Source organism: Emys orbicularis, chromosome 15 (assembly GCF_028017835.1).
Source record: "Emys orbicularis isolate rEmyOrb1 chromosome 15, rEmyOrb1.hap1, whole genome shotgun sequence".
NCBI classification, from domain to species: Eukaryota; Metazoa; Chordata; order Testudines; family Emydidae; genus Emys; species Emys orbicularis.
In genome coordinates this window covers 28,249,072-28,387,758 of record NC_088697.1, presented here as the reverse complement: position 1 = coordinate 28,387,758, position 138,687 = coordinate 28,249,072, and the positions used below count along the sequence as shown (strand labels likewise).

Genomic DNA, 138,687 nt, shown 5'->3' with positions numbered 1-138,687 from the left:
GGGCCCCGGGAGCTAGAGTCACCTCTCCAGGCAGAGCGTGTGCTACAGGCAGCCTGCCCAGGGAGCACAGGGCCCCCCACCAGGAAGCTCCAGCTTTGATGCTTTGGACAATGCTTTGGCTTCCGCTGAGGATCTCATTCATCATCCATCAGGATTTGTTGGAAGTTCCAATCTCCGGCCCTTTGTCCAGGCTCATTCTTCCCATTCCGCTGACATCCCCCAGCTCATTCCTAGCATCTGCTGGGCTCTGCCCAGGGCGTGCACCCATAGCCCAGACAGCTGGCTGCAGGCATGGGTCGGGGCTCAGAATTTCATCAGGCCAAGATCCAGAAGAGCTGGTTCTTACCCCAGCTTTGCAATCCTCCAACAGTCCCCTCAATACGAGCGCTAGCTAGAGTGAAGTGTAGAGCAAGCTGGCTCTAGGCAAGTTTCCCCCCCAACAGCTCTTCCAGTGCCCCCCTATCCTGACACACTATTCCAGCTCTGCCTGTACCCGGTAACCATGCCCTCCGCACCTCAGTGCCGCTTGGGGGATGTTCTTCTGCAGATGAGGTGTAGAAGTGGGGTCCTGAAGACTTGGCTCTTTGAAGGTAATGCTTATACTGAGCCCTTCTATTGCACGCTGCATCCAGGGATCTCAGGGCTGGATCAACATCCCCATTTTACAGCGGGAGAAACGGAGGCAGGGAGGGGTGACTTCCCCGAGGTCACACAAGGAGTCAGTGGCAGAACTGGGAACTGAGCAGAGGTCTCCTGAGTCCACAGTCTGCGTATCCGAGCTCCTCGCGAAGCTTCAGCCGTAGACAAGCGGCTTCGTTTCTTGTCTGAAACAATTACACAGGGAGCTGCTGAGCAGCTGCCACATTCCACCCCCAGAGGTGGCTGCATTCCAGAGGCAGGGTCAGTCTCTCCACCCCTCCTTACCTAGCAACAGCTCTGTGGGCTGGGACTAAGGTTTACTAAGTGCTCGGAAGATGAAACGTTCTATGTACAGGGGGTGCTGGAACAATGTGTATAGTGGGGGTGCTGAGAGCCATTGAACCAAATTGTAAACCCTGGATATAATGGAAAACACTTGAAGCCAGGGGGTGCAGCAGCACCCCCAGCACCTGTAGTTCCAGCACCTATGTCTATGTATGTGTTAAAACCAGGCAATCACCAGTCTGCCCAGGGAGGCCCAGTTTCCCTCCTCTCCTGGGGCTCAGCAGTAGCTGCTGTGAGCTGGAACTCCAGCTACCCGTCATGCCTGCTGAGCTCTGGGTCTGTTTCACTGGCCTGCCCACATCCGAATGAGCGTAAATGACTTCTAATGAGGTTAGGGGAGGCTAATTATTTTGTTCGGCCTGGAAGGCTGATGAGAACACGGAGCGGTGAGTTCATTCAGTTCTGGTGGGCGGCAGTAATCGCGTTACTGCTGTGCGGGGCACATGGGGTCGATGGGCTATATCCAGAGACGAGGGCGAGGGGCTAGTGCCTGCTACTGCTGTCGTTAGCACAGCTGTCGATTCCTTTTCCAAGGCAAATCAGCGTGACCTCCAGCAACTGTCTAGCACGGCCTGCAATAAGAAGAGCTAGCTCAGCAACCTCTGGGGGTCAGGCTAAGTACTCGGAGATGTGGAGGAATTTGGGGCGGGGGTGGGGGGATGACGACGGACTCGGTGCTGGGCTATAATGGAGGTGACACAAAGGAACTTCAGTGACAGGGGTTTCCAGGCAGATGGGATGCAGTCAGAGCTTAGCAACAAGAATTCCTGGATGCTGTGATCTACTTGTTCTGATGCAGTCATCAGCGACCGGGATTCCCAGACGCTGCAGTGTACTGGCGGACAGTGGGAATACAGTCATGCCTTCGTGCCGGCAGTTCCTTCATGCTGCGATACAACAGTCAGTACCAGGGTGTCTCCGCCCTAGAGCAGCTCCCAGGGGTGATGCGCCCCCACTGGAGGAGGGAGGTGTCAGCACAGTCGAAGCAGCCACCTCCCGCCCTCCCTTTCCAATGGAAGGATGATGCACGCACGCCACGCCCCGGGTGTGGGCCGCAGCTAGAGTGACCCTGCATTTGCTAAAGGGATTTGGGGAGTGGCGATTCTGGCTCTAGCTCTGCCCGATGTCAGGAGGGACAAGGAGCCTGGGCTGTGGGCAGGAGATGTGGCCACGGAGGAGCAAGGCACAGTAAGCAGAGGGTCCATCACGACTGGCTCCCAGAAGAAAGAGGCGAGATGGTGCGGGAGGGGGAGGGGAGGTAAGGGGAGGGGAGGGAAGCAGGTGCAGTGAGGGATGGGCTGACATGGTGCCTGCTCGTCCCAGGAGGACTTGTCTCCCGCTTCCCCAGCTCAGGGGCCCGAAGAAATCAGCGAATGAAACTGACAGAGGCTGCCTCAGATTTTTGAAAAAATTGGAAATCCAAACATGGGGAGCGCAAAGTGAAAGCCTGAGCAGCAGAAGGGAACCCTGGGGAGGAGGAGAGTGGAGGATCCAGAGGGACGGGGGCGAGAGAGGGTAGGTTTTGCTGCTCCAATAATTAAGACAATGATCCTGAAAGTGACCAGCAATAAAAAGTGCCCGGGAGTTAACTCTGCACTGTTTGGGTTTGTTCAGGGGCTGGCATGAGCCCTGGGGCAAGTGGCAGTGCTGGCTAGTGAAGTCTGGGAAGCAGCTAGGGAAGGGCAGAGTACTGGGACAGGACACTGCTCGTTTGGACAAAGCATTTCTAGATTGGACTCGGCCCGTCACAAGCCCCTTTCCCCTTTAGGATGGCAAAACACTTAAACAGCACGGGCATGTTTCGGCACTATCCCCGTTCCACAGCTGGGTAAACAGAGGCACTGGAAGAGGTGGCGCGTCCTGCATCAAGGTCACCCAGCAGCAGAGCCAGAAATAGAACCCAGGAGTCCTGCCTTCCAGCCCCCCAGCTGTAACCACTCCCACTTCCCAGAGGTGAGAGAACCCAGGAGTCCCACCCCTCAGTCCTGGGCTTGAGTAGATTACGCTCCCTGTCAATATTACCAGCAATGCCTCCTAACGCCTGGTACCTCTTGGCCAGAGCAGCTCCTAGGGCTGAATAGCTGCGGGCCCCGGATTGCTCATAGCCAGGAGTGCAGCAGTCAGCTCCTTGGATAACTTTCCCATGGCTCATCCAGTTCACTGCTTTCCCTTTCCTTAAAAAGCCTTGGGCTCCAGGTCTCGCACACAGAGCTAACGGCCTGTCCTCACCGTCTCCAAAGCCTGACAGGCCTGGAATGCGTCTCCCGGGGAGGCTCAGCGTCCGTTTGCAGTTTGCTGTGCAACCTCTGAACCTGCAGTGGGGGGCAGGGGAGCGTTGTGTTGGGAACCAGGGGCTGGAATGTCAGTACAGTCCCTTGGGGTGAGCCTCTGGCACAGCCAGGGTGGCATGGGGCTTATTTTGGATACTGGGGAATTAAAGTAAAAATATCCTTCCCAGCAGCCAATGCTGAGCCTCTGCTGCCAGACCCAGAGACCGTGGGTTCTTCTGACTGCAGGAGCAGTTGGAAGCTGGCCATAAATTTTATGCTTGTGATGAGAAGCTGATAACATTGGCTAGAGCCAGGCAATGCTGCAGGCAGGCAATGTGCAAGCTCCCTCGCTCCTCCCCCTGCTCTGTAAATACACCTCAACCCCCACCTGCTATTATTCCAGTCCTGGCTCTTCCACACAGCTCTGCCAGGGCACCTCAATCCTGACCTGAAGCCCCCCTTGGTAGTCCAGGCCTGGCCTCCCACTCACCCCAACTCTCCTGCTATTCTTGCTTCTCTAATCTGTCACTGCCAGTTGTGCCCGACGGTGCAGGGATTCTGTGACAAGCACAAACCTCTCCTGTGACTAGGATGAGAACTCACTACACTCATGTCGCTGGTGATCGTAACAATACATCGAAGCCAGCTCACCTGAGGTATGGGCTTGGAGAGTTAACATCCCTTGCACCGCCCCGATCCTGCCACCCTCCCCCTTTCTCCTTCAGCTAGCTGAGCGTCACCCTCTCACAGAGGAGAGCCAGAGATTGCAGCACATTGCTGGGATGACAATACTGGTGCCCATGAGCTCAGATGCCACGATGATGGACTTGGTGTGAGAACCTGAACAGAACAGAATGCCAGCTGGTCATCGAGCCCTGGCGGTTACCTGCTGGTTCTGCCCCAGTCCTTTCGGCTGGGGTCTCATGTTGTCCCTCGATGCTGGAAATCCAGCTTTCCCATCAGTCACCTTGCAGGCCTCTGATCACTGTTCTGTTGGGTCCCCCAACAACACCACCAGCCTGAAGTCCAGCAGATAATGCAGCCTCCAGTTCTGCTTCATCTTAACCTACTGGCTGCACAGACATGGATCCAGAAGCTGCAGAGTCCTTCCCCCCGCCCCCTCCCAGCAGGTTCTCAGACACTGATCCAAGACGAGAGAGGCCTCGGCGGCAGCTCCCCGCCACCTCATCCGCTCTCCCTCCTTTGTTTTATCGCTCTGCAAACCTGCCCCCGAGCGGTCACTGAGTACAAGGAGTCCTGCATCGAGATCACACTTGGGACCCCCCTGTAGCGAAACACCTGGCTCGCTGGCTTCCCTTCAGCCCCAGACACATCCTCCTGCACCGACTGACATTCCGAAGGCTGAAAATATTCCCAGGCCCAGTGGGAACGGCAGCAGCTGCAAACCTGCCTGAGCGGCACACAGGCCATCGAGGGGCTGCGCACAGCGGGGCAGAGCCAGTGCCACTTTTTGGTGTTCCTAGAAGGAGGAACTTTTTAACTGCGTGGCACAGGTCGAGGTCGTTCTCCATAGAACAGTCCGGTCGCCAGCTGCCCTCAGATTGCAGGGGGCGGCTCAGACCAGCATGCGAGCTTCAAAGCTCACCTCCCCCTTTCTTTATGTGCATCAGCAAAGCTCCCCATTTCTCACCCCCCCCCCCCCCGTCAAGACAAATGCTTTCTAAACTGATGCCAATGCCAGCAGAGCTCCTGAACAGACCCTACAATAACAAACCATCAGGCCCAGCCCTCATGAGCAGCCCTTTCAACCACAATGTAAAGCAGCTACGAGCCTCATATTTAGAGACAAGCCTAAACCATTATCCCAGATCCAAACATCCCCAGATTGTACAGATGGGGAAATTGATGCATGAGAAGAGGATGTAACTTGCCCCAAGATCAATCAGCATGTCAGCAGCACAGCTGGGAATAGAACCCAGGAGTCCTGACTCCCAGACCTGTGATAACCACTCGACTATACTGCTGCCCTTTAATTAGCTATGGCGCTTTGAAGCCCAGGGGGGCTCAGGTGAACAAGCAATGGGGTCAGAGAAAGCTACCCTGGGGCAGTTGTCCCTGGCCATGGGGCACAGCTTTGCTCTCTGGCTGTTTTGCATCAGCATCTTGCATACCCTCTAATCCTCAGCCAAGGATGCTACATAGGGTGACCAGATGTCCCGTTTTTAAAGGGACAGTCCTGTTTTTTGGGACTTTTTCTTATATAGGCTCCTATTACCCCCCACCCCCTGTCCCATTTTTTCACAGTTGCTATCTGGTCAAACTAATGCTACAGGAGTAGGGGTTGTCAGAGCTCAGGGCAAGGGGAGGAAACGCTGGACAGCACGCTAACAAGCAGCCTTGAGATTGAGGTATGTGGTTTTAGCAGGCCTAATAAATTCTGTTAAATCTATTAAAACCTTGCTTCTCCCAGAGAGCCGGGGCTGTGGAGAAAGGGCACCTGTGTAAACAGAATACAAACATCTCTGCATCATGGAAAAACCCAACGCCAGCTGTGCAATGGGACAGCCCAGGCAACACAGGGGTGAAAATCACGGGGTTGGAGTGATAGGGGCAGCTGCTAGAGGTGGCAGTTTGCACTGCAGGACAAAACTGAAGCTGAGAAATTGTTCTAGCACATGACATCGGATCGCAATTAACCCCTTAGTTTCCCCCTGCAACGCTTCCCCTCCCCCACATATTTTGCACAGGGGAGGGGCAAGGAATTCAGGGGTGAGAGGTGAAGAATGTGGAGAGACCATGCAAAATGTTGCAACACAGGGATTCCGCCCCCACCTCCCCAAGCTGTATTCCTGGATTTGTTGTTGTTTTTTGCAAGCAAGATTTTGCAGGACATGAGAGGTTGCCTGTGTAGTTTGGATTGGTTGGTGACCACCTGAGGCTGACCCCAGTCCCAGCTTTTTGAGGGGAACTTTGGCAGCATCAATCTTTAGATGTTAAAAATAATAATTCCTTCTTCTGTTGCGATGATTAAAAGCAAAGCAATTTTAACGTCTGCTTTGCTTTCTTCCCAGTTCATGCTTGCTGCTTAACCACCACCCCTAACAAGAAGCAGAATGGGCTCTTGCTAGGGGCAGTGGGCTGAGAATTGGGAAATCTGTCCCATTAGGATTTGTATTGCACTTGCAGTGATAAGGCAGCGGCTCAGGATGGCCAAGGTGAGAGGCCCGTGGTCCTGCTGCAGCCTGGTCTGATACAATCAGGGGCACCTCTTCTGTGACACGGCCATACTATGGCAATTACATGTCTAAATGTGATCTGTGGCTGGGGATCCCAGGGCAGGGTGGGGGAAGACACCTCTCCTCAGGGAGGGGAATAAAGAGGGTTAGCTGCCCTTGTCTTGGGGGGAAGTAAAGGGGGGCTTTGGGGGTAGGAATAAATGGGGGGCTGCCTTCACTCCCCAGGGGGAATAAAAGGAGACCCAGGGAAATGGGAGGAAGGCACCATTCCCTACCTTTTGTGTGTGTGTGTGGGGGGGTGTACCCAGGGGAATAGAGGGGAGTTGTGACCCAGGAACTGGCAGAGGGCACTGACACACTTCTCAGGGCAGCCAGGGCTGTGAGTCACCTTGTTGCCACCTGCCTCCAGCATGTGGGGTTCTTGCCTGTGCCAGCTGGATGTTAGTTCAAGCACGCTCCTTTGGGCTACACCAGCCGTGCCTTTGCCCTGTAGGTTGACAATCCACATACCCCAGCCCGTGACTCCTTTCAAAGTGACCCGCTATGGTTTCCAGCCCCTGATCACTGGATACCCACAGAAATCCCAGAGCCTCTGTTCCCAAAGAACAATGTATCCCAATTTACTAGTTTTACCTTAGCCCACCCCGTCTGTGTCACACACAGCACTTGAGTTCAATGATAAAACAAAAGGACATTTATTTAAGAAAAAACAGAGATTCAAATATAAACCAGTGTGAGAGATGGCAATACATGGTTACATTTAAAGCAACATCATTTCACTCATTCTTGATCTAAAATTGAAACTTCTTTAGACGGGGGGGAAAACTTATTAGTTCTCTCCCCTGAAGTTCTCTCCCATATCTTCAACCAAGCTTAGCTGAGACCCACTTTTTCCGAAACCAACTCACTGCCAGTTTACTTCCAAGGCGAAGGATCCCAGAGGGTGTCTCCCAAATCTCAAGAACAGACCTTTGATGTTCACCTGAACATCAGGCCATCCCACACACCCGCTATTTACCTCTTCCTGTTAATTTCCTCTTTTTTGAAGATTTCACAATCCTCCATTGTGAACCATAGAATACTTAATTTACACCTAAACAGACAGTGTAGTTGTAGCCCTGTAGATCCCAGGATATTAGAGAGACAAGGCGGGTGAGATAATATCTTTTATTGGACCAATTTCTGCTGGTGAGAGAGACAAGCTTTCAAGCTTACATAGAGCTCTTCTTCAGGTCTGGGAAAGGAACTGCTAAGCGTCACAGCAAAATGCAAGGCGGAACAGATTGTTTAGCATAAGTAGTTAGCACATATTGTAAGGGATCATTCAAGGACCATTCCTTTTCCCGAAAGGAAACCTGCACAATACTTTCAAAAGATGAGTTTGGGAGCTTAAATTCATTTCTCAACTAGACAACAAAAATCATGGACTGAACATAGACTCTGGATTTATGGCTTATTACAACCATCTGTAACCCACTAACCCCCTCTTTTTGTGCTATGACTTCAGGGGTTTTAATGGGCCACTTCACCTTGAATGAGATTAAAAAAGACAGGGACAGTCCCGTTTGGAAGAGACAACTGGGGTAGGGGGGAATATGATAGAGGTCTATGAAATCATGAATGGTGTAGAGAAAGTGAATAAGGACGTGTAATTTACCCCTTCACATAACACAAGAATCAGGGGTCACCCTATGAAATTAATAGGCAGCAGGGTTAAAACAAACAGAAGACAGTACTTCACACAGTGCACAGTCAGCCTGTGGAACTCATTGCCGGGGATGTGTGATGGGCATAAGTACAACTGGGTTCAAAAAAGAAATAGAGACGTTCATGGAAGATAGGTTCATCAGTGGCTAGTAGCCAAGATGGTCAGGGATGCAACCCCGTGCTCTGGGTGTCCCTAAGCCTCTGACTGCCAGAAGCTGGGCGTGGATGACAGGGGATGGATCACTGGATAATTGCCCTGTTCTGGTCATTGCATCTGGCCCCAGCCACTGGCTGCAGACTGGATCCTGGGCTAGCTGCACCACTGGCTGACCCAGTACCGCAGTGGGCAGGAGGTGCCCGACACCAGCCAGAAGCCATGAGCTCAGACTCTGCCTGGGGGTGGCAGCGCTACCAGAGGTCACTGGAGCCCAGCCCAGCCACTCCTCTGCCCAGGGTAGGACACTGTCCCTTTAAATCCTCAGCCCAGAGCGTGGTCTTAGCCCCACCCACCCATCCGGAGCCAGAATTAGCCAATCAAAAGGAGCCTCGGGACCCATAGGCCACGCCCCTTCCGTCGGAACGTAAACAACCCCCTCCCGGAGTCCTTCAAACAGCCCAATCAGAGCGCGAGGAGGGCGGATCTCGCCTCCCATTGGCCGGCGTCCAGCCCCGCCCACTCAAGATGGTGGCGCCCATCCGAGCAGAGGAAGCCTTGGGACGTGGATAAGACTAACCCCCCGCGGGGGGGAGGGGGGAAGCGATCCGGGATCCCCCCGTGGGAGCGCGGGGTGAGGAGCTGCTCCCCCCGCCGCGGAGGGATGGGATCGCCCGGGGGGGGGCGCTTAAAGGAGTCGCCGCTGATAGGAAGGGGGTGCGGGGAGGCAGGACCCCCCAAACCCAGTGGTTCCCCCACTCCCACCCCAGGGGACCCCCCAGATTAGAGACAGAGCCCCTCCCTCTGAGAAACTGAGACCCCTGCGATCCAGAGACGACCCCCCATACTTGGAAGCCAGCCCCCCCTCCCCCAGCCAGAGGACCTCCAAGCCTGAGGGATTTTACACCCGTACCCCTGCTGGGACCCCTGTCTGAGAGACCCCCCAGTCTGGTAGCAAGGGAATTACCCCCCCCCCGGATCTTGAAACACTAAAGTGACCCCCACCCCACCTCGCCTCCCCAGGCACATTTAGCCACCAGAGGATCCTCTTCTCCCCCAGCTGCATGGCAGGACCCTCCCCATCCCCTGGGAACCATTCCCATCTCTCCACCTTTCCAATCAAAGCCTGACCCTTCTCTTCTTCTCCAACCCATCTGCTCTAGTTCACGCCGGGACCACCCTCGTCAGGGCGCGAGCCATGGATCTAGTGTTCCTGGTCATCAACGGCATAGGGATGGCCCTGGATTTCCTGGGTCTCCTGCTCAACGTGAACTTCTTCCTGGTCTCCACCTTGGTCTCAGTGCTGGTCTGGCTCATCACGTTCATCTACAACCTGCCCAATGCACTGGTGGCTAGTGTGATCCACTGCTGGAATGGGACTTTGTTCTCCTTGGTGTACCTGGTGGAGGCGCTTTGCTGCCTGGCCCTGGGCTCTGTCCAAACTGTCACTGGCCTGTTCCGAGGCTTCTGCTCCAGCCTGGAGAGTCTGAAAGTGATTGGGAACCTGTTCTCACACCTGGTCCTGAGAAGCAAGGAACTTGTGCACCGAGGGCTCTGGAATGTGGTTGGCTCTGGCCAGTCGCTTCTGAGGCAGGTATGCGAAGTGTTTACCATTGTCATGAGCCTCCTCGCCTACTTCGTTAACAGCATCATCAACATCTGCCTGATCGGCACCCAGAATCTGGTGCTGGCCCTGTGGGACTCCATCATCAGCCCTTTCTTAAGAGTCACAGACCTCCTCACTGCCTTCCTTGCTCACATGTCTAGCAGTGCCATTGCCATGTCCATTCTCGTGTGGTCACCCTGCCAGCTGGCATTCGAACTCTTAGAGTCCATGAGCAAGCTCCTGGTTAACGTCTTCTTCCTGAATCTTTATGGCCTAGTGTTGCTGGCCCTAATTGTCACCGTCAGCACCTTAGTCCTCAACCCTGAGCTGACAAGGACCCTGGCAAACCATGTGTTGGGATACCTGAATACCTTGCCTTCCTACCACCGCCTGCGGAGGGACATCTGGCGCCTCTATCAGATTGTGCTCTTGTCGCTGGGGATGGTCGTGAGCTCCCACGCTTGGCGCAGGGTAGCAGGCTGGAGTCTCCAAATGGCCAACTGGAATGGAGGAGGCAGAGCAACAAACCAACAGGTCAATCAAGCGCCACACGGTGCAGAGGCCAACCAAGGCAGGCAAGGGGCAGCTACAGCCTTTCATAGGCCAGCTGCTCCTGGAGGAACTCATCAGGGAAGACCAGGGCTGCCTGGAGCCAATCAGCAGGGTGCAGGTGGTGCCCGTCAGGTGCAGCAGCCGGCAGCCAGAAGACATGGGGACCAACATGACACGAACGTTGAGCAAGGATCAAATGCGCAACCAGCCTGTGGTCGAAACGCCACAGCAGGGCAGCGCCTCCAGCCTCCAGGCGAAGGACCAAGCACATCACGAGCCAAAGCTCTGAGGAAAGAGCAGCTGAATGCTTCGGAGGAGGACAGCGAGGATGTCGCTCCAGAGAACGACCCGTGGATGCTCCTGAAAGAACAAGAAGAACGTAAAAAATGTGTCATCTGCCAGGACCAAACCAAGACAGTCTTGCTCCTGCCCTGCAGGCACTTGTGCCTCTGCCAACAATGCACCGAAATCCTACTGCAGCAGACCATCTACCAGCGCAACTGCCCGCTCTGCCGGCAGATGATACTGCAGACTCTGGACGTGTACCTGTGAGCTCGGGGTGTCGCTTAATCTACATTCCACCGGGCTTACCCGTAGTGCCAGCCAGCACAGGAGAATCCTGGGACCCCAGCTTCACGGTGGTGTTACTTTCTGTGCCAGGTACCCAGCAGCAGCTCAACACTTCCTATGCCACCAGGAGTTTTCCAAAGAACTGACAATGAGAACGTTAGAAGCTTCGTTTCACTAATATTATGGTGTAACTCGCTTGTCGCTGCCGCTGGAAAGCACAGTAGCCGATCTCAATAATGGACTGAAGGTTTTGGCAGTTGAAACTTCCATATTTCAAGGACTTTTGCCCGGAATGCAGAATCTTCCTCTGTTGGCTCATCATACAGAGTATCCAAAGCAGGGCTTGAAAAAGGATCCAGATACTTCCTAGTCAAAGTCTGCTATGAAAGATGGAGGCTGTGCCCTGGTAAGAAACTCAGCTGTTAGGAAAGGGCAAACGCTGGGATTCCAACCCTGCTATTAGGAGCAAGGGAGGGCACTTGTGGCAGGCTTGGCTAGTGACTGCCTGAAAATCTTGGCATTTCTCCTCTTCTCTCAGCTGTTGAGAGGGAGAGGGAGAGGGAGCTCTTCTTGTGCCCACTTACTCTCCTGCTTTCTTGTAGGGAGGCAGGAAAGGAGTTGAGTGGCTGAGAGCCTGCAGCAGCAGAGTGAAATTGACAAGTTCTCGGTCAGTTTCACAGCAAACCACAGTGCTGTCTTGTCAATTTCACAGGCCCAGATTCTGGAAGATATTTAGGTCTCAAACGCCTATCAATTTCAATGGGAGTTGGGCACTTAATACTTTTGAGGATCTTGGCTGCAGCCCCTAATGAGTGGGCAAGCCTGATCCAAAAGACTGGCTAGTGATCTCCACAGCAAGAGGCCGATTTGGCTTTTGGTTGCAGAAGCACACCCTGTGCAATCTTTAATCGTTCCTTCAGAAACCGTCACAGTGTTTTGGATCCTGGTGCCATCTGGGGTCTTTATTTTTTCTTTTTCCCCTTCAAAAGCCAGTAATGCAGGGGGGAAATTACTAGGCTGTGGGATTTTTCCAGCTCATTTTCCCCACTTCTCTCAGGGCTCCACCTCCTCGAGAGAGACGCAGGTTACAAGCCAAATGTTGCTACTGGGGAGAACACAAACTCTTCCCAGTTTAACTTACAGTAGAGTTAAGTCAGCACCTCCTTGGATACACAAGCACGTAATTAGCACAGATCACCTATGCAAGATAGAGCATTCCAGACTCCTTGCACAGCTTTTTTGGGGGGGAGGGGTTTGGGTGGGGGAGAGGAAAGCTGACTCTTTTTTTTCCTTTTGAAGATTGTTTCTTCTCATGAATGTAGTGCTGTCTTAACAGCCGTGGAGACTGAAGGCCTCCATTTATCCACAGAACAGGTCCAGCTTGGGCAGCAGTAATGCGAGCATCCACATCTCACTGTACCTCCCTGCACACTCAGAGGGTCCCCTTTAGAAGGGACTTGATTCTCTGTGGCCTACTCAACCCATGGCCTTTACTGAGACTGCTCTAGAGCCATCCTGTTGTAACCGCTTTCACTGTCTCCCAGTCTGGGTTGGAATTGAAGGAGAGGTCTCCGAGGGAGGAAGCTCCAAATCCCAGTGCTGGACCTCTGAGACGTGCAGGCTCTGGGGAGCAAGTGCTTTTCCATGTGTGATGAAGCTGTGATTGCACATATAGGGGTTGTAATTTAGAGTGGGATTATATAGTGTTGTGTTTTACCGACGGCCTGAAATGTGAAATGTATCCTGAGATCTCCTTTGCTTTTGCACCATCCCCCTGCAGTGAAACTTAGCAGTAGTGTCTGGACTGGGAGGTCTGGAGGGCCTGTCAGCATTTTGCCAGTAAGTGTAATTCCAAGAGATCAGTGAGCCGACAGTTAGTTAGATATTTAAACTAAAACCCTCTCGTGTTCCCGGATGCTTGAGATGGGTTATAAGAGTGCCAGAATCAATTTAATCGTCAGTGCTGAAATTGGAAAGAGCCCCTGGACCACAAGACAAGAGGCTGAGGGATGTTTTTGTTCTCTCTCAAGCTAATAAATAATTGATAGTTGGTCTAACCCCAAATGAAGCCCTGCATTAAGGCCAGAGAGCACTTGGGGAGGATCGAATGAGTTTGTTTACACTGCAGAATTCTACTGTGTCATAACGAGATGCGGGCTAGTCGGTGTGAATGTAACTGAATAGTTATAAGCACTTCGTGGGACGGCATTACAGCCTCAGGGTGAAATGCTGGCTGTACTGATGGCAATGGGAAAATTGACTTCTTTAGGTGCAGGATTTACCCCTGGTCTCTCTAAGGCATTAGTATATGGGGCGGTCCCTGCATGGAGGCCAGAACCAAACAGTTCTACCAAGGGCAGGGCAGGGCAGGGCACAGCACGCCACACAACAGCCTGCAGGAAACCACCCATATTTGTGTGCTTGATGGTCTTGGGGAGGCGGATCCAGGCATTGGCGGAGAGTTGCCATGTTTCGGGCTGGAGCGTCACCTGGCAGACAAGCGTGAAGGGTGAGATGCAGAACCTGAGAGGTTAAGCTTCTAACCTCGAAAGCTGCAAGGGAGCAGGGCTGCTAGTGGGCCACTGAGACATAAAATGACACAGCTTTCACTTTCTGATCGATTAAAAAAAGAATCATAGACAAGCATTTGAATGGCTGCTGTGTGATGCTGCTGGCAAGGGGATGAAAAATATCCTTCTCCGCCCCTTCTGAGCACCTTACACTTGAAATCTAGGGTGGCAAAAGCAAGATGTCACCGAATCAAGTTCTGCCCTCGCTTGTAACCCACGCAGCCAGAGGTACAATGTGGGCCCTGCCTTTTCTGACCCACAGCCAGGCTTGCAGTCCTTGTGTTTACAATCTTTTACTTTGCTATTTAAAAAAAAAGGTTTCCCTCTCCCACAGCTGCAGTCTGTTTCAAATGTTGCTTTCCTCTCCATCTGGCCAGTCCCTTTCATTTTCCACCTCGCCTGCATTTGCAAACACTGCTGGGGGATGTTGAAATCCGAACGGAGAATTGTTTATTTTCTGTGAATTCCCCTGGAAACGCTCTGATTGATTTGTAGAGTTTGTATAAACCCCCCCAATCACCACAAGAGTGTCTCGAAGCGCAGCAGAATGGTGGCTGCGGCTGGGCCAAAGCTCTCTCCCAGTGGTCCATTTGTTCTGTCCCTTCAGAAAGTGCTCCAGTGCCTTAGTGCTGACTGGGCGGGGGGGGAGACCATGCCAAATAAAAAGAAGGGGGAAGTAACTGCATCGCTAAAAGCCCAAGTAAATTTTATTCATGCCACAAATTGCACGGGCACAATCTAATACAATAGCACGGGTCAGCTGGTGTAAATGGGCAGAGAGCTACGCCCATTTCAGCCTGAGGAGGATCTGGCCGAGGAGGCTTCTTAGGCTCTTGGGGAGGTGCAGCGTCCGTAACTGTGCGTAACGCTTTCCACCTGCCCCAGCACAGACGAGGCTATTCCGCTTCTTCCTAACCATCCGCCTTGGACGCTGGAGGCAGCCAGAGGCCTGCGCAGCGAACCCGGCCCCTTTTGTAAAGTTAGCCAGACCGTCCCGATTTGTGCCTTTGTAAAAAGCTGGCTCCCTCACTGCTGCTCTCTGGCTGCCCTGCTTCAGGGGGTTATTTTGAGCGACTGCTTTTCTAATGCAGTTCCCTGAGGGCGAGAGTTTTGTATCAGGCTTTCTGGGGGACTTCTCTTCCCAGAGCTCACTGCTGCTTCCCTTCCTACCCAACCTTTTTTGATGTTTTAAAAGTCAGTCTCTTTGCCTTTTTAGGGGCTGTTATTTGCTGTCCAGAAAAGCTGTGTGTTTTAAGATTAACTCTTTGCACTACGAACCTGACTCTGCACATTAAAGTCTCCTTTGCAAAAACCAAACTGCCCCCGGCCCCGTTCTTGAGAGTGCTCCAATTGGGGGAGGGCCACCTCCCCACGGGGATACTGGTGTTGAACTTCATTTCCGCTCATTTCTGGCCCACTGGAAAAGGGGGAAAGCCCTGCAGCCAGAGATCCCAGGCTTTAATCAGCAGGGAACCTGCAGCTTTAGCAGGAGAGTTCTGAGCAGAAACGACAAGGGTGAAGAACAGGTGGGGGTAGGCAGAGAGGTGGCTGGGAGGAGCGTGTTCTGGTCGTGCACACAACCAGAGAGGGTGAGGAGGGGACACTTCAGGCCCTAGGCGGATCTGGGGGTGGTGTGTCAAGGGTGTGCTTGGGTGTAACACACAGTTAACCTTCAACTGGGGAAGCTTTGGCCACTAGCATGCACAAATGCAGCCACTGCTGTCGTTTACGTTAGTGCCCCCCTGCACCATCCTTCCCCCCGCTTCCCGGTTGTGTGAAACAAAAGGAGCAGGCAATAAAAACCGGCCAAGTTCTCGGTCAATGTCCCTGCCCCTCAGCCTCTTTCAGAGCTATGTTCCCTCACTCCCTGGTATCTGTTATTTCTATATATGTTCTTGCAAACAGAGATCAGGCCTTGGGCAGCGGGGAGAACCCACCCAACAGGAGAGCTTCAGCATTTACAAGTCAGCTGGGTTTTGAGTTATGCTGTATGGAAGGGAACAAAAAAAAAAATCTGAAATTAATTAATTTTTTTCCCAGCAGGAAAAAGCTTTCCCCTCACCCTCTTATAATAATAATAATTAATAATATAATAAAACAGTGGCTAGATTTTGCTCTAGCTTTCCAAAGAGAAATCTCCCTTTGAGCTTAGTCCAGCATGGAAAAGTTCAAGCCCCACAGAAGGCTTTGCAGAAATTTCTGAGCATGCGGAGACATGTGGCTCGGCACAGACGTCACCTTATCTGATACTCTGGGCGGCCTTGGGCAAGTTGCTTCCCTTCTCAGTGACTCAGCTTCTCCAGCTGTGAAATGGGGATGATGATCCAGACCTACCCTCCAAGGGTGGATGGGAGGCTAATTTATTCATGTCTGCAAAATGTGACACTCCAGGGTATGTCTAGAAGGCACTATAAGCGGAGAGAGAGAAGACCCAGAAAGGAGGATGTTTCACTTATTATGTGTCTAGGTAACATTTCCTTGTAGCAGTATGGAAGCCACAACTATCTGGCTTCCTATCAATTATGCTTTGAGGTCTATGAAAGTGCAGTGGCTGTTGGATGTGTTATCCTTCATGTCCGGTCCTGAGTTGTTGGACGGATATGCACGGGTAAGCACCCACTGCTTTTCAATCCAGAGGTGGCTGCATTTCACTAGTGGGTGAACTATTCTTGCATATAGTTTGGAGCCACGAAATGGGAAGGAGTTCTGGCTTCCAGTTCCCTGATCTAAACGCTTGACAACCCCAATCCCAGAGTAAGGAACATAAGCCAGGAGCCCTAAAGCTCAGTCTCCCCCACTCTAGCCAACAGAAAACACCCCCGCCCAAAGCCAGGACTAGAACCAAGGAGTCCTGGCTCTCAATGCCCGGTCTAGCCACTACAAAGGTCTGTGTTCCTTTGGGAGATGGATGTCTCTACTGCCGCCTCATCTGTCTGCAGCCCTTGTGTGGGCTAACTCCCACCCCCACCTCTCGGCACTTACGCAGCACTTCCTAACTCTGAATATTAGCTAACTTATCCCCCACCCTCTTCTTCGCTGGGGAAACTGAGGCATTGCAAGGTTAAGCCCCGCATTTTCCAGGGTGCCCACCATTAGTCCAACACACCTGATTTCCAGAGAGCGCCTAATGAATTCAGGTAGGACTGCAAGGTGTGGAGGTGCTCAGCACTTCTGCACCCCAAAATAGAGACCCCCACATTTAGAGGCCGCTGTTGAAACCCTGAGCCTAAAGGGATTGCCCAAGGCTACAAGGCTAATCCACAGCAGAGCAGGGATTAGAGCGGCTTTGCTGAGGATCTGGTTTTCTGTGCAGATGCTATCAGTACCGACCTCCCAAGCCAGCCTAAGGCTTGTTGGACCTTGCTGGAACCTGGTGGGGCTCTCTCTACCCACCCACCCTGCAGCTGCTGCTGGCCTAGCAGAGGGAAGTTATTTTTTGGCTAATATTCCTGTAGCCCATTAAGACTCATTATTACAAGCAGCAGAGAGCTGGATTCGGAAGGCCGGCTCTTCCCCTGGGACCCATCGGGCCTGTGGTTTGACTTACTCCCTGGCTGTTACAGCAGGCAATTAACAGAAAAATGCAACTGTACATTCCCCGCCGCCCTGCTCCCAGCGAGTCCAGGCAGATCGTGCGGTTATTGATACCTGCACTCAACGTTTTCCTTTAATAACTCACCCATTAAGTGGCAGCTCCTGGACTCGCTGTTCAGGCTGCTGTTAAAAATGTACCTTCCAGCCGGCTTCGTGTTAGCACAGGGCTAGTGAAATATTCATGGGCCGAGAGCTGGACGCAGACCAGCCGAGGGGTGGGAAAGTGAGCCTGCACTGTGATCCCTCAGCGCAAACAACTGTCCTGGTTTGAGCAAATACCAGGCAGCTCTCCTGTGCCCCTTTGGGACAGTGAGACCTAGGCTAGCCTGGGGGATTTGTCCCAGTTCTAGCCACCATTGCAAACCCCGGCATGGGCAGGCAAAGCTGCTATAGACTGCGATTTGCAGTGGTGCCGCTTAGCCCGGTTCCAATCATGCCTGAGCCTCCCTGGTGCAAATCCGGACTTTGTCTGTCTGCACTGAGTGTTTCCCTGCTGGAGCTGTACAAGAGCCTGGACTCTCCTGCCTGGAGAAGGCCTTGGTCTGGTGGCACGTGGGGGAGATCTGTTTACACCCTCAGGTCAGATTGCCATCCTACTCCAGCCAGGGCATGGGTTAGTGGTTTAAGCATCAGGCTTCACCGCCCCCACCCTGGAACAACAGAGCTGGGTCCTTTGTCCAGTGGAGGGGGAGGAATCGAATTCCAGGTAGCCTTGGGGAGTGTTTGGGTGGAACCCTTAAAAATCCAGGCTCTGTGCAGGGGTTCACCAGCACGTGGCATTTATGGTAGGAGTTGGGGGCCTTGGCTAAAATCCACCCCCCTGCACTGTTTTGACGTGCACTGGCCACGGTGCAACTCCCCAGAGGCGGTTGCATTTCAGCAGGGCGTTGATCCCTACATGCATAGCTTGAAGACGAATGGGGCAGATTTGCAGGCAAGATACCATTAATTCCTCCCAAAGGGCTTCCCAGCCTCTGGCACACTCCTGCACCTGGAGGTGGATCCAGAGCGGCCTGGAGACTCTTCTCGTCCTCTGGCCTGGCAGCTTCAGCCCCGCCAGGCTGTGGGGTCCTGAGCAGCCAGTGCTGGCTCCGTGGCTCAGAGGGAAGATGAAGCAGAAGGACGGGAGATGAGTTGGGAGGGGAAATGCCCCCCTGACTGGAACACAGGTGGAAGTTTGAGGCTTGGGAGCTGGATGCCTCAGCTGAGACCTGATGAGGCGGCGTTGAGGTACTAACCAGGGGACTGGGTTGCTCCTTGGGATCAGGCTTGGGTCGCTGGCCCATCCCTGGCCCCAATGGAGGGCCCCATGCACGGACTGAGTTTGTCTGGTGTCAATCCAGCTTCTGGCTTGCACATCACAGAACCGCCAACTGCTGGCACCAGCGGTCTCAGAAGGGCCAAGGAGTGACTGGGCTGGCCATGCAGCCTCTGCCACCGGGGCTATGGTCACGGGTCCCAAGGAGGGGATAGTAATTACAGGCAAACTCTGCCTGGACGAGCCACAGCTCATCTGGCTCCCATTCCCTAGCCAGTAGCCCCTCTCTCTAGCAGCTGCTGCCTTGTGTGGGCAAGATGCCATGGGGTCTAATCATGGCCCCAGCTTTAATGAGATGGTGATTTCCATGCTCCAGAGACAGCGGCAGTGTGGGGAGGACAGACAGATCCACCTGCTCTCATCCTCCTGCTGCTTTTCTCCACAAGGCAGGTTGTCTCGTGCCCAGCAGGGAGGCTGGCTAACGATGCTATGGGCAGCAGATGACAAATGGCAGCTGGACCACCGGGGACCTTTGCAGTCATGGGCTTGAGGCAGGGAATGAGGCGGAGCAGGAATGTAGTTGTGTGCATGGAAGCTCTTTGATGGCACCGTCTGGCATCCCGGACAAGGCTCCTTCAGCTGTTGATGGGTCAGAACAGTGAGCCCAGGTCCAGCCTCCTTCAGCTCGGGACGTGGGAATCCAGATCTTACATCTGGGTCTGGCAAATGGCCTCATTGCTGCAAATAGCAAAACTAAGCCCTTAGATGCAAACTTTGGGGTGTCCAGAATCCGGATCCAGCGCCTGCAGCTAAGGCCCATGTCTGCTTGGGGCTGTGAAGGGAGCTGCTGCTTTTCCACAGCGATGGGACCCAGGGCGGCTGCAAGTTGCCTGTTTTGAGGAGAGCTCTGAGCAGCTGAACCTCTAGGACAGGGGTCCCAACCTCGGGGTCTCAGGCAGATGTCAAGGGGTCACGGCCACCCGCCCCTCCCCATATTGCTAAGGGGAAGGGGGATTTCCAGTGAGAGGGGAAGGAGGTTTGGGGGTCTCAGCATGGAAAAGGTTGAGTACCACTGCTCCAGGGGCTTCCCCACCCTTCCTGTTTGCCCACCCTCATCCCCCCACCCCGCCAGGAAGCGAGGTTCCCTCCCCCTACATCATCCTCTGCAGCCCCCCCCCCCAGCCCAACACAGCAGCTGAGCTCAGCTGCAAAAGAGGCTTGTCCATTTCCAAGAGCAAGCAGCTCCTGCCATCGATCCGTGGATCCATTTAGCCCCCCAGGCAGCTCCGCTTACGGAAACAGATCAGACCCAGGCAGACAGAAGTCGTAAGTCCACTGCTGTCCTCAGGCCGCTTCCAGGAAGGAGGTGCTGCTGCCAGAGCATTCGGATACCCGGGGCTCTGGCTAACCAGCCCCAGCCTAGCTTCTAGGGGACCCAGGGCTCTGCAGTGAGCACCCAGCAGCCTCCTAACACTCTGCAACCATCCCCCATCTCAGCACCAACTGTTGCGCTGCAGCCACAGGGCCGGCGGGAGAGAGGTGTGGACACCCGTGCTGGGGCACCTCTGTGGGCAGCACCCGTTGCCCGTCACATCTGGTACATACTCGCTCTTCTGTAGCACCCACCACCCTAGGCTCTCAAAGCACTGTGCATTAATCCATCGCGTCCCAGAGTGCCCCTTCCCTCCTCCTGCAGAGCATTATCCCCATGTTACACATGGGGAAACTGAGGCAGAGAGCAGTTAAGGCCAAGGTCGCATGGTGAGTCAGTGGAAGAACTGGGAATCGATCCCAGGAGTCCTGAACCCTAATCTCCAGCTCTAACCACTAGACCCCACTCTCTGCCAGAGCCAGGCCTCCCAGTGTCCACTCCACCCGCGCTAACTACTAGACTGCCCTCCACCGCAACGACTTATGTCAGACACATCCACTGGGAGGAGTCCATGGCCCTTGGGAGCACTGAAAGCTCTGGGTTAGGGAGGGTACCTGGCTGCTTGCTCTGGGGGACCAGGAGCATCTTAGATGAACATGAAACTCAGAGGGGGTGAGCCCAAGGCTGGGGGGAGCTGTGAAGTCTCATAGCCCATAGACTCTTGGATCTCTGGTTAGAGATCTCCCCAGCTGGTGCGTGGCTCCCTCCCACGAGGGCAATTGGGGCTGAAGAGCTAGCCCTGGGGTCCAGCCTGGATTTTCAAGCATGGTCACTGATGGTGGGTGCCCACCAAGAGAGCCTAGAGCTGCTGGGCTCCCTTCTGTCAGCGGGAGCTGCAGGGCCCAGCACTCGCTCAAGATCAGGCCCAGGGCATCTCAGCCTGGGCCCCCATCCGGAGGCAGCTGGAGACAGGCGCCTGCCGTGCATGGCGACTAACTAGCCAGGGCAGCCCCAGGCGCGGCCTCTCCCAGGGGACCCAAGGGGCGCTCCATGCTGGGGTGGGCTCACCCGCTAGCAGGACGGGTGCCCGCTGAGGGGAATATCGGGCTAGAATTCCTTCAGCCATGTCTCTGGGGCCCCTCTTCGGGCTGGGCCTAGGAGACCGGCTGCAATCCCTAGCTCCTGAGCTTCCGGGCCAGGAGTCCACAGCTTCCCAACCCCTCGCACAGGCCTTGATGGGAAGGAACCCCTCTGCTCGTTCGTGCCAGCCTCAGCCCAGCGCTGGAGGAGACACACCCCTGGGGAGAGAGGGGAGGTCCGTCTCCCTGGCCTGCTCAGCCCTTGGCCCCCTCCTGACTCAGGCCAAGTTAGCACCTGTGGTTCTGCGGCTGCTAGGAACTGGACTGAGACCTGGCCAGCTCATTCCACAGGGGAGAACTTGGAGGAGAACGGCTCCCAGCCAGGCCTGGCCTCTGGCTCATTTCACACCAGCAGCCAGATGGAGCGGCTCCAGGCCCTTTTGCGGGGAGCAGCCGCTGAAGCCAGACTTGCTCTCACTAATGCAGTGAGCCCTTGGTCCTGCTCCCAGGGCCCCGTTGCTGAGGCCTCCGCAGCAGCAGAGCTGCTCTGGTCCTGCGTTCCCTTTCTGGGGGCTTTGGTCAGGGGCAGCCCAAGGGTCCAATGTGGGACCCCCAAGACCTGCCATGCAGCCCACCAGCCTGTACAGGTGTCGGCTGCAGGGACTCTAACAAGCAGCAATTTCTAGGTCTCAGGACAGACACGAGCTAAATGGGACCCTGAGTGACACCCATTGCTGTAAGATCCTATGCAGCCCACGGGCCTGTGATGGAGTATCCACTCCACACAAGGCCGGGCCACGTGGGCCAGTTACCAGCCCAGGCTGCACCAAGGAGCAGAGCAGGGATTAATTAGGGACGAAGCTCAGCTGGACAGGAACTGGACAGGAACAGGAGGGGCCTGTATAAAGCCCAGGATCTTGCCTGCACAAGGGGGCTGTAGCCTCTCAAGGTGAGGGAAGGGCTGGCTAGTTATGGTTTAGAGCTGTCCAGACCCTGGCTGCTTGTTGTAGAGTCTCTGGGCTGTTCCAGTGTAGAGGGCTGGGCTGGGTTCCCTGGCCTGCCACTGGGTGGTGGTGCTGTTAAGGGTCAGTGAAAGAGAAAACTGCCTGGGACGGTGGGTCCTGAGACACTTTGAGAACATGCCCCTCCTGGCAGGGGAAACTACAGTGACCTGGGAAAAGGCAAGCCATGAAGCGGGAGCAGTTGAGTCCTGAGAGCCAGACCCGGAGGAGTGATGGAGTGCCCCTGCAGGAAGGGGTTTTGACCCACAGAGTGCATCTGCAGATGTGGCCAGAAGGAGGTGCTCCGGCGGTGAGTTGAGCAGCCCGTGACAGGGCCCCTACCAAGTCCTAACACAGCCCCCAGTCAGGTGCAGGTGGCCCTATTCCCTCTTGCTGTGGGTTGAGGTAGAAGCCTGCTCCAAAGGGGCCTCTGGTCACCTAGCAGGAGATACTGTGCTCCCCAGCCAAGCCCCACAGCCTGGGCCCAACCTTCAGCTTAATCCGCAAATCCCTCTGGGACTCAGCTGGGCGGTGGGAAGGGGCGGTTCAGCCCATGGCAGCCCCCGCTACGGGGCATCTGACAGGTCCCCAGAGAGAGCTCTCCTCCCTGGGATGGCTCCAGGTGTGGCCCCCTCTGCAGACAGAGGTAATCTGCCAGCTAGCATAGCAGAGGGACACAGACCCCTGGCGTTCATAGCTGGGATGGGGAAGGGAGAGATACCATTCCCTCCAGCGTCTCCTGCTGGGGGGCCCTGGGGGTGGAACAGCAGAGCGTTCCCTTAGGGGCAATGCCCCAAAGCCATTTCCTCCAGCGCCTCCTGCTGGGGGGCCCTGGGACTGCAGCGCTAGGAGCTCCCCAGCACTCGCTGGCAGGGTTCCCGCCAACCCTTTGGGGCGGTGTGTGCTGGCCTGGGGCCCTGGGGAGGATCAGGGGGGAGGTAGGAGGAGCCCATACCCTGGATAATGATCTGAGCCCCTCTCCTCACAGGCAGCAGCCCTGTCTCCTTGCCCCCACATCTGTTTGTCCTGCTGCCTAGCTCCCATCTGGGCAGGTAACCAGAGCAGGGGTGGCTTATTTACCTTGGGCTAATATTTCCTTGAGGTGTGTTCTGCCTCTTGGCTCATCACAGCCGGGGACTCTGGGAGGCTAAGAGGTGGGGCCAGTAGGGTGACCAGACAGCAAGTGTGAAAAATCGGGACGGGGTGGGGGGGTAATAGGAGCTTATATAAGAAAAAGACCCCAAAATCGCGACTGTCCCTATAAAATCAGGACATCTGGTCACCCTAGAGGCCAGGGAGTACACTGTAAGGCTGGCCCCATAGGGGACCCTGGCCCAGGAGTGGGGGCTGCAGACCAGACCAGGCAGGGCACAGAATATGGCTTTTCTGGTTAAGAGGTTAGGGAAAGGACTGGGGGTATAGGAGTCTTAGGGGTGGAGATAGAACCCAGCAGTCCTGGCTCACAGTCACTGCTCTAAGCACTAGCCCATGCTGCTTCCCAGACCCAGTGTATGCTCCCAGGCTGCTTTCAGAGCCTGCAGCTCAGGGGTGTGCGGGTGGTGCAGGGCATGGGCCATCTGTCTATGCCCACAGCCTCAGGACCTGCCTGTCCAGTGCTGGGTGTGGAGCAGCTGCCTCCCGTCACAGCTGACCAGCACCCACCATGCCCAGCTTCTACCCTCATCAGGGAGGCAGTGAGGAACAGGTCAGGTTTGGGGCTGCTCCCTGGCTTGAGAGCAGGGCCTCTGAGCTGGACCCCTGGGGTAGCCTGTGTTCTCCCTGCCTCCTTCCCTCCTGGGCTGCCATGTACCGCCACCCTGCTGCCTTCTTCCCACTCCCAGATCTCCTGCTATTAGCCCCCCACCTCAGCCCTCTTCCCTGCAGACTGGCTCCGCGGCTCACCCCCCAGCTTTCGGGGCCGCTCTCCTCTCCAGGGGGTCCTGCTCCTAGTCCCCAGACCACCTGGAAACCTCCTGCTCCTAGATGTGCTCATGGGAGGAGAGGGGTGCCCTCTTGTGGAGCTCTGAGGCCATCATTGAGCGCAGCAGGGCGTAGCATGGGAGATGCACCAATCAGATGTTGTTAGCGTTTCCCCCAATTCATCCTTATTCTCTAACTCCCCTCAACCATCCCCAAAATGTACCTCAACCCCACACAATGGCGGCAGCAGCAGAGCCGGGACCAGGAGTCTGAGTTCTAGCTTTCTCCTGCTCCAACCACCTTCCACTCCCAGAATTGGGAGAGAACCCAGGAGTCCTGCCTCCCAGTGCCCCACCTCTAATCACTGACACCCTTTGACTACTTCCCATGGTTGGGGAGAGAACCCAGGAGTCCGGTCCCCCACTCATTCTATCCACTTGGCCACACTCCCTTGCTACATCCCCCTTCCCAGATCATGCTGTCAACTCCCCACTTTAGCAATTTCTCTCCTGCCCCCCAACACTGCTCCCCTCCCTGTTCTGTGGGCCTGGCTCGTTCCTGAGCCCGACTGGCTTCTTGGGAGTGTCTTTTAAATGACCGAGTCAAGCTCTGCTTTTACACGCTGGGGGGCATGAAGCATTCAGTCTGGCACCTGGGTGCTGCACACAGACCGCTGGGCGCTGTCCCCTGCAGTGTTTTAATAACCACTATATGTTGGCGCTCTCTAGATCTCCCACCCAGGCACTGCTTAGCTTGGCAGATCATCTAATGAGCCCACCACCTGAGCAGGGCAGGCAGGTGAGGGGGGATGAAATGCATTGCCTCTTCCCATGCTCTGCTCCCTGTCTGGGCAGCCCTGATTCTCAGGCCTGTGACACACATGAGCTCAGGCTGGATGATCACAGCTGTCCTCTTGGGGAGATCTGTGATGCTGCTCCCCCCTGGAAGCTCACAGGGCCCAGACTCATTTGCTGTCCCCCTCCTGGGCTCTCACAATGGAAAGCAGTCCCCAGCTGGGCCCGATCCAGTGGAGTTTGGAAAAGTAGCACCAGGGCTATCTTGGACAGAAGCGCAGCGGGCTCTTCCTTCCCTTGCTAAAAATAGGGACCTTTTCCTAAGCCAGGTCACAACATTCACACTGGAAATCTGCAAGGGGGGAGAGAGGGAAGGGAAGTAAGAAAGTGCTGTCTCAGCAACTCCTGCCCCCAGGGAGGCAGTGAGGGGAACCAGGCGTCACTCTCCGGGGGAGCTCTGGAGTTCAGAGAGCGAGGGCACTGTTCCAGCTCCGGATCTCAACACACCTCCCAACTCCACTAATTCTCATGGCAGCCCTCTGAAGAGGGTGAGCCCCATTGGGCAGAAGGGAAACTGAGGCACAGAACTGCAAAACGAGTCAATATCAGAGCTGGGACTAGAACCGGGAGTCCCGACTTCCACACCCTGCAGGTTGCTCCGAGAAGCTCGCAAGGTGCTGGCTGATGCGCCCTGTTGCTGTGCAGAATGTGGGGAGTGCCGTGCCCTGGCAGTGGGGCTGGTACTGAACAGAAGCAGGAGCTAGTTAGTGGTGGGTTAATCTGCCCAGCTCTGCTGAATTGATGCTTTGCACAAGAACCCTCCCAATGTGGGGAGCTGGTGCCCCCTAGGGGAGAGAGGGGTCTGTGCATCTGCCCAAAACTGCAGTTTGGGATGGGGGGGAGCATGCACATTCCCTCCAGGCACTTCCTGGCTCTTCCCCTACCTTAGCTCAACTCCCCTGCCCGTGGCTGCTTCCCAGTGGAGAAAGGATCCAATCCAAGATGGCAGAAAGGCCTGTTTATAGAAGGAGACCCCTTCTATGGGCAGCACCATCCTACTTTGGGGGGGAGGGGGAAGGGCTTCTACATCTACAGAGGTGGCCCTATGAGCAGATGGGCATGGGGACTGTCGCTGGTTAGAGATACATTGGCCTTCTGGGCTGGGTCCATGTTTCTTTTCTATACCCAAGCCCCCAGCACGTAGGACAGGGGGATAGCGTGGGCTGTGAGCCATAGGGCTGCTTTGTCCCTAGATCCCAGACAGGGCTGAGGCTGGAGCCCTCAGCTATCACCTTAGTGTAGTCAAAGCTGCAAGCGGCGAGAAGATCTTGCCTTGGCCCTGCACACAGGGGTGCCAGCCCGTGGGGAGAAAGGGGATGGATGTTGTCAGCGTGCATGCTGAGTGTACGGCAGGGGTGTGTGCCTTGGTACTCCGCCTCCCCCAAGCCAAGCATGCTGGTCTCGGAGGTGACTCTTCCCCCCTCAAGGAGCTGGGGTCCACAGCAGCTCGCGGTGCTATAAATACATTCCACGGGTGACTCCAGCAGCAAAACCAGGGGTGACTGAGAGTAGTCTTCTGCACTCTGTAGCTGTCCTCCGGGGGCGAGTCCCAGGTATCTGCTATCGGAGAGAGGGAGGACAGCTTGGCTCACTGCTGTGTGTGTGAAAGGAGAACGGCCAAGCAGCACTAACTGGAGCTCCCGGGCTGACCCAGTGGAGGCAGGGACCCGGTGCTGCTCACGTGACTATAGAACCAGGGGAAAGGGAACAGTGCTATGAAGTGTACAGATGTCTCCTTCCACCCTATGGTACCACGTGACACACAAACAGGCCCTGCCATGTAGCTGCATGGAGCTGACACACTGCAACATGCCCTAACACACACAGAAGAGACTACACATGCTAACATGTCCTGACATGCAGAAAAGAGCTGACACACTAACACTCTAACATACCTAGAAGAGAAGACACATGAATAGGCCCTGACACACATACAAGGAAAGACACAAAAAAGCTGACACATGCTAATGCCCTGATGTGCGTACAGGAGCCAACGCAGGCTAACATGCACTGACATGCATGCAAGAGAAGATCCTAACACACCTAGTCCTGCATACAAGAGAAAACACAACACTCAGACGTGCATCTGTGAGCTGATAATACAGATATGCCCTGGTGAGCATACAGATGATGCACACAAACATGTCCTGACAGGCATACAACATGCTAACACGCTTTGATGGATGTACAAGAACCCAAACATATGATCATGCCCCGACACGTGTTCCAGAGCAGACACGCTAATAGGCTGACGAACAGTTAAGAGCCCATTTATTGAGGGTTCACAGGGAGGTCGTATACACTGTGAGAGCGACGTCTGGGTGGCATGAAAGCAGGGTGGTCCCTGCACCTAGCACAGATGAGGTTGGGTGGCTGAGCTGGCAAAGCTACCGCCTGTCAACCAAGCTCCTGCTCCACGTCCCAGCCGCGGCCCTATGCAGGGGGCGCTCGGAGCAGGTCTAGCGGGTACTGGAGTCAGGCCACATGTGGTGTCTGCTTGTCAAATGGCAGCACACAGCGGGAGCAGGGTCCAGTCTGTTGTAACTGGGTCCGCCTGGAGCCCCCACGTTGGCTTCAATGGGGTTTCTCTGTATCCCCGTGGGTGTAAGTGGGAAGAAGATCCGGCGTACAGCTCCATAGAGGAGCTATGTGATTTACAGCAGCTGAGGGTCTGGGCTGTGCATCGGAAGCCCCCGAAGAGCCCTGTTTATGCTCAGCGCAGGGAGGGCACCGCGGCAGGCTTCCCCCGCACAGCCCCAGCAACACGCCAGGCGTTCAGTCCCCACCCAGCCCTTGGCTTCTCTGCTGAGATAGGGGGCGAGTGAGCCCCACAGACACTGGGGGGTTGTGCCGCGGACGCTGCCCAGTCCCGCTGGGATGCAGTGCTCACACCTCAGGGAATATGCGTCTCCATCGCACAGACAGCGAGTGCCTCAGGAAGCCAGGAGACCAGCTGGGCTGAGACCTCCCAAACTTCATGCACCAGTGATAATAAGAATACTTAGCTCTTATGCAGTACTAACTAATGAATCCTCACAGAGTCCCACCCTGGGGTAGGGAAGCATCATTTTCCCCACTGTACGCAGTTGTGGGAAGCGTCAATGGCGAAGAACCCAGGAGTCCTGGCTCCCAGGACCATGCTTAGGCCACTGGACCCGGATACCTCTTGGGGGTCCCTCCCCAGGGGACGTGACGGGGTTTGGGCTGTGCGCCGAGGGGACGGCACTCCTCGGTCGCTCCCCCTGCCCCCGGCAGCTCGGGTCTCAGGCGAAGACGGCGGAGTTCTGCCAGTAGGTGTACACCAGGAAGCCGGTGAAGGTGCTGTCCGTCTTGATGCTGGAGTAGAAGCCGATGTAGTCGCCCACCCCGACTTGAACCCACACTTCGTCCTCGGGCTCCAGGCGCACCAGGGCGCCGCCCGACAGCGAGGTGGGCTTGGGCCAGTTGCCGTAGAACTGGAAGAAGGAGGCCACCGAATGGCCGTTCTTCATGATGTCAAACTGCAGGCTGGCGCGGTACACGGTGGCGTGGACGGCGAAGTAGTAGACGCCGGGGATCTCGCAGGTGAACTTGCCCGTGTCCGCGTCATAGTGGCCCTGCTCATTGATCAGCACTACGTCAAAGCGGATGGGCTGGTCCGCCAAGGGCGGGCTGCGCGACTCCGAGCGCTTGGCGGTGAAGGCTGAGCGGGGAGCCACCGCACACTCCCCCTGCACCCCCTTCTCCCCATTCAGACCGTTCATGCCGGGGCTGCCGCTGTCCCCGCGGGGACCTGGGACTCCTGAGGGGGAGGAGAGAGAACATCACAGGGGGCAGGAGAGATGCCCAGTGCACCGGAGCCATTAATAACCAGCCAGCCCATCCATCTCTGGATCTAATTCGTGATACACCCATCACTATGGGATCTGTGCCCCTGGCTGTGTGTCATGGATCCCAAACAGAACAGATAGGACCTACTCCCCAGCTCACATCAACTCCATGCTATCTAATTTATTTCCCCTTGAAGGAAGAACACGGAGACCCAGGTGCTTAGCCCCTTTGGATCTATCTGGCTGGCTGGTTAACCCAACTGGCCCCGTGCGGGTCTGCCATTGGATCCTCCTTCACTGGGAGCTGGGCTCCAGTTCCTGGTGCATTCTCCAGCAGGGAGGTCTCCTTACCAGGTTGCCCGATCTCTCCCTTCTCTCCCTGCGTCCCGGCTGCTCCGTCCCGGCCGTCGCGTCCATCTCTGCCTGGAAGACCCTGGCTTCCGTGGATGCCGGGTGTGCCTGGGATTCCGGGCTGCCCAGAGCACAGGCTCGGGATCTTGTTGTCCTCGATCTGGATGGAACTGGCGATCAGCCCGAGGAAGAGGAAGAGGAGCTGCTTCATCTCAGCTGCCATGGAGGGGCTGGGAGGAGAGTGAACCGTTACGTCTCTAGCGGGCTGAGAGGTGGAGGCCCTGGCTTGACAGCTCTGATTAGGGTGTGTGGGCTGTACGTCCCCCTCATTCCACAGCAACGCTCCGACTGAGGTTGGGTACCAGAGACGCTGGTAGGAGGTATGGGATACTGGCCTGGGTAGGCCACGAGCCCGGTCAGTCCAGTCCAATCTGCCCCTCACCAGGGTATCTGAGAACCATGGCACGACAGGAGGGAGGACAATGGGCTAGATCGGCCAGGTGTGTGTGTTGGGCTGGAAAGGGTGTGTGTGTGTGAGTTGTGTGTATAGTGTGCTGTGAACTATGCGGTGGGTAGGTGCATGGTTGGTTGTGAGCTGGATTGAGGGGTGTGTATGTGGTGAGTTGTAGGCTGTGAGCTGTGTGGAGGGCGTCATGGGTTGTGAGCCATGGGTGGTTCTGAGCTCTGTGTGTTATGGGTTGTGAGCTGTGGGGTGTGTTGGTGGTTGTGTGCTGCATGTGGAGGGCATGTCGCGGGTTGTGAGCTGTGTGGAGGGCATCATGGGTTGTGAGTTGTGGGGTGTGTGGTTGTGAGCTGTATGTGTTATGGGTTGTGAGCTGTGGGGTGTGTGAGTGGTCGTGGGCTGCGTGAGTGGTTGTAAGCTGTGTGTGTCATGGGTTGTGAGCTGTGGAGTGTGTGGGTAGTTGTGGGCTGTGTGTCATGGGTTGTGAGGTGTGGAGTGTGTGGGGGATTGTGAGCTGTGGGGGGTTGTGAGCTGTGTGTGTCATGGGTTGTGAGCTGTGGGCTGTGTGGGTGGTTATGGGCTGTGTGTCATGGGTTGTGAGCGTGGGGTGTGTGGGTGGTTGTGGGCTTTGTGTCATGGGTTGTGAGCGTGGGGTGTGTGCGTGGTTGTGGGCTGTGTGTCATGGGTTGTGAGGTGTGGGGTGTTTGGGGGATTGTGAGCTGTGGGGTGCTGTGAGCTGTGTGTGTCATGGGTTGTGAGCTGTGGGGTGTGTGTGTGGCTGTGGGCTCTGTGTGCGGGTGTGGGCTCTGAGTGCGTGTTTGTGGGGTTTGTGGGTGGTTGTGGGCTGTGTGTGTCATGGGTTGTAAGCTGTGGGCTGTGTGTGGGTGGTTGTGGGGTGTGTGTTATGGGTTGTGAGCGTGGTTGTGGGTGTGGTTGTGGGCTGTGTGGGTGGTTGTGGGCTGTGTCATGGGTTGTGAGCGTGGGATGTGTGTGGGTGGTTGTGGGCTGTGTGTCCTGGGTTGTGAGTGTGGGGTGTGTGGGTGGTTGTGGGCTGTGGGTGGTTGTGGGCTGTGGGGTGTGTGGGTGGTTGTGGGCTGTGTGTGTCCTGGGTTGTGAGCGTGGGGTGTGTGGATGGTTGTGGGGTGTGTGGGTGGTTGTGGGCTGTGGGGTGGGTGGGTGGTTGTGGGCTGTGTGTCCTGGGTTGTGAGCTGTGGGTGGGTGGGTGATTGCGAGTTGTGGGGTGGGTGGGTGGTTGTGGACTGTGTGTCCTGGGTTGTGAGCGTGGGGTGTGTGGGTGGTTGTGGGCTGTGTGTGTCCTGGGTTGTGAGTGTGGGGTGGGTGGGTGGTTGTGGGCTGTGGGGTGGGTGGCTGTGGGCTGTGGTCAAGGATCCTGTCTCTATTTTCTTGCCCTCTAGGGCAGGGGATTCTCAACCTTTTTCTTTCTGAGCTCCCCCCCCCCCCCCCACATGCTATAAAAACTCCCCGGCCCAGCTGTGCCGCCACAACTGGTTTTCTGCATATAAAACCAGGGCCGGCGTTAGGGGGCAGCAAGCAGGGAATTGCCTGGGGCCCCACACCACAGCAGGCCCTGCAAAGCTAAGTTGTTCAGGCTTCAACTTCGGCCCCAGGTGTCAGAGCTCAGGGCGCCGGGGCTCCAGTGAGTCTAACACTGACCCTGCTTGGCAGCCCCCCTGAAACCCGCTCGCGGCCCCGGACTCCTGGTTGAGAACTCCTGCTGTAGGGGTCCCTTTGCCCTGCACTCTGCGCTCGTTCCCCAAGTGACTCCCACGCTCCTAACTCTCCTTTCACACGGGGCGCGAGGCCAGGACCCTTCCAGACATGCCAAACCCACGGAAAAAAACAACGCAGAAATTGGGCTTGATTTTGGCTTAATTGGCTTGTGAGTCGCTTGTTGGCTAGTTTTTGGCTTGTAGCTTGTTTGGCTTGTAGCTTGTTGCTTCTTTTTTTGTATGGGCTCCCAGCAAGCAGGGGCAAGGAGGGGAGAAAGTCAGGGGTGCACCGCGGGCCCACCACAGTCCCAGACTCACGCCTGGGGGGATCTAGCCACATAGAGTGTTGGGGTTCTTGTTTTGGCCTTGTTTTGAAATGGGATTAGCTTGACTTTTGGCTTATTGTGAAAGTCAGGGTGCTTATTTACCGTGTGAAAGTTGGCACCTGTGGACCCTTCCCGGCTCCAGGGTGAGTTACCCAGGGGCTGCAGCACCGCACCCAGAGGCAGGGTAGCACCTCTCCCCGCCCCCCGAGGCTGTGGAGTGTGGGGACACCCTCCCGGCTTCTGCAGCATTACCGCCTTCCCAGCGGGGCCAGAACCCAGCCCTTCCCCCTGCTTGCAAAGCTAGCATTCCCCCCGCTCCCCCAAGCAGGGCTGCTATCCAACTCACTTCAGCATTGGCCTCCCCTGCGTTGCCCCACACAGGCCTCGCCCCAGCCTGGCTCAGAGCGCCCAGATGAGCGGGGATCCATTGGGGAGTGGAAGGGGAGCAGGTCTCTCTCCTTCCGGACTCCTGCAGGCCACTTTCTCCAAATAAAAGGGAATGAAGAAAAACAGAGCCTGCTGCTGGAATGTGTCATGACTGGAGCTGGGACTCAGCCGAGCTCCCGGGCCTGGCCGAGTTGCTAAGGGAAATCCCATGGCCCGTCTGGCCCCATAGCTACACCGCCAACTTTGTTAGGAGCAGCTGGGGCTGGTTAGCTTTACTTACTGTGTATCCCGGCTCTCTTGCTGCGCCTGCTTTGCGTCCCCTTGTCCAGTGAGCTCTTCCTGGCCACTTCAGCTCTGAGGAAAGGCTGTCTCTTTGCCCCCCCTTCCCCTCCTTGTGTCTCTCCTCCCAAACTCCAAAGGAAATCAGTGACTTTCAGAGCCAAGAGCTACAAGAGGAGGGGAAAAATATCCCAGTGTCGGAAATGCTGTAACCAGTGGGAGGAGGGCGGGAGAGAGAACCACAGACCTGACTCGAAAAACCCCTTGACTTAACACATCACCCTACAGGAGCCGCCAAGGGAAAGAGGCAGAGAAAGAAAAGGAGCGAGGGGAATGGCAGAACAGGGAAGGACAGGAAAAGCGAGAGGAGGGTGAAGGAGGTGGCTTGCATCCTCTAGATCATGTAAGTAGCCATGAATGTGTCAGCTCCCCCATTCTGGAAGCACCAGGCCAGTCTTTGTGCTGTGGGGAGTGCTGCCAGGCCAGAGACGGGTTGGCTCATTTTTGTGGTGATTTCTCTGGACGGAGCGGAGCCCCAGTGACAGGGCTGGGGAAGGAGGGGGAATGCGAGGCAAGCCGAAAACTGGCCTCTTGGAGGGGAGCAGTGGGGTGTTTGGGCCAGGCGGGTGTTTTGTGGAAGGTCTTGGAGGAGGAGAGGCTGCGGGTGTGGCCGGTGGGAGCAAAGGGCGTGAGGAATCCTGCAATTCGGTCCTGCTTAGGGGCGTCATGAGACACGAACTAAACCACACACCCACGGACGGCACACGCTCAGCACGCCGATTGTTACTGTCCACGTCACACACGCGAGCAGCAAAGCCCACATGGCATGCACGAACGCCACCCACGGACACACCTCTAATGCCATGGACCACACGCACAGACCCACTAACGCTGAGCACGGGTGCCACGCACGTCAGCACAACACACAAACGTGGGGTGCACACATGCACGGGGGGGAGGGGTCACATCCTCACTGGCACAACACACAAACACTCTCCCCTACTAATGTGAAACACCGACCTGTTACTTGGCCTGGGCTCACATTTCTCTCTTTCAGCTCCCCAGGTCGCTGCAGGTTTCTCCTTGGAGCTGGACGGACAGCAGCATCACTAAGAGCCCAGCAAGGTCCCTGATCGCTTCCACGGGCTGGGCTCCCCAGCTCCAGAGTATGCTGAGTTCTGGGAGCTGGGGCTGAGTTGTCAGCAGGACTCGGTGCAGCTGACCCGTGTGTGCCCACAATCCCAGGGAATAGGCCACGGCCAGCTCTGCAGACGGCTACAGAAACGCAATGGAGGAAACCACCAGTACGGGTGTGAGTGGAGCTCTCTCCCCCATCTCTGGAGCACGGGACGCGGTGCCTGAGGTAGGCCTTTGAAACTCTTATTTAACTCATTTCAGCCTCTCGCCCCAGCTTTGCCTGGCATGGGGATGGGGGAGAGGTTCTCCAGCCAAGGAGAATTCCCTGGAGAAGCAGCCAGCCAGAGGGCTGATAGCCAGGCAAAGACCTGTGTGCCCAATGAGTTTGTGGAGCTTCCCATGGGAGAGGTGTCCCCATCACCGAAAAGCCCGGCTCACCACTGGCAGAAATTAACAACAGCGATAATCTATCCTGCTCTAGTGCTTTCAGCCATACACTGATCCTCACAACCCTCCTGGGAGGCAGGTCAGCCTCAGCATCCTTATTTTACAGATTGGGGAAACTGAGGCAGGGGACAGTCACGTGACTTGTGCAGACAGTCTGCAGCAGAGCTGGGAGTAGACCCCTGAAGTCCCGAGTCCTGCTCTAACTGCTCGGTCACACTGCCTCCTTTTGACAATTGTACCAGAGGCTAAGAACTGAATGGGCCACTCTCAGAGCTAGAGGCAGACCCTCCAGGTAGAGAAAACACACAATGTCTGAAACAGTCCATCTGCCTGATTTCCTGACACCAGTAACAATTCCTCCACTGCCCCCCAAAGGCAATACAGTGAAGAATTCTCTCTCCCCCTCCTGTTGACATGTGCAGCAGGTTTTACGCTGGTGGGCTTGTTTTTTACAAAAAGCGGCTTAAATATTTTGAGAGTTGCGGATTGCAGAGGTTTGGGGCTTGTTTCCTCTGGAGGTTGCTTACTTGGGCTTTTTTTGCAATAGGTGACTTCAACACGAAGTTCTAGTTTAAATGTGGTGTCGGTGATTGAGCAGAGTCAGGGTGATGCACTTCCTTAGAATTTGAGAATCCTCTTGTCCCCACTCCTGTTCAATTAAGAAAACACACCCAAATTCATGAACTTTGTGGCCCGCCCCTTGACACATCCTATGTGCCAATTTTTTGTCCCACACCAGGATATGCTCCAACGGTTCAACACGGCAATGTACCACACTGAGGCAACAGAGACCACGGAGGATGGAAAGAGGGAGAATGACCTTTTTAAAGAATGGAAGTACACACACATGTATTATTTTAATAGTTTTCATGTGTAACTTGTATGCAACAAAACTAGAACTACAAAAATTGGAATTTGTATTACCCCCCGCCACCCCCCGTCCTCCCTCTGAAACGGCCTGGGCTTGTTTGGAAAGGCAGTGCTGCTTTTCTTTCCTCGGGAGACTTGGCAACAAGGTGTTATTGCAATGTGCAAAGGCAGCATGAGGTAGTGAGCTGTAATGTAGCACAGGGGGTGCGGTCACGTCTCAGTGCCGGGGGTTCCTGGGAGCTGTGCACTAGCGAAGGGGACACAGTCACGTCTTGGTGCCGGGGGTTCCTGGGAGCTGTGCACTAGCGAAGGGGACACAGTCACGTCTCCGTGCCAGGGGTTCCTGGGAGCTGTGCACTAGCGAAGGGGACACGGTCACGTCTTGGTGCCAGGGGTTCCTGGGAGCTGTGCACTAGCGAAGGGGACACGGTCACGTCTTGGTGCCAGGGGTTCCTGGGAGCTGTGCACTAGCGAAGGGGACACGGTCACGTCTTGGTGCCGGGGGTTCCTGGGAGCTGTGCACTAGCGAAGGGGACACAGTCACGTCTCCGTGCCAGGGGTTCCTGGGAGCTGTACACTAGCGAAGGGGACACGGTCACGTCTTGGTGCCAGGGGTTCCTGGGAGCTGTGCACTAGCGAAGGGGACACAGTCACGTCTCCGTGCCAGGGGTTCCTGGGAGCTGTGCACTAGCGAAGGGGACACGGTCACGTCTCGGTGCCAGGGGTTCCCGGGAGCTGTGCACTAGTGGGGGGGGGGGGGGAGAGGACGCAGTCACATCTCAGTGCCAGGGGTTCCCGGGAGCTGTGCACTAGCGAAGGGGACATGGTCACGTTTCAGTGCCAGGGGTTCCCAGGAGCTGTGCACTAGCGAAGGGGACACGGTCACGTCTCGGCGCCAGGGGTTCCTGGGAGCTGTGCACTAGTGTGTGTGGGGGGGGGAGGACGCAGTCACATCTCAGTGCCAGGGGTTCCCGGGAGCTGTGCACTAGCGGAGGGAAGCCCTGCTCTGAGCCTATGCTGAGATAGCCCCTCTGTGCCCTTCCCAGCTGAGGCTCCAGGCAAGGTGGGGGGCAGTGCCAGCGTTCTGGATCACAGGGGTGGTGTTCAGCCAGCCGCACTGGCCTGTGGCTCCTCCCAGTGGATGGGAAAACAGGATGTTGTCTTTGGTCAGGAGAAGCTTGTTTGTGGCTTTAAGGCACAGCCAGCCTTAGTGGAGTGGTCAGGAGTCAGGCCAGGATTCCTAACCCAGCCGGCAGCTCCAGCTACGGCCCTTCCCCTGCTCCAGAGCAGAATCCACCTTCCCCTTCCTCAGGAGTGGAACCCCTCCCACCCTCTCCAGCTTGGGGAGGGGTTCAGTATTTATAGAATACCCCCCCCCCCTGCTCTGGGTGAGATGAGCCCAGGCCAGTGCAGAGCCAGGAACCTCTCCTGCCCCCCCTCCCTGAAATGGGAGGGGTTCGGATAACAAAGGGGCCTAGATCTTCTCCTTGGCTTTTGATCCCCCCCGCAACTCCTTTTAGGGTCAGAGCCCTACAATTACAACACCATGAAATTTCAGATTTAAATAGCTGGAAAAATCATGACATTTACGATTTTTAAAATCCTATGACCGGGAAATTGACTAAAATGGACCGTGAATTTGGTAGGGCCCTAGCTATGAGCCATGTCTGCTTCAGAGAGATGAGGGCTCCTGCTCTCACTCCCCAGCTCCTTGCCCAGGGACCCCTTACGTCTCAGTTCCCAGTGACCCCTTCCAGTGATCCCACCCAGCCCAGGCATATTCCAGTGCTTAGAGCTGGGGATTCAGACATGGGCTTCCTGGGTTCTGATCCCGGCCTTGCCCCTGACCTGCAGGCAAATAATTTCCCCTCTCTGTGCCTCAATTTCCCCAGCGCTGACATGGGGGTAATATTGACCTGCCCCCCCCCCCTGGCGGGTGTGAGGCCAAATTATTATTTGAAAGGTTGTAGTTGCAAAATGCTGCAGCTGTTTATTAGACACCCAGAGTACCTGTCAAGTTAGGGGCGTGGGCATCGGAAGGTCTGTGGGATGAAGCGTGATGCTGGGGTAGGTGCCATTTCTTAAGGTGTTTTTTGTCATTCATCTACCTAGATACTTCCATACCCCCTCCCCCCCATCACAACAGGGCCCCATGGAGCTATGCTTTTATCCTCACAACCCCCTGGTTGTATTGTTTCCGTTTTACAGATGGGGAAACTAAGTCACAGAAGGATTTATTTTTTTCTTTTCCCCCAGTCATGCAGGGAGTCTGTTGCAGAGCTGAGAACTGAACTCGGCTCTCCTGAGTCCCACGCCCAGTCCAAAAGCAGCCTTCCCCCCTTCGGCAGCCGGTGTATTAGCACAGCGCTGGGCCTTGCCGTGTGCCGAGCACGAGGCGGGCGATGGGCAATGGCCACTCAGCCAGGCCCAGGTGTGTGCTCTGCTGGGACTGGGGGCATTAGGACAAAGAGGGCCGCCCCCTGGGCTCCTTATGTCAGAGGTGCAGGTACCATTCTTGGGTCAGCTGGGAGGGAGCTGTCACCTTGCTGCAGGAAGTAGACTGGGGTGGGGGGAGTAGTGAGTCGCCTCCCCCTCTGCTCGGACGGGGTGTATCGGAGGATGTGGTGAGTGAGAAGAAGGCACGAGCCGGCTGACCCTTTAGCCCCACTGCAGGACTGGGGAGATGGGGCCAGGCGTTGCCGAAGTGCTGTGGCTATGCAGTGTGGGGACCCCAACAGCCAGTCAGTCGCCTTCCAGGCACTTAGGGCCAGCCCTGGTGGCTCCCTTAGGGGACTGTTATGGGGGATACCAGGGGGAGTTATAGGGCAGCAGGCTCCCAGACTCAGGGTGGGTGGTTTCTTCTCCAGCACCTTTATTTGGGGCTCCTGGGCCCCACAGGCTCTCCCCGTGTCCTCAGGTCCCCGAAGGGAAACACATAGGAAGGGGAGGGCATAGCTCAGAGAAGGATTCGAGTCCCCACCCGCCCCAAAGTCAGACAGGTTGGGGGGAGAGCCAGCCCCACCCCTCTGCTTGTCGGGCCCCACCGCCCCCTCACGGCTTGAAGCACTCCACAGGGTCGTTGGAGTCGGGGAGGACGTTGCAGTTGATGGGCCAGAGGATGCTGAGGAGGCTGAGGGCCTGCTGGCAGCGCTGCTCCGCCGTCAGGCACACGGAGCGGCAGGGCTGCAGGACGCCCCCGTCCGGCGTGCACTTGGGCACGAAGAGGCTGCAGATCAGCAGGCGCAGGTGCTGGTAGCAGGAGAGCCCCATCAGGGTCTGCGGGGAGAGAGGGAGGCAGTGAGCACCACAAGGCCTGGGGCACCGATGTTGGGGGCTGGCTTCCCCATTTATGGGTGCATTTCCCCTGGATACCCTATGCCCCCTCCTTCCACCCAAAGCCAATTCTCCACCCAGCCTGCTCGCTTCCCACTGGGTTTCCTTCCCACCCAGCTGACAAATCCCGAGCTGGGCAGCGCAGTCTCCCCCGCGGCCCCCTGTGCTGGGCTCACCTTGTAGTCTCGGAGCATGGTGGCCGCCCCCTGCTGGTCTGGGATGGTCAGCCAGATGTTGGGGAAGGAGGTGGTGTTGTAGCTGAGGCCCAAGCACATCTCCACTTGGATCTGCTGGCAGGAGGACTCTGCAGGGGGGAGGGCAGGTGATACAGGTGGCAGCTGTATCTGAGCTGGGGGGATGCACTGGCTAGGACGTGCAAAGAACGTTTGCAGGGCCCATGGGCTCCAAAATCTGGATCCCAGCCCGGCAGGTGCCTCAGAGTTGGTGTACTGTCACGTCGGTGTGTATGGACAGATGTTCCCTGGGTGCAGGGCTGAGACCTGCCAAACTCATTCCACTTGTGACCTGAACCGCCTGAGGGAAACTGGCGGATCGAGTCCCCCCACCCCATAAGCCAAGTGTTGGTCATTGCAGGAGCTGGGTTGAGCTAGGGGTTTCACTCACCAAAGGAGGGGGGTGAGACACTCGTGCAGTTGAATTCATCGCTCCCATCCGGGCAGTCGTGCCAGCCATCACACACCGACTCCCGCGCCTGACATTCCCCGTTGCTGCAGGAGAACTCCGAGGGGCTGCATGTTTCTTGGAGGATGAGCGAGAAAGATGTCGGAATGAGCAGGTACTTGGCTGAGTACAGCGATGGGGCCTACATGCAATGGGCTGCGGCGTAACTATAGTCGCCATGGTGACCCTGCACTTGCAGAGCCAACCGGGGACACACGAGCAGTCAGCGACTGTAATTACAATGGGAAGCAGTGCCCAACTCCAGTGTAACTACAATATAACCATGGTCACTGGATCACAGACCCAACTGGACAGCGCTATCATATGGTGACTATAGCGAGTGTCCACATGCCAGGATAGCTACAGTGGTATCAATTCACCACTTCCCATACAGACAAGCCTGTACAACAGCACTGCTTCACCGGACAAATGCACCGAGGAGGAGCAAAGGTCCCCTGGGAAGTACCTTGGAAAGAGGAAGCAGGGGAAAGGCAGACCTGGAGGGTGGTGGAGTGGACTCTCCTGATGGTCACTGCTAAGATTTCTGGGCCCTGCTGCTTTCTGTTTACCCCAGTGATTCCCCGGGGGTGGGGTTAGGGAGGCGATCCCATTGTTCTCCCTTGGTAACTGCAATCAGCTACTTACTGGGCAGCAACAGGGAAATGACAGGGTGTCAGGCCATTCCCTTGGTAAACACCCCAAGGCTGTTCCCCCTCCTAGAGCAAAACTACCCTGTGATCAGCCTAGCTGAGAAGGTCTCTGGCCCCTTCCCCTGGACAATCCCACAGCTGGGGAGGCAGAGCAATGGGCGAGACCATTGGATGCCCAGCTCTGTGCCAGCGATGGACCCACTGCTGAGCAGCACCCTGGTAGAGAGTGCACATGGGTCTGCTCGGCACCAGGACATGCCGCTCAGAGACGGGTGACCCTGCCACCCAGTTGGAGGAAGACCCAGGCAGCAGGGAGGGTGCGTTTCAGACCCAGGGACCTACTTTCCGTGGCGTTCCGGGCACGGTAGGTGGCAAAGAACCCGTCCTCCGCCACGCCCTCATCTGCCATGAACAGGACGGTCATGACGTGTCGTGAGGAGGTCAGGACGGGCGGCAGTTGGGAGCCACAGAACCTGCCGGGAGAGGAAATGTGATGGGAGTGAGGGGGCTGAGGAGTGGGGAAGAAAGACCGTGCGGGGGGGGGGGGGGGGAGTGGAAGGGGGAGCGAGATGGAGAAAAAGGGGCGAGTGAGACAGAGAGGGAAAAGAAGAGAGGAGCAGAGATGGAGATGGGGATGGATGGTGTGTGGGAAGCTGTGGCCATGACAAATGCCTCTGGAGACTTTTGCCCCCTCCCTGTGCAGCCCATCTTCTTGCTGTGTGCAGAATATTGGCTAGTACCTTGGGAGGGCATTGTTGCCTAGTGGATAGAGCACTGGACTGGCACTTAGGAGCCCTGGGTGCCTTTTCCCAGCTGTGCCACCAGCCTGCCTTGGGCAAGTCACTTCCCTGCTGTGTGAAATGGAGAGGGTAAGACCGACCTGCTTCGTACAGCGCCTGGAGATGTATGGCTGATGAGAGGCAGTTAGTGCTGGGTCTGGGAGGGGCAGGACCTGGGTCTCTCCAGTGCTGAGGAGGAGGGCATTCAGTCGGGTAGGAGAGAGGTGCCTCTTCCCCGCCCCCCAGGAGGTGGCTCTGCAAGGCAGCCCTGCTCAGGGAGTTCTGCCTGCCCCCCCTTCCCTCAATATCCTGCACCCAGCGGCGGACTGCTGAGCTGTGGGCGCCTGTACCTGCCCAGGAGGCTGGGGGCGTCCGTGCCTGCACTGTCGTGCACCTCCACAAAGTCGAAGGTGCAGTCCTCCTGCGACTCCAGGCTGAAGTTGTGGAATTGCAGATCGATCACATGGCCCACGGGCACGGCGATCTGCCAGAGACACAGCTGGAAGAGACCGATGCCAGTAAGCCTGCGCCAGACACCCCTGCTCCTGTCTGGATGGGGAACTGCCAGCTGGGCACAGACCGGGTGTGATGGTGTGGGAATTATTTCATGATATTCTGTATGAAGTGCGTGTGCGTGCCTCAGTTTCCCCTATGTGGTGTATGGTTAAGTAGGTGGTGGGAAAAGGTTGTTTCCTCTTTGCAGAGACCCCGAGATCTGGGAATGTGTGACGCCTCGCTGCCTGGAGTCCCAGAAGACAACAGCCACTCCAACTGGATGGACATTGGGCACCTAGCAACTAACGACCATGGATGCCAGCAGGGTGTGACCAGCAGGGGAACAAGGACAAAGGACGGAGGCGGGGCCGGGTGGGGTTGCTAAATGGAGGGCTGCTGGAAGTGGTGGAGACGTTCCTGGACTGGGATTAAAGAGGGGTCAGAGGGCTCTGGGCCGGACGCAGATGCTCTACGCTGTAACTTTCTGTTCCCTGTGTTAACCAAGGGCTGTCTACGGTGTGTTCCAGACATCTAATAAACCCTGTTGCTGTTACAGTTCTGGCTGAGTCACTGCAGTATAAGGAAGGCGGGTGGGGGGGGGAATGCATGGATCCCTTTGGATGCATGCGTCTCCCGCAGGCGGACTCGTTGCAGGGAGCTCACGGCGGGAAGCAGGGGTGCTGAAGGCTCTGAGGTTCAGTCCCTGGAGGTGGAGAAGCCAAGTGGCTCGCCCTAGTGAAAGAGTGTGACCCTAAGGGGGCTGGCACACTGAAGGGCTCCTCCCAGGGACTGTTCCAGAGCCACACGAGAGCACCGGACCTGATCCGTGACACCCTGCCAACCTCTGGATGGGGGAGCTGCAAGGGTGGCCCAGACTGGGGCATTTCTGGCTCTCCCTGGTGTTCCGGACACAATGGGGGGCCCCATTCCTCTGGGGCTTGGACAGCACAGGGCCAATCTGACCCACTCCACCTCCCCCACCCTCCCTAGCCCTGGTTCTCCTTTGTGGCGCCAACAGCTGCATGGTGGAGGTTGACCCTTGTCCTCTTGTGCCAGCTGGGCCACATGACACCCCTCCCCGTAGCCTCCACTGCTTAGCACTCTTGCTGCCCCTGGCTCCTCCCTCACCTGCTGATGCGGGTACGGCTGGGGGTGGCTGGGGGTGGAGAACTGCCCCTCCAAGCTGGTCAACGACCCACCGCATTCTGGAACGAGAGAGACACCATGGGGCTGGATCTCTGCTCTTACCCAGCTGTGACTGGTGCATGCTGGTTGTTCTGCCTCCAGCCCTGTGACCCATGGGCTCTCCCCATCCCCCCCCCCCCCCGCTGTCTGACTCAGTCCTGGCTTCCCAGGGCTCCCCGCACCCTGCAGCACCCGGGCAAGAACATTTCAGCCTGTCCCAGCTGAGGGATTTGCTCTGGCCCCACGTAGTCTGCTAGAGATCCCCCCACCCCACTCAGCCCCCAACTCATGGACTTTTCCTCCCATGGCTCTGCCCATGCCCCTCAGTCCTGACCCACAGCATCCCCTGTTTTTCCAGTCCTGGACCCCACCCACTTCTGCCAATGCCCCTCAACCATTACAGGAACCATCCCCCTGCTGTCCCAGGCCTGGGCTCCCACACTTCACCAGTGCCCTGTAAGCCTGTCCCGCCTGCCAGCTCTGCCAATGTCCCTCAGTCCTGACCCCCAACACCCCATTGCAACTCCAGTATAGGGCCCCATCCAGCTCTGCTGCTGCCCCTCACTCTGCCCTGCTAGCCCAGGCCTGGCCCCCCACGGCCCAGCCCCTGCGTTGCCGAGCCATGCCGGAGGCCACCCGGCTGCCCGTACCTTTGTGTCTCGAGCTGCAGTTGGCTTCGTCGCTCTTGTCTGTGCAGTCGTGGAAGCCGTCACAGACAAGGCCCGGGCGGAGGCAGAGCCCCTGGTCGCAGAAAAACTCGTCCCAGGCACAGCTCTCTAGGACAGACAGACAGATGGACGAGGAAGAGGCATGGCTGCTGAAAGCAGGAGCCCATGGCTGGGCGAGGGCCTATGAACCTGGCAATGCCCCTTTGTCAGCAGCTCCCTGCCCAGGGCCAGGGCCCCATCTCCTGTGGGTTCACAGTTCTGAAGGCCAGAAGGGACTGCTCTGATCAGCTGTATAACAGAGCCCCCCTGCCCCCACAAGGCCGAGGCCCTATCCAAAGTGGGACCCCTCCCCACCCCAGCCCCTGTGCCCATCTGCACCCCATTTTGTGCAAATCGAGTAGGAGACTCGGTGACCCGCACTTGAAGCTGCCCACAGGTGCCCAGGGCTTGGGGGTGGTCCTGCATCAGAGGGCCCCTGCTGCCCTGGGAGGGTGAAGCCCCGGGGGGTGCGGTGGTTGTGTGGGGCTGCACTCACTGTCACTGGGCAGGATGGCACGGTAGTGGGCGGTGAACCCCAGGGCACCCACGCTGTTGTCTGAGACGAAGGTGACGCGCAGCCGGTTGGAGTTGGTGTTGATTGTCGGGGGCGCTACGTCCCCACAAAACCTGCAGAGAGCAGCAAGTGTGTGCAACCGGTGCCCCCTGCCCCAGAGACCCTGGCAAGTGGGGTGGGGAGCAGAAGCAGGCACCTGCCCATTAACCCCTTGGGCCCACGTGGCTGGGATGGCCTGGATCCCGTGGTGTGGTGGAGGCTGGATCTGCCAGGGTGCTCTCGGGGCAGCAGCAGAGCACAGGACAGCCCTGCTGGGCTCCCTCCACTCCGTTCCCGCTGCGCTGCTCTAGGGGGAGAGACCTGCAGGCCCAGGGTAGGGGGCGCTTTCAGACTCATGGGCATGTCAGTGCTGGCTGGAGGCAGAAAGGGTGGACAAACTTCTCTTTCCCAGCTGTCAGTGCCCCTCAATCCTGACCCAGAACCCCCTGTCATACCAGCCCTGGGACGCCCTGTCCCCTGCCCCCCAGTGCCCCTCAAGCCTGACCCAGAACCACCTGTCATACCAGCCCTGGGACGCCCTGTCCCCTGCCCCCCAGTGCCCCTCAAGCCTGACCCAGAACCACCTGCCATACCAGCCCTGGGACGCCCTGTCCCCTGCCCCCCAGTGCCCCTCAAGCCTGACCCAGAACCACCTGCCATACCAGCCCTGGGACGCCCTGTCCCCTGCCCCCCAGTGCCTCTCAAGCCTGACCCAGAACCACCTGCCATACCAGCCCTGGGATACCCTGTCCCCTGCCTCCCAGCTCTGCCAGTGCCCCTCAATCCTGACCCACAGCCCCCTGCCATGCCAGCCCTGGGACATCCTGTGCCCCCCAGCTCTGCCAGTGGCCCTCAATCCTGACCCAGAACCCCCTGCCATGCCAGCCCTGGGACACTCTGTCCCCTGCCTTCCAGCTCTGCCAGCGCCCCTCAATCCTGACTCAGAACCCCCTGCCATACCACCCATGGGACACCCTGTCCCTCCCAGGCTCCCACCCAGCTCTGCCAGTGCCCCTCAATTCTGATCCACAGCCCCCTGCCATACCAGCCCTGGGACATCCTGTGCTGCCCCCCAGTTCTGCCAGTACCCCTCAGTCCTGACCCATAGACCCATGCCATACCAGCCCTGGGTCACTCTGTCCCCCAACAGCTCTGCTAGTGCCCCTCAATCCTGACCCACAGCCTCCTGCGCTGGGCTCCTGTGATGGCATGTACAAAGTCCGCACTGGATATGAAGGGGTTAAGCTCTGGGCCTAGGTGGAGGCACCTGCGAAGCCTGCCCAGCTGGAGGGAAGGTATAAAAGGGAGACAGAGGGGTTAGGGCAGATCCCTGGGCTGGGGAAATGCTACCAATACAGTCCTGACCAAGGCTGTAAAGTAGAGACTGGAGAGACCCAGTGAGCAGGTCAGAAACTTTGTGGTTCTTTAACTTCCTCTGGGGACTGGGACTGTATGTAGGAAGTGACCTGGGGGGTGGCTACTTAGCACCCCAAGGTGCAGAGCCTGGCTGCCCACCATTGGGCCCTGTATGGGAGCCTGGGGGAAAGGGTGGGCCTGGGGTCCCCCACTCACTCCAAAAGATGGCACCCACAGGAGCCCTCTCTTTGGGGGAGAATCCAACTGGGGGAGCCCCTGACTGGCCAAGGGCCCAGAGCCCGAAGCCACGGGGAAAGCCCTGAAGTCTGTGGGTGCTGGAAGACTTCTCTGTGACTGGTGTCTCTTTGGGGACCCCCTGGAAGGAGTGGCTTGGCTTGTATGACCCAGCGGGGGGGTGAGCCACAGAAAAGGGGCTGCCGGCCCAAGACAAAATTGTAACTGACCAAGGGATGCTGGGGAGGGAGACAACCTGCTGCAGCCCTGCTTGAGTGCCAGGCAGCCCTGGCGGTGAGTGTCTCTCTTTTCTCCCACCCCCCCTTACTGCTCTACCAACACACCTCCCCTGGACCTTCTGCAGGCCTAGCTAGGCCCGGGCCTGGCCTGAGCAGAGGCTGCTGCTTGCTTTGGCAAGCTGCCCACCCTGGCAGATGGGACTCCAGGGCCCTCTGCAATTGGCAGACCCGTGGCCCAAAGTCTGATGATCTGGTGGCTGATCTGAGCCTGGATGGGTGGGGATAGTGGGGGGCTGTGATTCACCCAGCCGGGCAGTGGGGTCCCTACCTGGATGTCCCTCCCCAAGGGGAGCCGCTGGCCGCCCCCAGCTCCTCGTACAGCTCCACCCGGTCGAAGAGGCACCACCTCGTGCCTTCCAGGCTGAGCGACTCGATCTTCAGCTGGATGGCCAGCCCGACCTCCACCTGGATGCGCCAGATGCACAGGGTGTTGGGTGGGTAGGGGGCAGGGTACCTGGGGGAGCTGAGGGAGCCCTCGGGGCCCTGCAGGGTCCCCCCACAGGCTGCACAGGGAGACAAGACACATTGGAGAGGGAAGGTTCAGTAGGTTGAGTTAAGAAGAGGTTCTCTTCCCATATCACCCAGGAGGGGGGAAAGCTGTGGGGTGGGCCCTCTCTGTGCCCCCAGCCCAGGAGGGGGGAAAGCTGTGGGGTGGGGGGGCCCTCTCTGTGCCCCCAGCCCAGGAGGGGGGAAAGCTGTGGGGTGGGGGGGCCCTCTCTGTGCCCCCAGCCCAGGAGGGGGGAAAGCTGTGGGGTGGAGGGGGCCCTCTCTGTGCCCCCAGGGGTGGGGGAAAGCTGTGGGAGGTGGGTGGGGCTCCTCTCTGTGCCCCTAGCCCTGGGGCTCAATGCTTACCTTGGTCAGGGATGGGGATCCCCTCTGCTCCTAGCTGCCCTCCCCACTGCTCCGCCTTACTGGGATTAACATGGGGCTAGTCAGGGAGGTGAGGAGGGGGGCTGTGAATGTGGCTCCCTGTGCTCTCCCCGTACAATGGGTCTCTGTTCAGGGTCTGATGCCGTCCTACGCTCAGTAGGGTTGGGGGTAGATCTCTGGGTCCCCTGGCCTGGGGAGAGGCTCTGTGCTAGGCCCCAGGTACTCACAGGGCTCTGATGTAGTGGCTGGGGGCGGCTCTCTCGGTGGCTCGGTGGCCATGGGCTCGGCTGTGCCAGCAGGTGCCGTGGTGGTGGCGGCGTGGTGGTGGGCGGATGCAGTCGCAGAGGAGGGTCCGGCCGGGCGTGAGGACTGCAGCTCTGCTTCCACAGGGAGAGCCAGGAGCGGGGGTCAGGTAGTGGAATGGGGGTGTCTGGGCAGGGAGCTGGGAGACTCATGTGGGGATCAGACGCTTGGGGGAGTCCTAGGCTGCAGCTGTCCCCTCTGTTTGGCACCACAGATCTCGCCAACCCACCCATCCACGTGGGGGGGCTCGGAGCTTGGTGTTTGGGGAATGGGGGGGTCTATTCCCACCACCCCAACCTCGGTGGATTTCAGGCTGTCAGTGATTCCAGCTGGAGGGCCGACCAGGTGGGGCCAGGGTCTTGATGGGGTAGCAGGAGCTAACCCTTACTCCAGCCCCCCGGTGTGTGCTCCCAGCCCCACTCACTGCCCTGAACCCTGGGGCTTTGCTGGTGTGTAAGGCTGGAGCTGGGTCATGCTGCCCCCCCACGCCTCAGCTGCCCCTGCCCAGGTACTCACGGGAGATGATGAGCCCCAGCAGCAAGGCGAGGAGCAGCAAGAGCAAGGCACTCATCAGCGCTACGCACAGCCAGGAGAAGGTGCAGTCGGGCCTGTGCTTCCTGCCCGCCCTGCTCCAGAGCGGCTGGCCTGCGGGGGGAGCTGTGCGCACAGCGAGGAGTCACTGGTGAGCATGGCTGGGGGGGAGCCCTCCTTCCCAGAGCCCTGCGGGAGAGGTCTGTGGGGCACCCAGTGCTCAGGGCAGGGGGACAGGACTCCCAAGGCTGGAAGAACTGGGGAAGGGACCCTGTGGGGTACACATGGCTCTGGGTATGAGCACAGGACCCCTGCAGCTAAGGGAGCAATGCTTCCCTCCCTCCAGTGTCTTGGGATACCCAATATCCAGTGGGTGCTGTGCTGGGTGGGACCTGTGGGTCACTGCTCACCCTCTGGTGCTTGTGGGTTTACAAAGTGCAGCTGGAGGGCACTGGAACAAGCTGCTGTGGGGCACAGGACCAGCTCCTTGGGGTACAGAGAGTACAGGGTGCCCCAGCTTGAAGGCACTGGTGTGACGGTGGCGGCCCCCTGCCAGTCAGTACTGTGCGCATGACCCCCTTGGGGAGGACCCTAAGGTCTGCTGGGCCCATCTCCCCTGGGCAGAGGGGGCTCCCCTGCCTCTCCTCCCTGCTCCCCTCAGGGGCTGCCCACTGGTGCTAGGGCCCCCAGGGGGCTGGTACCAAGGCCATCCCAGGGGGATCCAGCGCTGGTCCCGTTCTCCCCCTCCGTCTGGTGTGGGGTGGGGGGTGCGCAGCCGGCCCCCTCGCTCTCGGGCTCGAAGATGGGATTGCAAAACTCCGTCTGCAAGACACAGAGCAGGTGGCCAAGGGGCTGGTGTGCCCGTGGTGGGGCACATGGGGCAGAAGTGCAGTATGGGGCTGCAGGGAGGTGAACGGTGCTTTGTGGTGGCTGTGGGGGGAACATGGGGCATGCTGGTCTGTTCATTAATGGAAGTCAGTGCCCTGCTGGGGTGTGCACGAGGGGACCAGCCCTGGGTGCTGGGAACAGGTGCACGTGGCAGGAGGGGTCAGTGCTGGTGAGCTGAAACAGGAGGTATGGTGGGAGGGGGATGTGATGGGGTGTCCACCCCACACAAGTCAAAGCAGGTTAAATTAGTTCAATTAACCTCATAGGCTGCCCTAGGAGGAGAGCCAGGGCTCAGTAAAGCTGAGTGGAAGATGACCTTCAGGTGGGGTGGTCTAAAGGGATGAAGCTGAGAGCAGAAGGGGTGGCTGGGGAAGCAGTTGTTCCCTGGGGGAGGGAGTTTGGGCAGTAAATCAGGGGTGGGGAGTGCATAGGAAGGAGTCCAGGGCAATAGTGCTGGGGCGTGGGAGCAAGCAGACAGTGGCTGCTGGGCATAGCGCTCCAGGGCTGGAACCTGGGGTAGTGGGCAGGCCTGGCTCCCTTCCCTGCTGCTGGGAAAATGGGACAGGGCCTGGCTGTGGTGCAGGAGGACTGTCTGGAATGGCATTGGGACAGTGGATCCAGGAGGGGAGGACAGTACAGTGACCTGGCCAAGGGAGCAGCAGGAGCCCTGGAGAGCGAGGTGGGATGCAGCGTGAGCAGCTGTCGGATGGGGGGAGCGTCAGACCTGAAAGGAGAGACCCCAAGCAGGTGCCTCAATGGTGAGTGGATCCCATGATGGGGGTCAGTGCCAGGCATTGGGGGAGGGGACTGAGGGTGCCTGGTATTGAGGGTGAGCTGGGGGAGCACATGGCACTGAGGGGTCCAGGCTTGGGAGATGACTGCCAGGCCCCAGGGGCAGGATGTGGCACCAGCAGCGGGAGCTCTGGGCCAAGTGGGTTCACTGCCAAGACCCCATGTAGCTCCCTCCCCAGTGGCACCTGCCGCTGCCCGTACCTTACTCTGCTCCAGCCTGTCGGGGCACAGTGTGATTTCAGTGAAGTCCTTCATCGCTGCGGGTGATTCCTGGCAGGATCTGGCTAGAATTGCTCCCCCGGTGCATTCCCTGCCCTCGGGATCTGGTGGGCCCTGGCCCCCTCCCATGGCCCCTCTGCCATGGGCATGGCCGCTCCTAATCACTGCGACAGCACAAAGCTGCTTCCAAGGGCCGTGACTGGGGTTCGATCCTTCACCAGGAACATCCACAACCCTGGGAGTCTAACCAAGGAAACTCCGCTCTGGGTGAGCTCAGTCCGCCTGCTACGGGGACTGTAAATGGCCAGGCTGGCCGCTTTGGCTGGTACCAAACTTTGGAAGCCAAGGAATGGCTGTACTGGGCTCCAGGGGGAGGGGGCTGGGAAAGCAGCTTGGGAGTGAGAATTTTAAAAGCATTAAAAAACCAGCCCAAGCACCAACCCCTCCTCCCCCTTAATCCAACTCAGCTGAGGATGCTGAGGTCAAGTCCCCTGGCATGGCAAACAGGCGTCTTAAAGGGACAGCACTGTTGAGCTGGCTCGGTTGGATTGGTGCTCCCCAGGAGTTGAGGACCCTAGTGGCTCATGCAGCCAGATCTGGGATGCACAGAGGGGTCCCCCATGAAGTGGGCAAGATGACCTGCCTTGCTTCCCCTGCACTGTGTAGTGGTGCTGAGGGTAGGTAAGAGGCTGTCGTGTTCCACCCCAGAAGTGGCTACATTGTGGTAGTGGTGGTGGTGGAAAGCACCCCTGTATTCACACCCTACATGCCATTGCACAAAATAGGTCGTGTGAGGGATCATTTGAAAACTAATAACTTAATGTAAAGTTATGAAATCCTCCTGTACAATGGGACATGTTCAAAATGCCACAGCTCTGCCTAGGCAAAGGTGTTAGTGGTCTGTCCTGAAGAAGGGAATGTGTTTACTTGTGTGCAAATTGAGGGCAGCAGGGTCCTCAAAACAGCAGGGGGAGGAGATGGCAGGAAACAGAACAATTTCCCCTTCTTTTTGGCTGAACTGTAAGGAGCATGAGGCCTCTTTGCCCACCAGACTCCATGTTGCCTTCCTCACAGCTTGCATAAACTTTGCTTTGAGGGGTAACCTTCAGCAGGACCCACTCCTAAGGTTCCCTGGACTATAAAAGGGCCGAGAACCCCAAGTGATCTCTTTTTGCCTAAGTAGACCAAGGCACCTGCACCTTTGTGTCTCTGGGAGGGAGCCTGACCCAGGAAAGGGACAGTCCCCATCTTGCTGGAAGGCTGGGGGTGAGACCATCTCAAACCAAGTTTTGAACCAAAACTTGCTAGATGGTTAGACTTTCAGATGTGTGTTCACTCGTTTTTGCCTGTAGCGAATTTCACCTCTTACACTCGAATTCACTTAATCCTACCTTTTTGTTTTGTTTTTAATCAAAAACAATCCAGTGCTGTGTAAACCAAACTGTTTGTTTAACGCCACTTAAAGCAACAAACTGAATGTTGACTCTTTACAGGGGCAATAAACATGAAGATCCGAACTGCCCAGGAGAGGGCTGGGCAGGGCAGAACATGCGTCTTTGGGGGAAGCTGGGACTGGGAGTGTGGTGGGGTCACCCTGAGAGTAGTAACCAAGGCTGCTGAAAGCCAGTGTTGCTGGACCAGGTTGCAGCTATGAACAGGCACTTGTGGTGTGACTAGGAGTCTGGTTGGGAGTGGCAGGTTGGGAGCTACAGCAGCAAAGCTGTGAGGCACGCAGGGTTACAGGGCAAGTGGTGATCCAACCCCTCACTGGTCTGGACTGCACCCCAGAATGGGACAGTAAGGTAGGCTTATCATGTAGCTCCTTCCTTAGGAGCATCTCCGAGCCCCTGGCTTACATTGGTCTATGAAGCCTCTGCCATCTTTGAGACGTAGAGAGCAGTGTCTATGGAGTTTTCTGTCATTTTATTTAGCCAATGTGTGCCTCAGTTTCCCCTTTATTTTGCATGGTTACTGGGGTTGGGGGAGACTGTTGTGTCTCAGGGCAGGCTAAGAGACATAAGCATGGTTGATGCCTAGCTGTCAGAACCTGAATGGGTCCTTAAAGGACTGGCGGAGGCTGACCCCCTATCGATGGAGAATCTGAGAGGACAATAGCAAACCCTATCACCAGGACATGGACACCTAGCAACCAATGCCCCAGAGGGAGATGGATTTCCCCATATCTCTGCAGGGAAGCTGAGCAGAATCCCCCAGCTCGAGAACCAAGGACTGGGAAGGTGTGAAGGAGGGGGAATAAAAGTCTGCTGGAAGGCATCTGGGTGCTCACCAGGGATCTGAGGAAGGAGATGACAACGCTTGGAAAAGGGGGTTCACTGCAGCTTGGCTGGGCTCTGGGCTAACCTGAAGGACCTTGGAGACTGCTAACCTAAGGACTTGCTGTGCTGTGTTCCAGTTGACTAATAAACCTACTGTTTTGACAATGCTACTTGAGTCATTGCAAAGGTGGGGTGAGGGGTCTCCAAGTCTATCCAGGAACATCTCTCAGTTGGACTTGCTGAACAGGGCTCCCGCTGTGAAGCAGGAGTGCTGGTGCCCCCGAGATTCAGCTGGAGGAGGGGATGAGGCTGCATAGCCTATGCTCTGCAGGAAAAGTGAGACCCCTTGGGGGTCTGTCCCCCAAAGGGGTTCCACCTAGAGACTGTTCCAAAGCAGGGGGTGGAGCACAGATCCTGTGGAGCTGTCAGTAGGTCAGTGCTATTATCCCTGCCTTGCAGAGGAGAAACTGAGGCACATAAGGAAGTGTTAGCCCCTGTAAGAACCAAGATAGAGGGTTTTTTGTTGCACCCCCCCCCCCCCCCCCAAGATGCTGCAGTTAGGAGCAGAACTCTCCTAGGAAACCAATGGCTCCAAAGGCACTTTTGAAAATGGGACATTGGCTCCCAAGTCACTTGGCCACTAGGAAAATCATTTTCAAAAGTACACATCACTGGGGCATCTGTGCACCTGCTTTGCCCAAGGTAATGCAGCCAGTTGGTGGCCAAGCCAGGAGTAGAACCCAGCAGTCTCAGATCCTAGCCCTCCTCGGTTGCACTGGCATTAGTCGGTGGGAATTCAAGTCTGCCTCTTTTTATACTTGTGTCAGTGATGGGTGCTGCCTGGAACCCAGCTGCAGGGTCAAGTGGACCTGGGCCTTCTCCCATGGTCTTGAGTCCCTCCCAAGACATGATCCTGGCCCTCAAGCTGATTGTTTGCTCCCCTGGACAGAGGCCCCCTTAGGGGCTCATGTGTGGCGCACCCATGAGATCCCAGCAATGGCCCCACCTGTGGCCTGGAGGCAGCATGGCCATCGCTGTCTCAGGGCCTGCACTTTCAGTGGGCTCGTTGGGGTGAATGTTGGGCCTGGGGGAGCAGTCTGGTTCTCCAGCCCGACAGCAGCTGCAGGGCGGGAAGCAGCTGGTGAGCATTCTCTCCCTCCCTCCAGGGGTGAGGGAAGCTCTGTGTCCAGGCCTCGGCCTGTCCCCTGCACCTGCTTGCTGTGGTGGCAGTTCCTGTCTATAAAGCTACCATAGCCCCCGAACTAAGGGCATTACTGACGCCACCAGTGTCCCATGGGCCTGCACGGAGGGGGGCTGGAGCTGGGTGTGGGGTGAGCGAATTCCCCTGGCTGTGTTTACAGTTGGCTGGGTTGGGTGCAGCGTTTCCCTAGTGCCTGGCGCCAGGGCCCAGCCAGTCACATTCCTGCAGCCCCTCAAGGCGAAGCTGTTTCTCAGTTACTAAGCAGTGGAGAAAAGGCTCATTGTTCAGGAGCTTTGGGGAGAGCTGAGCTGAAGGGGGAGTGTCCAGTACTTAGGGCTCCCAAGCTTGGGGCGTGTTAATGGGTGGTGAGGGGAGGGGGGTCACAGCGAAGGGCTTTGCCATGGGCCTGGCTCTCTGCTTCTCTAGCCAGCCCTGGGTCTCTCTTGCAGTGGCTAGGGGCGTCCTAGCTCCCATCCTGTTTCATGCTGCCCAAGCAGGGTCCAGGGGGGCTGCAGGAGAAACTTGCTGCCTGCATTAGGCCCAGCTTGGTGTAGGCCCCGCTGTCCTGCTCCGGTAGGCAGTGGGAATCTTATAAGCCCTCTGGGCAGCCAAGAGCTGTGCCTCTGCACAGAGCATGGCTCTATGTAGCCCACTGCGAACAGTGAGTAGCCAGCGGTGGCAGGAACCCCCTAGCTGGCTGAGCGAACCTGGCCCTGCAGCAGGTTTCCTCAGCTCACGCCTTGGAGCTGCAGCGTTTGTGTGGGACGAATGCGGCCTGTCCTGCAGCGTTAGTGTGGGGCACATGCAGCAAGGCAAAGCTCTGGGGGGGGGTGGTCAAGCTAAAATTTATTCCTGTACAAGTGTCCCTTGTACTCGACTCTTCCACTCCCCCCGCATCTTGCTTACACAGTAAACAAGCAATAACCAAAACAGCAACACTGCTCTGCTCAGCCTCCCCCAGCTGCAGGCTGGGCAGCTCCCCTAGCCAGAGAGCCTGATCCTTCCCCTGCAGCAGGCGCTCCTAGCCCCGGCCCTGTTGAAAGGGGCACTGGCTGAGCAGTTGGCAAATGTCCCTTTCAATCTTAGTGTCAGTCCTCTTAGAGCTGTTCCTGGGGCAGGGGGCAAGGTGGGGGTGAGGGGAGCAGGGCCTCTGCAAAGAGGCTGCAATACCCCCGCAGTGCTGTGCCAAGAACAGGCAAGTGGCACCACTCAACGTGCCAGTGGGGGTATCTCCGAGCGGGCCTGGGGGCTGCTCGGCCATAGGGTCTGGTGGGGATTTCCCCCCCCCGCAGCCAGATGCTCTGAATATGGCTGGGGGGAAGGGGAGGAAGAGAATAAATTAGAGAAAAGATTAAAAAGGCCATTGAGATTCCCTAGCCAGTCCAGGGCAAGGCCAGTGAGGCTGGCTTCATGCCTCTGTGGGAGGGAGAGGCTGCTGCTCACCATCCCCAGGTGCTCAAAGCACCCCCCCCCCCAAAAAAAAGCTGGTTCCCAGAAAGCTGCAGGCCCCTATGGCATAGGCTGGGCATGCCACAGAGGATTATGGGAACATTAGTTCAGCTCATATGCCCCTCCCTGCTCCCAAAACGATTTAAGGCACGGTTGTATAGCAGGCTGGTAAACCCACCCAAAGCGAGTCTCTTCCCCCATCACCGCTGCTCCTAGCAAGGAGGGCCCCTAGGAAACCGGCGTGGGCACTGTGGACTGAGAAAAGTCAATTACAAATGAACTCAAGAATGTCCCCCAAAGCGCTGAGAGGTAGAACAGTCACTCTGGGACCTGTCCTGGGTTCTGTGTGCACCGCCGGGCGTCATCCATGCAAACCCAGTCATAGCCTGGCCAGGGAGTTTCAAATCAATAATTCGCTGCCACGACTGCTCCACAGGCAGAGCCACCAGCCAAGCTGCCACGGGCTATTGGAGAAGGGCGGTGGGCTATTAGTCTGGTTCAGAGGAGCAGGCCCCGGCTGCAGGGAGCAGGGTGGGGCCGAGCCGGAGAGCAGGTGCGGTGTTTCCATGGTGCAATTCCAGGCGGGGTTCCCCAGCAGCAGGCTCCAAATGGTGTGGTTGCACCAGGATGGGACGGAGGCACTCCTGGGTCCCCAAACCCCACTCGTCTCTGCCCCAGGGTGGGGAGGGGGTGGTTGCTTGGAGTTAATGGGACAGGCAGGCTCCTGTGCCCCATGGCATTTATTACACACCAAAGAAAAGAGCAAAACAAGCTAAGAATCCAACCCCTGCCCCTAACAACAGGAATCGTCCGAGCTGTCCAGCCCCCTCTGTGCCGGCATCCTCTCCGCTGTCTGTGCCGCCGATTGGCCTTGGGCTCCGCTTGTCTTCAGCCTCAGCCACAATGGGCCCCCGGGCAGGAGAAATCTATCTCCTGGCCAGGGCGCCGACCCCGTTTTAGGGGTGGTTTCTCTTGCGTCTTGTGTTGTTTTTAAAAAAACGAACTGATTAATAGAAATCCCCGCCACAGTCATGGCTGTCCTGGGTCTCCCCGTCTCGGCGTGGCTGTGCCAGACTCCCGGGGGGCCGAGCGGGGGGGCAGGAGCTACATGCGGGAAGACGGGCTGGCCAGCTCGTAGAAGAGCAGGTAGGCGTCGCTGCTGCGCACGTGGCTGGAGGACATCGGGGTGACGCTGCAGGGAGAGAGCGACGGTCACAGCACGGGAAGGGAAGCGTGGACACAGGAGCTGGGGGGGGTGTAGAGGAGGAGCCCCCCTAACACCCCACATCCACAGATCTCCCCCCCACTACACCCAGAGCCCGTGCAGCCCCCAGTCACCCCACATCCACAGATCTCCCCCCACAACACCCAGAGCCCGTGCAGTCCCCAGTCACCCCACATCCACAGATCTCCCCCCACAACACCCAGAGCCCGTGCAGCCCCCAGTCACCCCACATCCACAGATCTCCCCCTACAACACCCAGAACCTGTGCAGCCCCCAGTCACCTCAATCCACAGATCTCCCCCCACAACACCCAGAGCCCATGCAGCCCCCAGTCACCCCACATCCACAGATCTCCCCCCACAATACCCAGAGCCCGTGCAGCCCCCAGTCACCCCATATCCACAGATCTCCCCCCACAATACCCAGAGCCCGTGCAGCCCCCAGTCACCCCACATCCACAGATCTCCCCCTACAACACCCAGAGCCTGTGCAGCCCCCAGTCACCTCAATCACAGATCTCCCCCCACAACTCCCCTAGCCTGTGCAGCCCCCAGTCACCCCACATCTACAGCTCTCCCCCAACACCCATTGCCGATGCAGCCCCCAGTCACCCCACTGTGACGTTGCACTCCATATGATTTTATGAAAATATGCTAATGAGTGTGAAGATAATGTAACTGGAATATGCTTCATGGAAAAGGTCTCTTGTAAGGTATCATTACAAAACGTATAATCTACTGAGTGTATTCATCCTATTTGTATGAATGTATAATTCTTGTATCTGAAACTAGGATTATAAAATATAACTATCAGGTCCTATTGTAGTTATGCAAAGTGTGGGCCATTAATGGTGGTTTAGAATCTTGATGGCTGCCATCAACTAGGACAATTGACTGTAGATGGCTCTATTTACTTGCAAGGCTTCCTGTGAGTCAGGCCAGGAAGAATGGAGGCTGGGGTCTCATGGGACATGTGACCATGTCACCTGTTACTGGAATCCATCTTAAACCTGGTGCTTTTCCATTTAGAAGGAGGGGTGGGAACCCAGAGAGACAAAAGATTCCCACCTTGTGCCAAAGCTATATAAGGGGGTGGAACCACAACAAAGGGTGCTGCAGTCATGAGAAATCCCCTAGTTAGGGGAAAGGATTGGTCTGTGAAAGAAGCTTATTGGAACATCTCTGAGGGTGAGGTTTCATCTCTAATCAGTTTCTTACTGTATTAGGCTTAGACTTGCGTATTTTGCTTGGTAACTTACTTTATTGTCTGTTATTACTTGGAACCACTTAAATCCTACTTGTTATATTTAATAAAATCACTTTTGTTTATTAATGAACCCAGAGTAAGCCATTAATTCCTGGGGGAGCAAACAGCTGTGCATACCTCTCTATCAGTGTTATAGAGGGTGGACAATTTATGAGTTTACCCTGTATAAGCTTTATACAGAGTAAAACGGATTTATCTGGGGTTTGGATCCCATTGGGAACTGGGTAGCTGGGTGCTAGAGACAGGAGCACTTCGTAAGCTGTTTTCAGTTAAGTCTGCAGCTTTTGGGGGATGTGGTTCAGACCTGGGTCTGTGTTTGCAGCAGGCAAACAAGACAGTGCACTGAAGTCCTAAGCTGCCAGGGAAAACAGACTCACAGGTAGTCTCAGCACATCAGGTGGCAGTCCCAAGGGGGTCTCTGTGACCAAACCCATCACAGTGGTGTAGTCGAGTAGCATCTGTGCACAGATGATTGCTTTGAAATGCTGGTAAGTGATTTTAAGTGAGGTTTAAGTGTGCTGGCTGGAGAACAGACCAAGTGGTTACCGGTTTGTTATTTTCCGTTTGCTTATTTCGGGTAAGGGAAAAAGGGACAGAAAAGTAAGCAAAATAAGTAAGAGTGAAAATCAGAAGAAGCTAGAACTGCACAAGTTGCAAATTGCCCAGAAAGGCTGAATGCTGGGAAAACGGGCTCAGCAGTAGTCTCAGCACATCAGGTGGCAGTTCCACGGGGGTCCCTGTGACCAAATCCATGACACCCAAATCTACAGATCTCCCCCCACAGCACTCATTGCCCATGCAGCCCCTAGTCACCCTACATCCACATAGCTACCCCCACAACTCTCCTAGCCTGTGCAGCCCCCCATCACCCCACATCTACAGAGCTACCCCCACAACTCTCCTAGCCTGTGTAGCCCCCAGTCACCCCACATCTACAGAGCTACCCCCACAACACCCACAGCCTGTGCAGTCCCCAGTCACCCCACACAACAGAGGTACCCCACAACACCCAGAGCCTGTGCAGCCCCCAGTCACCCCACATCTACAGAGCTACCCCCACAGCCCGTGCAGTCCCCAGTCACCCCACACTAGAGATACCCCCACAACACCCAGAGCCAGTGCAGCCCCCCGTCATCCCACATCTATAGAGATACCCCCACAACCCCCCTAGCCCATACAGTCCCCAGTCACCCCACATCTATAGAGCTACCCCCACAACTCTCCTAGCCTGTGTAGCCCCAAGTCACCCCACATCTACAGAGCTACCCCCAGAACACCCATTGACCGTGCAGCCCCCAGGCACCTCAATCCACAAAGCTGTCCCCCACATCAGCCCACAATACCCATCCACCTCCCCACACGCCCATACAGACCCCATGCCACATGGGAAGTGGGATGGGTGCCTGGGATGCCAAGTGCCAGCCTTACCGGGAGTCGTTGAAAGTGTGCCACTCGCCAGACACGGGGCTCTTGCAGTAGGCTGTGTAGTGCCCCCCCATGGTGGTCCCGGAGTGATTGGAGACAGCGTACAGGTTGTAAACAGCATGGTCTGCAGGGGTGGGGCACAGCAAACCCAGCAATTAGCGAGGGCAGGGTCCAGCGCACCCATCCGAACCCCTGCTGCTGGAATCCCTGCCGGGCAGGTACTGGGCCCTTGGGATCCCACTAGCAAGGTAGAAAGAGCAAGACCCCAAGGACTGAGCAGGAGACTGGGAGGAAGCCAGGACTCCTGGCTTCTATTCTCAGCTTGGGGAAGGCGTGCGGTCTTGAGTGAGCAGGTGATTGGGGGGCCAGGACTCCGCAGTTCCATTCTTAGCTCTGCCACTGGCTTAGTGTGTGGCTTTGTGTGTGTCACTGCCTCGCCCCGTGCCTCAGTTTCCCCACCTGAAATACAAGGCTAATGATACGGACCTGTCCCTCGGGGGCTGGGGAATTCATCCATCACTGCCTGGTTCCCTCAACGGTGTGGGGTAGAGGGGTGCAGCAAGGCACAGAGCATGCTGTGCAGCCTGGGGGGACAGAACGTACCCACGCCCTGTCTGTGGGATGAGTGCACGGGCAACCAAGGACATGCAGCTAGTGGGGGCAGCTCCCTTGGGGTGGCTGATCAGCCACCAAGCTCCCTGTGCCAGAGCCCGATTCGAGGTGGCTGCAGCACGGGGAAGGGTGCAGGCTGAAGAGGGGCAGCCTGGACGGAGGAGAGGTGGCTATGGGGAAGTCTGCTTTGCTGGCAGGCTGCAACCTGTTTTCTTGACCTTGGTAAGTGAAGAATAAATCCATGCAGGGGGGAAGGGTCACGGCTGGGTGTGTGTCTGATCAAGGGACAGGCAAGGCAGTGTGGCACACTGGTTAGCGACAGGGGTGCTCTGTGACACGCCTCTGATGGCCAGCGGGATGCAGTGAGGGACGCTGCCCCAGCCCTGTCCCGTCAGTTACGGGCATGTTGTCTCCCTGTGCCAGCGCACCCAGCCCCCGCCTTGCCCCAGGGCACTCACTGCAGCTCTGTGCGGCAAACTCCCGCAGGTCCAGGTCCTTCAGCTGGAAGCTGATGAAGGTGGTGAGCTTGCTGGTTCGTATCCTGGCCTCGGAGAAGCGCTTCAGATCTGGGGGGCGGAGTCAAGGAAAGGGGGCTGGGCCAGGACAGATGGATGGGAGGAGATGAGCACAGAGCCCTTTGCCCTTTTGGGGATGGGTCCCGGGCTCCCTCTGGTATGTCCCACTCAGCAGAAGCTGGATCTGCTAGTGCCTGGGGGTGGGGGGTTACTCCCACCCATAGCCCTTTGCCCCAAGACCCCCCCGCCCCATGCTACCCAGGTGCTGGAATCTCTGCTGCAGGGAGCTCCGGGGAGCCTGATGGATACGAAGCACCAGGATCTTTGGGAACCTCTGGATGCTGAACTTCTTTGTGCACCTCGTCCTGGTTTTGCAGCGGCAGCACGTCTGGGGGAGACAAACCAGGGTTAGAGGGGGATCCTGATAGCGTCACCGGGGGGCTGAACCCAGGAGCCCTGGGCCGGGCCCGACGGTGCCACCCGCAGGGGAACTTCAGCAAATAGGCCCACCCTCTAGCAGAAATGGGGCCCAGCTCAAGCAGGTCCAAGCCTGTCCCTGAGCCAAGATGGGTGTCCACCTTAAGGGCAGGCGGCCTCGTTCCCATGGGGCTGGGATGCGGGACCAACTGCTACAGCAAAACTGTGATGTGGGCAAATGGCCCAGAGCCATAGCGTGACGATCTCTGTACCACATCTCCTGGTCCCTAAACAGCAGTCTGCCTGTCCGTCCGTCCAGCCCTCCCTCCATCCCTGCCCATCCCTCCCTTCCTCCCACCGATTGCCCACCCATCCCTCCCTCACCGGCTTCTCGTCTCCATCCAGCACGTCCTCCTTGGTGAAGAGCCGCATGCAGTCCAACAGGGTCACCTCGCTGTAGCTCTTCTGCGGAGAGCAAAGAGCAGGGGTCAGAGCACGCCCGGGCCGGTGGGGTGGGGGAAAGCTGAGCAGCAGGCGGGGGCGCGGGCGTTACCTTGGCGATGGGCAGGGACAGATCCCAGAAGGGGTCGAAGGCCGTGGAGCAGTAGCCGCACTCGCTGCAGGTCAGGGAGCTCTTCAGCTGCCCGACAAAGAGATCTGGGGAGGGGTGGGGACGAGAGGGGGTGAGAGACGCCCAAGGCGCTGCATGGCCCAGCCCTCGCCCGGCAGGGCTCTGCCCATCACAGCAACGGTGTCTTCTACCGATCTATCCATTTGTATGCTGGATGTATGGGGTCTCTTGGACCCAGCTCTCTGAGCTGGCTGCCTGCCCTCCAATTCCCCCACCCGCCTCCACTTCAGTCCCTGGGCCTTGCTACCCTTCCATCCACTCCTGCCCCCATGTCCTCCCCTCCCCGTACCCAGGCACTCACCTCCGATCCGGCTATCCTCCCTCTCCTGGTATTTCCGCCACATCTGCCTCCCTTTTTCATCATCGCTGCAGGGGACAGAGAAGAGACAGAGCGCGTGAGAGACGCCCGCCAGGGCCAGCGTCCCGCCAAGCCCTCAGCTGCTTTGCAGTCTGCAGGCAGAAGCGTGCCGATTAGGAGGGAGCTGCAGGGAGCATGCTCTGCCCCCTTTACGGTCGCTGGTGCAGGACTGATGCTTCTCTGGTTCTGAACTCCACTACCGCGCCAGTGGGCTATGCCGAGGGCCTTCGAGCTTTGCATTTAGTCCACTTGAATTCCAACACCATTGGAGCACTTGATGGCTCGCGAGTTGAGTGAGTTAAGAGATCAGAGCCGTACCCCCATGTGTCAAGCCTGGGGACTCCATACATTTGGGATCTGTGGAGTGCTAATTCCAGGGCTAGCAACGCTAAACCCCACAGACATCACAGCAGGCAGCGTGCAGAACGCCGGGCTGTTACAGGGCTGCCGGCTGCTGACTCACCCAAGCTTAGAATGCATGGGAAGCAGGGATCCCCTCACATTAGCAGGGCTTTCTTTTTCTTTTTTTTTGGGGGGGGGACGACAGTTACCCCCCCAAGTTTGGGATCCACTGGTGATTTTCCTTCCCTGGGGCTCATTTATTAGGCCCCAATCTCCCCTCCGTACCCGCAACCCCCGTCTCCCCCAGGCCCCATCACAGTTGGGTTCTCGTGTCCTGGGCGTTTGCTGCCAATTTGGTCCAGCCTCCGCCAATCTGAACTTGCTCAGAATCCCCCCAAAGAGAGAGCTGGCCAAGGCAGGTGCCCCGGGGTGGAACACCCCTGGGAACCCTTCCAGGGTTCCAGGCTGGGCTTGAGCCAGCCGGCAGGGAGTGTCGCCCCCTGGCGATGATGGATGGGTGCTGCTCGGCAAGGGCAGCTCCATAGGGCACCGTGTGAGAGGCACCACTTACGGCAGGTGGTCCAGGTTGTCCAGGTGAGATCTGGGCCTCACTAGCACCCGGTTCACCTCGCTGTGGAGCCCATCGAGGAGGAAGCGCAGGAATTCCTGAGCGTCCTGCTGGCTGGAGTGGACAAGGGAAGGGTGAGAAACCGCTCCCTGGGCAACACAAGCCGTCCCTACCCCTGCCCCGTCTCGCCTAGAGCCTTACTTGTAGCCGACAAAGCGGGGCGCGTATCTCTGGATCTGGGTCTTGAATTCCGAGGGGCTCACCGCTTCGTTGGGGGACGAGGTCCAGAGCAGCTGGATCAGCTTGGCGAACTCTGCCGAGAGAGAGCGGGAACGAGGGTTACCCGGGGCTCGCCGCTCGCTCCGGCCCAATCCCCCAGGCCCCTGGGGGCGTGTTCAGAACCGTAGCCCCGTATACTGGCGGCTCTCCTCCGATCGGGGACTGTGCAGCTTCTTACTCCGCCAATCTGCTCCCAGCGCATATTCACGGCCAGAGCTGCTGAGCAGAAGAGCAGCGGGAAGCCTGGTCTGCTCTGCCTGTGAGCCTACACCTACGCCTCGGGTATCGGCGGCAGAGCTGGCAAACCCTGGAGGAGGCGTCGTCAGCCAGTCAGATTTAAAAAGGGGTCTTATGAATGAGTTAGGGTAGCCCATCAGCTAGAAACATTTTTTTGCCACATGTTAGGCACGCATCTGGTGGTCATCAGCAGGGTGTTTGTAGCTGCTGGGAGTGGTGCAGTTATTCTATAGCACGTCATGTTGAAATGTTAACGGGCGTCCAACCTGAAAAAATCATAAAAGCACCAAAAAGCCCACAACTCGGAGAAACACAGTCTATTTTTTACCAAAATTGGCAGAAAGCTTCTACATGCAATTGCCTATGAACTATGTACTCAAAATAGTGCTGTTGTGGAAAGTTTGGGGAATATTTAGCCCCTGGTGATATATTTTATGCATTTTCCTGTACTTGTCTTCCTTGGGTTAAAGCAAAAGTCTGTAGTCGCACGACAGTATGAGTTTGTTTGTACCATGTAATACAGCAACATATCTGTCATTATTTGTAGAATGGACTGAATGGAGAAGTTTTTCTGTCTGCTATTTTACATTTTATGAATATTGGCTATTGTGCAATGATTCCTGCACCGGCAACTGATGTTAATACAGCGTACACCAGGATGAAATATTTTCAGGATAAGTTCCACTCTCTGGGCCAAGACTGGACTTATGTCGTGTATGACAAAGCAATCTACTGCAAAGCACAGTTGATTAAATGGAGGAATCGAACCGAATTTGACAATGACCCCTTTGAGATGGGAGGCGTGCATCGTACAGTAAATTTCCTGGGTGACATAGGCAGTGTGATACAGGAAAGTGGGTTTGAAGACATCCTTGTGGAAGCCAAGTATTACTTGACTGCACATTTTAAGTTATTTGCAGTGGTGTGTTTTTCCCAGGATATCTGAGAGACAGGGCAGATGAGGTAATATCTTTTATTATTGGACCATGGTAAAAGAGACAAGCTTTTGAACACCAAGAAAATTCTGTTCAATCAAAGGTATTACTTCACCCACCTTGTCTCTGCACCTTTTAAGGCAGCTGTAACATCTATGACAAGGCAGATGTGTGGAATGCAGCCTCAGCAAAGGATCTCTACAAAGAAGCAACCACAAAGGGCATGGCTACAGATGAAACTGCTGTCCAAGATATTATAAAACTTGTGACCGAAAGTATGACGAAACCTTTACGCACTGAACCTGGAACAAGCCCAGACCATAGGCAGCCACTTGTGGACATTCCAATGTCTACTGTGGCTCCACCTGAAATTGGAAAGTTTGTATGATCACAGAGAATGGCACACAAGAAATGAAGCAGTTTGTAACCAGGAGGCTGCAAAGGGGTGAGGGAGACGTCTTTGATCCCATAAAAAGTCACAATCTCAAATCATTTGGTAATCTCAACAAAACAACTGATCAAAAGAAGAAGCAGACAGCACAAGCAATAACTACTGATGGTCAGATATTCAGCAAGCTGACAGTTATTGCCCAGTCCAGAGATGTTACTATCCAGAGTTTGATGACTGGTACCTGTCCCATTTCCCTTCTTCAATTTGGATGGTTCTCTAAGACCCAAAAGAGCAACAGCAAGAGCTGGAGAAAAATCTGTCAGTGGGTGAGCTACCTTAGCTATGGTTGATCTCATGATGCTTCTGCAGATGGTATGCACTGATACTGCCAAGTGCAAAACTTTGGGGGAGCTGTCTGATCAGCTGCTGAACATTATCCGTGCACTAAAATGTCAATACACTGCTGTTGTTGCTGACAGTTGTGCAAATGAAAAATCAGTCAAATCTGGTGAGAGAGCCCACTGGGGAACTGACCAAAGGCAAGAAGTTTGGAACCCCACTGTGTTAACACCATTCCCAAAGCAACACTTGGAGATGATATCAAATTCAAAGAATAAATCTAACATTGCAAACTTTCTCCACAGTGACTGGATCATGAAGTGTGAATAGAGATAGTCGCTTGGTCGTGAAGTATACCTTGCTGGTGGCTTTCATGACATCGCACGAGCAGTGACAGGCAACCATCCTGCAATGACAGACCTCGGGGCAGATCACGAGGAAGCAGATTCACGCATGTTCTTGCATGTTGCTCAAGCAAAGCAAACACTCGGAGTAAACAGAGTGCTAACATGGAGCTTGAACTCATCTGTGTGTCCAAGAGATAGAATTCATCTACCCCAAGAATAGAGCAATTTCAAAACTGGTGTTGGCCCAAAGAAGAGATTCATTCCCATGGGCAGAGAGGCTTTGGAGCTGGGAATGGACACGTGTCTTATGTTGCCAAACATTCATGCTGTCAGTGGATGTGACTCTACTTCAGCTTTCAGTGGCATGGGAAAAAGAGCTGGCTGATGACAGCAGCTGAGCTGGAGAGAGAAGAGAAATCAAAGAGGTCTTTTGTCCCCTTTAAGGTTCCACAGTATTTCATCTGCCGTTGATGGGCCTTCTCTGTTGGGCAGGTCATAACACCTTCTGCACACCAGCATTTCACACTACCCGATGTCTTTCTCCTCTTTGGTGATTTACAGTTACCGAGGATTGCAATGCAAACACTTAAATATTACCTTGTACCATGGGGTGCAGATATTATAAACGAGATTAATGCATGCAGCAATTTACAAACATTTTATAAAATCTAAACACATTCTTACACTTCTAATGCCTGTTTTAACAATATTAACACACAGGTGAATCAGATGGGTTCCAGCCAGGTATTTGTCAGTGTTCGGGTGAGTCCTAGGGACCTTGGCATAAGCTGGCACCTGGTCTCACAGTGTCTATTCTGCATTGCCTACCCAGATCTCAGGGCTTGCGGCATTCACAAAGCATGCCCATTCTCACCTCCGTTGGTCTTAGTGATGTCTGTTGTATGAATGCCAGAGCATGCCCACTGTCAACAATCCCTCTTCTCAGGACTATATGCCCATGGCATGCCTGTTCTCAGCTCCCTTACAGTCACAGTGCTGTCTGCCTGTAATATGGACCAAGTATACCCTGTCTCAGCTCCCCTCTGTCTCAGCACTGTGGACCAGACCCACAAAGGGGTATAGATGTGGCAATCTCACCATTACCCTGGCTTCTATATGCCTAGAAAATCATTCGAACAACAATGGGATTCCCAGTGCCTGAGATAGGTGCTTGGGCTCTGTCTTGGAGGAAGGGGCAGAGACAGCTACCAAAGAATGGGATACATAAAAACAGGAATGACAGGCACAGAACTGCCTAAGCTAGCCACTGGGAGATGCTGAGAAGAGAGGTGGTGATAAGCCCTGACCCTTTTAGGCAGTTTTGGACCTAGATACACTTGCAATCTGCAGCCAGGAACCCCTCCTGAAGTAAGGTGACTTAGGTGCATGAACCATTTTGTGTGAGATTGATATGTACTTGCCTAAGACCCCACAAAACAAACAGGCCTTCTGTGTAACGTTTAGTGCAATGGTGAGAATCCTCATTGGGCTATGGGGGACCCTGCTGCAAATCCCCCCTGTGCCTGTGTTAAGGAGAGATTTGGAGAGGCAGCAAATGCAGCCCTGGTGGGTGTTCCCTGGGCTTTGGGTACTGGGCTGGGGGGGTGGCTACCCTCTTGCCGGAGGAAGCTGTTCCACTTTAATTAAATGGTATTTGGGCCTCATATAGCTACAATTCCCACTGTAGGCTGATGGTTAGACTGTGTGCTTGGGGTGAGGGGAGATGTGAGTTCAAATCTCCCCTGTTGTGCGCGAGCTCATCTTTCTGGGGTAGCGTTGGGGGTGCCTTCCTTCTTGCCTTTCAAAGCTGTTCCACTTTAATTAAATGGTATTTGGGCCTCACACTGACACAGTACCTGCTGTAGGCTGATGGTCAGGCTCTGTGCCTGGGGTGTGAGAGATGTGGGTTTGAATCTCGCCTGGTGTATGTCCCCTGACCTTTCTGTAATGGTGAGGGGGTGGCCTGCCTGCTTCCTTCTTGCCTGTTGAAGCTGTTCCACTTTAGTTAAATGTGCTCTGGGCCAGCCTCATGGCAACCCTCACTCTCTTGTCCAGTGGTTAGGATACTCGCCTGGGTTGTGGGAGATCCTGGTTCAAATCCCCCAGCTGCTTGTTCGGCAGGGATTTGCACAGGGATTTCCTGCCTCCTAGGCGACTGTCCTTTAGGGTGGGCCATCCTTGTCCGAACCCCCTCTCTTTCTCAAGAGGCCTTTGTCTTCTTGGGACGGAGAGGGGATTCGGACAGGGATCGCTCACCAGTGACTCTCCCCAGGAGGTGGCGGCCCCCAGTTCACACCCCTCAAAAGAGCAGGGGAGTGCCCTGGGGTCTGCCACAACCTGGGCGTGTATCCTGATCATGGTGGACAAGAGAGAGAGGGGGTTTTACTGCTCAGCAGCAAAGCCCCTTTAATGAAAAGAGCAAGAGGCCCTGTGACAGGCCTCTTGCTCAGCTAGGAGGGGTCTCCTCTCACACACCACAGGCCCTCCTGCCCCGCAGAGCAGGGACTTGAACCAGGGTCACTCACAATCCAAGCGAGCACCCTAACCCCCATACCATAGAGGGACTTGAGAGCTTACCTTGCTCCGGTTAATATATAGTTAAAGTGGAAGGCTTGAGCGGTAAGAAATTGAGACACCCATTCTATCTCAGGGAAGGGATTTGAACCAACACCTCTTTGCTGCTTGGGTAAATACCCAGCCCACAGGACTACAGCGGGACTCACACACAGCAGCTGGCCCAATTCTCATGTAATATTTACTGAATGTGGCCTACCTTCAACAGAAAGCACTGAGGGAGACCCCACAGCCCACTACCTCCTAGCCAGGCACTTAGGCCATTCGGTTGAGAGGTAGGCCATCAACCTTCAAATCCCTTCTCAGGGAGCATAAAGGGGATTTGAACCCCCACCTGCTACTTTCTAGGGGAAAGCATCCAAACCTCTGGACCACAGAGGGACTCACGGTGTGGGAGTGGCCCAGTGACTGTTTAATTACCTAATGACATTGGCCCACCTTCAATAGGAAACACTGAGGGAGCCAGCACATTGGAATACCTCCTAGCCCAGCACTTAGAGCATTCACTTGCCAGGTAAGAGATCAAGGTTCAAATCCCGTCTCAGCCAGCATAAAGGGGATTTGAACCCCAGCCTCCCACATGCTGGGCATACACCCCAACCACTAGACCACACACAGCTGCTTGCTAAGCTTGCGACCCAATGAATATGTAATGAAAGCGGAACAACTGCAGCAGAAAAATTGGACGCCACAGCCAGGCTGCAATGAGAACCCCTCTTAGTCCAGCAGCTGCATGTTCATTCACCTTGGAGACAGCTCTTCAAGTCCCTTCTCAGCAAGCTGAGGAAGGAGCTGAACCTGCATCATCCACATGCTGGGTAAGTACCCAAGCCACTGGACTAGAGAGGGATTCATGAAGTAAGCCTGGCCAGTTACTACTGAATGAACGTGGCACAGGCTCGACACACTACAACGAGCGAGCCTCCTCAGGCTAGCCTTTACTTCAGTATCGGGGCTCACGCTTGAGAGAATGCAGAGGCCTCCTCAACTCCCTGCTCATCAGGCGAGGAGAAGGAAATTGACCCAGCGTCTTCCCCTCCCAACCTCTGCTTGCCGGCCATGGCCAGGAACCCCTCAGGTGACTTAGGTGCCTAACCCACTTCGTGTGAGATGGTTAGGGACCTGCTGAACGCCCCGCAAAACAGCCCAGGGAGAAGGAGGCAGAGGCCTCCCGTGTAACTTTTAACCTAGTGGTTAGGGGCCTCGCCTGTGATGGGGGTCGGGGGCTGCTTCAGGTTCAGCTGGGAAAGGAGACAGTTAAGGTTGGCTCTGATAGAGGACTAGACAATCATGACTTGGGTGTAGAACGTGACTCAGGACGTGTTATTTACCCCTTCACGCAACGCAAGAACCAGGGGTCACCCGCTGGCATTAGTAGGCGGCAGGTTTAACCCAAACCAAAGGCAGTACGTCGCCCCGCAAGGCACAGTCAGCCCGTGGAACCCGTCGCCAATTGACGTGGGGCGGGCCAAAACTGTGAGTGGGTTCGAAAAAAGCATGAGAAAGTGCGTGGTGAATGGGTCCGTCAGTGGCCGTTAGCCAAGACCGTCAGAGACGCAGCCCCGCGCTGAGGGCGTCCTTAGCCCGCTGACTGCCGGCTGCTGGGAGGGGCCGACGGGACGGATCGCTTGATAATTGGCCGCTTCTGTTCGTTGCCTTTGTAGCAGCCGGCGTTGGCCGCTGTGGGAAGACAGGACAGTGGGCTGGCTGGGCCATTGGTCTGATGCAATCTGCCCGTTCCCGTTCTTAACTCTCCCCTCCGCCTGATGAGCGCGAGGGATTTGCAAAGGGCTCACCTACCGCCCGGCTGAGTGCCCTAATCATTGGGTCCTGGGCTACAGTGATGGGAGCACCCTCAGTTGAAGCTGTTACACTTTAATTGAAGGCCCCTGGGTCCAGTTAAAGGCTGTGGCTCCCTCTCTGATCCCGTGGTTAGGCCTCACAGAGGGAGCATGAGGCTGGCTCGTTCAAATCCCCTTTCTGCCTGCCCGGTAGGTTGGGGGGGGTTGAAGAGGGCTCTCCTACAGCCTGGCTATGTTCTGTGTTTCAACGGCTCTAGCGATGGGGGTCTTGTGATCCCTTCCTCTTGCCTGTGAAGCTGTTGAACTTTAATGAACTATTATTTGGGCCAAGCACCACAGCACCTTCCTCTGTAGTCCAGTGGTGAGGCTACTGGTCTGGCTTGTGGCCACTGTAGGTTCAAATCTTCTCTTGGGGTGTTGCAAAGACCTTTGAAAGCTAACACCAGTGGTTCAGGGTTGTGTCTCATTCTGTGCTGGTCAAGTCTGTTGTTTTTTTTTGCCCATAGAAGGTGTTCCACGTTAATTAACTATTGTTTGGGCAAAGCCAACCCCATCACTCCTGCCATGGTCCAGTGGTTGGGCCACATGTGTGGGATGTAGGTGCTGTGGGTTCAATTCTCCAGTTCTGCTGATGCAAAAAAGGGCTTAAAATGAGCTCTTAACACTGGCAGGGTAGGTCTTTGGGTACTGCAATGCGGGGGCTGCTTCCCTCTTGCCGGAGGAAGCTGTTCCACTTTAATTAAATGGTATTTGGGCCTCACATAACTATGGTTCCCTCTGTAGGCTGATGGTTGGCCTGTGTGCCTGGGGTGGGGGGAGATGTGAGTTCAAATCTCCCCTGTTGTGTGCAAGCTCATCTTTCTGGGGTAGCATTGGGGGTGCCTTCCTTCTTGCCTTTCAAAGCTGTTCCACTTTAATTAAATGGTATTTGGGCCTCACACCGACACAGTACCTGCTGTAGGCTGATGGTCAGGCTCTGTGCCTGGGGTGTGAGAGATGTGGGTTTGAATCTCGCCTGGTGTATGTCCCCTGACCTTTCTGTAATGGTGAGGGGGTGGCCTGCCTGCTTCCTTCTTGCCTGTTGAAGCTGTTCCACTTTAGTTAAATGTGCTCTGGGCCAGCCTCACGGCAACCCTCACTCTCTTGTCCAGTGGTTAGGATACTCGCCTGGGTTGTGGGAGATCCTGGTTCAAATCCCCCAGCCGCTTGTTCGGCCGGGATTTGCACAGGGATTTCCTGCCTCCTAGGCGACCGTCCTTTGCGGTGGGCCATCCTTGTCGGAACCCCCTCTCTTTTCTCAAGACGCCTTTGTCTTCTTGGGACGGAGAGGGGATTCGGACAGGGATCGCTCACCAGTGACTCTCCCCAGGAGGTGGCGGCCCCCAGTTCACACCCCTCAAAAGAGCAGGGGAGTGCCCTGGGGTCTGCCACAACCTGGGCGTGTATCCTGATCATGGTGGACAAGAGAGAGAGGGGGTTTTACTGCTCAGCAGCAAAGCCCCTTTAATGAAAAGAGCAAGAGGCCCTGTGACAGGCCTCTTGCTCAGCTAGGAGGGGTCTCCTCTCACACACCACAGGCCCTCCTGCCCTGCGGAGCAGGGACTTGAACCAGGGTCACTCACAATCCAAGCGAGCACCCTAACCCCCGTACCATAGAGGGACTTGAGAGCTTACCTTGCTCCGGTTAATATATAGTTAAAGTGGAAGGCTTGAGCGGTAAGAAATTGAGACACCCATTCTATCTCAGGGAAGGGATTTGAACCAACACCTCTTTGCTGCTTGGGTAAATGCCCAGCCCACAGGACTACAGCGGGACTCACACACAGCAGCTGGCCCAATACTCATGTAATGGTTACTGAATGTGGCCTACCTTCAACAGAAAGCACTGAGGGAGACCCCACAGCCCACTACCTCCTAGCCAGGCACTTAAGCCATTCGGTTGAGAGGTAGGCCATCAACCTTCAAATCCCTTCTCAGGGAGCATAAAGGGGATTTGAACCCCCACCTGCCACTTTCTAGGAGAAAGCATCCAAACCTCTGGACCACAGAGGGACTCACGGTGTGGGAGTGGCCCCGTGACTGTTTAATTACCTAATGACATTGGCCCACCTTCAATAGGAAACACTGAGGGAGCCAGCACATTGGAATACCTCCTAGCCCAGCACTTAGAGCATTCACTTGCCAGGTAAGAGATCAAGGTTCAAATCCCGTCTCAGCCAGCATAAAGGGGATTTGAACCCCAACCTCCCCCAGGCTGGGCACACACCCAACCACTAGACCACACACAGCTGCTTGCAAAACTTGCGATCCAATGCATATGTAATGAAAGTGGAACAACTGGAGCAGAAAAATTGGACGCTACAACCACCACTGACGAGAACCCCTCTTAGTCCAGCAGCTGCATGTTCATTCACCTTGGAGACAGGAGACGGCTCTTCAAGTCCCTTCTCAGCAAGCTGAGGAAGGAGTTGAACCTGCATCATCCACATGCTGGGTAAGTACCCAAGCCACTGGACTAGAGAGGGGATCGTGGAGCGGGCCTGGCCAGTTACTACTGAATGAACGTGGCACAGGCTCGACAAGCTACAACGAGCGAGCCTCCTCAGGCCGTCCTTTACTTCAGTATCGGGGCTCACGCTTGAGAGAATGCAGAGGCCTCCTCAACTCCCTGCTCATCAGGCGAGGAGAAGGAAATTGACCCAGCGTCTTCCCCTCCCAACCTCTGCTTGCCGGCCACGGCCAGGAACCCCTCAGGTGACTTTGGTGCCTAACCCACTTTGTGTGAGATGGTTAGGGACCTGCCGAACGCCCCGCAAAACAGCCCAGGGAGAAGGAGGCAGAGGCCTCCCGTGTAACTTTTAACCTAGTGGTTAGGGGCCTCGCCTGTGATGGGGGTCGGGGGCTGCTTCAGGTTCAGCTGGGAAAGGAGACAGTTAAGGTTGGCTCTGATAGAGGACTAGACAATCATGACTTGGGTGTAGAACGTGACTCAGGACGTGTTATTCACCCCTTCACGCAACGCAAGAACCAGGGGTCACCCGCTGGCATTAGTAGGCGGCAGGTTTAACCCAAACCAAAGGCAGTACGTCGCCCCGCAAGGCACAGTCAGCCCGTGGAACCCGTCGCCAATTGACGTGGGGTGGGCCAAAACTGTGAGTGGGTTCGAAAAAAGCATGAGAAAGTGCGTGGTGAATGGGTCCGTCAGTGGCCGTTAGCCAAGACCGTCAGAGACGCAGCCCCGCGCTCGGGGCGTCCTTAGCCCGCTGACTGCCGGCTGCTGGGAGGGGCCGACGGGACGGATCGCTTGATAATTGGCCGCTTCTGTTCGTTGCCTTTGAAGCAGGTGGCGTTGGCCGCTGTGGGAAGACAGGACAGTGGGCTGGCTGGGCCATTGGTCTGATGCAATCTGCCCGTTCCCGTTCTTAACTCTCCCCTCCGCCTGATGAGCGCGAGGGATTTGCAAAGGGCTCACCTACCGCCCGGCTGAGTGCCCTAATCATTGGGTCCTGAGCTACAGTGATGGGAGCACCCTCAGTTGAAGCTGTTACACTTTAATTGAAGGCCCCTGGGTCCAGTTAAAGGCTGTGGCTCCCTCTCTGATCCCGTGGTTAGGCCTCACAGAGGGAGCATGAGGCTGGCTCGTTCAAATCCCCTTTCTGCCTGCCCGGTAGGTTGGTGGGGGGGGTTTGAAGAGGGCTCTCCTACAGCCTGGCTATGTTCTGTGTTTCAACGGCTCTAGCGATGGGGGTCTTGTGATCCCTTCCTCTTGCCTGTGAAGCTGTTGAACTTTAATGAACTATTATTTGGGCCAAGCACCACAGCACCTTCCTCTGTAGTCCAGTGGTGAGGCTACTGGTCTGGTTTGTGGCCACTGTAGGTTCAAATCCCCTCTTAGGGTGTTGCAAAGACCTTTGAAAGCTAACACCAGTGGTTCAGGGTTGTGTCTCATTCTGTGCTGGTCAAGTCCATTGTTTTTTTTTACCCATAGAAGGTGTTCCACGTTAATTAACTATTGTTTGGGCAAAGCCAGCCCCATCACTCCTGCCATGGTCCAGTGGTTGGACCACATGTGTGGGATGTAGGTGCTGTGGGTTCAATTCTCCAGTTCTGCTGATGCAAAAAAGGGCTTAAGATGAGCTCTTAACACTGGCAGGGTAGGTCTTTGGGTACTGCAATGCGGGGGCTGCTTCCCTCTTGCCGGAGGAAGCTGTTCCACTTTAATTAAATGGTATTTGGGCCTCACATAACTATGGTTCCCTCTGTAGGCTGATGGTTGGCCTGTGTGCCTGGGGTGGGGGGAGATGTGAGTTCAAATCTCCCCTGTTGTGTGCAAGCTCATCTTTCTGGGGTAGCATTGGGGGTGCCTTCCTTCTTGCCTGTCAAAGCTGTTCCACTTTAATTAAATGGTATTTGGGCCTCACACTGATACAGTACCTGCTGTAGGCTGATGGTCAGGCTCTGTGCCTGGGGTGTGAGAGATGTGGGTTTGAATCTCGCCTGGTGTATGTCCCCTGACCTTTCTGTAATGGTGAGGGGGTAGCCTGCCTGCTTCCTTCTTGCCTGTTGAAGCTGTTCCACTTTAGTTAAATGTGCTCTGGGCCAGCCTCACGGCAACCCTCACTCTCTTGTCCAGTGGTTAGGATACTCGCCTGGGTTGTGGGAGATCCTGGTTCAAATCCCCCAGCCGCTTGTTCGGCAGGGATTTGCACAGGGATTTCCTGCCTCCTAGGCGACCGTCCTTTGCGGTGGGCCATCCTTGTCCGAACCCCCTCTCTTTTCTCAAGACGCCTTTGTCTTCTTGGGATGGAGAGGGGATTCGGACAGGGATCGCTCACCAGTGACTCTCCCCAGGAGGTGGCGGCCCCCAGTTCACACCCCTCAAAAGAGCAGGGGAGTGCCCTGGGGTCTGCCACAACCTGGGCGTGTATCCTGATCATGGTGGACAAGAGAGAGAGGGGGTTTTACTGCTCAGCAGCAAAGCCCCTTTAATGAAAAGAGCAAGAGGCCCTGTGACAGGCCTCTTGCTCAGCTAGGAGGGGTCTCCTCTCACACACCACAGGCCCACCTGTCCCACGGAGCGGGGACTTGAACCAGGGTCACTCACAATCCAAGCAAGCACCCTAACCCCCGTACCATAGAGGGACTTGAGAGTTGCCTTTGCCCCGGTTAATATATAGTGAAAGTGGAAGGCTTGAGCAGTAAGAGATTGAGACCCTCATCCCTTCACAACCAACACAGAAGGGCTCTGAACCAGGATCATCCAGGATCCAAGCGAGCACCTTAACCCCCGTACCATAGAGGGACTTGAGAGTTGCCTTTGCCCAGGTTAATATATAGTGAAAGTGGAACGCTTGCGAGGCAAGAGATCAAGGGTAGTACAAGCAAGCAGCTCTGGGTAATGTGGGCTATGGGTTGTTTGCTAAGAAGAACAAAACAAGTGAGAAACTACCACCAACAGTGGCCTCCTTCAGGTAGCAGCTGAAACTTGCAAATTATCAGCTCACATGGAATCATGAAACAAGTTCAGTATATTCAAGTGTCCCCTGTTACCCCTGGATGGGTGACAGACAGCACGGGACAGCTCATCCCTACCATGGTGACGCTGCTGCCTGCTCCAGAAGCCACCCTTCCCTTTGTGTAGTGTAGCTGGGAGAGCTCCTGTGGAACGAGGAGACGCGACCGCCGCAGAGAAGATTTGCTGTGTTCCCATGCATGCAGCTGTGACAGGGACCCGTGTAGCAGCAGATTATCTAACAGATACTCTCGGGGCGGGGGAGCAGAAATGTTTCAACTATCTGCATACTATTGAGACTATGTTTGTGAGTAAATATAGCTCGAAGGGGTGCTGCATTAGCTAGCCATTCGTTAGCGGTAGGGGTTACATTGAGAGCACATGGCTACACTTTGTTATTCACACAATATAGTCAGACAAGACAGCCCTTCTGCTAAGAGTCATTACTGTTCTGTAAGGCATTCACATGGATTGTCATTGTATTCAGTGATAGTAAGAAGATAACTATAGTTGTACCTGTGTGCTTTAGAGGTATGTCTCCAGTTGAGCAGACAACATCAAAACTATGTGTTTTATTTTATATTGAGGGATTAGAGGTATTGTTATCTGTGTAACTTATAAAAATAGCACACAGAAAACGGTTTCCCCAATCAGTCCATTCTACAAATAATGACAAATATTTTGACGTATTACATGGTACAAACAAACTCATACTGTCACGTGACTACAGCCTTTTGCTTTAACCTCAGGCAAACAAGTACAGGGAAATGTGTAAAATATATCACCTGGGACTAAATATGTCCCAAACTTTCCAAAACACTGCTATTTTGAGTGCATAGAAGTTTTCTGACAATTTTGGACAAAATTAGCCTGTTTCTTCGCGTTACGGGCGTTTTTGTGATTTTTCCACATTGGATGGCTAGGAACCTTTAAACATCATGTGATACAGGAAAACAACACCACTTCCAGCATCTACAAACATCCTGCTGATGACCGCCAGATATGTGACTAACATGTGGTAGCAACCAATTTTTTCTAGTTGATGGGTTTACCCCTTAGTGTCTCCAAATGGGTCTGGGCAGGTAGACTAGTGATGGTGAGGCAAAGGGGTCACCGAGGGCAGGGGCTGGCAGGAGATGTGAGAAGAAAAGAGCCAGCATGACTCTCGCATCCTAGGGAGAGTTTTGCAGGAAAATCCTCTTGACACGGAGCCAGAGGGCCAAGACGCCGGGAGCCCCGTTTAGACAGGGTCACTCGCCGGAGGGGAGCTGCACTGAAAGGCCAAGCTGTGGGCCCCGGCTCAGCCCGCAATCTGCCAAAGGGACGGGCCAGGTGGAGCACTGGGATCTCCCAGCCCTGGCTGCGGGCACCTGGCTCCCCTTACCTGCCATTAGCGCGGTGTGCATACGGCTGTTGCTGTTGAGGTCCCGCACGTACTGGTTCTGCAAGCAGTAGTCCCGGAGCTCCTTCGTGTTGCTCAGACACTGCAGGATCGAGTTCATGAAACACTGCGGGGGAGGCAGAAGAGAAACCATGGCAACAGGAGACAGGACAATTCCAGCTGTGGGGGAGATCCCTGGGAAAGGGGCCCTGGTGCCAGGGGTGCTGGGAAAGCCCACCTCAATCTGGTGTTTCAGGCCACATCACTGGAGGGCACTGGAGAGAAGGATCATCTCATCTGATGTGTGTCTCTAGAGCAGGGGCTCTCAGACTTCTTCAGATGGGGGAGAATGCCCATTAGAACAGAAACATCTGGGGATTGAGGGTTGTAACTCTGCCAGACCTGTGTGCAGCCCCCAGGCTGAGAACCCAGGCAGTCTGTGCCATGCAAACCGGGGAGTTTGGGAGGGAGTTTGTTGGAGGGAGAAAGAATAAAATCAGCACGGTCTGGAAAGGCCACGTGGCTAATACCAACACTGCTCCTGGCGCCTCCCCCTCACCTGCGTCCAGACAGAGAACCTGACCAAGGACGCTTCTACCTAGGTCCTGGTGTGGATTTGCAGAGACTGTGGCCTACATTTCCCAGTCATAGAAAGCCAGGGGGGACCATCCTGTGTGAGAGGTGTCCCTTGGTAAAATCTCTCAGGAAGCAGGTGGGAGAGCTACTGGAGGAGGTGGCGAGGCTGAGGAACATCGGTGAAACAGGAAGAATTCACTGAAAACGTGCACATGGAGACCCCCCCCAGGCGGAGGAAGCAATCCCGCTGCAGAGGACTGCAATAGCACCGCCGAGGGAGGAGGAAACAGCTCCTGAACAGTGGGGAAGCTGGCTGCTAGCTAGTTCTGGCAGTGCTCCACCCCTGCTCCCAACCCACTGTCCATAGAGATCAAAAACCAGTATGCTGCCCTGGTAACGAGGGTTGAGGCATCTCCCCCAAAGGTGGTGGAGGAGGAGAAGCCATGACCCCGAGCAGATCAGCAGTGACCACAGGGCTCTGGCAGTGAGGGTGAAGGAGCTGGAGGTGCTGGCGGTGTTCTCATCAATCCTTCCAGTCAAGGGTAGGGGCCCAGGCAGAGATAGACATGTCCTGGAGGTGAACGCACGGCTGCACAGTCATAGTGTCACCAGGAAGGCTTCAGCTTCCTCCACCATAGGATGCTTGTAGCAGGGCAGTCACCCTGCTCCGGTTTAGAAGGGGTTAAAAGCCAGCCATTGGGGAGGGCTGAGAATCAATAAGAAAAGGCTGGGAGGCAGCCAATCAGGGCCAGGCTGTGCCCTATAAAAGAGCTGCAGGGCTAACCAACAGTCAGTCCTTCTCTAGCTCTGGAGAGAGATGCACCTAGCTGCCTGAAAGAGCAAAGGGTACCTTAGACAGAGCAGGCTGAGCTGGGGAGCTCAGGCCTGGCGACCTCCCAGGCTGAGGCCTGACAGGAAGGCCTACGGAGGAACTGGAGCTGCAGGGAAAGGCAGCAGGTCCAATGGCCTTGCCAATGATGAGTGGCCATCACAGACAGCAGTTTGCCTCTGGTGAGTAGGGACTAGATGATGACTGGCAGTAGACACTGAGGCAAGGTGGGTATAGGGGATTGGGGTTCCCTTGGGAGGGGAGACCCAGAGAGTAGGGGCACTGCTGTGGGCAGCACCCCAAGGGAAAGGGGCACCAGGGTCCAGGAGGGAAATGGGGGGCCTGAGGCAGGAGGGACACTGGCCAGCAGGAGGTGCTCCAGGGCTGAAAGAGCAATTCCTGAGGTAACCAGCAGGAGGTGCTACGCTGGTGAGTGCTCAATCTGTTACAATGCTGTTCTGAGAAGGACTGCTGAGTAGAGATGGGGTCCACCTTACAAGGAAGGGGAGCAGTATCTTTGGATACAGACCAGCAACCTAGTGAGGGGGGGCAGGAGACAAAAGCCCCCAGGCAAGTCCAAAACAGGGAGACTGGGGTGAAGGGTCAGAACTGGGGAAGAACATGGGCAATCACAGCAGGGACAAAGGACAAGAGGGACTATAGAGAGGAAATCAAATGAACCTCTTAGCTGTCTGTATGATAAGGAAAGTATGGAGAATAAACTGGAAGAACTAGAAATGCTAATGGATTATCACAATTATGACAGAATAGGTGTCATGAACTAGGGTGGAAAATTCATGACTGGAATATTGGTATAGAAGGGTACAGCTTGTTAAGGAATGACAGGCAGGGGAAAAAGGGAGGTGGTGTTGCCTTGTATAGCAAAGATATCTACATTTGCCTGAGGTTGAGATAGAAGTGGGAGGCAGACCTGTCTCTGAGTAAGGATAAAAGGGGTAAAAAACAAGGGCGATGTCATGGCTGGGGTTTATTATAGACCACCTAACCAGGAAGAATAGGTGTATGAGGCCTTTTTAAAAGAAACGAACAATCATCCAAAGCACAGGAGTTGGTGGTGATGGGGGACTTCAACTACCCAGACACCTGCTGGGAAAATGAAACCGCAGGGCACAGATTATGCAACAAGTTCTCGGAATGCATTGGAGCTAACTTGTTGTTGCAGAAAGTGATTTGATTTTGTCTAATAGGGAGGAGCCAGCTGAGAATTTCCAAGTGGAAGGCAGCTTGGGTGAAAGTGATCATGAAATGATAGTTCATGATTCTAAGGCAGGGGTGGGCAAACTCTTTGGCCTGAGGGTGACATATGGGTGGGGAAATTGCTTGCAGGACCATGAATGTAGGGCTGGGGCAGGGGGTTGGGGTGTGGGAGGGGGTGCAGTGTGCAGGAAGGGGCTCAGGGCAAGGGATTGGGATGGGGGTGTGTGGGGTGTACAAGGGGGTTCAGGGAAGGGGGTGGGGTGCACAGTGCAGGAGGGGGCTCAGGGGGTTGGTGTGTGGCAGGGGGGGCTCAGGCCAGGGGGTTGGGGGTGCAGAGTGCAGGAGGGGGCTCAGGAGGGGTGTGGCAGAGGGCTCAGGGCAGGTAGCTGGGGTGAAGGGGGGTGCAGCAGGGGGTTGGGGTGCAGGCAGGGTGTAGAACTGATGAATGAAATTGTTTTTAATTGTTCACTTTATTAATAAAGTGCCAGCTTTAGTAAGCCTGGCACGATAGGCAAAAGATTGTAAGTTTTCAATTAATTAACCACATAGACTCTGAAGGAAATAGGAGTTTAGGTTTGGATATTATAAATTGCTCTTCCAGGAGTTAAAAAGGGAAATAGCTCTTTCAGGAGTTGTAAGTTGCTCTTTTAGGAATTAGGGGTTCTAGTGATTGATATTTATCAATTTGGTTTTGTGTTGTGGTTGGTGGTTGCTCACAATTGTTGAAGAAAATGTTTAAGAAAACACTGTCTAAAGATGGGAAATATTGCCTCTTGTACAAGAACCCACACCTTTTAAACACATCTTGCAAAAATTCGGACACAGCCCTTGGTCTGATCAAGTGTAAGCTAATATCTAAACCCTCAACTCCAATGGGAAAAAAAAAAAGGAAAAAAAGGAAGCAGCCACAGTTTGGCTTCTATGGAAAACCTGTAACGAGGTATTCCTTCAATGGGCTAAGTGTAAAAATGAAAACAACAAACTGCACCAAGATCTACAAGCCTCTGCTGCAAAAGCAGAAAAATGAAAATGTCTGTCCATTAGTACCCAAACCCAGTTAGATGCTCTTAAGGATGCGGCGTACAGAGTTAAAACAGAACTCTCAAATCTTACAGCAGCATACAAAAGAAAAAAAAAAGGGGGGGGGGGAATGGAAAGAAATATTTGCAAATAGACAAATTGCAGCAGTAACATCAGAAGGGACACTTGAGACCCCAGAACGGGCAGACTTTTGGGACCCCTCTGGAGATTGGGAAGGGGATATTTGGGTAAATCCTTCTCCCAGGGCCAAAATGCCATTGCAACAGTGCCTGCTTCTACCTCAGACCTCCAGGCCACGGCAAAGTGGCTGGGGATTTTAAAACAATTTTTTTTTCTAGATGAAGTGTTAAGTTCCTTTTACTGGGAAAAAGGAATAATTTAAACCCACAAGAAATGCACCATTTAATAAACATTTGTGCAGCCCCAAATACTGGATACTGTGGCAGAGACTGAGCAGGGTCAGCCATGGTGGGAGCACTGTGCTAATTTGTTTCTAAGCGTCTATCTTTCAGGCTCTGAACCAGAACATCAGGAGAGCTGGTACCAGCTGAAGAGTTATAAAATACCATGGTTATAGTGTCGTGACAAAGTCTGTGTTGCATGTTCCGTGTCTGTCTCTGGTGGGTGTCCTGTGCTAACATTGGGTCCAGATAAACAGGAAAATACTACACTAAACAGGATAAAGGTTTTTTCCTCTGTTTCCCCCATCTCCAACCAAATTATCAATCACATTCACCTCTATCCAAAAGACTTTGGTCCCCAATGCATCAGGTTTATTTTTTGTTAGGTTCTCTAATAATCATTTTTGTTGGTTTTGTTACTGATACTTTTGTATTGTTCCACACTTTCCTCTATGCACTCTGGTTCTACTTCCCCAAGCCCTGAAGGGTAGTTCATGGGCCCCCATAACCTGTAAGACCTTGGCCTGTGATTGTAGGGCCCCATCTTTCAGGTCCCCAGAGACCTCTTGAGAACAACTGTTAAGAATAGGGGATTCTGCAACATTTTAGCAACTGAATGTTAAAGTACACATCAACTTAACCTTGCATGACAACTGTGGTACTCCTACAAAATCTTTTTTGTTGTGTGTGCTTAAGGAGGTCCTGACCTCAGTGACTTATTATTTGATGGCTATTGCAGCATCAAATTTGGGCCTCATTTTGTTTGTCAATGTACCCAATTATTGTAATAGTGATGGTTTTATTGTACTCCCAATTATGATTGTTTGCATTTGTTTGTTATATCTGGTGTTTAGTTAATTGTAATGGTTTTAGTTAGTCACCTGGTTATAACTGTTTGGTTTGTTTGCAACAAATCACCTGTGCCCTACAATAACTACTGTAATAGATCAAGGGGCAGAGTGTTGTAGGAGCAGCCCACCTGGTCAGCAGTTCTAAATATAATTTTTCATCCCATCATTGTCATTATTAGTAATCCTGACTGTTATGTTGGTTCTAATGCTCTGCATGTGCTGCTGGATAAAACAGATGCATTCTAAATTGAAACCACAGGCTCACATTGTTTCACAATATATAGCCTTAAAACAATTACATAGTTTGACCCATTCAAGACCCCTGGATTGAAGGGTCAAAAGGGGGACAATGTAGAACTGATGAATGAAATTGTTTTTAATCACTTTATTAATGTAACTTCATAAGTAGTTTTTATGAATGAAACATTCATTCATAAAACCAGTTACCCCAATAACTGGCTAATTGACAATTAAGATGCTTGTTAAGAGCCATAGCTGTTCAGCCAGTTGCCCTTGTAAGTTTCACTGTCAATCCAATTCCTGCTTAAATCACTGAGACTTGCACTGTTTCAGTATTGTAACTTCTGTTCCTTGTTTCCCATTCGCTACACTTGCCTACATTGTAACGTCTGTTCACTGTTTGCCATATTGTAATTCAAACCCCATTTTAAAACACTTACTCCATTTTGTAAGGGCTTGCTGCAACCTTCATTTTTGCAAAACCCTGCTGTAATCTTATTATTTTAGTTTAGATGTGTGAATGAGGTATGTATGGATAATGGATTCAACCTCCAATGCCAGCCTGTCCTGATGAAATAAGTTCAAACACCAACGGCTGAAGATGCAGACAACAGCCCTAACAAAGTAAGAAGAGTCCACCCTAAAAAGAAAAGAACAAAGGTACAACAGAAGGAAGATCAAAGCCAGGTCCGAGGCTGACAGTCCCATCTGCAATTGATGGGTGATCAATCACACCGAACCCAGAAGCAGAGTGACACAGCAAGACCTATAGACTCTGGATTCAAACTAAAGCCTACAAAAAGGATGGGTGTGATGGAAGACTTTGGAGGGCAACTTTCTGCTGCCAACATGGGAGGGCAGACCCAGCCTTTCTTTGTGCCTGGCTTTCCTGGCCAGTTAGCCACCACAAGCTACGAACCCAAGCTGCAAAATCAAGCCACGGACTCAACCTATGTTCAGGACTGGTAACTATACAGCAGCTGCAGAATGTCTGATAGGGGTGTGTGTGGGTATTGAGTATTAGTTATTGGTCATAACACAATTTGATTTATCATAATAAATATGGCATCTTTGTCTTGTCCCCTGAAACAATCCTGTGTAGTTTTGTCTGCATAATAAGGGGGCTCAGGGGGGTGGGGTGCAGGAGGGTTTCGGGCTCTGGCCTGGCACCGCTTACCTGGAGCGGCTCCGGGGTGGCAGCAGCACTCAGCGAGGCTAAGGCAGGCTCCCTGACCCCCGACCCCACACCGCTCCAGGAAGCGGCTGGCACCATGTCCCTGGGGCCCCGGGGGGGGATGGGCCGGGGGAGGCAGAGGACTAAGTCCGCTGCCCTTGCCTGTGGGTATCTCTCCCACTGGCTGCAGTTTCCTATTCCCGGCCAATGGGAGCTTCTGGGGAAGGTACCTACAGGCAAGGGCAGCGCACAGAGCTCTCTGCCCCTGCTCCCCCAGGGGCTGCAGGGACATGGTGTGGACCGCTTCTGGGAGCAGCGCTGGGTCTGTGGCACCACAGAGGTGGCAATCCCATGGGCTGGATCCGGCTCACGGGCTGTAGTTTACTCACCCCTGTTCTAAGGAATGGTAGGAGCAAAAACAGCAGAATAAAGACAATTGACTTCAAGAAGGCAGACTTCACCAAACTCGGAGAATTGGTGGGTAAGATCCCATGGGAAGAAAGTCTAAGGGGAAAGAGTTTAGCAGAGTTGGCAGTTTATTAAAGAGACATTATTAAGGGCACAAGCGCAGACTATCCCCATGCATAGGAAAGATAGGAAGTAGGGCAAGAGACCACCCTGGCTTAACCAGGAGATCTTCTGACAAACTCAAAAAAGCATCATACAGAAAGTGCAAACTAGGTCAAATTATGAAGGATGAATATAAAAACACAAACAGGTAGGGACAATTAGAAAACCAAGGCACAAACTGCGATTAAACTAGCTAGGGACATAGAAGGTAACAAGAAAACATATTACAAATTCATTACAGCAGTGGTTTTACACGAAGATTTCCAAAGGGGTCTGCACCTCCATTCAAAAATTTTTAGGGATCTGTGGTTGAAACCCACTGCATTACAAGCACGAGGAAGACCAAGGAAAGGGTAGGCCTATTACTCAGCGAGGAGGGAAAGGCAATAATAGTAAATACAGCAGTGGCCGAAATGTTAAATGCCCTTTTGTTTCAGGTTTTTCATCAAAGTGGTTAGCAGAGATTGGCCAACTGACATAGTGAACATCACTGTACATGCAGTAGGATCTGAGGCTAAAATAGGGTAAGAACTAGTTAAGAATTACTTAAACAAGTTAGTTTTTTTTGTAGGTAGGCAGTCCTAATGAAATACATCCTAGAATACTTAAGGAAGTGGCTGAAAGGATATCTGAGCCATTAGCAATTATCTTTGAGATCTCATGGAGAACAGGAAAGATCCCAGAAGCCTGGAAGAAAACCAATGTAGTACCTATTTAAAAAAATGGGGGAGGGAGGGAAGGACAACTCAAGGAATTAGACACCACTCATCTTAAATTCGGTATACCTCTACCCCGATATAACGCTGTCCTCAGGAGCCAAAAAATTTTACCACGTTATATCAAACTTGCTTTGATCTGTCAGAGTACACTGTGCAGCCCTGCCCCACCACAGCACTGCTTTACCACATTTTATCCAAATTTGTGTTATATCAGGGTAGAGGTGTACTTCTAAAGATAACGGAGCAAATAATCAAAGAATCAATTTGTACCTATCTAGAAGAGAAGGTAATGGTCAACATAAATTTGTCAAGAACAAATCATGTCAATCAACTACTATCCTTTGACAGGGTAACAAGCATTGTGGATGTGGGGAAACAGAATGTGTGATAAATCTTGACTTCAGTAAGGCTTTTGATACGGTCTCACATGAGCTTCTCATAAACAAACTAAGGAAATATAGCCCAGATGAACCTGCTATAAGGTGGGTGCACAACAGTTGGATAACCATACTCAGACTAGTTATCAGTGGGTCACAGTCAAGCTAGAAGGGCATATTGAGCAGGGATCAGTACGGGGTCCAGTTCTAAACAATATCTTCATAAATGATTTGGAAAATGGCATAGAGAGTACACATATAAAGTCTGCAGTTGATACTATGTTGGGAGGGGTTGCAAGCCCTTTGGAGGACAGGATTCAAATTCAAAATGATCTGGAGAAATGGTCTGAAATATTTAGGATGAAAATCAATAAAGACAAATGCAAAGTACTACATTTAGGAAGGAATAATCAATTGCACAAATACAGCCTGGAAAAGAGTACTGCAGAAAAGGAACTAGGGATTATTGTGGATCCCAAACTAAATATGAGTGAATGGTGTAACACTGTTGCAAAAACAAGCAAACATGATTCTGGGATCTATTAGTAGGAGAGTTTGTAAACAAGACACGGGGAAATAATTCTTCCGCTCCACTCAGCACTGTTAAGGCCTCAGCTGGAGTAGTGTGTCCAATTCTAGGTACCACATTTCAGGAAAGATGCAGACAAAATTGGAGAAAGTCCAGAGGAGAGCAACAACAATGATTAAATGTCTAGAAAAGTTAACCTAACAGGAAAGATTGAAAAAAATTGAGTTTGTTTAGTCTGGAGAAGAGAAGACTGAGGGGAGAGAGAAGTACAAAAAAAATTGTTATAAAGAGGAGGGTAATGACTTGTTCTCCTTACCCACTAAGGACAGGACAAGAAGCAATGGGCTTAAATTGCAGCAAGGGAGATTTAAGGGCAGTTAAGCACTGGAACAAATTACCTAGGGAGGTTATGAAGAGCAGGTTACATACACCTGTGAGGGATGATAATACTTAGTTCTGCCTCAGCACAGGGGAATGGACTAGATGACCTATCAAGGTCCCTTCCAGTTCTACATGTCCATGGTTTCTATGTGCAGGGCATCTCAGCACCACTCAGCGGCTGGCTCCAATCCAAACTGAGGCAGCGGGGACAGAAAGCTGCTCCCATCGGATAGTGGCTGGGTGGTCTGGGATTGGTGGGGTGAGTTCCCTGTGAATGGAGGGTGTCCACCTGCCAACACCTTCCTGCACCTGTTGGCAGTCTCAGCAGAGGGCCCTGCTGCCCTGGTACTGCAGAGCATCAGATAGGCAAGCGACAGACCCCCCGGCCCGACTCAGGGGTAGGATGTGGGAAGTCAGGGTGCCCATCTGCCCGTGGTGAGTGCTGCTTGTACAGCTGGAGAACTTACAGCTCTCTCGCTCTCTCTCTCTGTAAGAAAAATATGACTGAATGCTGAGGCTGGGGGATGGGGCAGGGCCCTTTCACGCAGGTGGGGCCCCATCACCACCTCTAAAGCCAATTAAATGGGGCTGAGAGCCAGGCACACCCAGCGCCACAGCTGGGCAAGCAGCGTGGGGTGGCTTTACTACCGGCCCCAGCCCAAATTAATGATGCAGCTCCTGGCACCTGCTGATGAGCTACAGGGGAAGGAAGTTTCCAAACAGGCCCTTTCCCCTGGGGTTAACACCTCCCCAGCGAGGAGAAGGGAAAGCACTGAGAGCAGGCACTGGGGTGCTCAGCCCCTTGGGGTGGGTGCAGGGCATCTTGGGGCTGTCAGTCCATTGGGGTGGGCGCTAGGGATCCCTGGGCTATCAGCCCCTGGGGGTAGGTACTGGGGAACTCTGGGCTCTCCGCCCCTGGGGATGGCTGCTGGGGATCTCCAGGCTCTCAGCTCGTGGGTGGGGGACTGCCTGCTGTCGCTTGGGGTTCCTCTTTCTATGGGTGTGTGGTGCGGAAGTGAGGGGCTGGCCCAGCGCTGGGGGAGCTGCTCGGCGATGCTGCTGCCGTCGGAAGCGGTTACAGAAGAGCTGTGCGGTGGGTGGGGCGGGCTGGGGAACCGCTGGCAGAGCCAGGAAGGGAGTTCCTAGCATTAGCACAGTCTTTCCTGAGCAGGAACTGAGAAGGCCCTCTGCGGATCAGGGGCATGAGTCAGGGTGGTGGGTGGGGCTGGGCGCCAGCCCCTTGGGTAATGCACGTCGGGGAAGGGCGGCAGTGGCTTGGTGTGGGTGGGGGACGGGGACTGGGTGCAGGAGCCTGACAAACCAGTCCAGCGGTCAGGGCTCCCTAGCGGTGCAACAGTCACATCAGGGGCCATGTCTCCAGGGTGACCCCAGCGAGCGTGTGGGGATGGGGCATGGCGCGAGGGGACCCTTGCCCTGGGAGGGAACCCAGCAGAGAGATGCTGCGGGGAAGGGACTCACCGTATTTCCAAGGTTACGGAGGCCGGTCAGACCCTGTACCGTCTTGGAGTTCTGCAAAGAAAGAGCACCGGGGGCAGATAAATGGCGGCTCTCAGGCAGTCAGTCTAAAACCCCTGGCGGACACAGTGGAGAGCAGTGACCGGAGAGCTGGGGGGCCATGCCCTCTTGCCCCTCTGCCTGTCTGAGCATCCATGTGACGATCTAGGCTAGGAGTAAACCAACAGGCAGCTTTCTACAGATGCTCATTGACTCCTGCATCTCCACAGCCTCCCCAGGGCACAGGCCAGTGTCACTATGTCCATGTTACAGATGGGGAAACTGAGGCACCAGGCAGGGCAGACACCTGGCCAAGGCCACATGGCCAGGCAGAACAGGGAAGGAGACCCAGGAATCTGGACTTCTTGTTCTTTGCTCAGGGTACACCTCCCATTTAAAACAATACTTCAAAGACCACCTCCTGCTGAGTCTGGGGAGCATTCCTAGCACCCACACTTCCACCCTCGAGGTGGGACTTTAGCCCTCATGGCAGCATGACCTGGGCCTTTCCTCCCAGTGGTCATTAGGGATCCAAGTGCCAGAACACCCCGGGGGACCACGCGGGTATAGGAGCCTGGCTGAGTGAGCAGTGTCCCCCTCTAGTGGTTGGTGAACATACAGGGTAACAGCCTACTACTGCTACCTCCTAGTGGAGTTTCTCCTTCAACTTGAGTGGCAGAGGCCTGTGCGTTTGGACCTACGTTCATTCCCAGCTAACAGTAGGGGTGAGGGGTCGTTACACGAAGAGCTGAGGATGTTAACTGCCCCAATGGCCACGCAGAGACCCCAGGAGAAACACTCCAGCCTGCAGCGGGGTGAGAGGCGTAAGCCATGGAAGGTAGAGCATCTGCCCTCCCCTTAAAAGCACTGCCCGTGCCACTGTTCACCCCCATGCACACGCAGACTGCTGCGGCTATGGCTGGCGGAGATGGGTCAGAACCGGAACCATCCCCCCACCTCCACCCTGGGCTTGGGGGGCTCAGATTAAATGGGACCCGACTCAGCTGCTCAGAGGAGCATGGCCAAGCTGAGATCAGCAGTAGCTTCTCCTGGGCACTCAGAGCCTTCCCCTTCCTCCAGCCCTTGGGAACCAGGAGGGGACGGGGCCTGTGAGAGGAACAGTGCTGCCCTGCAGAGCCCATCCTGCCTTGCCCCCAGCCTGGCGCTGCCTTGGCGAGGGGCGGGGAACTCGGGCTTTCTCCCTGGAGCTCATTAATTCAGGTTTCCTCAGACTCTTGCTGCGAGGGCACAGTCCAGAGATTCCTTCAGACATAAAGCCTGGCCCTGGGCTCAAAGTCCCGGGCAGTCTTTCATCTCTCGCCTGTCTCCTCCCTCCCCCTTAGCACCAAGAGCTCCGGGGAGCAGAGTTCTGTATGCCAGAGGCGAAGGCAATCCCCACACAGCTGATCTCTGGCCCCTGGATTTCCAATTGAGTGGATCCTTGGAGGCCAGGATGGGGGTGGCTGGAACACACTGCTGCCCAAACAGATCCCCTCACTAGTGAGGAAGGATGGCCCAGTGGTTAGAAACACAGATTCCCAGCTCTGCCTCAAACTCCTGGTGTGACCTTGAGCAGGTCCCTGGGGGTGTGTCCGCACTGTGGCAGGAGGGAACCCCCGCGGCTCGGGTGTGCCCGAACTGTGGCGGGGAGGCTGGGCCTCCCAGCCCGGTGTGTCCGCACTGCAGCAGGGAGCGAGAGAGTTGGGATTCCTTGGTCCTGCCGGGCTGTTGCTGAAGGACCAGTGAGTGCAGTGGGACTGAGAGAAGCCCAAGGGGAGGAACTTAAATAGCAACCAGCCTGAGCCATCGCCTTTCTTACTGGTTAACAGCTCTGTCATTCTGTGAGACCCAACGGGAAGCATGCCCCTGTTCCAACCTGAAAGCGGAAAGTAACAGCGGTCGGGGGGAGGGTTGTTTGGGGTCCCAGCCTGCTGAGCCCCTGCAGTGTAGCCGGATGAGGGGATGGGAAGCCAGGACTCCTGGGAATCTGTTGCTGAGCCATAACCCCACTGGGACTGACACCATAAGCGCGTAGGAGACAAACTCATTGTGCGGCTAAGAAGCAGTGCAGCCAGCCCTGACAGAGGGCGGCCATGCCCAGAGAGCCCTGGGCAGGGGTTGGGGGGATGCCCATTGCCTGTAATACTGAACTAGGATGTGAAAGCAGCTAGGATGTGAACTGGGCACCCAGTTCAGGCAGCCGGAAAAGCCCCACTCAGCATGAAACGCTTCATCTGAGAGAGCATCAGGCAACCAGACCTTTGGAACTCCATCTATCTAGCTCAGGGGTAGGCAACCTATGGCACGTGTGCCGAAGGCGGCACGCGAGCTGATTTTCAGTGGCACGGATTGCCCGGGTCCTGGCCACCGGTCCGGGGGGCTCTGCATTTTAATTTAATTTTAAATGAAGCTTCTTAAACATTTTAAAAACCTTATTTACTTTACCTACAATAGTTTAGTTATATATTATAGACTTCTAGAAAGAGCCCTTCTAAAAACGTTAAAATGTATTACCGGCACGCGAAACCTTAAATCAGAGTGAATAAATGAAGACTCGGCACACCACTTCTGAAAGGTTGCCAACCCCTGATCTAGCTAAAGTACACTCACCGAACTGCAAGCCAGCTTGGTTCAGCACGGCAGCCGACTCTGCCAGTCTCCCTGCCGCCCAGAGCGACAGCACTGTGAGCTTCCTCACAGCAGTGCCCCGACACTGCCAGCCAGAGTGACAGCGCTGTGATGTGCCTCACAGCAGTGCTCCGACACTGCCAGTCAGAGTGACGTGCTGTGAGCTTCCTCACAACAGTGCCCCGACACTGCCAGCCAGAGTGACAGCGCTGTGGTGTGCCTCACAGCAGTGCCCCGACACTGCCAGTCAGAGTGACGTGCTGTGAGCTTCCTCACAACAGTGCCCTGACACTGCCAGCCAGAGTGACAGCGCTGTGGTGTGCCTCACAGCAGTGCCCTGACTCTATCAGCTAGGAAAGGCAATGTGAGCTTGCTCCAACTAGTAGGTCTCCAATGGCAAGAGCTCCCTTCCAACAATACCCTGTCACTGCCAGCTAGGACAGCCGGAGCCGGGAGGCATCTCATGCAAAGCGCAGAGACAAGTGACAGACTCCAGCAGCTGGGCAAGTTAAAACTGACACGCATCCTGGCCATGTTACCAGAAAGAACAAGAGAGCAGGGACAGGCAGAGAAATGGGCGGTGCTGGGACCAGGAGCACAAACCCATGGGAGAAGAGAACTATGGGATCGAACAGATGACACAGACGCATGGAGGGGAAAGGACTTGGCCAAGGCCACAGAGAGTCAGTGGCAGAACTGGAGATAGAACCCAGGAGTCCTGATTCCCTGCACTGCGCTCTAAGTGCTAGATACCACTCCATCTTGGGGCAGAGGCTAGAATCAGGAGCCCGGACTCCCATCCCTGTGCTCTCACCACTAGCCCAGCCTGCCCCTGCGGGCAGGAGGAGGAGTGCTGGAAGCCCAGGGGTGTGAGGTGTCGGAAGGGTGGGCTGTGGCTCTGCAGCTCTCCAGATGCTAGCAGCATGCAGTGCCCAGGGGGTTAAGGAAGAGACTCTCACCCCCCACCCCATGGGAGGCTGAATGTCAGTGACGTTACCCCCCGACGCAGCGAGAGGAAGGGGAAGGGGAGGGCGCTGTGCCAGCAGCTCCAAAATAGCAGCGGCTGGTGTGTGTGTGGGAGGCCCCAGCAACAGCCCAAAATAACCCAGCTACAATTACACATGCTGCTTAGTGACAGCGCGGGCGTCACAGCCCGAGTCCCCATGGGGAGCGGGGCCAGGTCACCCATGCCCAGTCCCTGCCCACTGCCCTGCAGGCCCTGCCCTGCTCACAACCAGGGCTCCGGGAGCTGGGCCTGGCTGCCCCACAGCAGTGCCCTGCCACTGCCAGCTAGGGGGCTGCAGTGATGTGAACTTCCCCACAGCAGTGCCCTGCCACTGCCAGCTAGGGGGCTGCAGTGATGTGAACTTCCCCACAGCAGTGCCCTGTCACTGCCAGCTAGGGGGCTGCAGTGATGTGAACATCCCCACAGCAGTGCCCTGCCACTGCCAGCTAGGGGGCTGCAGTGATGTGAACATCCCCACAGCAGTGCCCTGCCACTGCCAGCTAGGGGGCTGCAGTGATGTGAACTTCCCCACAGCAGTGCCCTGCCACTGCCAGCTAAGGGGCTGCAGTGATATGAACTTCCCCACAGCAGTGCCCTGCCACTGCCAGCTAGGGGGCTGCAGTGATGTGAACTTCCCCACAGCAGTGCCCTGCCACTGCCAGCTAAGGGGCTGCAGTGATATGAACTTCCCCACAGCAGTGCCCTGCCACTGCCAGCTAGGGGGCTGCAGTGATGTGAACTTCCCCACAGCAGTGCCCTGCCACTGCCAGCTAAGGGGCTGCAGTGATGTAAGCCTCCCCACAGCAGTGCCCTGCCACTGCCAGCTAGGGGGCTGCAGTGATGTGAACTTCCCCACAGCAGTGCCCTGCCACTGCCAGCTAAGGGGCTGCAGTGATGTAAGCCTCCCCACAGCAGTGCCCTGCCGGTCCCAGACACTCCTCACCCTGGCTCCGACCCTCTCTGGACACTTTAACCATCTCTCTTTCGGGACGATTCCTGCTGTGGCCCCGAAGCTCCCAGCAGAGCCAAGCAGCCCCTCGCGATTAGGCCTCAGGGATGGGCTGTCTAGTGAAGACACCGCTACAGCTGGGGAAGCGAGGAATCTCCAGGTCTGGGCTCACCCCTGCCTCCCACTCTGTCCCCGGTGGATTGGGCTGGCTGGCTGTGCCCTCTCTCCCACTGCTGTGAGTGAGCCGAAGGTGGGTCAACAGCCCCCTGGGTAGCATGATAAAGGGGGACAAGCCCCAGGGCAGGATCCTCCTGGGGCCCTGCCAGAGGTCTGCTGTGGGGCTACCGTGCAGGGAAGCACCAACAGGCGCGTCTTGCTACTTCAGAACCAAATGCTGATAAATCGGCACAGCCGATCTAACTCGCACCCGAATCAGCTGCAGGAGACAGGCCAGGACATTGCCTGACATCCGTACACAGCCTCCTGGCTGCTCTGCACAGGTAGCCTCCATACCCTGCGAGCTTCCCCTCGGCAGTGCCCTGACTCAGTGGGAGCTGGGCACCTTGTGCAGAGCCCAGAAAGCAGTGACTGATCTGGCAGATGGTTATGGAAAAACTGACAAGTGGCCTCCTGGATTATCATACAGGAGAGAGGAGTGGGAGGGGCAGCAAAGAGGTGAGGGGGATGAGCGAAGGGAGCGAGGCATGCATGCTGGCTGCCTCGGGTCATTGTAACGCTGCAGGAATTCGGCTGGGTCTGTGCCCTTATCAAAAGGGACTGATGCAAGTGGCAGGGACGGGGGCTCTCCCATCCTACAGCCACCAGGACCATATAAGCCCGTAGGTGGAGCAGCGGGGCCTGGACGTGTGCCCTGGGGAGGAGCTCAGGGGGTGACAGCCAGGGGGGAGCACAGTCGGAGCTGATTTATCAGCTAGAGTCTGGGCTGCTGGAAGGGCCCCCTGCCTAGTTGGGCCTCTCCCCACAGTCCCCTGAGGCCCCACTTTCCCCCCCATCAAGGTGCATTCCCCATAAAGCCCCTCCTGGCTCCTACTACGGACCATCCCCGGGGGCTGCCCAGGAATTTGTCTCCCTGAAATCACGTGGGCTGGCTTTGGCCAGCTTCCTCTCCCCTGGCTCTGCCCCTCAGCACAGGGGCTGGTGAGGCCGGACGTGGGTAGCAGAGGAGGGCGAGATGCAGAGGACAAGGAGGGAATGACCAGCAGAGAAGACTGGAAGGACAGGGCGAGGGCAGCAGGCTGCAGCTCTGGTTGGGGTAGCATAGGGCTGGTTCTCTCCGGCTCTCAAACTCTCCTTTGGGGCCCTGACATACGCCCAGCTTCCCCACGAGGTTCCCCAGCCGCATGGGCTGGAGCTTGCTCCTCTAGTGCAGACTCAGGAACCAAGAGCGCCCTGGGAGGCGAGTGCTGCTCCCTGGCCACGGGCAGGGAGCTCGCCCAAGGCGAGTGGCACTCGCACTGGGACGGGAGTAGCCGGCAGCCTCTCCCACAGCCAGCGCTCTGGCCCCGCTCCCCACAGTGCCTCCTGCTGGGGAAAGGCCAGGTCCGGAGTAGCTGGGAGCTCCCCCCACAGCCCACTCTGTATTGGGAGACAGACCACGGCTGGAGTTGGAGCAGCTAATGTCCGTGTGCTGTCAGAGGGCAGCTTGGTGGAGATCAGCCATTCCCCTGGAGCCCTGACCTGTGGCCCCCTTGGGCAGAGGCCTGATAATGGTGGAGAGTTATTGTACAGCATGCTGTCCTCCCCCATGATTTGATGCTGGTTAATCCCCCTCCCCGGCCCTGGACTTTATTTAGGACTTGGGCATGGCCCGGATGGGTGAAATCGAACTGAGGAGCATGGACAGCACAGGCAGAACACAAGATGTCCCCGCGCAGGGTTTGCTGGACTGGAGAGACCAGCCAGGACTGGCTCCCCTCTCTTGGCTGCGGGACGCTCCCCCCACCCTCACCCCCGGTCACTTTAGCCCCTCGGGTTTCCCTGCTGGAGCAGAACATGAGGTGCAGCGGCACCAGCAGCACACAGGGAGCCACATCAGGGCAGGCGACTCTTACATAAGCTCCTGCAGCCTCACGCCCCCTTTGCTCTCTCCATTCATCCCATCTAACAAAGGAATGAGCCTGCCCGGAGCCTCGGGTGCTGCGGCTCCTGCCCAGAGGGGCCCCCGGGGCGCCCAGCGGGACTCCTCACAGAACGGGCCAACCTCAGCCCTGCTTACACTTCACCTGGGGCCAATATGGCCCAGGATTCTGCTTGTACGAAAGGGGACACTGAGGCACAAGGAAGGGGGAAGAGACTTAGCCAAGATCACAGAGTGAGTCAGAGCTGGGAAAAGAACCCAGGAGTCTGGACTCCCACTCCCTCCCTGGCCACTAGACCCTACTCCCATCCCAGAGCCAGGGACAGAACCCAGGAGTCCTGACTCCCAGTTCCTCCTGGCACTAGCCATTAGACAATACTTCCTCTCCCAACCAAAGCCAAAGGAAACTGACAAAATTCTTTTCTGATCCACTGACTAGCTAGCTTGCAGCCCTCACAAACCCACAGCGGGGCTGATGTCCCAGCGCAATAGACCCTCATCCCCCTGACAGCACCCCGCTCCGGGTCAGTCCTGAGCAGGGGCAGGTCTGGGGAGTGCAAGGACAGTTACAGGCGCATTAGCATTCAAGGAAGGTCTGAGCCCTTTGGGATCAGCTGCAGGTGCACAGTGGTTCCCCTCTCAGGCTACCTGTTGGCGTCACAGATAAGGCCGAGAGGGGCAGCCCTGTGGGACGTGACAGCCCTGCTCTTTGCCAAGCTAGGCGAGTATCCCCACCCAGTTATGGGGTAGGGGGAGGCTGGGACACAGAGCACAGCAAGCCTGGGGTAGAGCTGGGAAAAGAACCCAGGAGTCCTGGCAGGCGCTTGCTGATCTCACTACTAGTCCACCCTGCCTCTCACCCGCACAACAGACCTGGCAAGGGCAGCCAACAGAGCCTAGGCTCTGGGTGGCAGACCCAGCACTGCCAGCGCACCAAATGGGGGTGGGTGCAGGAGGGGGCGCCCTGACCCCGACAGCATTTAACACCATGCCAAGCAGGGGCATTGCCAGGAGCCGGGGAGCCTCCCCCATCCCCTGCCAAAGCTAAGTTGCAGGGCACTGCCCGGGGGGGGACGCAGGCCACCCCCCCCCCCAAGACAGGGCAACACGGGACAGGGGTTCTCTCTACCTTGGTCTTGTTGAGAAGGAGCCCCACGAAGGTGGAGACCACCAGGGATCCCGGCATGGAGGTCCTGCCGGGGCGCAGCTCCTTGTGCAAGCCGGGGAAAGCGGGGGGCTCCTCGGGCATGGTGACGGTGTAGGAATTCCGCATGCTGCCCGGCTCTCGGAGTCACAGCCCGGGCATTGGGCGGGGGGCTGCGTGCTGACGGGGGGGGGGCAGCTTCGGGGAGATCCCTGGTGTCCTGGGCGTGGAAAGTTTGTGCTGCAGCCAGGGGCGCTCCCTACCCCGCCGGCTTGGGCACGGATCAGCACTGCCAGGGCCAGGAACCTGCCCTGCGCCGCGCTCCCCTCTCCGGCTCCCGGCTGCTTGGCTCTCCAGCCCGGCCCGGCCCCGCGCTCGCTCGGCTCCGCCTGGCTCCCGCCGCTCCGCGCAAGCCGAGCTGCTGACGGCACCTGGAGGGCTCTGACATCAAGACGGGGGAGGTGCATAGCGCTCGCTCCGGCGGCCCACGCCGCCACAGGACGGGAAGGGGTAGCCGAGGGGGGCACGCGTGGGGCGGCTCTGCAGGGCAACGCACAGCGTCATAGCAACCCTGGGGGGATTGGGGCCCACGCGTGCCGGGCTGCAGCCCTGTCACGCCACGGCGGATGGTCTGTGAAACTGCTACAAGCTGCAGAAAAGTTGGCGTAGGCTGCCGGCCGGCTGAGAAACCCCTGCGCTGCATGCTGACCCAATAGTGGCTCCTTGTCTGTCTGTCTCCAGCTCCTCTCGCCTGTTTTAGCCTTTGATCGGAAGCTCTCCAGAGCAGGGACTGTCTTTTTGTTCTGTGCTTGTACAGCGCGGAGCACAAGGGGCCACCATTGGAGCTCCTAGGAGCTCCCCTCATATAAAGACACAATGAACTGGTTTAAACCAGCGGCTTTCAACCTTTCCAGACTAGTGGACCCCTTTCAGGAGTCTGATTTGTCTTGTGTACCCCCAAGTTACACCTCACTTAAAAAGTACTTGCTTACAAAATTAGACATGAAAATACAGAAGTGTCACAGCACACTAGTACTGGAAAATTGCGTACGTTTTCATTTTTACTATGTAATTACAAAATAAATCAACTGGAATATAAATATTGTACTTACATTTTAGTGTATAGTACACAGAGCAGCATAAACAAGTCGTTCTCTCTATGAAATTTTAGTTTGTACTGACTCTTCTAGAGCTTTTTATGTTGCCTGTTGTAAAACTAGGCAAATATCTAGATTCATAGATGGAACTGGCTTCCATCTTAGCTTCTACTATGCACTTCCAACTGGCCACAGATTTGCTACACTTAGCGCTTGGGCAACACTGGGCTCAATCCTGAAGCCGTTATTCAAGCAAAACTCCCACGGGCCCTGCTGAGTGCTCTGGCTAAGCAAAAACAAGAGGTGCAAGCTCTCATCTGAGCTGTGTATAAGGAGCCTATTACTATGGTATCCCACGAGAGCCGACTGTGAGGCAGGTAAATATTATTGGCCCCAGTTCAAATCTGGGGAAACTGAGGCACAGAGCGGAACAGTGACTTGCCTGAGTTTCTGCAGCGAAGGCAGCAGCAGAGCTGGGCAGAGAACCCAGGTGTCCTGACTCTGGGGGCATGTTCAAGCAACACAGCTCTCTCAATCACAGAAATACAGTTCTGTGTTAGTCTGTTAACTGACTGACTGCCAGGCTGGTGGTCTGATAGATAGCACAAGGGGCTGCAGTGACATAAGAGTGCCATGTATCAGGTGTCTTTACCTTCTGCTCTGGGTAAATTTCCATTATTAGCCTCAGCATGTTTTCCTCCTGGGTATTTGGAAGAACAGACTGACAGCTTCTGCCCAGCACAAACTGGCTTCCAAGCCTCCAGCTGACACTCCAAGCAGCGCGGCTCACGTGAGCGGCCCAGGTCCAGCACGCAGGCCGTCCTCCTAATAACCACATTGGGTGAAGCACAGAAGCCACCCCCCTCCGATCACCCCACTCCGGGAGTCAGGGATAGGAGAGGCCTTGGGCGGTTGTTATTTTAATGCTAATTGCTCCAAAACCAAAGGTAGCCTCCCCCAGCCCCAGATTGAGGCTTCTGCAGACATATTCTGGGGGAGCTAACTATAGGTTGGAGGGTGAGAGGAGGACACTATTTCTGGCAGCTTTAAAAATACTCAAGGCAGCGCCTTGCGGTGTTCATCTGCAGGGGACTTAGATTTTCTCATCAAAGTGTGACAGTCATTTCATTTAACACTGTGTGTATATATATATACACACACACACACAGTATACTGTACACAGGCACATACGCAACGTGGACGCAAATGCCTACCCGCGCTCCCAACTCACAGCTTACAGTGTACACACACACACACACACAATGCATACGCAACGGCCTGCACTCTGTACCCCCTGTATGTAGGCTTGGCAGAATTCAATTCTTTTTACATCATTTCAGTGGTACTGTCAGTTTCTTTTTAAACTTTTAAAATTTTATACCTGTTTCCATTGTCAAAGTTGTGGGAAGTTATGGGGAGGGGAACAATAAGTATTGTATAAAGCAACAGAGGGTCCTGTGGCACCTTTAAGACTAACAGAAGTATTGCAATACTTCTGTTAGTCTTAAAGGTGCCACAGGACCCTCTGTTGCTTTTTACAGATTCAGACTAACATGGCTACCCCTCTAATAAGTATTGTATGACAGTCGGCGCTGGGTTTCAAAAAATCTGTCCATTTCAATTACTACAGATTGAAATGTATTTTCATCGGTTTGTGCGTGTGTGGAGAAATCAATGTTTACCAACAAAAATCTAATCCTTCCAAGCTTAAATATACTGTGTACACCCCCGCCCCCCAAATGTACACATGCAGTGTACACACATTCACACACACAGTATATAGACACACACACTATATACACACAAACTGACTACACAGGAAGACCCACACAAACAAAAGTGTATACTGTACGCACACACACACACAGTATAAATAGACGCACACCGAGTCACCGGGAAGACCAGGTCAAACCCAACCATGCAACGTGAAGCCAGGCTCCTAAGGATTCCTGTGACAGACGGTCCACCCTAGCAGGACTGTCCGTGCAGCATGATAGCAAAGGTGGAGCACACCCACACTAATACAGACTGGCAGATCACGCACTAGACATGGAAAACGGGAGACGGCGCAAAGCCAGAGGACAGCGACCGTGCAACCAACGAGCCAGGGGTGAGATCCGAAGAGAGGGGCTGCATGGCTGGGGGAGGCTGCATGGCGGAGTGGCCTGTCACCTGCTCAGGTGAGCACAGAGCGGGGGACGAATCCCAGACCCCCTGAGATGGCCCGTGCAGGGAGCCCAGTCAGTGGAAGCTCTATTCACTTCCCAAGCAGCTGGTTCACCCTCAAACTCCCTGGCGATGTCCCCATGAGGGCATCAGGGTGTGTGTGTGGGGAAAGGACGGCAGATACTCTCCAAGCAGCCCCAGAAAGCAGGGGGCACACGTGCCCCAGCTTTGCCCTCCAGGCCACGCTCAGAAGGTCAGCCAGTTGGCTCTCGGCCACCCAAGTGTTTTCTCTGCCCTCCCAAGGGCAGAGCGTTTGCCTGGTAGCGCCAAGCCCGCCCTCCCCTCTGGCCAGCTCAGGCCTCCCGGTCTAGATGCTCTTGCCTCTGTTGTGTTACGCAGGCCCAGAGAGCACTGACCCCCAAGTCGGGCCGGAGTCACCCAACGGAGCTCTGGGAACCATTCCGGGCAGGTGGTGCCCAGGGGCCAGGCTGCTCCAGCTCAGCAGGTCCCACAGCATGACAGGGGTCATTATGGGATGGAGCACCTGGGGGTGAACCCTTTACCCTCCTGGCCCCAACTCACACTGTGCAAACTCACGTTCCCAGGCAGCTTCCTACTCTGCCAGCAGCTCTGCAATGAGCCATCAGCTGCAGGGACAGCCCAAGGCCAGAACCAGGGGGCAAAACCCACCCCCTTCCCCACAGCTTGGGGCCGGTTCCCCTCCAGACCCAGGTCCGAATGGACCCGTCTCCCATCCCAGCAATGCAAAGAACAAGTCAGTAAAGAGACACCACAAACCTGGCTCAGGGGCTGGGGAATAGGACATGTGCCCTTTCCCCTCTAGCGGGCACCGAGTCCAATCTGGTTACAGGTGGGGAGGACTGGCTGGCTTGGGCGGGTGGGGCATGGGATACGGGACCCTTCCCCTCCAGGACACTGGTTCCAGTCTGGCCCCAGGTCAGTCGCGGAAGAAAGTTGTTACTCACTGCAGGGGACAACCTGTGCCGAGCGGAGCAGCCGCTGCATCCCTGGACCCCATGGTTTCATGCTGCCCCATCCCCCGGGCGGTACATGAGGGCTTGCCATGTCCCTCGCTGCCAGTGGGGTAACAGGAGCTAGGGTCATAACCACACAGCTGTGGTGGAATCCGGAGAGAGGCCCCTGTGAGTCAGCTGACGACAGGCTTCCCAGAAGCCGGGTTATTGATAGAACGCAGCAGGGCTCTGTGTGATCCCAGAGGGGAGCAGAACCCACAGCCCCAGGAGCTGTCGCAGAGGGCAAGGCGGGGCGGACACCATGCTGAACCCATCGTCCCCACTGTCCCAGGGCTTGGTGCAGCTCCCCAGCAGTGACCTTCCCAGCAGAGGATGCCAAGAGCCAGCTAGCAGTAAAAGGCCAATGGGTTCAGGCACTGGCTGCAGGCCAGTCCCAGGAGCTGGTTGGGACGGAAGCATGAGCGGCTGGCAGCAATTTTATGGGTGGCTGCAGCCACCGGATACTCAGTTCACCCGATGTTCTGGGCAGTTAATGGGGCCGCACAAGTCCGGGAGCTCTACCAACACAGCTGGGAAGCAAAGGGTGCCCTGCCAACCCGCCCCCTCCGGGGGAGCTCACTGACTGCCTTGCCCTTTCGCCCAAGACTCCCAGAGCACTGAAAGAACGTTCGTTCAAGAAGCTTCACAGCTGGGGTCAGATTGTTGTCCCCAGTGGCAAGGTAAACTGAGGCACAGAGCACTGCAATCACATGGTCAAGGGCAGAGATCAAGACTAGAACTCCGGAGTCCAGACTGCTTTACCACTAGACAACGCTCCTTTCCAGAAACAAGAACAAGATCTGGGAGCCCTGACTCCCATTCCTCCTGCTCTAGCCATTAGACACTACTCCCCTTCCATCGCCGGGAACTGGACTCCCAGATTCTTGCTCCAATAACTCCTGTGATCTTTGCTTTCCACCGCCCAACATCTTAAGTGGCCCAGGCTGAGGTTGAGGGAGAACGGTCCGGGGACCGTGTAGCCAAGGGAGCGCAGCTTCAAAGACGCAACGGCTCCAAAGTGACCGCAAGTAACCGGCATGACCCACGCCTCCTGGTTAATGGAGCAGAACCGATCGGAGACCTGGATCAGCAGCCTCTCCTACCCCTCTCCACAAGCCGCTTCCGGCGCTTTGTGTTCGTGGTTTAATTATTTTTTTATGATTTTGCTTCTGGGCTCGGAAAAAAAAATAAGACTGGAAAACAGCAGAGAACATTAAACTGCCAGTGAGGACCATAACGTCCAGCCAGGACAGCGGCCCCCACACTGCACCTCCTGATCCCCCCCACCCCGATTAGTACCATCAACACTGCCATCACGCCTACGCCCCCAAACCTAGAACTGGGCACAACTTTTGATTAAAACTTTTTTGGGTGAAAAATGCAGATTTGGGTCGACCTAAACAGTCCACAACTTTGTGTCGATTTCGGGACGTTGTTGCCATGAAAAAAAAAAAAAAAAAAGTGAAATTTTTTTTCCAAAAAAGTCAGTGTTTTGACCTTTCGATTCAAAACAACCTTCACTTTTTTTTAATATATTAAAAATGGGGGTGGAGGGGGTGGAAATAAAGCCCAACATCAAAATTAAAATTTCATTTTCGATTCAACTTGAAACGATTTCCCCCTGGTTTTTCAGATTTGCCAGCGAACGGAAAAATCCATTGCTCATACAGCTCCAACCGAAACCCTGCTGCGCTAGGAGAGGCTCTGACACAGCGCCGGAGGTGGGCCAGGGTCCGGGCTAAGGTCACCATTAAGAACATACTAGGTGTATTGTTAGAACACAGTAAACACTAAGGCACTGCCTGGGAAAAGCCAATTGGGATCACAGAGGGGGAGAAAAGACAGACTTCTCCTGCCCACCATGCCTGTGTCTATGAAAAAGCCGAGTTGCCTGCGGGGAACGTAACCCCGTTCCAGGCCCCGGGGAGGAGGTGGGAACGGCCTACCTGCAGAGTGCAGCGAATGGGGAATCTCACTGTCTGCAGAGGACAACTGATGGGGGGCCTGCAGGGGACCCAGTCAGGCCTCTGAACCCCCCTCCCAGTAAATGATCCCCCACAGGGAGGGGAGAGGCCCCCACAGCTGCCGGATTGTGTGTCACACTACATGGACGGTGGTGGCAGGCGTGAGGCCTAATGGCTAACGAGATCGGGATGGCAGGGTCCCTAGAGACAGGTAGGTCAGTGCCACATGTAATCCGTACCCCGTGGTTTGGAGTCAAATCCCGTCATTGCTAGGAGGGGAACCCAGAGCCCTATGCTGCCCATGCGTTTCTGTTGGGGAAGCAGAGGGACTGGCATTGCCAGAGCCCAGGTACCGAGCGCAGCCTACTGAGCCAGGAGTTCAGACTTCCCTGCCCTCTGTTCTAGCCATCAGAGCGGGTGGCTGCAGCCGGGCGGACACCCCAATGCTGCTGTGCGTGAGATGTGTTTGGAATGGTGGTGGTGGTGGTGGCGGGGGGATGACACCTAATACTCCTCCCCCCACCAGCCACGAGTGTAATGGGAGTTACAGAGCTGCCGGGGAGAGGGAGAGCTGGGTGCGTGCGGTGACAGATCAGACAGACACTGCTCCCAACTCTCTGCTACCTTGTCTTGTCACTGCCACCTGTTCTAGACCTGCTCTGCACAAACCCACCCTGCCCTGGCAGCACCGAAGCCCCCACGCACCAGTGTCAGCAATTACATGGAGCCGGTAGACCCAGACCCAAGTGCTCTGCAAAGCATCCAGCCCCAGCAGCAGCCGCGCTCCCCCACCCCCCGGCAGACAGACCGTGTGTGGCCACATGTTGGAGCCTGTAGGTAGGAGACTAGAGCCTTCCCTGCAAAGTGGCCAGCAGCTCCTCCCAGCGCTGGTCGTGTCCGGCTGCACCCCCTCCCGTCCTGCCCCATAGCTGAGGCCAGGAGTTCTGAACTGCTCCCAGCTACAGGGGGGTGGGGGACATGGTACAGGAGAGGATAAATAATCAGCTTTTATGCTCCCAAGGGCCTCACAGGTGATAAACGCAAGGATCCCTCACCTACTGCTAAATGCAGCTGTCTCTGGGGTGGAGCATGGAGGGAGGGCGTGTAGGATTTTGGCTGAGAATCACAATCATAGAATATCAGAGTTGGAAGGGACCTTAAGAGGTCATCTAGTCCAACCCCCTGCTCAAAGCAGGACCAATCCCCAAATCCCTAAATCGCCCCCTCAAGGATTGAACTCTCAACTGTGGGTTTAGCAGGCCAATGCTCAAACCACTGAGCTATTCCTCCCCCACAGGGCAAACCTGTGGCTCTCTCACAAAGCTGCACCATGGCATCTTTAACGCAAGGAGCAGGGCTTTGACATGCTGGCCCCCGAGTCCTGCGCAGGGAGGGGGCTTTGTGTGATTTCCTGGGGAGGAGAACGGCCAAGCTGGCCCTGCCAGGGTTCGCCCCTGTGGTTCCAGGGAAGCCGTCCCCTCTGGGAGAAGGGCAGTAAGAGAGAGGGCGAGAGCTGAAACGAGAGAGAAAGTAATGGTGGGAAAGTCTCAGACAGAGACAGGAGGATTAAGGAGGGGTTAAGCCTGTTATGTAAGGTTCTGCCTGACGGGGACCTGCCAGCGAGGGCTGGAGAGAACCTGCCCCAGCTCCGCTCCCCGAGCCAGGCTCCTGCACATGGCAAGACGGGGTCAGCCTGGGAGAAGGAGGAAGAAGCTGGAGCGGCGTCTCTCCTTTCTCTGTGCATGCCAGGGAACCGCACAGATCAGGGCAGGCAGCCCACGGGCCCAGCCCCTTGCCCTCTAGCCAGGCTTAGCCTCAGCCCGAGGCAGGGAAAGGGCCGATCCCAGCTGAGCACGGGGCCAGTGGGCAACGCGGCAGGGGAGACTGGCCCCGGCGAGCTGCAGCCCTGCGCACTGGCGTGTGAGCTAGTGTCAGTGGGGGGGGGCAGGGCTGTACACCCGGCTGCTTATGCGCGTGCCTCAGCCAGTGCCCGCGGTGCAATGCCTGGACGAAAGAAACCAACAGCCTGAAAACTCTCTTCCTGCCGCTCTGGAGTAGACCGCCAGGCAGGAAAAGGTGAGTCCCCCCAGACCCCTGACCGCTCTCGTCCACTTCCAAGCCTCCAGCACGGGGGCAGGACAGCACGGACCTGGGTTTGCATCTGTGCAGGGCAATGGCCTGCCTGACCAGGGATGTATTGGGGGGCAGCTGGAGGCCCTCCAGAGGAGACAATTCCTGGCTACAGCTGGGCATTTTCAGGCAGCTTCCCCAGTCCTGCCTCCCATGGATCAGCCCCAGAGGCCAGACACTCTCGTACTCAGCCATGATCTGACACCTACGGCTGCCCCATCCCTTGGTGTAAGACAGGGCCTTTGGGTGGGGGAACGAGCAAACGTCCCAGCACAAAACAGGCAGGCACTGAGCCACCCGGCTGCAGACTCACCCACCAGGACTCTGAAACCTGACCCCCTTAGCTCTGCAGCCCCACGGATGGACGGAGGGGCCCTGTGCTTGCCTGACTCCTGCCTTGGCCATGCCGCAGCCAGTTCCTTCCTGGTTGGTTGGGGAGGAAGGGCGGAGAGGGATAGAAAAAGCGACCAAGGGGCTGAGACGAGATCTTGGAATGAAATCCAAGTGGAAAATTACCAGCCTGGTCCGATGTGCTCACACAATGGGCTGTGGGCGTGGGAGGCTCAGCCCTGGGGGCACGATGTCTCTGATCTGTACCCAGGGTATGAAATGCTCCACTGCCCGCTTCACAGGTCACCAGAAACCAGCAGCCAGGGAAATGCCACCGAAGGCTGCTGCACCCTCCCTGGCTAAAAAGCCCCTCGCCTAATGGTGCCACTGAACGGATCCATTGTCCCATCCAGCCCAGGGCATCCAGCCGAGGCATCTCAGCAGAGAGGAAAGGGACTGGATGTTCCCAGTGACGGTCACATGGGAACAGGCCCATGGAGAGAAATGTGGGTCTTCGGTACATCGTGTTTGCTTCCTATTTCACTTAATTTACATGGATGTTACAGATGTTCTGGGGCACCCCTGAGCTTGGGGCCCCAGTACAACTGTCCACCCATTCTCCCTCTCATCAGCCCTGCATGGGAACCCTGTTGTCCAGCCCAGGTGCCCAGCCCCGAGGCCCCTGGGATAAGTAGGGCACAGGGAGCTCCAACATCGCCCAGCTGGGAGGGGTGTGGTTGGGTTCTGGGAACAGGACCGTGTCCCCATCGCGTATGGTTCAGTAAGTGGCACACACCGAACCAGCCGCCCCAGATGGGCGTCTCCAGCTGCAAGCGCTGCCCGGTCTGGGTGATGTCACCGGAGCGCCTTTCGCCAGCAGGGCTGATGTGGGTGATTCGTGACAGCAAAGACTGTGCGGGGGGCCCAGAGGCAGCAGGTGTGGTGCAAATGTCTCACATGCAGTCCTGCCCGGCAGCATCCCCTGCCACGCCAGCCCTTGGCATCCCACGCACAGCTCTGCCAATGCCCCTCCTGCCTGACCTGCCCTCTCCCCAGCCTGCTGGGACCACCGCTCCAGAGCCGGCAGTCTAGGTGTCCCATGCACCCAGAAACTGGCAGCACAGACCCGCTACCGGCGGGATGATTAAGGGGTTGTTGCGATGGCACGAGGATGCAGCGTCAGGGGAGCTGATGCCCCCCCTGGCAGCAGCGGGAGGGGATGGGTTTGACCCCCCAGCTGTCACAGGGCAGCCACAGGGCGAGGATGTCTGGCTAGGCTGGGTCCCTGGAACAGGACTCCCGGGAGAACCAGGCCCTGCAGAGCCTAGGCCAGAGGGGGAGGCTTGGATTGCCCCTAATTAGGTCGCTGTGTCCATCTCGCGTTCTCTCCCAGGCTCCAATCCCCAGAGCTTACATAACAGTTATAATTGTTTAATGTCAGCTTTGGCACGCGCACACACACACACACACACACACCCATGTCAACAGGCAGCTGAGAAGCAGCTCAGGGCACACCTAGAAATCTCTGTCTCGGGAGTACGTCACAGCAAGAACCCAGTGTCCCCTCTCTGCCCTGCCTCTTCCCAGGGATCTGTGCACGGGGAGGGCGAGTGAACCAAACGTGTGTGCACAGGCATGGAGTGTGTGTGTGTGTATGTGCACATGACAGTGGAAGCTTACGTACGTGCGAGCGTGTATGTTTGCATGCACAGTTTTGTGCTCTTGCTTGTGTGTCGGCATGAGCATGTGCACGCACGTGCATTCATGTATGTTCATGAGTGCGTGCGCATTCATGTGTACGTGCGTGCATGTCAACCTGCCTAACGCAAGCACTCAGCAGGGCATGGGGAAATTGGGCTCAGCGGAGGATCCGATGGATTCTCTCCATTCCGTTAGCAGACCCTAAGGCACCAGGGGCTGCCAGAAACTAGCCATCCCGGCCAGGGTCTGGGCCGTGTGTGATGTGCACACAGGTTTCATGCAGGAAGCAGGTGCCCTATCACAGATCACAGCTGCCCCAAGCAGGCTCTGTGCCCTGGGACGGAGCCCACAGACCTCGGGTCCCACCCCGCAGCCACGGGCTGAGTCCTTCCCGTGGGTGATGAGAACCAGATTGAAGGGGGTGGGGGCATTGCTGCCGAGGCTCCTCCCCCACCCCCGTCTTCCCCCCCCCCCCCGGGTGCAAACCCCTCCTCACTTTGAGTGAGCAAGAGATGCTGTGAGCAGACCCCAGCCTGAGTCCTCACTGGGATGAATCAATCCTGCCCATTCCCTCTACTACTGGAGGGGACAAGACACACGAGGGGGCGTCAAGTGGTTTAAAGCCCAAAGGCACTGTAAATCCAGCCCACCCCTCTCCTGAGGGAATGTGAATCTGGGAGGTGCAGCTTGGGATCAGGGACTCCCCACCCTGCCCCCCATAGACAGGGGAGCCCCGTCTCTATGCACCGCCCATTCAGTCCTTAGCCTCACTGCCCAGACTGCCAGTAAGGGGGCTGGGCAGTGCCAGCAGTGTGGTAGTTTCAGAGATGGGAACTCGACAGAGCTGCTGACCTCACCGCACACGGGGGTATTTGTGCAATGTCCTTGCACCATTTGATACCACCACCTAGCTCTTCTCTAGCACGTTCATCAGCAGATCTCAACGCACTTTACCACAGGGGTCGGGACCATTCTTCCCAAGGCACGGGGAGGTTAAAGTGACTTGCCCAAGGTCTCCGAGCAGGCCAGCGGCAGAGCCCCAGCGTTCTACCCACCAAGCCACACCACCCACCTGAGCCAGGGCTGGCTGGAGAACGCAGTTCACAGAGACGCAGTGTGGATCAGCCATGGGCAAGAGGACGTTTTGTTCCAGCCCCATCAGCGAGTCCAACCTGGCTCACACCCACTCCGCTGCATGACTGTGGGGCTGTATCACCCCGAGTTGCCACCCCCATAGCTATGGGCTGAGCTGGGAGTGGGGCATGCACAGCATTTGGCTCCAGGTGTGGCTTCTCCCCAGAGTCTGTGGGGCTCAGGTTTGGGGAGGGGGACAGCTGTGAAGCTTGGATCAGGGGGTGGATTTGGTTCAGGCTGCTCTATTCCCAACACCTCACCTGTTCTTCCACCTGTGCCCCACCGGCAGCCACTCTCCTCCCTGTCCCTGCTCCCCATCAGCAGCCCTGCGAGGTTACTCGCCCTCACCCCCAAAACACACAAGATCCCCCGTGCCGAGCCGGCAGCACCTACCGAGGGGTCCCTGGCTGGGGAGTCCGTCCGGCTCTCGCTCCTCTCCCATGGCTGGCTGGGGCAGCGGCTGCTGGGCCGGAACATAGGGGTGATCACTTCTTGGGTGGGACTGCGGGGGTAGCCGGGGGTGCGGCTGCCCTTCCTGCTGCAGGACTCCAGGTACTCCTTGACGTACTCGGAGCGGCTGGCGGCCTGATACAGGCTCTGCAGGGCGCAGAGCTCCTGGCGGTTGCGGGCAAGGAGCGGGGTGCGGGTGGGTGAGTCCAGGCGGTAGGGTTCGGAGGCGTGCAGCCCGGCGAACTCCCGTGCCAGGTCCGAGTGGCTGCTGGACTTCTTGCGGCTGAGCGTGGACGGTGTCGCCATGTAGCTGGTGGGGCTGATGGACGTACCGGTGTAGGCGTAGCATGCTCCCCCGTTCAGGCCCCCGCTGCCCAGAGGCCTGGCTAGTGTGTGGCCATAGCCGGGGCTCAGCCTGATGCCAGACTCTGGGCGCAGCGCCAGCCGACCCGCGTCGTAGCTACTGGTCGGGGAGGCGCCCGAGGTCCGCAGCCGGCTGGAGGCCAGGTAGCTGCTGGGGGGGCTCGGCTTGAAGCTGACCCTGTCCTTGTCCGGGTACGAGGAGGTGAAGCTGGAGCCGTAGGAGGAGTAGGAGCCGTAGCTGGTGGGGGATTTACTGTAGGAGGCAGCGGGGTAGCGGGAGGTGTCTCCATAGCGCTTCAGCGGGGAGGAGAGCTGGGACATCCTGGAGACTGGGGCTCCGGGGACACCGCCGGTGGCATTGACTGCAAAGCAAGAGCACAGAGGGCACCTTGAGTTCCTGCCCCAATGGGCACCCACCCCAACACACTGCACACAGCCTGACCCAGGCTTGGAAGCTGGGGGGCTAGACTCCCTGTCCTGGCGACAGACAGGGGCTAGAGACCTGGGATCTCTCCCCCCCCTTATTGAGAAAAGGCTGGAGCCCCCCTTACGAGCCAGCACTCAGGGCAGGAGACCCCTGCTATGGGAACATGGAGATGACTTGGCCAATGTAGCTGTGGGAGACTAAGAATCTCTGCACGGGAGAGACAAACATCCCTCTCCAACTGCCCGGGAGAGAACCCCCCGAGCCGGGCACCGGAGGGGCTGGGATGTGCAGGGGCAGGGCTCCACAGCTGGTTGGAGCCCTGTGCTGGATATGGCCAAATCCCACGCACGGCAGCGCGGGCGCACTCCATGGCAGCGGGACCTGGCTGCGTGAAGCCACGTCCATCAGGCTCCCCGTATCCTGAGGGCTGGCAGGGGTAGGAGAATGGGGTAGGCTCAGGTGTGGCACAGCTGGGTTCTAGAGGGGGTTATGGCGGGTGGGATGGGAAGGGGGATGCACTTGTGTGGGGCAGAGAGGGGCCAATAGGGGGGTGGGATCCAAGAGAACCCCAGCCAATCCAAACCCAGCCCCCTTCCTAAGTCCGCAGTGCTAGTGTGGCACAGGCTCCCGGGATCCAGTTCCTATTCAGGGCAGGCGCTCAGCACAGAGGGCGAGCGGAGCAGACTGAGCCACGTGATCCCCACAAACATGAAACCTGCTGACCCCACGGCAGGGAAGGAACCACCTTTCTATGGGGCTGCATTTTAGACCCACTTTGCGCTGGGGCCAACGGAGACCCAGCGTGCAGGGCAGGGTCGCCCATTCAGAGGATGATGAGCTAGGTGACTTAATAATGCCCCAGGCCCTTTATGCAATGCTGCAGCAGGTCAGTGAGCATGTGTGCGTGTGGACACACCTATCTGTGTGTCACTGTGTGTATGGAATTCCTTCCTGACCCCATTCAACAGTCCACTTAAGCCTTGGAGCATGAGAGTGGCTGACAGATTTATGGCTTCTCATGTTATCATTATCCCAGGACAGGCCAACCTCCCCCACTCCCCTCTCCAGTACAGCCACAACACTTGACTCGGTAATCTCTGAGGCTTAGAGCTCATTACATTCACTGCTCCCAATCAGGTTAAAATCCAGCCTGGCGGGGTGGTGACTGAGAGCTGGTCCCGGCTGACAGCCATTCGGTGGCCACATGGGAAATGAGTTTGTCAGGTCTCAGTCCAGCTCCCAGGGGACATAGCGCACCACCAGAAATGCTGCTAACTGACCCTTTGTGGGCGGACTCAGCGGAGAAACCAAGGACTGAATGGGTCGTGAACCCCCCCCTCTCATTCCCAGCCCATCCCTAGCTCTGAGGTTCTCCGCAGAATCTGTCACCGAGACCCCACTATATCTGGAGAGATGGTGAGGAAATTCCTGGGATGCATGGCTGCACCCCCACCCCAATCCTGGAGCACTCACCCTGTCCCCCCCCCGACACGGGGGAGGAGGGGACGGAGAGGGGGCAAGGATCTCACACATGCTGGGGATGCCCTGTCCTCTCAATTAGACAGAAAGCCAGCGACCTCTTGCCACAGGGGGTGCTGCAGAGATGCAAGCGAGCGGCAGAGACAGAGCAAGCAGCAGGGACAGATGGCAGCAGAGAGCAGGAGCCTAAACAGAACAGGATTCTCTGCGGGCTTGTTTACAGCAGCCAGCGCCCTGCACCGCACAAGGCAGAGGGGCCTGCTTCTGCCCAGAGGCCCCCGGTGAGCAGAGATCAGGGGAGGAGAGGTCACGCTGTGCTCTTCTCCCTAGAAAGTTTAGGGAGCAGGGAGAGATTTTCCCAGCACCTACAACTCAAAGTGTTTTCTGAGTAACAGTAATAATAGTGCCTTGCTTTACTGAGCTGGGATTATTCAGAGATGCTTCTCACACACAAGGCTTGGATCCGAATCTCTCCCAAAGTTGAGGGAGGTTTGGGGCATCAGGCACGCCTCTAATGTTATCACCCTCCCGCAGATAGGGAAACTGAGGCACGCAGAAGGGCAGGGACTCGGTCATCTGATGGGTGGGACGCTGGCCGCGACCTCCTCCTGGGGCAAAGGCTCGTACGCCAAGGCTCCCGGAGCCCTGGGAAGATGAAAGGGTGTCATCCACCCGCCAAGAGTCATTACGGCTAGCCTGGCAGAGAGATGAGGGGCAGCCCACAATCCATGCCGCCCGCCCTCCCTCTCCATGGCACCTGTGCCCACTGGTTTCACAGCTGGGGTGTGCGCGGGGAGGGGGGAATGTGACCGCAAGGAAGAGTGCGTTCTCCTCCCTGTCCCATGGAGAAGCAGGACAGGTGTGGCTGGGATCTTCGTGAATGGAAAGGGATAAGGGAGAGAGAGCTGGGGGAGAGAGAAAAGAGCAGGGAGGAAGAAGGAAGTGCGGGAGGGTGAGCCCGTTCCCCAGCGTGAGGACTTGCGGGCTGGAGCCACTCAGCCCAGGCGCTCTGCTCTGCTGCATCTGACCCCGCTGAGAGCTAGCTGCTCCCATCAATAATTCAGCACCACGCACAAACTCCAGGCTGGAGCCAGTCCCCCTGCCTCCCCACACCAGCCTGAGTGAGCCAATCGGATGCCCAGCCTGAGCGGGTTTTCATGGGGGATAATTTCATCAGCTCAGACCCCCACCGCCACCGCCAGGCCTGCCCGGGGCATTGGTATTCCAGAGGCAGAGTCTCCACTCTCCAGCAGCTGTGACATGCAGCCAAGCGGGCTGGAGCTGCCATCCCAGTCTGGGTGGCCAGAGGCCTGCAGGAGAGCAGTCGGACGGGCGTGCTGAGCTGGGGGGACGGCTGGAGAGCTCAGAGCTAGGCGGTGATGGCCAAGCCCCAGCTGCTGCAGCCGCTCCATGGACTAGGCAGCTCTCAGGGGCGGGAAGTTTTTGCCACCGTGGGAGCCAAGGGTCTAGTTAGGACTGTGCATTAGCATCATGGGAAGCTCAGTGTGCAGCCCTCCTTGGGACGGCGGGGGGCTGCACCTCCAGGGGGCATCAAGCACCAGCCAGGGCTGCCCTGTCCCAAGGGTCTGGCCAGCTAGGCTCATCTCTGGCCTCAGCATCGTGCTCCATCCAGAAGCCAGCAGAGAGCAAAGAGGAGCTCGGATCAGTCCTGAGCAGAGAGCCTCCACTGGGCCGGCATGCCTGGCGCAGACGCCGTCCCAGGGCTAGCCCAGGGGAACTGGGCCCAGACAGCGCAGGGTCCCATGGAAGGGCAAGGACTGGGTCCCCCTCCTCCCATGGCTCCCCAAGCACTGCACAGACACTAGTCCCATTCCACGCATGGCGAAACGCAGGGAAGTGACTTGCCCACGGCCACCCAACGAGTCAGGAATAGAACCCAGGAGTCCTGAGTCCCAGTGCCCAAAAGCACACTGTACACCACGGTCAGATGGGAACAGGCCGTGAATGCCACACATGCCAGGGGCTCTCTCCCCAGGGTACCCTCTGGGCCTGCCCACGTTCACCCCACCAGCTGCCCAGAGATATAAACAGATCCCAGCAGGACATGAACAGCCAGTCCTAGAAGCCCAGGAACTTACAACTATCAGCGAGGAAGGGGCCCCGGGGCCCAGGCTGGAGTATGGCCAGCACAAGACACCCCCTCACAAGCCCACCAGTGGCACTCGGGCCCCTCCAGAGGAGACACCCACAACAAACACCATTCAAGCCTTGGGTAAAAGTCCTGCCTAGCTCAGCCGATCAGCTTCAGCCCCTAGACAAGCTGGGGCTGCCTCGGAAACGGGCCCTAACCGGGAGGGAACTTTGCTCCTGGCACGGATCCACTGGGTCAGAAAGCAGCTGGCACAGGGCCGGGGGGGACGTTACACCAGATGGGGCTCTGCCTTGGTCCCCAACCGGCTCCAGGGATTTACCTGGTGACTGGGGGGCAGAGGGAACTCCGGGACATCTCCTCCAGCCCTGTTGCTCCCTCCCTTCGCTTGTTTTCCTTCACTTGCAGGACAGCGGCTCACATGGCTGAGAGTCTCCGGTCACCAGGGAAACCACCCTGATTCAAAGCCCTTTCAAGGCGGGCTCACCACGCACCTGGACTTGCTCCAACCTGGCACGCTTGTGGCGGGTGACAAGCACAGACATGCTGCCCTCTGCTCGGCCGCAGGGCACGGCCTGGGGGATGTGGCCCACATCCCTCGTAAGCCCCCAGCTTGTGCAGCACCTCGTCTCGGGGATCTCAAAGCACTTTGCAAAGCCATTCGTTTGCAGCGCTCCCCCACGCCCGGGAAAGGAGTAAGCTGCTCTCACGCCCCTGGCACGGGCAGCCAACGAGGCCCAGGGAAGTGAGGTCACATAGCAAGTCACTGACGAAGCAGAGATGAGAGCTTAGGAGACTCTAACCACTACAGCACACTCCCTCTCGGAGGCAGAAGTAGAACCCACGAGTCCGGACGCCCAACTCCGCGTTCTCACCACTAGACAGCACTCCCCCACTCAGAGCCAGAAACAGTACTCAGGAGTCCCAACTCTGTGCCCTCTGCTCTAACCACCAGGCCCCACTGCTTCCCACATACAGCAACATGAAAGACCTCCTTGTCTCTCTAGCCAAACCACTCGTGGGGGAGAAACTCCCCCAACTTTCTGCACCGAAACCCCCAACCCCGCCCAGCAGATGCCTCCGTCCTTCCCAAGCCTGCTCAGTTGGCTAGGTCATCCCCCGAGCAGGTGCAGCGGAGAGGCCTCGGGAAGCCCCGCTCCATTTAAGGCACCCAGCACCAGCTCAGCCCTCACGACCGTGTGTCCCTACACCCAGCGGTCTCTCACCTGGCCTGGTCCCAAGGGGCTGGGCCATCCTGTTGGGAATTGAGAGGGTCTCAAGCTTCAAAATTCAGCTCCAGATTCCGAGCTCCCTCAAATTCTGGGGCGTCTGGGTCCCCTGGGGTTTATGGTTCACCCCTTCTGCAGCATTTGGGTCCCTGCCTAGGAATCAGCACTAGTCAGTCCCTAACCCTGCATCCCAGGCAGCGAGAGATTCAGCCCCGGAGGCCCCATTTCCAAGTGCACACTCACCCTACCCCACTGCACCCCCCCCCCCAAGGCAGGGGTTCGGCCGAACAGAGCTGCACCCTTCAGCACCACCGCCGCTGATAATATGCATTCCGGATTTTCCACTGGCAGCCGAGTGAAACTGAGCCGGGGCCGGGGGTGAAATTGGAGTCAGCTGGAGGGAACGTTACAGATCCACAGGGAGATGAGACGTTTCACCTGCTGGGTTAACCTCGTTCAGGCGCTCGGTTGGTCCCGGGCTCAGCAATGCCTCAGGGAGCTGCCAGTCACCAGTGAGATGAGTTTCCCAGCCTCAGCCCATGCAGCGACAGAACACAGACCAGGAGCACCCCACAGTCAGCCTCTACACCCAGACCTGCGGCAGGCCAGTCTGGCACACGGAACCACTCCAGATCCAGTCCAGAACTAGTCCCACTTGTGGAAACACTTCACCTCCGATCCGGGAATTTACCTGAGATCCTCATCCCCATAGTATATTCTCTGGGGGATCTAGCTGCTCCAACCCAGAACCTTTGGTCAGCTGTGAAGCCCCATCCGGCTGCACTGGCCCTCTGGCAAGGTTGCCAGCTCTCTTGGCGTCCTGCTTTTTCCATGCAGTCGTCATCCCAGACTAAGCGGGAAACTATTTACGAGCAAAAGCAAGCCCAAGTGCACAAACCTGTTGGGCAAGGAGGCTTCGAGGTGAATAATCCCCCTGCAGGCAAATACTCCAGCGAGACGCCTGGCTCTTCCCTGCCAGAGCTCAGCCCTTTTTACCATGAGCAGGAGGCCAGATGGGCTGGGCTTCCTAGCTGAAGCCTTCATCTGCATAGTTGAGTTTTTGCTTCGAGGAACGCAGCATGGCTACAAAGATGCCACCTGCACCTGACAGAGGGGCACCAACATAGGGCACAAGGCTTTGGTACCATCTAAATGCCGTGAGAACCCAGCATAGACCCCCCTGCTCCCTGGCCATGCCATGGGAGCCCAGCATGGAGCCGGCTCCGATTTTGCAGTGCTGAATCCGGAACAGACTCCTCAGTGCACCACAGCTATAGGTGCTGGCACAGATCCGTGCGTGCCAGGGACTGTCTGGCCCTGGCCTAAGCCTGCATCATTCGCTCTTACCCACTGCGCCCATATCTCTGACCTCCATTTCCACGTCTTCGAAAGCACCCTTCAAGCCAGAGGCCATGCCAAGCTCTCACCTCAGTGCCCCTCTGCCCAAGCCAATGGAAGTGCATAGTGATAAACGAGGGGCCGGATTTACCCCTTTGGCATGCCGAGGGCACTTCCCTCGCCCTTAAAAAGCAGCCACCTCTGGGGCGGAACACAGCAGCTGATCTACAACAGCGAAACTGCTTTTAGAAAGAACACAATATGCCTTTGAAATGAAAGGGGGTAGGGGCTGTAAGAGCATGGGGCTGTGTGGAGATGGATTTAGCGGGGGCCAGGATGGGTTATTCTCCAAGGACACAGGCTAACACACCCCAAGGCTTGCCAAATGTGCCAGAAGATCTTAGAAGAACAGAGGGGGCAGCTCCCCAAGGTTACGCTTCATGGGAAAGTTTTCCGTGTGCAGGAAAGAAAGTCCTGCCCCATAGGACCTGTTCTACCCACCCTACCCCAGGAGGGTCCCCCAGCTGCTTACCGTCTAGGACTGCCACCTCTACAAGAACTGCCTTCCCTGTGGGATTCACAGGGCCACGTCACACCATCCTGGGGCCCAGGGCTGCAAGAGACAAGCCGAGCACACCGTGAGAGCCGGGAGAGGAGAGCCGAGGTGTGAGAAACTGTCTGGCCGAGCGGCACTCTCCCCAGTGGCAGCGCTGCCTTTGCACGCACGGCACCTCTCATCCTCAGCAGACACCGGTGACTCAGCCTTGCACCGCCCCCGCGAGGCAGGGACACCCCATCATTAGCCCCATTGCGCAGCTGGGGAAGTGGAGGCACAGAAAGATGAAGTGTCTGGGCTAAGCTCACGGGGTGAGTCAGTGGCAGGGCTGGGACAAAGAACCCAGGAGTCCTGGCTCCACATGTACCGCTTCCACCACCCTGCTCCCTCTCAGGTCTATGTTAAAGCTAGTGGACACTAGAGAGCCCGGGCACAGCTCCATTCAGTACAGGCAGCTACTGCCTCCTTCCATCGCCCCAGACTGCCCCCTTCTCCCCCTTACCTTCCATTGTCTCCACATGGGGCAAGGACATATGGGACGGGGGGAAGCGGGGGCTGTGCGACTCCTCCCCTGCAGCGGGAAAACTTCTCTAGGTTCAATGCAGACGACAGTCCCTTCCATGAGGACTTTGTCCAGGCCAGGGAGACCCTGTCTGGACACCAGCCAGCTGAGGCCGGGTCAGTCAGACTGGGAGCTAGAGAGCCAGAGAGAACCGCAGGGGCTGCCTGTGTCCCACAGCCGAAGCCGCTTCATACGATTGTCATTACATCAGAGCATCCCGCAAGGGAGCTTTCCTAAGCCCTGTCCAGAAGAGCTCAGGTTAGCCCCAGGCTGTTCCTCCACCCAGACTGTGGGCTGAGCTCCCCCTGGGAGTCCTGTGACGCCAGCCCCTGGTCTTTAGGGGCCTGGAGACTACTTTCTGGGGCAGAGGAATGGGGGGCTGGCCTCTCCTTGGAGCCGCGGCCAGGAGCAGAGCTGGCCAGCTGGGCCTGACACAGAGGTGACCCTGCAGTTTTTGCAAACCTGCAGCATTGGAATGCAGCAGCCAGAGGGAAAACAAATACCCACAGCAGCTCATCGCAGAGGAGCCGCAGGGCAGGCCCCCAGAGGGGCATCACCTGGGCCAAATGTCTGCACAAGCCTTGGAGACTGTGCTCCCCCCTCAGAGGGGCCCCTCCCAGGCAGGCTGAGGAGCATCAGTAGCTCACTGCAGGACAGCTTTCCTTTTGGGGTGAGTTGTTTAGTGCCTGGAAGGGGTCAGGAAGGAGCAGGGAGCCCCCCAGAGCGAGCCAGGGGCATGTTATGCCAGCAATTCCTCCAGCTGGTTTGATTTGTCCATTCTAAGGTGGCCCTAGAAACCTCCTCCCAAGATCAGCAAGAAAGTTGCCAAGGGGATGCAGTTTGTCAACAGACAAGAAAACACACTTAAACCCTCCCATGCTCCCTGCCAACAGCCCAAGCCCAGCCCTCTGCCCGCAGGGCTCCAGGGGGAATGACAGTGACACCGACTGGCTGCAAATGATTTTGGTAGTGGGGCAAGTGACAGCCCTGGACTCCAGTCAGCCACAGAACAGGGACGAGGTGGGTAGCAACAGGGCAGGCTTCCTACCTATGCCCCTCCGGCCTGCCCTAGAAATAGGTGCAAGAGCCCAGCTCAATTCCATGCTCTGTCCTGTCTCTCTGGCCCCCATCACTCACGGCAGTGTCTAAGCACCTCACAATCTTCACTGCATTTATCCTCACCACATCCCTAGTGGGGAGGGGGTGGGGGGAGTGCTGTTATCCCCAATGTAGAGATAACAACAATACCCAGCTCTTGTCAGCTGTAGCTCTCAAAGCGCTTTACAAAGGCGGTCAGTATCATTATCCCCATTTAACTGACGGGCAAACTGAGGCACCAGCAGGTGAAGTGATTTACCCAAGGTCACCCAGCAGCAGAGCTGGGATTAGACCCCAGGTCTCCTGAGTCCAGGTCCAGTGCACTACCCTACCCATGAGGCAACACTGCTGAGTAAATGACTTGTCCAGAGTGACCCAGGAAGTCTATGGCGGAGCAGGGAACTGAATCTGGGTCTCCCAAGTGCTAGGCTAAAGCCCTAACCACTGACCACCCTTCCTCTGTTGTAGATGCTAATTAACATCCGTTGCAATGGTGGCTGTCAGCACAGGAACTTGCCCACTGAGAATGAGGCAGAGACCCACCAACTCTCTTCACGTGTGCCACCTAACAGCTGGTAGTTGGTGCTAACTCTGGCGACCTGAGCTGCTGACGACCTGCCTACCCCGCAACATCACCCTAGCACCCAGCAACCCAGTAAAATCCAAGTTATGAAGCCCCCGGCGCGGCCTCGGTTAAAAGTGGCGGAATGACGGAAGAGAAAAACCTGCTGGCGAAGAGCTCCCTGGACAGCTGATGGGAGCAAAAAAGAACATGAGCGGAGTCAATTATTCGCCCACCACGTGCTTCGAGATCTACGGAGGAAGAGCTCAGTATTATCACCACCGGCCGGATGCTTGGTCGAATGACAAAGATCAAGACTTTAGTTGCAGCTGGCGTAGCTAAAGGAAAATGACCAGATTGGCGATGTGAACAGAACATGGCCAGAAAGGCTGATCCCAGCCCCAGGTCCCCAGATCTTAGCTTCCATACAACGGAGGCACTTTGCTAAGTCCTCCCTGAAGTTTCTCAGCTTGTATTTCACCCTCCCTCCCTCCCGGGACCCTCTAAGCCCGTCCTCCATACGCACCTGCGTGTGGGGCAGCAAGGCTGAAGGGTAGCGGCTTGTCATGGGGGGACGCCCTGGCTGCTCGGATGGGGTCACCTCGGTGTCCGGGAGGCACTTGCCCTACGACAGAAGCAAAGAAGAAAAAGGGATTGAAAATAAACAGCAGCGACTAACCTGTTAGCAGCTGTCCAGGCCCTCTCAGAGCCAGGCTACTCCAGCAGGCATGGGGGGTGGGGGGGGGGGGGGGGAGAAATCTGGGTGAAATAGCAGGAGGGGCAGAGCCTAAGGGCTGGGGCTGTGTAATCCACTGCAGAAATTCTCGGCTCAGGTTACCGGCAAGATAAATATAGTGTCTTATCTGACCTCACAGGGAGCTGGAGCCCTCCTCTCACATTCCAGCATCGGGGAGGCTTAAAGGGGCAGCCCACAGAGCGCAGCCAGAGGGGTTCTCATGTGTCATGGAGGCAGGGCCCGGCCAGAAGAGGGGTGCTACAGGGAGGGGGGGAAAGGGTGGCGTTCTGGGGCAATGGGAGAAGTAGAGGCTTTGAGGGTAGGAAAAAGGGAGGTTTGGGAGATGAAGAGAAATGGTGGTAAGGGGTCTAAAGGGAAAACGGGTCCTGGAGTGGAGGAAGGGAAGAGGGGGTCAGGTGTGAGGGGGAACCAAAGAAGGGGGTTCTCGGAGAAGGGAAGAGGGGGCTGGGCTGTTACAGGGGGAGAGAGGGGCTGGGGCCAAGGGAGGGGAGATAGGATTCCTGGAGAGACGAGGGAATGGCAGCAGCTGCCCACAAGGGTCTGGGGCACCCCAGGGATGCTACTTGCTGGCCTCCAGCCCAGCCCCCACCTGGCGGGAGGAGAAGCAGCATCCTCCCAAGGGAAGCAGTGGACTTCTTTCCCTGGGGAGCGAGGAGAGGACACAGGCGGGACAGATCTCAACCACGGTCCCTACTGCACGCCTGGCAGGTGCTCTCATACCATGGTGCTGAGTGTGGTACAGGAACCGACACAGAACAGACCCTTGGTGGAGATGGTTAGGAGAAGCCTGGACAATGCACAACCCTACGCTGACTTCGAGGGGCAGGGGGGTCTGCATGGCACCTATGGGTGGCTCCGAGATTCTCTGACCAGCTATGAGAGCTTCACCCCCTGGCCTTTAGTGATGGGAGCTGTCTCCGCCCCTCTCAACTTGCGCTGCTCGGCAGCGGCGGGACAGCCCACCTGGGGGATGGAGATGGGGCCAAGGAAGCCTTTTGCAAGGTAGGCCATTCACCCCTTCTGCCCCTGGAGAGCTCTTCAGGGTGAGGGATACAGGGGCTCCGCGGACACAGAGTGGCAGAAGAACTGGGGAGGTACCTTGCAGGAAGATCCAGGATTAAATTCACTCTGGTGTAACTCCACCCTAAATCAGTTCCATGCGTGAATTGGGTCCAGCTGACTCTACTCCAGAGCATTGGAAGGCAATGACTCAGTCCCCACCTCTTATGAGTAACTAGGCAGGACGCAATTAAGCCACCACTTCCCACCCTTCCCTGCTCATCTGTATGTTACAGCCCAGGCCTGGCTGTGGGAAAACTCTTGGGCCAGTTTTATCCCCGGTGTCACCTCAGGGAGGACAATGGGATGATCCTATTGGGATCTATTTGGTGCTACTACTCCTAATGCTTTATCCCAGCCTGAGCCAGCCTCCAGCAGCAGCCAATACCAGAGCCGGAGCCTTCATTGCCAAATCCTGGAGCGAGGTGGGTACCTGAAGGCCTCACTCCTTGAGATGGACCCCGTCCCCCCATCTTCGGGTGACTGTTGAGGCCATTTTCAAAGCAGCTCCACCCTGAGCAGGGGAAACGTATTCCTCCTCCCAGTGTGTCCAGAGAGTCGCCTCTCTCTGGACCCAGCCAGCAGGATGGCCCCACTCTCCCACAGCCTGGGGTAGGAAGCTGGAGGATCTGGGTCCAGCCCTCCCAGCAACACATCTTCCAGCGAGCAACAGGGAGCATTTGCATGGTACACACACACGCACGCAGAGGGCGTGCTGGCATGGTACAAGTGCTCACATGCACACACAGGAGGCGAGGCACAAGTGCACACACACAGGGGGGATGCAGGCATGGCTCAGGCACACACAGATCACAGGTGGCGCTGATCTCGGGTCGGGAGGAATGAAGCAGACCAGGTACATGCTCCCAGTCCTCCCCAGCCCCACAGCCCAGGCAGGCACTGCCTTATTGTGTGTTTTGGCGGGGGAAGCAGCCCTGGCACATTCTCCCAACTCCCACCCAAGCCTGTGGGAGGAGGGGCAGGTATGGGACACACCCCTACCACTGAGATGACTCTGGCAGGGGGTGAGTGGGGGAAAAGAGACATTTTCTCAGCTAGGCCCAAGCCCCACACCCTCCACTTATACAGAGCCCAGCTAGGGGTTGGCACGACCCACAAGGTGCTGGGCCTGCCCAGGTGGTTTTCAGGGGATGGGGGGGGGGGGGTCATTCACACAGCCAGAACACTGGTGGGAAATAGAGGGCATTGCCCCATTGCCTGGGGGGCAGGGAACTCCTACAGACACAGAGTCTTATTCTGCCCAGGGGTCATATGGACCCTACATCCCCGCCAGGCGGGGCCGGCCCCGCCCAGGGGGGCCCGGCACCCCCCAGCTGCCCCTAGGAGGGGCTGGCACCACCCAGGGGGGCCAGGCACCCCCTAGATCTCCCTAGGAGGGGCTGGCACCGCCCAGGGGGACCCGGCACCCCCTAGGTACCCCCAGGTGGGGCTGGCACTGCCCAGGGCGGCCAGGCAACCCTTAGCTCCCGCCAAGTGGGGCTGGCACCGCCCGGGGGGACGGGCACCCCCTGCGCACCCGGAGCCCCGGGGGCTGGCCGGGCGCGCCTCCCGCACTCACCAGGCTCTCGGGGGGGATAAGCCGGAGCCGGCCGCTTCCGCGGAGCAGCTGGGGGCCCGGCCGAGCCTGATGTCACAATCCGGGCGCAGCTGACGCGGGGCGGGGAGGCTGCTGCTGCCGGGCGGCGTCCCGCGCCCAACTCGCCCCGCGCCGCAGAGCAGCGCGCACGTGGGGCCGGGCCGGGCCCGGGAGCCGCGGGGGGACAGTCAGCCCCGGGTGCTCCGCGTCCGCCGGGTCTCCCTCCATGGGTCTGGGGAGACGAGTGTGGGACAGGGTAGATCGGGCCCTGGGTGCTGCTCCCTAGAGGCTGGGGGGAGATCCCAACCCCTGGAGCTCGGGTCCTCCCACGGGGCAGGGGGAGAGGTGTGGGGGGGAGGCTGGATCCCAGCCCTTGGGTGCTGCCCCTATAGGCCAGGGGAGACAGGACGGACAGAGATCCCAGCCCGTGGGTGCTGCTCTGGGTCCCCCTATAGGCAGGGGCTAGTCCCAGCGCCTGCAGCATGTGTGTGTGTGTGTGTGGGGTCACCCCGGGGGACCCCCTGTGCGGGTCTACCAGCCCGAGCCCTCTGGCTCTAGGGCCCAGGTGGGGCTGGCAGCGGGAGCTGGAAGGGGTCCAATTCTGGAGCTTCCAGCCTGAGAAGAAACAGGGCTGGGAGCAAAGCTGTCCCCCGCCGCCTCTTCCTCGTTTTCCAGGCAGGGCGGGCACCGCTCCCCTTCGTCCCCCCTGCTACTTGGAGCATGTCGGGCCGGCAGGGCTAGCCCTGGGAGCCGGGCAGGTTATAGAGCCAGCTGGCGTGAGAGGGGATTATCTTGCAGCAGTATAGACGCTAGGACACACAGCTGAGCAGTTCAGCTTGTCTCCACTAGAGGGCAGGCTGCCCCTTAGGCAAGCAAATTCAAAGCCCTTGAATCCGGTGCTGGAATAAAGAGGCAGGTGGCTGCGAATCCAACACACAACCGAGGGATTTATTGTGCAGACAGGCTCTTTTGTTGTTCTTGTTTTCCCCCCTTGAACAGCATTTCTCGTACACCAAGCTGTGGAAACACTACAAATGTTCACGAAACAAGACTAGGACACGTCGGTGTGGGTTGGCTGGGTCTGACCCTCCCCCTCCCTCCATTGCATTCACCGTCAGGCCAGGGCTGGCTGGTGGGAGATGTACACGGAGAGATACCTGAGCAGTACAGCAGAGAGATACCTGGGCACTGTACAGCGAACAAGCAGGGCACGGGGCGTTACGGAAGAAAGCAGCTCCCCTAGCCAGCCACCAGGGCTCTTGACACTGCCGTTGTCTCAAGCTCAGCACACACAATCGGAGAGGGGGGGCACATTACAATTAGCTGGGGCCTGCACCCCCCCGCCCCCCAGTCACTATTAACCCTTCCAGCTCCACCAGGTCTTGCCCTCGTCAGTTCCCATGCATGTGATCTTGGTTTCCCATTGCCTCACCTGCATGGCAGCGGGCTGAGTGGGACCTCTGCTCCCCAGTGCCGCAGAGGCTGTTTTTGCCCACCCCTGGGTGAGAGGCCTTTGGTGCTTAGGAGAGAGCTATGTAATACCCTCCACCATCTAGCCTGCCCCTGCTAGGTAGGTGGGCTCAGGAATTTCTTCCCTGGTAAGTCCTGGGGCATTTGATCCCCAGCTTGCTGGGGGAGGGGTAGGCCTTGTCCAGACCCTGTCTCGAGCTGGGGACGCTCTCTAAGCTTGGGGTCATTTTGTGGTTTGGGATGCATTCGCTCCCCCTACGGCTAACCCGTGTCCACAGAAAACACCTGCCTAGGCCCTTTAGGCTCCTAATGAGAGGGAAGGTTGTGCTAAGGAACAGGCCCGCACCGGAGTCTGTTAACCTGCAAGGGACGAAGGCTGCAGCCTTCTCCCCACCCTCCACTAGCACGACTCGGGAGCGGGACTGGGCTGAAGGAGGACAAGGAGCAGAGCCATGTGGGCTGGTCTCGCTAGTGCCTGGAGTCAAACCCAAAGGGTGGCATGCAGGGAGGAGAGCCTGTGGCTTGGGGGCAGCCCCAGCTCCTGCAATCTCCCCCTGATCCCCAGCGGGAGACAGCCATGTGTGTTAATGGGGGTATGTCACAGAGCAGCTTCCACTGGTGCCAGAGGAGTGGGAGGTGGCAGCTGCCTAGGTCCCCTTCCCTATATCTCCTCTCTCCCCAAGGACAGTGGCTTCTTCTCTGGGAGCGAGCTGCCCCCCCCCCCAAGTGTTTCTTCACACACACACACACCCCTTGCAAGCTGGGGTGAAAGGAAGATGTAAGTGCTATCTGTGTCTCCGCCCACGGGACCACTGCCTGGAGATCATGCAGTGAGCGGTGCTGGCCCCAGCTCAGCAAGGGGTCTCCCTTCACAGCTAACCCCTAGTCTCCACGGAGCAGGATTAGTCAATGCCCAAGGAGCTCTAGGCCTTGGCCCACTGACTAGTTTAAAGGGCTGCTGCCTCAGTTCCTTAGTTCAGGATTAATTTAAAAAACAACCAACTCCTATAGCAACTGCCATCCTCTGATCTTACGGTGAGGACTTAAGCCCAACGGAGCATGGATGAGTGATGGGCAAGTGTTCTTATGCAGGGCTGCAGATGCACCTCTGTCCTAAAACCTTCCGCACCCCTTGCTGTTTCAGTGCTGGGGCCCCCTCCATCTGTCTATCCCTGCACCACAATCTTGAGACCTTCAGCACCCCTTGCTGTCTCTGTATTAGAGTGTCCTTGTTGCTCACACCCCCAAGACTGATCTGTTTAAATGCTGGCCCTTTCCTATGCAGACAAAGCAGTCATACCAATGATCATGGCTTTGTGCAACACGGAAGCGATGGCTGCTAAGAACAGGCTGAGAGCCCACCAAATTCATCTCACCAGGCAGGATTCAAACCCAGCTCCCCAGAGGTGAAAAGCTAGTGCATGCTACTCTATCCCATTTGCCTGACATTGCCTAAGTCAGGACAAGCCTTTACCCTGGGCAACCTTGTGTTGCTGAGCGAGCGTCTGTTCTCCAGGCTGGGGTGGTAGCCAGGACTCCCCAGTTGGTCCCCTAACTCTTTGACCCTCTCTCTTTTACCAGAGTCGGGTCTGGGGGCCCTACTGGCTTTCCCTCCTTGAAAGACAAAAAAAGGGGACAAGACAAGCTGCTCCCTCGAGGCTATAGATCCCCCTGCCACCGGGACAAACAAACAAACAGAACGTGCTATGGAAGAAGCTGCACCATCTAGCAGAGCGCGAGGGAATGCTGCCATGCGTTGGGTCCTTTAATACTGCTTAATACACCCACCCCAGCCCCCAGCGTGTTTCGGACGTGTGGTGTGATGGCAGGGCGGGCGGGCTCGGTAGATATACAGCTATATAGAGAGATATACACAGAGAGATTTCCTTGGTTTCAAATCGTTCATGGTCTTCTCTTGCAAAGGGCCACGTTTGGGCGGCGGGGCTCGGCTGGGCGGTTCGGTCGCTCCTTCCCTTCACAGGGACACGAAGTCCACAGCTTGCAGGAGCGGCAGGGACAGGAGCAGAAGCAGCAGCCAGGAGGTGTTCTGAATCAAGAGGCTGATGCCAGCACATTTCTCCAGCTTGTCTGCCAGGGCAGGGGGAGGGGAAAAGAGAGACGAGGCAAAAATGAGATCCCCGGGGAAAGAGGAATGACGGGGTGCTGGGAGCCGGCACACCTGGGTTCTCTTTCCGGCTCCACCACGAACCAGCTGCATGACCTTGGGCAAGTCACTTCCCCTCCATGGGCCTCTATTTCCCCTCCCACTCTGTGTCTTGTCTAGCGAGACTGCGAGTTCTTTGGGGCAAGGGAGCACTTCCCACTCTGTCTTCTCCACGCCTGGCACAAGTGGGGCTCTGATCTCGATTGGGGCCTCTAGGTCCTACTGCAGTACAAACAATAACCATCAAGTCAGGGCTCCATCCACTCGCGTGTCCTCTCTCTGACAATGGCCAGCACTAGCTGCTTCAAAAGCAGGTGAAAGAAACCCCTAGGGGACAACTAGGCAAGATCCTGCCCATAGGGAAGTACCTTCCTGACCCCAGGCCATGAGAGGTGGGGTGCAAGGTGCTTTGTGGCACTCTGGGGTGGGAAAAGGCCTCTCCCCAGCAGAAAGCCTACAGACACTATGTTCCAGATGGACAGCCTTGGAGGCTGGCGTCCCTTCCCTACAGAACAGTCACAGGGTGGGCAGAGGTCGGGCTCTTCCCCTTATGCTACCTTGCTGATCTGTCCTGGGTCTGATGTGTTCTGTGTACCCAGCAAGGTGTACTGGCCCCCTTTAGTCCTTAGTTTCTGCTGAGCCAGGGTAACAAAGGGGCCAATTCATACCAACTATGATGGGTTCTTTGGGGTGACATTAGCAACTGTCCACTGAGACGCATCGAACTCAGCCCACGTGTGGGCTGCCAAGCAGCCAGAGACAGTTCTACAGATCTGGGCTAGGTTTGAACAGGCTCCGATCGGGACCATTCTCCAGCGCAGAGCTGGCTCTAGGATTTGCAGGGCCCAGTGGGAAGCTGGGTGGGTGGGTGCCTCCGAGAGACGCCTGCAAAAGGCACAGGGCACTGGAGGGCGAGAGGGGTTTGGCTCCAGGCAAGGATGTGTGTGGGGGAGGGGTGACTCTGTTGCTGGCCCTGCCCTGGCTGCAGTAGGTTGGAAAGCATTAGCATACAGGCCTTTATCTCAGAAAAGCATTGGGCACAGGGCTTAAATGGGCAGAGGGCATCAGGTGGGCCTGTGAGAATCAGTGTCCCTTGGGCCATCAGTAATAGAGCCCTGGAGGGCAGAGGGGGGCACACAGGGATAGGTCAGCGAGAAGCCCAGGGGTGCTAGGGTCCCCTCCCCTGCCCACCTTTGATGACGGTGATGTTCCTTATCTGGTTGCCGGTGTAGTCACCGGTGATCTTCAGCTCGCAGATGTAGATGCCCTCGTCTGCGGTGGTGAAGTCGAACAGCTGCAGGCACACCAGGTCCTTTGACAGGGTGATGTTGGAGCGTGCCTTGAGGCTGTTCTCAGGGACGTTCAGGTTGCTCTGGATCACCCGCTTCCTGTTTTCCTTGAGCACGCTGAAATCGTACGTCAGGAAGTTGCTGGTCTTGTTTTCGTAGCGGCAGTCCACGCGCAGGCTCTGACCCAGCAAGCAGGCGCTCAGCTCCTTGATCTTCTGGCAATGGGCAACCTGCAGCACTGGGACAGGCCAACAGGGTCAGGCTCGGGGGGACGGGGGACACCCCCGACACCCCTACCGCTGCCCCTTGCTCCAGTGCATGCAGCAGTGAATCCACATGCTATGGAGACACGTCACAGTTTCTGGCTAAACCACACACGCACAGGGCTAGAGGAGCCAAGACTTCCTGCTCGCAAAATGGAGACTCTCTGTTCGCCTGCAGCAGTAGTTTGGCTTTTAACCATTGGGGTTGTGCTGCTAGCGAGTGAGCTCTCTCCCCCACAAAGCCAGTGCATTCCACTGTGGGGTCACTGCGAAGCAGGAGAGATGATAACATCCCCCCACCCCACAATGTCCCTGGACCCACAGTCTATCCAGTCACCTCCTCCCCACACCCCAGCCTGCAAATCGCTTGCCACTCCAGCACAGAGGAAATGAGAACGGGGGGGGGGGGCAGGGTCAAGACCAGTGTCTGCTGTACCCTCATAGGGCCCTTTGTTATGGGGAAGGCTGCATTTTAGGTCCCTTACTCCAAAGCACATCCATTCAATGGGGCCCAGCTGCCCTGGGGCAGAAACCCAGCACGGCAGCCCATGTGCTATGAAATCATACTAGCCACTGGGTGCACCTTGGCATAGACAAAGCCTGCTTGTTGGTCCCTGTGTAGCTAGCTGCATCAATCTAGCTCTCCCCCGCCTCGTTTTGTGTCTGGCCCCCCCACGGGAGGATGCGGTGGGCCTCGCTTTCTCTGGAGTGAAGCATTACAGCTTATGTCTGGTCTCTCCAGCCAGCGACACTTATGGAGCATGGCCACTAGGTGACAGCATAATTGCACCACGGGGCCCCTACCTGTCAGGATGACAGCGATGCTGATGGTGGGATTCATCTTTCTGCCCTCTGTGCTGGGGCTGTCAGCGGTGGAGAATGGCGAGGGGGGCCTGAGCAGGAGGAGAACATGCTGGTTAGTGACCCGACCGGGATCTGTGCGACCCTACGTACACACCTACAGGCAGGCACGTGACCACACCCGGGCATGCCCATAAATGCACACAGAGGCACCTGGGCACATGTGAGCACACACAGACAGGTATCTGTGCGTGTGCACACCCAAGGCACATCAACATGGACACATGCAGCGAGTGGTACTTGGGACCGGAGCCGAAGCCCACTGCAGCAAGTGGAAAGACTCCCGTGGGCTTTGGCTCAGGTCTTACGTGACCACACGCTCACCTGAGCACGGAGATGGGCGCGTGCGCTCGGACGCAACGTGCCAGTGAACGCACATGAGCAGAGAAAGGCAGGCGCACCCCCTCAGTGAGCAGCATGCGCAGCCCCTTATGTTTGTTTATAGGTGCTCTCTCGCATTCGGATCTCACTTATACTGGGCCCATCACCATGGTATCTGTGCACCCACCAAGGAGAAACGTGGGCTGTGATTCTTCAAAAGAGTGGGAGGGGAGTGAGGTGCCCAATTCCTATCAAATTTCAGCTCCTAAGTCCCTTAGGCTCCTTGGGAAACACCACCCATGGTGCTCATCACCATGGCATCTGAGCCCCCTGTGACACGCATTAAAGCAGGTCACACAAATGCATGTGCCTGCAGATGTGTGTGTGCACCGCCACCTCCCCAGCACGCCCAGCTCCAGTGCTCTCATGCCTGGCCCATGGCCCTTGCACTAGCACGCTCTGTGCCGGGGGCACATTTACAACACCTGTGAGTTCCCACACGGTCCCCAGATGAAAAGGGAGGGGGGCTGAGCTGCAGCATCAGGCAGCTCAAGCCCACTTAATTCCTCTCTTTGACCTGACTCCCCTCCACACCCCCAAGCTCAGACACATGGCCTGGCCCCTTGCAGCAGGCTGGGTTGGTGGGAGTGAGCGAGGATGACTCATAGCCATGCAGTGTGAGAAAGGGGCCAAGAACACAGCTGAGCAGAGGAGTGAGGGGGGGTGAGGCAGCCAGACATGGAGCTTCTACCTGTGGGGATTACAGTGCTTTTTGGACCCACTTTGGCTATGCGGGGCCAGGAGCTGGTGGTATGACACAGGAAGGGAGCAAGGCTGCAGCAACTGGGAATGAAAAATTCCCTGTGTCTGGCAGGCTCCCTCTGGCTTCCTTGCAGCGTGTGCAATGGGAGGGAGCTGCTATTTTGGCTTGTGCAATCCTCAGAGCCTAAAACCGTGGGAGGGCCAAGTGACTGCACGAAGAATCCAACCGCAGGTCTTGGGAGCCAGATGGTCCAGCTCCCTTTGGGGGGTTGGGAGAGAAAGGGGAGCCAGAGAGAGAGTCATCTTCGCCAAGTTAGCAGGGGCTGGGGTGGGAAAGACGTGCGTATCCGTGTGCATGCAATGGCGTGCGTGTGTGAAGTTGTGTTCGCACACGAGAGAAAAGGGCTGGGCACAACTGCATGATAAGATGAGTGTGCGCCTGTGGCAGGAACGGAGCCGTCTGTTTGCCAAGCAGAAGAGGGCGCTGTAGAGTCTGGGGGCAGAGTTAGAGACATTCTGCGCCTACACCAGCCTGAGGTGCTGCCGAGGGGACACTGAGTTTGGACAGGTCTAGATCCCCTCAGCAGGAGGATACTTTTTTGCAAGAGCAGCAGCAGGGGCATGCACAAGGGGGAAGGGCAATCAGGGGCACCCCCCCAAATAATCATCGGGGGCACAGAACTCCTCCAGCCCCGGGAGCTCCTTTCACTCTGTGGCTGCAGGGAGGAGAGTGAGTTCCTGCAGGAGCTGGGGCGGGGAGTGGAAGGGAGGGAGGGAGGGAAGAGCGAGCTCCTGCTGTGAGGGGGGGGCACATGATGTGCATGCCCCAGAGCAGCAGCAAGGAAATGATTAATACCAGAATGATTAATTCACCCTGAGTGCTATGTGGAATGCGTAACTATATATATTTTCTTCCACTCAGAGAGAACGGCCCCGTCTGTGCAGCCTTTGCAGAAAAGGGCTGCTTGCAAAGTACAACTTCCAAAGGGCAGGGACCACTCGAGTCTCATTTGGTCCCCAGGACATTGGTCCTTTTGACGCCTTTGACTTTCCGCTGCCCCTACGCATGCGATCGACTCTGCTTACCTATGGCAACTCCCAGAGGACCCACCCTAGGCACCAAATCCTACTCCCTCCCCAAGCGCAAATGAATCCTAGGGGTGAGGGTGGATCAGCGCCTAAACAGGGGCACAGATTGGCCCTGGACGGCCGCGTTTGGGCTCCTTACAGTCCCTGCTCCTCTCTTAGGCTACTGTCTTCAATGCAGCGATTTCTCTGCTTAGCCTAGCTCCAGGGAGAGGCGCCACTTTGCCGCACAGAGCAGCCGTGTGAGCAGCTGATGCGTCGGCCAAACTCTAATTAGAAGCAGCATCTCCCTTGCATGGAGCCAGGACTCAAGCTGTGGATAACGTTGGCGTCAGCGCTGCAGTGAAGACAAGCCTCTAGCCTCACCCATCTGTTCCAGACCCCTCTGCACAGGGGCGGATTAGGGGTTTGTGGGGCCCGGAGCCAGAGCAAGTGGGGGCCCCTCCCCACCCCTTCCACCTGCCGGCTTGGGAGCAGGGGGTGGCCCTGCCTCGCCCACCGCTCCTGCTAGAGACGGGGCACAGCGGCTTGTCTGTCAGGTCCGCAGCCCTCCGCTTTCCACTGCAGCAGTGTCACAGGAGGAGCTGCAAAGAGAGCGAGAGGCTGAGAGGAGGGGAGGGGGATGTGAAGGGAGCGTGTCTGGGCGGTGGTGGGGGCCGGCAGCCCTAGAAATGTGTGTGTGGCAGAGGTGGGGAGAAGAGGGCTGTTTGCAGGTGGGGGGAGAGAGTGACAGAAAAGGGATGTGAGTGCAAAGGGTGTGGCTGTGTGTGCTTGCAGAGGGCTGTGTATGCAGGCTGCTCTTCCCCGCTTCCCATGTTGGTTTGAGTAAGGCCCAAGCTAAAGATCTGTGTGTGTGTAGGGGGGTCCATTCACAGATACCCTCCCCTGTTCAGGAAACATGCAATGTTCCTTGATTTAAAAACCAGACAACTCCCCCCACCCCTTCTCATTTAGAACTGAAAAAAAGTTGTTTAAATATAAAAATTCTCCTTATTCCTTCCTCCAGTAGCCATATCCTGAGCATGTGAAGCAAAGTCCCTCTGCTTCCCCTGAAAACATCCCCCCACTCCAATGATCCCAGCCCCAGGGACTCCATAGCGAGGGGCGTGGTGACCACAGATGCTCCTACGGCATCTCCATCTGTCATCAGCGGTTCTCAAGGTGTTCTACTGAGGGGCATAGGTATCACCTGCCCCATTACACAGAGAGGGGATGTAACCACCAAGGTTACATGGCCAGTCAGCAGTCAGTCCAGGAAAAGAACCCAGGAATCCTGGCTCCCGAGTCCCAGTGCCCTCCTAACCGCTAGCCATTCCCTCCCAGAACTGGGAAGAGAACCCAGGAGTTCTAGCTGCTAGTGGCCCCGCTCTAACCTCAGCCACCACCCTGATGGGCATGATAATAGAAACTGCTGACTCCAGCCCTGCCCACACCCACCTGACCCATCCTGAGCCCCCCCCATACCCTCCCAGGGAGACAGGCTGGGCTGGGTGCCGACAGCCCACAGGCTGTAGCGGGGAGCACAGAGCTCAGATCCCAGCAGATCAAAACCAATTTCCAATGTCAGTGAAATCTCTCCATGGGGACTAGCCTTTAGGCAACCTCCTGCCCAGCAACTGGCCTCTGCTCACCAAAATATTGACCCCCCCGTCACCCCTGGGGCAGCCTGAACTGAACCCCAGTGGCAGAGAGCCCGCAAACAGGCTAGCCCCGGAGGACCTGCCATGGGGAGTGTGTAGGGATGGCCACCGGCTTGGCTGAGCAGACGACCCCAGGGACCTCGAGGGCAAAAGTGTCTTGCAAGTTGAATGCAATTTGTCCTCCCCCCCCCCCATGGCTGTCCCGCTCCCGGGGGGGTTCTAACTCCCACCCCCAGGTGAGTGTGCTGCTGATTTACAGGGCCTGGTTTATTTTTATTTCTGTTCCAGGGTTTTCAGCGCCCTCCCCCAGGCTGTGTTTTCTGGGATCCAGTCTGCTCTTGTCTCATCAGGCGTGGGAGCAGAGATGAGTCACCAGAGCGGAGGAGGTGGAGAGGGAAGAAGGGATGGGGGAGGAGGAAGGCAGCAGGGGTGGGCTGAGAGGTGCAGGCAGGCATGGGGCAGAGAGGCGAGGAAGGGGTTCCCTGTCTCATCACGAGTCCCTCCCAGAATCTGCTCCCAAGCGCCGATCTGCAGCCAGACCATCCATCCTCTCCCGCCCCAGCCCAGTCCCACAGCTGGCCATTGCCCCCAACCCCACCGCGCTGGGTCACCCTCTATCTCCCTCCTTCTACCGGCTACTCCCCCCTTCTACCAACGCCCCCGGCGCCACTGCACCATTCCGCAACGCAGCCTGCAGCGCCGGGACTGCAGGACGGCTGGGCTGTGCACTGGGGCTTGGCCAGGGCGCCTCACTGCAGTACTGGGGGCTCTGGCAGCATCAGCGGCGTTGCATCGGCAGGTGGGGTCCCCGCAGCACGGCCTGAGCTCGCAGGGCTGCTGCCCGCTGCAGAGCTGGGGGGAGCATCACTGCAATTCTTAACCCCGCCCCGAGGCTGCCCCGGCTCCAGTCTCTCTGCTCCCCGCGGGAGCTGGGGAAAAAGGCGAAGGACCCCGGTGCTCTGGGCCATACCCTTCCCCCATCCCCAGCAGGCTGGAGAGAGGGTGAGGCGGGCCGGGCAGGTAGAAGCTGGCGAGCAAGACAATCAGACGAGCAGGGCTGTGCCTCTGCAGAGCATCCAGCCCCCCCGTCCCAATTCCCCGGCTCTCCATCACCGCCCCCAGCCGCCTGCACCTCTGGGCTGCGGCACTGCCTCGCCCCCTGCCCGGCTCAGACCCCAGGCTGCGTCCCCCGCTCCGGGCTAGGGGACCCTAGCGGCCCCGCATCCTCACCTGCCCGGGCGCTGCGCTCCGTCTCCGCCCGCCGACTGCTGCTGCTGCTGCTTCTCCTCCTGCGCGGCTCTGCTCTGGGGTGCGCCGCGCTGCGCCTGCAGTTTGGGGAAGGGAGGCGCCGGCGCCCCCGCGAATCAGGAGCGGGGCTGCCAGCCCAGCCCCACCCCCTGCAAGCCCCTGCAGTGGAGACGGCCCTGCCCTCTGCAGTCCGGCTGCTTCCCAAGGCCTGTTGTCAGCGCCTGGCAGGCGCACAGCCTGGGCGGGTGTGTGTGGAGCAGGCAGGCCCTGGCTGGGGGACAGGTGCAGAGAAAAGAGCCCTTCCCCCAGGGGGCTCTCAGCCTTTGAGCCCATCTGCCCAGTAGCCCCGGCACGGCCGAGATGCCAAGAGGGCATTAATGGTGCCCGCTGCACCGAGGGTGGTGATTGCTGTGTGCCGGGGAGGTGGGGGTTAGGGACATGGCAGCCCACGCTGCTACCCTCCAGGGGGGAGGTCTCGGGGCACCCCCTGACGCTCCCCACATTCCATCCCCCTGTGCAACAAGGGCCCCCACTGCCAGAGTCTCTTTCGTGCAAGCAGCCTCCTTCTGGCATCGGGGGGTGGGTGGTTTGGCACTCAGGATCAGGGCCCCAACCCATCCCGGATGGACGGGTTGAAGACCCTGGGCCCTAGGCCTGGAAGCAGAAGCGAACAGGGCGGGGGAACCATGGCACAAACCACCTCCTAAACTGGCCCCACCCTATGGGACACAACTTAGGGCAGCAGCGGCTAACCGTGGAGCTGAGGCTGATGGCCCCGTGCTCTCTGGCCCAGGCACCTGGTGACAGATAGGATGGACTGCTCCGTCCCGGCGCCCACACCTGGGCCACGGAAACCTCACAAAAGGGTGGAGTGAAGCGACCCTCGTGGCTGGAGTCCCGCTGTCTTGCACCTTGAGTTGTCAATTTCTGCTGTGTACAGGGAGCCTCAGACCCTCCCCGCACGTGAAGGCTGGGGGAGGGGGAGGCCAAGGGGCTGGTGTTTGACGGGTGGCAATGAGGGGACAAACCGTAAGGCATGGGTCATGCAGCACCCGGCCGCGTTCGCTGCAGACCCAGATTGGGCAGGGCAACAGCTAGCACCTCTTGTCATGTTGCCGCATCCCCCCCTTAACGCCCCCCCTGCCACCCCTCCACACCCACGACCACACATACTTGTGTGTGAAGCCCCACCTCCCATTTCAGGTTTGGCCCCATTTTTGGAAATGGGTGGTTCCCTTAGAGGTGACATTTCCCCGGTTTCCATGGGAATGTTGCTCTTCCCTGGCGCAAAAATGTCAACAGCATGGAAGTCATCTCACTTCACTCCCACAGGCGGGCTGCTCTTAAGGGAAAAGAGAGGCCTCTTTTCACTCCCACATAGCTCTGGGCCCAGACTCCCTGCTGGGCTGTTTGCACAAAGTGCAAAAGCAGCTGCGCCCCCTGAGGACCTGGCTAGCTGACACCTCCCTCCTGCATCGAGGAGTGCTTAGGTGATGCAGGGCTTCTGTGGCATTAGCCAGTAGCGACTGGAATAAAATAGAGTAGCCCGGAGACTGCTCTACTTGACAGGGGCTGGGCTGGTAGCTGGATGGCCCCAGAGCTGGGGATGCAAGGAGGACGTGAAGGTGACAAAGACTTTGCCTCTGTCACAGCCCCTCGTGTACACAGGCAAGCGGCAGTTTGCACCAATGGAGCATGCTCTAACGTGACGATCAAAACACCTTTGCACTGAGCTGGCCGGGCCCCTGGGCTTGAGCAGAAACTGGTGAAACGCCCCAAGTTCTTGGCAAAGCTGAAGCGAAGGCCAACAAGCTCGCAGACCCCAGGAGTTCAGATGACGCTGTGAATATTGCACCTTGGCCTTGTGCCTGGGCAGCAACCGTATTCTTAGGCAGCGCAAATGCCTCAAGATCTGACCTGCCCCCAAAGGGTCCCCTGGACAAGCAGCTGAACAGGTCTGTGCTGTGAAAGTTGATACAGAAGTCACATTCTGCTCTAGCAAAGGCCAGTCCCCTGGCGCCATCCTAGCACTGAGGTTTTGCTAGCTGGCTGGGCAGCAGGATATTTGCTAGATCTACAGAATCTTACCCACAGCTGCGCTCTCACAAGGCAGCCCGGTTTCCTATAGGTGGGGTGGGGGCCGGCAACAGCACAGCTGTGAAACAGGAGAGGGGACACAAAATGTTGTTGGACTCTCTATCCCTGGAGAGGCGTCTGAAATGCAAACCTCGGAGGAGAGCCAGAGCTCTCCCTGCTGGGCGGAGCAGCTGGGGGCCCAGCGCTGTGTGAAAGACACACATCAGAACGCAAACGCAGCACATACCACACAGCGATACGGTGCTGTATAACACCCGGTGACACTTTTCAGGGTTACCCGAGGGGTCTGGGGTGCAGGGCTGGTGCTACCATTAAGGCGAACTAGGCGGTTGCCTAGGGCGCCAAGATTTGGGGGCGCCAAAAAGCGGTGCCCCCAATTTCCCCCCCCGCAGCAGCTCCCCACCCCCCCAGCCAGGGGAGCCATGCGGCAGCTCCCCACCCCAGCTCACCTCTGCTCCGCCTCCTCCCCTTCTCCTCCCCTCCCAGGCTTGCGGCGCCAATCAGCTGATTGGCGCCGCAAGCCTGGGAGGTGGGAGAAGTGGAGCAGCAACGGCGTGCTCGGGGAGGGGGCGTAGCAGAGGTGAGCTGGGGTGGGGAGCTGCTGCACGGCTCCCCGGGCTGGGGGGGTGGGGAGCTGCCGCGGGGGGTGTGTGCCTCAGGGTGGGGGGGAGCTGCCGCAGGGCTCCCCACCCCAGCTCACCTCTGTTACGCCCCCTCCCCGAGCGCGCCGTCGCTGCTCCACTTCTCCCGCCTCCCAGGCTTGCGGCGCCAATCAGCTGTTTGGTGCCACAAGCCCGGGAGGGAGAGAAGCAGAGCAGGGCGGTGTGCTCGGGGAGGAGGTGGAGCAGAGGTGAGCTGGGGCGGGGAGCTGCCGCACGGCTCCCCGGGCCGGGGGGTGGGGAGCTGCCACGGGGGGGCGCCTCAGGGCAGGGAGGGGGGGAGGGGAGCTGCTGCAGGGCTGGGGCGGGCGCAAGGTGGAAGTTTCACTTAGGGCGCGAAACTTCCTTGCACCGGCCCTGCTGGGGTGAATCAGGACCACCTGCTCACAGGAAGAGGGGCACTGTCTGTGTCCACCTGGGGAAACCACTGGTGCTGTGCCCTGGGCTCCACCAGCCCCGCTCTCTCCCAAGGCAAGCTACCAATTTACGCCCCACTTTGTTACACTCCAGTGGCCCGACCCTTGTCTTCTGGACACCCACAGGGTACAGTGAGCTACCACCCCCAGGGAAGCAGTGCCCCCCACTTCACTGGTTTCACCTCAGTCCAACGTGCTCTTTAGCACAAGGCACTCAGACATGTCTATGGTAAAACCAAACTGAAGTTTATTTCACAGTGTGTCAGCTAGAGATTCAAATACAAGCAAGTGTAAGGGTTTGGAAACACAAGGTTACAAGTAAAAATATCCAAAGTGCAATCTATAGCCTGTACTTATTAGTGAGTTATCTTCCCATCTACTAAGGTATTTCTCACCCAATGGTCAATCCTTGCAGTGCTTGTCCAGGGGCCATCCACCTTTCATGAGCACTCCTGCTGCCAGCGTCTCCTCCATAATGAATAACATCCTCTGCCCTATCTTCTTCCTTTGTACAGTTACAGACTACTGTCTCCCAGCCCAGGGGATCCCCTATTCTCTTGGGGGGTCTTTTGTCCTTGTAAAGGCTTAAATTTGCACCTGGTCCAGCCACTAAACACAAGAGGTGGGCTGGCTCGACAGATGTGGATTGTTTGGAACACAGCGTCCCACTTCACATAGCTCTGGAATTGTTTCCCCGTATGAGCATTGTCCTGGTTATTGGCAGAGACCACACGTGACCCCCATTGGTGAATACTGAGAAGATGGTTGGGCACAGGGAACACACCTGCCTGGGCATGTCCGTGTCACACAAATCCAGAACTGATTTCACACATAGCAACATGCAGAGAGAAAAACAACACTGTAAACACACATCAACACAATAGACAGACACTACATGCACATTATTGTAAGCCACCAATTCCGCACACAAACAGCAGCATATAACAAACACACCGAGCAGCACAACACACAGCAATGCTAATACACGCATGCTATGGCAAAGAGAGATGAAAAGCACTCGGTGACTTATAGCCAGGAGTGAGTGTGCAGTTTCTGGGCAGCGTTGTCCGTTTTTAATCAGTGCCTTTCCTTCCCATGTGTTTTGCAGCCATTTGGACATTAAGCGCTTGCAGAAGTTTATAGGCTGGAGTCTTTACTGCAGATCAGAAGCTGGCTCCCTTCCATGCATCAGAGAGCAGCAGCCACCCTAGCCCTCCAGGACACACTTGATGAAGAAGGTAGGACTGCTTGTTAGAGTGAGCAGCTACATCGCCATCACCGGCCCCTCCAAGCTGCTCTTTGGAGGTGGCACATCTCCTGGGAGGAGAGAGGGCAGAAGGCGCGCTCAGCAGTTGTCCCTTCTCCCAAGCCAGCAAAGGAATCGCATGATCCAGGCTAGCCCAAGACAGCTGGGCAGATGTGAAGCCTTAGAGGTGAGGATAGAATGGGGGGAGATCAGGTCTCCATGAAGGGGCTGGCAATGGAGGAATATCCCCCAGACACCAGGCAAAGGAGAATGACACAAAGGAAAAGCAGAGAGCTGGTGCAGCCTTCCCCCTCCAGAAGTCTGCTGGAGTGATACCTAAGGCGAGAATGCACTCAGAATGTGACAGACCTACAGACAGAGGAGTAGGCAGGGTGGCCCAGACAGACCTACAGACAGCGGGGTAGGCAGGGCGGCACAGACAGATCTACAGACAGGGGGTAGGCAGGGTGGCAGACAGACAGACATTCCAGGAGACCAGATCAGCTTGAATGCCCCAAAGCCCTTGCCCACTATCACATCTCCATCCTGCTCAGAGGAAAAGGCCCCTCCCTTGCAGCCTGCTTGAATTCACCTGTCAGGGTGAAAGCCGTCCCAGTGTGGCTCGGCCATGCTGGTAACACAGAGGGCTCAGCGTCTCTGGGACCCCGCTGGTGCTATGGTTGCCCCAGAGATAGGTCAAGATGCCTTGGGGTCTTTGCCCTCAATCCAGAGAGGCCCCTGCTGTCCCCTCTCCCCTGGTGGGGAGCATCTGGGTGGAAGGTCAGACTGCTCCGTACAAGGCTGCTGCGAGAAGGGCTGGCTATCCCAGGAGCTCCAGGTGAAAGGGAAGGAGCCAGGTGCTGTCCCCACTCCTGAGAGTGACAGCGAGACATCCTGGTGCAGTTTAATGACCTTCTGCATCTCAGAGGGACGTAGCTGCCTCAGTGATCTCCATGCCCCGCTCTGTGCTCAGGGTGCCCCAGCAGCAGGCCTGTGACTACATATCCCACCAGCCCCCATGGCCCGGAGAGGAACAGAAAAGAAAGGGAGCAAATGCAGCGGGAGAGCCCCTTCTTGTGGGGCAGGCAGGCAGGTGGGGGAGGGGGGAGATCCTGTGGAGCCCTGCTGAGAATCCACCACCCCATGTGCCTGTTATGATGGATAGAAAAGGGTCCACCCCAGCCCCATGAATCACAGCGCGCTGGTGCATTGTGGGGCTCGCTCACAAACACAGCAGCCGAGTGCCAAGCCGCTCCCACAATCAGACAGAGCCGCCAGGCATGGGCTGGGAACATGCCAGCAGGATGCAGCCCAGCCCAGCGGTTCTGCACCCGCCAGCCCTGGGTGGGGGATTGGCTGCAGCAGCCAGTTCCAGGTGTGGGGTGACACACTCAGCCGGTGAGCTCCTGGCCGACGGTTTGAACCCAGGCCAGGGCGGGTGCTGGCTGCTCCGTGGCAGATGCATCCTAGCCCAGGGACAGAAGGGAAGCAGTTTGCATCTCCCCCATTCAGTGGCTCTGGGGGTTGGTGCAGCCCCCGGTGTGGCCCAGGGCAGCTCAAGCTGTGGCTCTAGGTCAATGCCCCCCCATGGGCATTCACAAGGGTGCACAATCTTGGGCCGCAAGAACATCCTGGCCAGTTGTCCCCTCCCTCTTTGGCCCCAGCCTGTGCTCTGCATCGAAGGCTGCTGAGTCTTCTCTGTACCTGGGCGTAGGCGGGTTCCCTATGCTAGGGAAATGTCCCTGGGAGGCCTGTGTGCCGGGCAACAGAGACCCTGCCGGACAGATGCCCCCATCACAACACCCCTTCCCATGCCGGCAGGTTCAGCAGATAGGTGGGTGAACAAGCAGGCTGTGGAGTCCGACCCCCCTCTCAGCCCTTCTATGTCCCAGTGGAGGTATGTAGGGGGTGGGGTGGAGAGCTCACCCTGCCCACAGGAGATCTGCTCTGTGGACAGAAGAATTCGCGTGCGGGGACTCCCTGTTGGGCTCCTTTCCCACAGTCGATTCCCTGGAGATAAACTCAAAGCACAAGCATGAAGCAGTCCTGAGCCCCCGGGCCCCAGCCCCCCGGGGAGCCTCCCTCCCAGCACAGCTGCCACGGTGGCCAGGAGAAGAGCAGCGTGGCTGCATTGCAGTGCTGCGGGAAATGGAGGGCTCAGGCATTGTCCCGTGAGCTGGGGCTCTGGAGCAAGGAGCCAGGCCTGCCCAAGCCACGGCTTTCGCCTCTGCTTCTTACCTAAGCCAGCTGCCCGCTTTGCTCCCCGCACTGCTCCCTCCTCCCGCTGCACCCCGTGCCCGCCCTGAGCTGCTGCACTCAGCCGGCCCACCTATCGGGCGCTTTAATGAAGCTCAAGCTAATGGAAACCCTTGGCATCCTCTCTGCTCAGCGTGTAGCCATTACCCACCACAGCCTTCCCGTCACAGGCAGCCAAGTAGTTACCGGACCAAGGTGCCGAATTCTGCAGGGACAGAGCAAAGAGGCCGGTGTGAGCAGGAGGCAATGGAGCCAGAGATTGCGGCTCATACCCTGGCTGATTAAAATCCCCATCCCCCTCTCAGCACTGCAGCCTCCTTCCCCAGTTCCTGGGCTCTCCGTGGGAGTCTCCCTTGGCCCCCAGAGCAGCGACGGGTGGGGTTCAGATGTGCTGGGTTTCTGTATTCCGTGTGCAGTGCTAGGCTGTATCCAGGAGCCATCCTGCCCATCGAAAACAAAGCTGCCTAGCTGTGGGGAAGCCATGCCCTCAACTGGGAACACAAGAACCGGCCAGGAGAATGGCTGGGCCCTACAGACACTGTACAGACCTCGGCCCACATTCTGCACTGAAATGCAGTCCCTTGGCATTGCAGCACCCTTCCCCCTGGTTCTCGCTCCAATTCTTCCAGATTTTCAGCATGTTTCTTGCCGGACACATCAAATTTAAAACCAGTGAAAGGTGCCAGCGCCGGGGGCCGCACCGTGCATTCCCGGCTCCCCCTCACGTCAGCATGCCCCCATCCTGCCCTGGAGGGACCAGGGCTCAGCCTGAACTCCCTTCTCCACCTCCAGGGCCCACTCAGTCCTTGGCCTTTCTGCTCACGCTGCCAGTGAGCGGAGCCCCGGGTTGTGCCCACTGTGAGGTAGAAGCCTAAGGCCAGATTTGGACCTCACGTGCCGGTAATCACCATTGAAGCCAATGGGACAGATGCACGGCTGGTGTAAGTGGGCATAGCCATGCTGATTTTCACCAGCCCGATGGAGTGAGCAGGGTCAGAATTGAGCTCCTGCTGCCTTTGGGGGGCTGTAAGTGGTGCCCAGCACAGCTTGCATCCTTCTGTTTCCAGCGCATGCCAGCCTGGCTCTCATGCCTCTTGATTGGAGCCATGAATAATGCAGGCGACGTGAAATGGAAACGGCCTGGCTCGATTCCTTTGCGCCCAGCCCGACGGGCCTCCAGGAAAGGAGATGGTTGATGAGCATTGTTTATTCACGAAGAACCTAGCAGCACCCATCCTCGTTAACACGTGCAGTTCCGGTTCCTGCAGCCATTTGGGCTGGGCTGGAAAGAGAGGGAGAACCTGAGAGACGCTCGCCTGACCTCTGGGAATGTGGGGTGGGTGGGTTTGGGGCACGCACTGCTGTTGGCTAGGACACGGCAGCTGAGCAGGTTTTGCTGCCCTGTGGTCGTGCTGGCCTGTAACCATCTCACTTCAAAGGAAACAGAGCTAGGAAGACTGTTGGGTCTCTCACCTGCATGAAGACTATCAGTTCCCACTGGCAATGGGACTCTTTCTTGCTTTGTGCTGTGCTATGCTGCCACGTTCCACCCCAGAGTTGGCTGCATCTCGATGCTGGGGAGAGAGCCACAGAAACCAAAGATTATAAACATTTGCTGAGTAACCCTCCCAGCGCAAGGGCAGGAGGAGCTAGGCAGGCTGGGGATAATGCAGAGGGAGTGGACGAGGGAGAGTAGAGGACGAGGACCGGACAGACAGGAGGAAAGAGAGGAATGGCAGGGGATGAAGAGTTCATGGTGTACTCTCACTTGAGCGGCACTGGAAGGGCCCCATGCTGAGCTGCAGTCATTGGAGCACACACAGTGGTTCCCTTTAGAAGCCAGACAGCTGCTCCTCACATTTGGGTTTGCATCATCACCACCTCCCGGGTTTGCTCATCTCCTCGATTGTGAGCCGGGACAATGGCAGCATTTAACTGGAGAGAGTGATTCCTCCTGTTCCGTGCCTTCCACTTGGCCAGTCACCCACCCACGCCTTGGCTCAGTTCCCTGACGCCTGCCTCATGAGAGGCAGCCTGGGCCTCCCCTCCCAACCCCCTCGCTCTGCCCCATGGATGTCCCCTCCTCACAAGGGCACATTGGGCTGTGCTGGGAGAGAGAGGGATATTCCTTCCTGCCCTATGCAACAATCGGCATGCCCTGAAGCATGAGATCTGATTATCTGGATAGTCTGGAGCACCGCAGAGGTTAGTGAACATAATTACTTGTAGCCCGAACAATTATTACACTTAAAAGATTCTGTATTCAGATGCAACATGCACTTGTCACAGCTAAAAGGTTCTTTTTTTAGGCCCTTACTTCAAGCTAATTGAGAAGATGAAATGGGGTGAAACACACCCAGAAACTCTATTTAATACAGACAGGATCAATAGCCATGCCGATTAGAATAGGATAAGCACACTGTAGTGGTTTCCTGAATCGTTCATACTTACCATCTTGCACTATGCATCCTTACAACTTATGGAGACCGTTGGCAGGAGGGATGGAAGGGAAAGTCAGTGGAGCCCATCAGAAAGGAGGTCCTGATTCAGTTTACACCATCTGGGAGACCAGACGAACACAAAGAAATGGGAACCATATTTGATTCTTTACCTTGATTATAGTAGTTGGGATCCCCCCCGCCCTCTTTCCACTCGACTTCCCAAGAACTCAGCTTGACTCCAGACTGTCACTCAGGGTATCTTTAGTTGACATCCAGCAATGCTGTGATGGGTTGATCAGACTCAAACGCAGCGGGGTGGATGCAAGGTACATCACAGCTCCAAAGAAACCCAGAAACCCTCTTCCTTTATGTACATTTACACACCTCATTGCATTTACTAGCCATCGCATCGTACGTTTTAGCAGGGGTGGCCAACCTGCGGCTCCGGAGCCACATGCAGCTCTTCAGGAGTTAATATGTGGCTCCTTGTACAGGCATCAACTCCAGGGCTGTACAGGCGCCAACTTTCCAATGTGCCGGGGGGTGCTCACTGCTCAACCCCTCCTCTCTATTTTCGTAACTGATTGTCTCCCTTGTTATCTAGTTCCTACCCTATGTTATCTAGTTCCAACCAT

At 56.5% G+C, this 138,687-nt stretch overlaps 5 protein-coding genes across 9 annotated transcripts; 1 reads left to right on the top strand and 4 right to left on the bottom strand.

Annotated features, from left to right (window-relative positions):
* Positions 1-9,510: 9,510 nt before the first annotated feature.
* Positions 9,511-11,022, top strand: RNF26 (ring finger protein 26). Its single transcript, XM_065417297.1, has one exon. It carries the CDS (start codon positions 9,511-9,513, stop codon positions 11,020-11,022), a length of 1,512 nt encoding a protein of 503 aa, XP_065273369.1.
* Positions 11,023-27,951: 16,929 nt separating this feature from the next.
* C1QTNF5 (C1q and TNF related 5) lies at positions 27,952-29,071 on the bottom strand. The gene is made up of 2 exons (XM_065417312.1): positions 28,849-29,071; positions 27,952-28,469 (listed from the first exon to the last, which is right to left on the bottom strand). Exons 1-2 carry the CDS (start codon positions 29,069-29,071, stop codon positions 27,952-27,954), a joined length of 741 nt encoding a protein of 246 aa, XP_065273384.1.
* Positions 29,072-37,834: 8,763 nt separating this feature from the next.
* Positions 37,835-48,491, bottom strand: MFRP (membrane frizzled-related protein). The gene is made up of 12 exons (XM_065417311.1): positions 48,345-48,491; positions 47,165-47,285; positions 46,449-46,589; positions 45,857-46,006; positions 45,028-45,262; positions 42,814-42,944; positions 42,261-42,386; positions 41,554-41,630; positions 40,281-40,429; positions 39,494-39,624; positions 38,445-38,579; positions 37,835-38,124 (listed from the first exon to the last, which is right to left on the bottom strand). Exons 1-12 carry the CDS (start codon positions 48,489-48,491, stop codon positions 37,835-37,837), a joined length of 1,833 nt encoding a protein of 610 aa, XP_065273383.1.
* A 5,901-nt stretch (positions 48,492-54,392) lies between these two features.
* USP2 (ubiquitin specific peptidase 2) lies at positions 54,393-105,380 on the bottom strand. 4 transcript variants are annotated; one of them, XM_065417160.1, is made up of 15 exons: positions 104,705-105,380; positions 95,744-95,755; positions 92,981-93,016; positions 91,805-91,827; positions 84,830-84,880; positions 74,448-74,571; positions 60,849-60,960; positions 60,651-60,761; positions 59,681-59,745; positions 59,302-59,405; positions 59,133-59,213; positions 58,641-58,719; positions 58,275-58,382; positions 57,208-57,328; positions 54,393-54,480 (listed from the first exon to the last, which is right to left on the bottom strand). In XM_065417160.1, the coding sequence occupies exons 1-15, from the start codon at positions 105,378-105,380 to the stop codon at positions 54,393-54,395; spliced, it is 1,791 nt and encodes a 596-aa protein (XP_065273232.1). The 4 variants fall into 4 exon arrangements, with proteins under 4 accessions (XP_065273232.1, XP_065273231.1, XP_065273230.1 ...); XM_065417159.1 differs by lacking the exons at positions 91,805-91,827; positions 92,981-93,016; positions 95,744-95,755 and adding exons at positions 94,274-94,282; positions 101,762-101,770 and having other exon boundaries at positions 104,640-105,380; XM_065417158.1 differs by lacking the exons at positions 91,805-91,827; positions 92,981-93,016; positions 95,744-95,755 and having other exon boundaries at positions 104,640-105,380.
* Positions 105,381-121,278: 15,898 nt separating this feature from the next.
* Positions 121,279-123,860, bottom strand: THY1 (Thy-1 cell surface antigen). Of its 2 annotated transcripts, XM_065417421.1 has the most exons (4): positions 123,824-123,860; positions 122,987-122,994; positions 122,659-122,935; positions 121,279-121,391 (listed from the first exon to the last, which is right to left on the bottom strand). In XM_065417421.1, the coding sequence occupies exons 1-4, from the start codon at positions 123,858-123,860 to the stop codon at positions 121,279-121,281; spliced, it is 435 nt and encodes a 144-aa protein (XP_065273493.1). The 2 variants fall into 2 exon arrangements, with proteins under 2 accessions (XP_065273493.1, XP_065273492.1); XM_065417420.1 differs by having other exon boundaries at positions 122,659-122,994.
* Positions 123,861-138,687: the final 14,827 nt, after the last annotated feature.

What these genes read in the sequence shown, in the direction of transcription:
- THY1 (XM_065417420.1), bottom strand. Translation starts at nt 123,860, where the DNA reads ATGAATCCCACCATCAGCATCGCTGTCATCCTGACAG. An exon ending in CATCGCTGTCATCCTGACAG is followed by an intron (nt 122,995 to 123,823) that starts GTAGGGGCCCCG and finishes GGCCTGTCCCAG; the next exon opens with TGCTGCAGGTTGCCCATTGC. An exon ending in GAACATCACCGTCATCAAAG is followed by an intron (nt 121,392 to 122,658) that starts GTGGGCAGGGGA and finishes CTGCCCTGGCAG; the next exon opens with ACAAGCTGGAGAAATGTGCT.
- MFRP (XM_065417311.1), bottom strand. Translation starts at nt 48,491, where the DNA reads ATGGGAGGGGGCCAGGGCCCACCAGATCCCGAGGGCAGGGAATGCACC. An exon ending in CCTTGGGGAGGGACATCCAG is followed by an intron (nt 42,945 to 45,027) that starts GTAGGGACCCCA and finishes TGCTCTCTGCAG; the next exon opens with GTTTTGTGGGGACGTAGCGC. An exon ending in TGCCCGGAACGCCACGGAAA is followed by an intron (nt 38,580 to 39,493) that starts GTAGGTCCCTGG and finishes TCATCCTCCAAG; the next exon opens with AAACATGCAGCCCCTCGGAG.
- USP2 (XM_065417159.1), bottom strand. Translation starts at nt 105,380, where the DNA reads ATGTCCCAGCTCTCCTCCCCGCTGAAGCGCTATGGAGACACCTCCCGC. An exon ending in GACAACCTGGACCACCTGCC is followed by an intron (nt 59,746 to 60,650) that starts GTAAGTGGTGCC and finishes TGTCCCCTGCAG; the next exon opens with CGATGATGAAAAAGGGAGGC. An exon ending in TGGATGGAGACGAGAAGCCG is followed by an intron (nt 58,720 to 59,132) that starts GTGAGGGAGGGA and finishes TGTCTCCCCCAG; the next exon opens with ACGTGCTGCCGCTGCAAAAC.
- RNF26 (XM_065417297.1), top strand. Translation starts at nt 9,511, where the DNA reads ATGGATCTAGTGTTCCTGGTCATCAACGGCATAGGGATGGCCCTGGAT.
- C1QTNF5 (XM_065417312.1), bottom strand. Translation starts at nt 29,071, where the DNA reads ATGGCAGCTGAGATGAAGCAGCTCCTCTTCCTCTTCCTCGGGCTGATC. An exon ending in GGGAGAGATCGGGCAACCTG is followed by an intron (nt 28,470 to 28,848) that starts GTAAGGAGACCT and finishes CCTCCCCCTCAG; the next exon opens with GAGTCCCAGGTCCCCGCGGG.